The sequence below is a fragment of the Ruditapes philippinarum genome, unplaced genomic scaffold, assembly GCF_026571515.1.
Source record: "Ruditapes philippinarum isolate M1 unplaced genomic scaffold, ASM2657151v2 ctg2757_1_1_1_1, whole genome shotgun sequence".
Taxonomy (NCBI): Eukaryota; Metazoa; Mollusca; class Bivalvia; order Venerida; family Veneridae; genus Ruditapes; species Ruditapes philippinarum.
The window spans coordinates 92-144,270 of NW_026865709.1; the positions used below are offsets into that span (position 1 = coordinate 92).

At 31.6% G+C, this 144,179-nt stretch overlaps 9 protein-coding genes across 11 annotated transcripts; 2 read left to right on the forward strand and 7 right to left on the reverse strand.

Moving 5' to 3' along the window:
* Window positions 1–15,008: 15,008 nt before the first annotated feature.
* Window positions 15,009–30,860, reverse strand: LOC132730047 (uncharacterized). Of its 2 annotated transcripts, none has more exons than XM_060715894.1 (5): window positions 30,736–30,860; window positions 22,054–22,203; window positions 18,743–18,812; window positions 17,427–17,472; window positions 15,009–16,981 (listed from the first exon to the last, which is right to left on the reverse strand). In XM_060715894.1, the coding sequence occupies exons 2-5, from the start codon at window positions 22,193–22,195 to the stop codon at window positions 16,718–16,720; spliced, it is 522 nt and encodes a 173-aa protein (XP_060571877.1). In that variant the 5' UTR covers window positions 22,196–22,203; window positions 30,736–30,860; the 3' UTR covers window positions 15,009–16,717. The 2 variants fall into 2 exon arrangements, with proteins under 2 accessions (XP_060571877.1, XP_060571878.1); XM_060715895.1 differs by lacking the exon at window positions 30,736–30,860 and adding an exon at window positions 30,570–30,722.
* A 9,797-nt stretch (window positions 30,861–40,657) lies between these two features.
* LOC132730045 (kinesin-1 heavy chain-like) lies at window positions 40,658–54,059 on the reverse strand. Its single transcript, XM_060715893.1, has 8 exons — window positions 53,651–54,059; window positions 52,071–52,195; window positions 47,918–48,055; window positions 44,889–45,017; window positions 44,458–44,550; window positions 43,102–43,230; window positions 42,178–42,288; window positions 40,658–41,494 (listed from the first exon to the last, which is right to left on the reverse strand). The coding sequence occupies exons 1-8, from the start codon at window positions 53,804–53,806 to the stop codon at window positions 40,981–40,983; spliced, it is 1,395 nt and encodes a 464-aa protein (XP_060571876.1). The 5' UTR covers window positions 53,807–54,059; the 3' UTR covers window positions 40,658–40,980.
* Window positions 54,060–55,414: 1,355 nt separating this feature from the next.
* On the reverse strand, window positions 55,415–74,285 carry LOC132730044 (titin homolog). Its single transcript, XM_060715892.1, has 13 exons — window positions 74,244–74,285; window positions 73,071–73,160; window positions 71,401–71,550; window positions 66,339–66,473; window positions 62,270–62,374; window positions 61,940–62,029; window positions 61,689–61,796; window positions 61,302–61,370; window positions 60,794–61,003; window positions 60,032–60,239; window positions 59,351–59,428; window positions 59,058–59,153; window positions 55,415–57,001 (listed from the first exon to the last, which is right to left on the reverse strand). Exons 2-13 carry the CDS (start codon window positions 73,151–73,153, stop codon window positions 56,516–56,518), a joined length of 1,818 nt encoding a protein of 605 aa, XP_060571875.1. The 5' UTR covers window positions 73,154–73,160; window positions 74,244–74,285; the 3' UTR covers window positions 55,415–56,515.
* Window positions 74,286–76,947: 2,662 nt separating this feature from the next.
* LOC132730041 (heat shock 70 kDa protein 12A-like) lies at window positions 76,948–82,944 on the forward strand. 2 transcript variants are annotated; one of them, XM_060715889.1, is made up of 5 exons: window positions 76,948–76,966; window positions 78,788–79,113; window positions 80,322–80,540; window positions 80,853–81,009; window positions 81,564–82,944. In XM_060715889.1, the coding sequence occupies exons 2-5, from the start codon at window positions 78,793–78,795 to the stop codon at window positions 82,607–82,609; spliced, it is 1,743 nt and encodes a 580-aa protein (XP_060571872.1). In that variant the 5' UTR covers window positions 76,948–76,966; window positions 78,788–78,792; the 3' UTR covers window positions 82,610–82,944. The 2 variants fall into 2 exon arrangements, with proteins under 2 accessions (XP_060571872.1, XP_060571871.1); XM_060715888.1 differs by lacking the exon at window positions 76,948–76,966 and adding an exon at window positions 77,205–77,373.
* A 1,104-nt stretch (window positions 82,945–84,048) lies between these two features.
* LOC132730042 (uncharacterized) lies at window positions 84,049–92,335 on the reverse strand. The gene is made up of 7 exons (XM_060715890.1): window positions 92,247–92,335; window positions 91,143–91,642; window positions 90,809–91,007; window positions 90,316–90,396; window positions 87,348–87,437; window positions 87,004–87,108; window positions 84,049–86,823 (listed from the first exon to the last, which is right to left on the reverse strand). Exons 2-7 carry the CDS (start codon window positions 91,448–91,450, stop codon window positions 86,371–86,373), a joined length of 1,236 nt encoding a protein of 411 aa, XP_060571873.1. The 5' UTR covers window positions 91,451–91,642; window positions 92,247–92,335; the 3' UTR covers window positions 84,049–86,370.
* Window positions 87,636–89,723, forward strand: LOC132730043 (adhesive plaque matrix protein-like). The gene is made up of 4 exons (XM_060715891.1): window positions 87,636–87,647; window positions 88,565–88,709; window positions 88,949–88,991; window positions 89,510–89,723. Exons 1-4 carry the CDS (start codon window positions 87,636–87,638, stop codon window positions 89,721–89,723), a joined length of 414 nt encoding a protein of 137 aa, XP_060571874.1.
* Window positions 92,336–97,771: 5,436 nt separating the features above from the next.
* LOC132730049 (uncharacterized) lies at window positions 97,772–104,742 on the reverse strand. Its single transcript, XM_060715897.1, has 8 exons — window positions 104,615–104,742; window positions 104,151–104,326; window positions 102,146–102,972; window positions 101,763–101,955; window positions 101,412–101,492; window positions 100,394–100,483; window positions 100,139–100,243; window positions 97,772–99,783 (listed from the first exon to the last, which is right to left on the reverse strand). The coding sequence occupies exons 2-8, from the start codon at window positions 104,310–104,312 to the stop codon at window positions 98,716–98,718; spliced, it is 2,526 nt and encodes an 841-aa protein (XP_060571880.1). The 5' UTR covers window positions 104,313–104,326; window positions 104,615–104,742; the 3' UTR covers window positions 97,772–98,715.
* Window positions 104,743–116,198: 11,456 nt separating this feature from the next.
* On the reverse strand, window positions 116,199–119,696 carry LOC132730048 (uncharacterized). The gene is made up of 4 exons (XM_060715896.1): window positions 119,076–119,696; window positions 118,210–118,287; window positions 117,920–118,015; window positions 116,199–117,328 (listed from the first exon to the last, which is right to left on the reverse strand). Exons 1-4 carry the CDS (start codon window positions 119,274–119,276, stop codon window positions 116,921–116,923), a joined length of 783 nt encoding a protein of 260 aa, XP_060571879.1. The 5' UTR covers window positions 119,277–119,696; the 3' UTR covers window positions 116,199–116,920.
* A 39-nt stretch (window positions 119,697–119,735) lies between these two features.
* Window positions 119,736–124,467, reverse strand: LOC132730050 (uncharacterized). The gene is made up of 5 exons (XM_060715899.1): window positions 124,215–124,467; window positions 122,302–122,592; window positions 120,601–120,708; window positions 120,264–120,353; window positions 119,736–120,131 (listed from the first exon to the last, which is right to left on the reverse strand). The coding sequence occupies exons 1-5, from the start codon at window positions 124,454–124,456 to the stop codon at window positions 120,008–120,010; spliced, it is 855 nt and encodes a 284-aa protein (XP_060571882.1). The 5' UTR covers window positions 124,457–124,467; the 3' UTR covers window positions 119,736–120,007.
* Window positions 124,468–144,179: the final 19,712 nt, after the last annotated feature.

The following is a 144,179-nucleotide window of genomic DNA, read 5'->3' on the forward strand; positions in this document are numbered from 1 at the left end:
TTCATCCTAAAAATTGAAAAAAATTTTAATTTAATGGGTCTTCTTTTATTGAGTGTACTTTAGATAATCTATAAATAAAAAAAGTGCTTCCCCCAAAAAAATTAAAATAGTAAAATTGTATAAATTACTTTCAACTTTAATGATTCTTTTACCCCGTCAGATTTAAATTTAGTTTTGAATTTGTTTGATAACATATTAGAGGAAAAAAATCAATTTACACATTGTATTTTTTTAAATGTACTTACGAAACTACTGTCCAACCTTTTTATAAATTTACTTAAATAGTTATAGTATTCTATCTTATTGAATATTTTTGAAATTTAAAAAAAAGCCAAAAAATTAGAGAAAAAAATTTGATGATTCGTTGCATTTATGTGACCTGATGGAAATAAAAGTATTTGCTGTTGTTGTTTAATTGGCGAAATAACTAACGCGCGCGAGATTTATTTCTTAATATGAAATTACAATGAATTGTATCAGACGAAGAATGATAATTACATCTAGCTACAGATAAAAAAAACAGCAATTATGTTTATTTGTCATTTATATATTAATCTCATACTGTTCAAAAAATTGCTCAGAATATTTCTTTCAAGGCATTTGTTTACATGATCATGAATAATTTAAAAGTATGTTTCACAAGTAATTAATCAAAATAAGAGTCATAACGTATGTTTTTAGTGAATGAACAAAAACCTTAAACATTAAAGTAGAATAGTTTTTTAGAATTAACGGCAATTGGTATTATACAAATTTACAACCATAAAAATTTATCACAGCATATCAGACAGTAGTTAAATTTCTGTTACCCTGATTAACCTTAACTAAATTAAGCATTACAAAATTGATTAAAATTGATTTCCGTAATTGAGGCAAATAAAATCAATGTATTTTGTACTCATGAGACCTAGAGACATTGTTGATTTTTTGTTTATAGCACTAACTTAAGTGGAGTGTTCAGAGTACGTTTAAAAGCCATTAATCGTATCTAATATGTAACATTTTGCTTTTAATTTAAAGTGAATTCTATGGTTCTATTATTTTCTAGCCAAGTTTGCGTCAAAAAAAATTACCCTGATCAACTATTAAAAAAGTAGTTGAATGTATTTACATGTAATATATTTGCATTTAATCCATGTTTTATTCGTTTTCCGTTACTGGTAAGTAGTGTTAATTACAAACATGGAAAATATCGTTTGAACGTTTAAAGACAATTAAAAAAATTTATTCTGGACTGAAATCACATACATTCGATTATATCATCCAAATAATGCTTGGTATCATTTTCAATTTCATTTTTTAAGTATTTTACTAACTTTTTTTCAGGGGAACATTTGAAAATTCACCATTGACATTAAAATATATTTGAACTAAACAAATAAAAATGTCAATAAAAAATCAAAGTTTCAAAATTATTTTAAGTTAATAACGAGTTTCTTATGTTATTTTTAAGCTATGCTGTTGTTTGTAGATGATAAAACTGACTATTTTTTTTTTTTTCTTTTAATTCATATTTTTTGATGACCAAACAACAATTGTACAATTTCTCTCCTTCATTTAATTTGATATTTTAGTCATTATCTAAATGGCAATGTCTGGTGTATCAAATGTCGTCCTTTAAATTTGATATAATTGTTTTCTTAAAGGCATAATCAATTGTAAAATAATCCAAATTGTATTATTTTGTCTTACACGGAACATATATTACCTTACAATACCAATATTACGCATGATAAAGGCAACTACACATTGAAAACTGATTCACTATTAAAAGCAATATTCAGTCGTATAAATGTTATATTGACCATGCAATACAAAAGCAATTTGAAATCAATATGTAAATGCAATATAATTTCAGGCGATCATCTTTAAAACAGTCTCTCATTTATTAGGTGTGAATTTCATACTTGCTGTCATTATCAGATACTATACCGCTATAACAAATTAGTGATTTTAGTGCATGGGAGCTCATTAGTTTATTCAGTTAATTCAAAATGTTTTAAGATCATTTCTTATAAACAAATAAAGGAACTGGTACAAAATCTATCGTCATTGTAAGAAGATACGTTAATTATCAAACGCTTAATAGATTAATTATCTTGCCATTTGAACTTGAAGAATATAAACATGCATAAAGATTGACCTTCATATTATGTTTATCATTCATACTTTATATTAAATGAATAATGTTATTACCATTTTGCAATTTAATTTTAAATTTTGTTTGATCTAAACGTAAGTATTGCAACATTTATAATTTCAAAGATGACTTTACCACGGCTTTGGGTTCGAGGGTTTAATATTGAATTGTTATATATGTTAATGTTAGATTATGTTCACAATCATGTCTAACTATACTTTACACTTTAAGTCACTAACGTATCTCCTCAACTACTTATTGTAGAATCTTTCATTTAGATACATAGTGGTTGTATACCAACAATCATAAAACACTGATAACTACAACAGTTAACTATAACATTCTATCAAAATAGTATCACATTTACCTGATGTTATGATGTTATCTTATTATTAATAGTATATAGAGAATATAGAGAGTGTAGGTTCAATACTGAAAGTTTGGAACGAGCTGCATAAAATGATATTATGCGAGCCTTATAAAATTGTTCAAATTAAAATGCCTGTTAAACTGATAGGCAACAAAGATACTTTAGCTTGACCATCTTCTAGTATAATTTGTAAATTAATGTATATGTTTATATTTATCCGATGTATGATGCACTTATATCATGCTAGATATGACTGATAAATGTAAAATTGTTTTACAATTATGGGGAATGCGATATGGAATAGATAAAATAATCTCTCTGTTAATGTACCTGGCAATCAATGTGATGATTTCTAAATTTGGGAGACGTGAAATGTGGATACAGACTTTTGTAGAAAGTAAGAAGTTATGCTTAAATAAGATAAGGACGGTAATTAATTTGTGTAAGTTTGATAAAAATAAGTTGAAGACAGATCTAAAGAATCCTCGGAAAATAACTGATAAGTTTTTATCAATTATATTGGATTTGAATATTACACAATGTGAATTGCCAATGTCCAATAGCAAATTTTGAAATTAGATGGTTTTCACTTTGTAAACTGCATTCCCATATTTCTGATGATATTCAATTTAGTTTATACACCGTTAATAATGTAAATCATATACAAAAGTAACAATAGGAAAGGAGGCAATTTATTGACCATGTACGATAAGATCAGCTGGGTCATAATACAATATGTGTGCAAAGTTATGATTTATAGAAATAAGTACTTCATTCATTTGAAAATCAGTGTATGTCAAGTGGTGACCTTGTGTTTGTTTGCTTAAATAATGGCAGCTTCCCCATATTGATCGATGTTTTTGTAAAATATCCCTATAAACTGGAGTTTCACTAGTAACTCGGATGACGATAAGAAGTGGTTTTGTACATCAATCATTTTCGGCCAGACGCCATGAATATTTATTTCAATGTAACGACATCTTGGATCAACTTCAATACAAACATATCATCGAGCTAAATAGAGTAATCTGTTTGATGGATCAAAAGTAGCCAATCAGATACATTGTCATTTTCCCCTTGTATAATGATGATCACTTGACGTACATTGGCACTGTATCAAATTTAACAATTCACTGAAAGTATGATTTATTTAGAAGCTTTAACCTTTCTTAATTCATTGTGACCTTGTCTATCAATCAATAGTCTTATATTTAAAAACTTGCACTTGATTAAACACATATAATGGTAAAAAACATTTAAACAAAGTATCCTTCGAATTATGAAGTCTTTCTTTATTTTAATATTATAACAAATCGTAAACAATAATTTACTACAACACGGAGTTTGAGAGATGTTCACTTTTACGTTATATCGCTTGAATACACTCGATCAAACCGAGTCAGCATTTTTATATAAACTTGGTGTTTTCATGCTTTCGAAAGATAATCCCTTTTTCTGAGTTCTTCTTCTTGCAAATTAAATCATGCATTTTCTAAATACAAAAGTCGAGTTGTACGTTTGCATGAAACCGATGTTTTATCAAAAGCTCTATTTATATAAAAAGAACTTTAAACTCTTCAGTTTACGACTATAGGCTTAAAGGGATACTCAGGCAAATTAATGACAAAAATATAAAAATGATAATATGTACTCAAACCACGCTAAAATGACATTTTGTAAAGTCCCAGCATGAATTTCTGTATAAATTCTATATATTTTGGGTTTGAAGCTTAAATATATCTATATATGTTGAACGAAATTTAGACGCCGACAGAATCACCGAGTAGTTTTAAAACAAGTCATGTGACTTGAACAAACCCTGGAAGTTACAATAACAGATATTGTGGATATTGTATGATTGAAACAAGTCTAAGTTATTCATTTGACATGTTCTTTAACGTTTCCATAGTTCACTGTGACAACTATTGTGAAATCTTAACGCTCTAACCTGACCCACGTTGGTCAAGTTAGGAAACAACTATTGTATTCTTTATAAGGAGAAAGTTTTGTTTCTGTTACTGCCTAGTGCATTCATTTTGAGGAAATTTACATAATAAAAAATGGAAAATTCAAAACGAAGAAATGAAAATTTTGCCTGTGTCTCCCTTTAAGATCTGAAAATATATTAAAGGCATTGTGGTTATCTAAAGGTGTATGAGATTCGAGCAGGCAAATAATGAGCTGCATTTAATAAAGAAATATCTGTAAAAATATGTATTAAGTGCTAATATGTTATTGATAAAACTACTTTGTGCTATCTCTCTCGTGTGACAAAAATGCAAATGACGTCAAAGTGTATCAGTTTGCATGCTTCTATAGTTTATTATGTAAATACTTAATCTACTTAATGTGAAATAAAGAAGTGAGTTTTAAAATAACATGTACATTTTTGATGAGCTTGTTAGAATAATTGTCCTATCACAAAAGAATTATTTTTCAAGGTTTATTTTTTTCTTTCAGGTTTCAAATTTACATTTTTATCTGAGACATCTGGTTCAGTGAATATGGGACTATTTTCACGAGGGCTTAGATATTTTTCATATTCATGACCGAAGAAAGCGACATTTATCTGCCTTTCAAATCAATTAAAATTTGTGTATTGTTCTACCCCATTAAACCTAGTAAAACACTGTTTTTGTTTATAACAAATCTCATCAATAGAATTGTTTGTTTACTACACATAATTTAATTTGTTCTTTCATTTAGTCGATCTATATATATGTAGACGACATTATTGTTATTTAATTACAACAGTTTGTTGTCTGATTCAATAGGAGAACTCTGAAATGTTATGTTAAAGTTGTATGTCGTATTCTGTGAATATAATTTCATTTCTCTGAATGGATATTGTTGGCTACAATTGAAACATATCAAAGAGGACATGGGTTAGTACAATAAAACAAAGAAAACCAGAGAAATAACTGCATTATCTTTTAAAACGATTTTTAAAGCCATCATGTAGATTGTTCTCCCTTTCAGTATTCGTACATACTTCGTTTATTAAGTACTTTGTACATTGTATGTTAATATATACCGGAATTCAATAACACTGTACACAGCATTTAATATAATCATTTTGATTTAAGACAATCAAATATCATATTAATCAAATAGATGTACATGATAATACTCATTTATGTCAAAGTTAAAAAAAACAAATAATTAACAAAGAAATTAGATTTAATTTCTTTTATTCATTGGAACCCTAACACATTAACTTGCATAGATTCCCACACTGGTTATCAAACAAGAACATGCTCCAATACGCTGTAGTTCCAGCTGTCATAACTCAAATGCCCCAAGTGAAATATGACGGATATGAACAAATTAAACACAATTTTTGTTAATCTCATGCTTTGACGTTAAAAATATGCTATACAAGTTCCCAAATGTTGTAAGGTTTAGAGTCAAATCATACTTTATATCCTCAAAACTACCGAATATCGTCACATCATTACGTTTTCATTTTTCGTCCATATGGCAACATTATTTATGTGCCATTTGTAGATCGGATATATAAGAAAATTATTCATGTTTTATGTTATATTACAATGAACAATGCTCCAATTGGATATTAAAAATGTTCCAGTCTTATTCAATGCTTGTGTGGTTAAATAAATAAATAATTAGATAAAATCATGATGTGTAGAAAGAAAATATAGCATGATTCATACAGGTATATCGGTTTCGTCAGTTACGAATTGCATTACTTTTATTGTTAAATATTTTTAAATCTGAATTCTTTTCTATTCGCAAGCATGATGTAAGCCATGATCACAGAGGGAACAAGCAGTAAATATTGAACTATTTTCACGAGCGCTTAGATATATTTCATATTCATCACACAAGAGCGCGATATTTATCTGCATTTCAACTGAATTAAAATTTATGCATTTCACTACCCTATTTAACCTAGTAAAACACTTTCGTATTGATTATAACAAATCTCATCAATAGAATTGTTTGTTTGATTGGGTTTTACGTCACATCGAGACAGTATAGGTCATATCGCGACGTTCCAGCTTTACTGGTGGAGGGAGACCTCAGGTGCCCCTCCGTGCATTATTTCAGGCACGCACGTGCACCCGAGTAGAATCACCGACGTTCCGTAAGCTAGCTGGATAGCTTCCTCACATGCAAGAATCCGAAGTCCCTGTCGGGATAGAATTGTTTGTTAATTACACATAATTTAATTTGTTCTTTCGTAAAGTCGATCTTAATATCTGTAGACGACATTATTGTTATTTAATTACAACAGTTTGTTGTCTGGTTCAATAGGAGAACACTGAAATGTTATGTTAAAGTTGTATGTCGTATTCTGTGAATATAATTTCATTTCTCTGAATAGATATTGGTGGCTACAGTTGTAAGGACACGGGTTAATACAATAAAACAACGTAAACCAGAGAAAAAACTAACTGCGTAATCTTTTAAACCGATTTTTAAAGCCATTATGTAGATTGTTCCCCCTTTCAGTATTCGTACATTCTAGCATATACATTCAACTCGTAAAACAACACGCTTTATGATTTAATGGAAACTCATCTATTTGCGTAATAAGTGTTAGTGTTATTGCTCTGCCTTTGAAATAATAGTTTTAACAAACAACAGTAGTCACTTAATGAAAGCTCGTTTAATGTGCAATTTTTTGTAAGATATCATGATGTTCTTCTTTAACTTGTTTTTTCATTAAAAGAAGACTGTTGTGTCATTACTTATTTTATGAGATGATGCTTATCCATTTCTTGTTATTTGCACGCCTTAGAAAAATGTTTTTTAGCATGACTCTTTTCTTTTTGAATAAAAGTGAAGGTATCGTTTTTGTCTTGTTGGCGTTGCTCTCCGAAACTTGCAAGTTCATCATAACTTTTTATTTAAGTTCTTGGTGTATTGTCTTAATACTTGGCTACAACAACCTGTGGGACAATACCTTTTAATAGACCACACTAACCTTGACCTTCACTCATAAATGTCTTTGATCTTCAAGGTCAAATGACCAAATTTTGCTTATTGTGAAAAAGAAAAAATAATTAACAAAGAAACTATCTTTAATTTCTTTTATTCATTGGAACCCTAACACATTAACTTGCATAGATTCCCACGCTGGTTATCAATCAAGAACATGCTCCAATACGCTGTAGTTCCAGCTGTCTTAACTCAAATGCCCCCAGTGAAATATGACAGATATGAACAAATTAAACACAATATTAATTTATCTCATACTTTGACGTTAAAAATATGCTATACAAGTTCCTAAATGTTGTAAGTTTTAGTGTCAAATCATACTTTATGTCCTCAAAACTACCGAATATCGTCATATCATTAAGTTGTCCTTTTTCGTCCATATGACAACATTATTTATGTATCATTGGTAGATAGGACAATGTTTCAATCGGATATGAACTGTTCTAGTCTTATTCAATGCTTGTGTGGTTAAATAAATAATAAATAAATAAAATCATGATGTGTAGAAAGAAAATATAGCATGATTCATTCAGGTATATCGGTTTCGTCAGTTACGAATTGCATTACTTTTTATTGTTTTACATTTTTAAATCTTAATTATATTCCATTCGCAAGCATGATGTTGGCCATGATCAAAGAGAAAACAAGCATTTTTTAACAGAAAATAAAAATGAATCAGCGGAAACACAACCCATGAGAAAATAAAAATTAATACATCTTTGACGTAAACATCACATCAACTTTTTGCAAAATGAGCTGACTATTGTACTTATGCGTATACTAAAACTACTGCTTCTCAGAAAAACTTAAATACTACATATATTTAAGTCTTAAAGTCCGAAAAAAGAACTCAAAATTCTTATTATGTAATGGATTCCTAAATTGCATAAAACCCTTACAAGGTCAGATTCATGCTTATTCTACTTCTTGCACTACAAATAAACTATCTATTTATTTGACGTCTTCTCTGACTGCCATTAGGACCCATACTATTCAAAATTGTGATACAGTCTACGAAAATACAGGAAAACATCTATTTTGGTCGATTAAAAATTCTAGTGAAAGTTTAGAAAAATACAAAATTTAGAAATATTAAGCTTCGACCGTCAGTACATACGAATTTTCTACCCTGTATACAGCACTCCTAGGTTAACCAATTGATGAAACACTATTTTCCCTTATTTAGATGGCTTTTGCACGGGAAACAGGTACGTTTCTTGCATGTAATTCTTAATTGCACACCTGGTCGCCGATTCGTTTTTGTATTGTTATGAAAGAGACTTTACGAAGAACGTCTCTCTCAAGATACACAACAAGACGTAATCAAAGATAGCACTTCCCGTTACTTTGGTGACATATTTTTAATTTGGATTGTATTGACTGATAAAATAGTATCTAATATCTATTCTATATATCTTAAACTGACTAAAATAAATTATAGAAATTTTGGTACATCAGTTTTGGATCTTCATATGACAGTCAATAATATTAATTTTGGTACATCATTTTTGGATCTTCATATTACACTCAAATACAAATTAACAATACTGTTCGGAGAGATGACAGTAAATTATCTACATTTAGAGCGTGACATTGTCCGTGCAACAACTTACTTGATATATATACATATATATCCATTATCAGCTAATTATATTCGCTAGAGCTTGTAGCCACGGAAACGATTTTAACAAACGGACCAATTTCATTACTAGCAGTTTTTCAAATAGCGCTACCGCTATCATAAATTACGGAAATATTTTATTAGGTTTTATAATCGTAATGTCTATTGAATTATCAAAATTCAAAAGCGATTTGAAAACTCTTCTGCAACTAGGAATTAGCGAATCTGACTTTTTTGAGATGTGATTTACAATCTTCCAATATAATTTTATGCTGTCTTCACTTGACTAATTAAACGTTTTATTAAAAGAGGTATGACCCTACTTTTTTTTAAAAAACATACCGCATGCTTAGTGTTGAATCGCTTTACAGTTGGATACCACGCTTTCCTCTTTTGATTATATCTGACTGACCAAATGGGAAGCTATGATGGACAATGGTTTTCTTCTGTGTTTATGTCTTGTTCTGCTTGGTGTCCTGTTGGGCTCCTTGCCGGTGCAACCTGTGTTAAGGGACGCTTTCACTGAATGATTATATATATTATTTGATTTTCAGATAAATGTCACTGCCCTTCAAAATATAACATTCGGATTTCACTCACTGAATATATCATCTTCTATCTGGTGTGTTTTTAAGAGTTATTACTTCAGTTAAGTCATGGATTTTTTACAGACACTAATTTCTTTTTGTTATTACAAACATTTATTGCCGGGAGAAACAATAACGCTAAATTTGAGAAGTTATAGATTGAATTTGACAGACGAAGTAAAGGAAGACGACTTTATCAAATAAAATGAAATTATCAAATACAGCTAGAGACATGTATTGAATTCCTGCTAAGAACAGAAGCATTGAAGTAGAAGATAGATGAATTTCAATCTTCCATAATTGTTCTACATTGATTTAATGCCAGCTTTTATTATTCATTTATATGTCCTTTGTTACAATACAAAAAACCCTAAACGCATGTTGTGCTTTCTTACGTTGCTTATCACAAAAACTTATGAATACAATATTTTAATCATGCTTAAACGGATACTATGCTAATTTTAATTAATAAGACTTTTTAAACTGACAAAATGCGGCCTGCATCTGTATTTTTTTAATTGTTTTGTGAAAAAATGTATTATTTTTTCTTAAAAGCACTGAAGTTATAATATGTTTAATTTTTTATTCGTTAAATGGAAGAGAATTTCTATATTCTAGCATTAAGTATTTTCCAAGTGGTCTACATAAGAAGGTACTAAATGGGACGTTTAGCCAAGTATACATTTTTGTTTTATATTTTATTTTTAGCAAGAATAACACTGTCAATGCGGTTACTTTTATGTTTATAAGTGTTTAGAATTCAGATTTACATAAAGAATCACCGCCTGTTGATGAGTTGACTAGTGAAGTCAGTGCAAGCAAGGATGGTGAAGAGGGGAAAATGGGGTCATTTATCACAGCCAGCTTCAGCCACAGTGTCACAATATTATTGCTTGCTTCAGAATGTACAATCACAAGACTTTAATATACATGTAGTATAATTAATTTAGTAAAGAACAAGATGTACAACAATATTTATTGTTATGCCATTTAAAATGAACATAAATAAAACAAAACTAATAATATATGCCATTTTCAAAATTGTTACTGCATTTTCAGTAAATCACTATCACACAATCACTATATGCAACCATCGAACGAGATGTGGTGCTCTTTGTACAGGAAAAGGTTCATAACCAAATGTTTTCAATATTATTTTTTTAAAACACAGAGATGTGTTGAAGAGTTTCATATTCTGTCGAAAGAAAACTGATTCACTGTGTAATGATCTGGATTGAAAGTTCTGTTAACGTATTGGTGACGCGAACCGTAATAGGAACAAAACAATGAATTCTGTATTATAATACTTTTCAAGACAACGTTTGTACTGTTGTATATGAATTACATGTGTGTCATACATTATCTACCCCGCAGAGGCAAAATTGTCAATATTTATTCGAAATCTTACCAATATATATTTGTAGACATTGACTATATAATCAAATATTTCAACAGTAAAATTACAAAAATCTTCCACTCTCTTCTGTTTTATAACTGTACCTATTGGATGATATTTCTTGCACAAATGTTTTGAAACTTAATGAAATCAAACAAAAGTTAAATTGCTCGTAAATTCATATGTTAAAAATACAGTCTTGACTTAAACACATAATGATTCAGTTTAAATTGTTATAGTTGGTAAGCATACCCGTTTACGTTAAACAATTGTTTCAGTCTATTATACTCTCTGCAACAGCCAGAGTTCGTTGTCCGTTGTTATTTTTTTTCTTTTTGTATTTGTTGTTTGAGAAATATCTAATATCATTTTTCTTTTCTCGATCACAAATCATCATCTTTCTAATTCTATTGAATTTTATCAGTATTTTGATACATTATCTTGTCAGATATAATCCTAACCAGTCTCAATTAGACGCTTGTGTTTCTCTAAAACTGTAATCAATATCTGTTAATCAAATTGTGATATCTCATTGTCGTCATCATTTACATTATCGGACAGTATAGGAAAGTCTGGAAATAATCCATCTTAACATAACAATGAAAAACTTCAATTTTATATCTAAGTTTAAAGGTAAAAGAATTCTTTCTTTTTAAGTTAAGATAATGTGCGTTATGTCTAGAGTATAATTTATTGCGAAATTGCCATTTTCATGTTGCAAGACGATATTGGCATTTATTAATGCAGTTATCAAAATGACGTTGTTTAAATTGGCGAACTAATGACATTTATGTAAACAAGGAAAGTTAAAATTTTCTGCAATGTTAGATCAAATTTCGTTTGAATTGCAACAAATTTTAATACATCAACATCACGCGTGGGTTTTCTCTTGGATTTTCATTACAGCATATTGCAAATGCTTCTCTTAAATCCATTTGTTAGAAGAAATTAATTCCTGTGTCTGGCACGTTTGATGAATTTGACCCACGATGACGGGTCATTGTGCTGAATACGATCTTACATTTTGTCAATATTCTGGTTTTAAAAAATTAGTCATTTCTTGTTTTTGTGAGCTATAAAAACATGTTGTTTACACTACTGAAAATTATAGTCATTACTTAAAAATATTTTTTATACAATATTCGACAAAAAAGATGTGTTAATTAAATTCAATTTAACATTTGCAAATGAACTATGTTTTGACAGCAACTCGAAAAGAAAAGAGATAATATAATTAGCATTTATAACTTTGATTTAATAACGTCGAGGGGTTTAGAGTCGATGACTTCTAATCCAGTTACCTCTCTGGCGTGGGATCGATCCCCGGGAGATGCTTTGGTAGTTTAGCACGGAGGAAGGTAGTCTAGTACTGGTGTAACTCTCCAGGAACGATGGTATACTGTTGGGAAAAGGCATTAAATGAAACAAACAAACAAACAAAATAACGTTGTTTTTTACTTGAAATGCTATCAGTTAACCGTTAAACAAGAACTTTATTTCTTTAAATGGTCACATAATCAATGACAGTATTAACTAGGAGATATTTATAGTTTATACAAGATGAACCTTGTGATAACAATTGTTTCAGTGGGAAATATGTCATGATGGCAATTCATTGATATAGATGCTTATTGATAAACATTAATATGAAAAGAAATATACGAAAATACCTTGCTATGATAGTTTCAACATCAAATTTATTGCTTTTAATTTACGTAAACATAAGGAAGAGATTTCGTATTCAGCTTGTCGACGGACAGATAAAAACAATTAAAACGGTCACAGTTAAACATTTTTTTTATACACTTGAAAATGAACTATCAAATACTTTTTATGTCAGCAATGTATTAGTCTGTGGTCCTGACGTAAGATTGAACCATAATTCTTTTACATTAAAGCACTTGTAACTCCTTAAAATAGGTCATTAAAAGCAAATTCAGAGTGGTTTATTTGCTACTAAACGATTTGAATTTTTCATCTAAAAACGACAATGGCAAATTATCAGTCATGTTCACAAAACGATTCATTAAGTCTATTATTATGATAGAGATGTTACGTTAAAAGGTTTACAGATAGTTACCGTTCCTTATAGTTATTTATAGACAGTAAATTATATGATATTTGACAAAAACACGATGATAACGCTGTTTGTTGATGGTAACAGAAAATAATAAATGATGATATATTTTGTTAATTACTTTAATGTAAAAAAAGGAATAAACGATAGAACTTTGTAAAATAGTCTGGTTTTGTAGTTGACATGCTTATACTTTAGTCAGTTTATTCTTGACCTACTAATATTGTAATGATAATAACACATAAAATGTAGCACTGGCAGCAACTTTAATTTAGGGAAAACAAAACAGAAATGTTTTCCTGTACCCGGATAAAAAAGACAAGTAACACTATTACAAATGCATGGTCACTTTACCCATCGGCTGAATACCTGTATGTAAAACGATTAAAGGTTTGTGTGTCAGTATAACTGTCATGTATTATATATAATTATTATAGTGTTCGTGTCTCGTTGTGTTATTGTAATGATGTCTTAGTTAGCAAAAGTAACAATACTAAATTATTGCAACCCAAAATGTTTCATGTAAAAGACAACCATTATACTCTTATTTATACTGAACAATGCAGAACATTTTACAATCAGATAGGGGTGCCATAAAAATAATCCACTTGTCGTTAACCTAGATTTATGATCAAACGATGTTAAGGAAAGGTGGATATGATGTGATATGTAGTTATGTTACACTGTAGAATGAAAATGATATATATATATATGCTTCAAAGAATTGTTTGCTTGATACAAGTAAAGGAATTGTTAGCAATTAACAGATATACACGTAAAAGTAAAATTAGCCGAGTGGTAACACTGTTGTCTTCATTGTTTTCGGAAGTTTTGTTTCTTTGAATTTACAAACATAGACGAAAACATACTCCCTGAAGAACATCTAACACGGCAAAACTGTAAATGATGCACTTGAAAATGGTAAAATTTTGAATTTAGAAAAAGTATAAGAAAGTATGTGCCCTAAACGAGGAAAAATGGGCGAAACTAAATAAAATATATATCTAAGGATGGCTCAGCTTTATCTAAGTAGGAATATTGGAACTAACTAACTAGAAAATGGATCAAATAGAAGGAACTAAAGGCATCACAAAAATGCAGACGCAGCAATGTCGTGCTGAACGAACTTCAAGGCTAAAAAATGTACTTTTTTTAATACATGTATACAAATTTCTTTTACTATCTGGCCTAAATTCAGTTCCATTTGTACCATTCATTCCGGCAGGAAAGTCACATGAAATCGTTTCATTTGGGGCAATTTTAAAATGATCTTGTATACTGATTTTTGATACTGTATAATAATATATTATTTATTTGAATAACATCTTCACCAAATTAGTAAGTTCAGCGGCAATCTGGACATTTCTTTGATATTTTTTTCTCATGGTGTACTTACACTTATTCTGATAAAAACTAAAAATCATATTCAGTTAACTACTCCAAGAATCATTATAGTAGTAAATATATTATACTTAAATATCGAGTGTATCAAAATACTTAAAATTTTCATACGGAAATAAATCAAGACACTGTCACTGTATCACATACAGCTATTATAGGTATGTTACTTTACACAATTGCATGCATACACTGTGTCACTAAATGTACTTATTATAATTATGATCTAAATATAGCTGCAATATTATTGGTCCAAAGAGAAGTCAACAGAACTTTTTATAAAATCATATTTACTGGGTGAAGTATCATATTCACTGGCTGAATTGGATTTTCCCAGTCTAAAAATATATTTAGACTCATATTCAATGACCACCGTAGACTGTTAATTACGCGTGTTAATTAAATAATAAGTGTTGCGTTTTGTTCTTTATGACATAAAGAACAAAACGCAACACTTTATGGCATTATACTTCAAGGCTACAGCGCAATGATGAGAATAAATTGTATGCGCCGCGTTCGAGTAGTCGTTGCACGTTTCACGCCAACACGTGCGTCTTTTTCCCGCGCTTCAACGAGGCAAAATTTGTAAATGTATATAAGGTTGCTATCGCCTCGGTCAATATGTCATCTGCCGGTGAATATCACATCATATTCAATGGCTCACTAGTCAACAATAGTATTGTGACAGATATCAATATGTGTGCACTCATTAGAAAGCTTAAGATATCAGTAACAAGATACAATTATCTAATTATGATCACCATAATACATGTCATAACGTCAGCAATATAAGATATAACAAATAATAATTATAATCTTAATCTTATGATTGATACAATCTGCATTATTACCGTACAAGTGATTCCCGTTAGTTCATAACAAATCAATGTATTTTAGAATAATGTTTTAAAACAAACAGCATATGTAAGCTGATGCAAGTTTTCAGTTGCACCATGTACGATTCAAGTCATAATTAAAGTAAATGATATAAACGTAGTTATATATATTAAATAAACCTGGCGGCAGTCTTTCACACCAGGATCGATACTCTCTGTTTTCAAATAAAGGCGGAAAAGAAAATAAAACAACAAATTGCATCCATTAGAAATAATATGTGCCGATTATTAGCACCACTTACATGTTGTAATTTCCTGTCTATTTTTACCTTGATAACGGTCGGTTTCTATAGCTAAATTATGACTGCTTAACCTAAAGGATGAAAACAGTTTCACTAATACGATCAAGACGGCAACGGTTACGCTAACGCCGGCATGACAGTAACAATACCTCTATTTATTTTTCAAAAACGAAGTCGATCTAAAAATGTTTTCCAAAAATAATGCTTCAATATCAAGCAATGAAAACTCGCATTAGTCGCACACAAGGGTATATGTGACTTCAGGTCCAAAGTGACGTAAATCATGCAGTTATAAGGAAAATTAAATTTATTCCCATCAAACATGTAATTGTTTAATCTCGCCGACTGGTAGTGACGTAATAAAGTGAATATTAATGACGCCAAATAAAGCTTGTCACTAAGTATGTTAGTATGCATCCATAGCCGATCTACAGAAATAAGAAGCATTCTCATGTCGCTATTGCTCCCGTCGAAGTTTATAATTTCTGTAGAAAAGCGCGTATTAACACTAAAAAATACGAAGAAAACAATAAAGTTTAGGGTTATGGTTATGGGATTAACAATTACCACAAACTAAGGTTTATTTACCATATTTAATAGAAATAAATAGACTAACATTTGAATAAGGGAAATAACTGCTTGAAGAATTGTTACCCAAAATATAACAGATTTGTTTCCCTTCAATTTTACACTGGTAAATATAACAGAAATAAAAATAGACCATTTTATCATATTTCCATGCCGCTTTGTTGACTCTGTAAGAACTGTATGGGAGGGAGGGGTACTTTCTTTAAATATTTTACCGAAACTGTTCTTATTTTATGTATGGGAAATATTATATTATTTATTGTCATACTAAAATTTATTCAATTAGTTCAATAAATCCAATATTGAGTCTATACTCATTAATTTTAATATCATCTTGTATATTTTAAAACTGTTACAAGCAAGAAAAATGTTAAGTGTTTTATCTTTATTTTTACTGATGATGATTTTGTTTTACTGTTTCTACATGTAGCTTTTATCTATCTTTGTTTACTTTTCCCGGAATTCCCGGATTTAGGTAGAAAGGTTTTCCATAAATCCACCATGCATATAAATGGTAGAACTATCCATACTCCATTTGGAATAAGAACAATAAATATTTCTTCAATCAGCGAATTCCCAACTCTGTAGTCTTTACCACCGGCCAGTTCATAAAACATTAAAATGTAGAGAACTGTTTTCCAGAATGTCATCACGGATACTGTAAACGCTAGCAGCTTTGTTGCATTCATCTTTCTGTAATGCTGTGTAAACAAAACATTTCGGAGTATATGATTATGTCACTTTTTAAGCCCCTATGAACGTATGTGTGACTTAATTGTTAATATGACGTTATTTGATATTTTGATGCTTATCGACGCCAATTCTAAAAGAAATTTATCTTTGTATGTGTAAACGATATCAGATATAGATAAGCCTTATATGTTACTTTGTCACGTATAGTTATGTGTATTTAAAATAAAACTGACATTAAGTAATGCTTGAAATTCTTAAATAAAAACATTGAAATCGCACAAAATATTCTTATATTCAATATACATGTACTCCTATTCTATGGGACATTTTAAGGAATATAATTTATATTAACTATAATATTGACATCGTTATACCACCAATAACATTCCTAGAATTATTGAATTAGGAGTATTATCATTATGTAGTGTGTTTACATTTAAAAAGAGTACTTACAAATATCAATGTGACGATGTTCAGGACAACCTCGACATAATTCATTCTGTAAAATAAATATTAGAATAAAAACTGTAAATTCAAATGCATTCAAAAATAAACCTTAGTATCAAGGACGAGAAAACAGTGTCACATAGTAATATCACAACGTAAAGAATATACCTTTTACATAAAGGAAAAACACACTGTGTCACAAACATACCATGGAAAATATTTATCTTTATGTTTAGGACAAACACGCTGTGTCATCTAATAATATCACAAGCCTATACATTTGCATTATAGACAAACACACTATGTCACATATATGATGTCGCAATTATTTACCTAAATGTAACGGACAAACACACGGCTCACCATGCATTATGTTACAAGGCTTTACCTTAACATTGAAGAGAATAACTCTGTTTTCACATACACAATGTCACATATGCATTTTTAACAAACACACTGTGTCACAAACACAAAGTCAAAGTGTGTCACATACACAATTTCAAAGAATATGGTCTGTTGTTCAGAACAAACACACTGTTTCACATACATAATGTCCATAATCATTACCCTGACGTTCAATATCAACACATGGCGTCAAGATCATAATGTTAAAATGCTGTACCTAGATGTTAAGGGCAAACACAGTGTCACATACATTACACTACAATTCCTTACCAAAACGTTTATGTCAAGCACACATTTTTATATACATTAGTCACAAGCCATTATTTTAGAATGTTGGTCTAACAAACAATGGACATCAATAATATTATAATTTTACACTTATATCAATTTTTTGTGTTTGTGGAGCGAAAAGACTAAAATACAAAGATACATTATTCATCTGGCGACGCAAAACTACGAAAGGACGCGACGCTATAACACACAAACACGTCACGATTCATGTTTCTTCGATTCCTACTGTTTTTTTTTTTTTTTTGCATGGCGGACAAAATGTCGTATTTAGGTGTTTTATGTAAATTATTTTTAAGTTTCAATGGCGAGGCGAATTAAACGAAAGTACATTTTCACAACACATTAAAGTTTTCAGGTTTTCTTGTCTTTGACTGGCACAGCGAAAACAAAGGTACAACGAACAAGCGGCGAAACCGCGCCACTTTTTAATATGTCGTGAATCGGTATCGCAGGGCAAATGCATAAAAGTGAAACATGAAATGTGGCACATTTTTGTGTTTTTCGCGTCACGTATTTTCGTAGTTTCGCTCCTGCAGGTGGTGGAAATGGCATCGTAGTCTCGTCAAGCAGCCAACAGAGTGTTTTTGGTTCGTTTTTAAAATTTCTGGTACAACAATCATACTTACAAACTTTGTGTAAAAACATAGGAATCTCCAATATCATTGTACCTCTGGTCTGTGTAAATATAATACTGATCTGTGAAAATAAAAAATAACACGTTTCTCATAATGATATCGTTAGATATATTGAGACATGTGACGTAATCATTATAAACATGCGACGTAACCACTTAAAATGCTACGCTAGTATATAAATATTAGTTATAATTTGATGAATATTGTCATGCTACAAATATGATCAAATTTGACCAAGCTGATACATGAACTAGTTACTCACACATTGTACAATTATATCATAAAAAGATTTTTTCCGATGGTTTACTCAATACTTGATTGCGTTTATCTTTAGATAGGTTGTTAAAACTAATTTCGTATTAACAAAATGATAGGTAAAAAATCATCAACCAATCCGCTCATTTAACAAAGTTAACGCTTAATGTATTAAATGATTAGAAGGGAAAAAACTAATTAATTTAAACAATTGTACCTAGGATATAAACTTGTAATTTCTTAATTCAAGATCTATATTGTAATAACTAGACCATGTAACCTAGATAAAGTACACGTATACAGCATTAAAACTTATATACATTATGACATGCACTGATTATGCTTGTTAATGAACTTGCTACACCAATATAGAACGAGGTCATTTATTGTACTGTATTTGACGGCGATAAAGTTGAAATATTCTGTTTAAATGGATAATTTTCAACCCATTAATCATATTATATATACACCGATATCGTGGTTGTCTACCGACATTTTTAGTTTAATACGTGTAATGTTATAATATATATACACATATACTTCACAATTGTACACACATAATACAAAAACAAAGGGTTTGATCAACATTTTCAACACGGCCTTTTCCTGTTAAGCTTAAATCATTTGAATGCGTTTGTGTGGTAGATGATCAAGATTCAAATAATGTTTCGGGAACTTATTGAAGGTTTTAGATTTAACACATGTTTAAAGTAATGAAATTGAATAAAAAATTAAGAAAATATATGTATAGTGAATTATTCAAAGTCATTATTGTTTCTTAATGTAGTCATTATTATTTTTAACGCAGTCAGTATGGTTTCTTAATGTAGTCATTATTGTTTCTTTATGTAGTCATTATTGTTTCTTAACGTAGACATTATTGTTTCTTAACGTAGTCAAAATTGTTTCTTAACGTAGTCAGTACGGTTTCTTAACGTAGCCATTATTGTTTCTTAACGTAGTCATTATTGTTTCTTAACGTAGACATTATTGTTTCTTAACGTAGTCATTATTGTTTCTTAACGTAGTCATTATTGTTTCTTAACGTAGTCATTACTGTTTCTTAATGAAGTCATTTTTGTGTCTTAGTGCAGTCGTAATTGTTCCTTAATGTAGTAATTTTAATACATGTATTTTCAATATATAATGAAACTATTGAAATGTGCTTAAAAACGAAACCCCGGATAGAAAAAATACACAAAATATTAACTCCATCCAATCACTAAGCAAACGCTTAAACAGGTTAATTGATACAAAAACTAAAAAAAAGTCCACAAGCACTTTAACCTGCAATTTGTAAATTGATAAACAATATATTAACATTTAAAACCCAGAACATAATTAAAGTATAAAACATTAAAACAATACTTTATTATTAAAAAATGAAAGAAAAAAATAAAACAAAATTTTTATCATAATAACATAATACACTGCCCGATCAACAAGTGAGCCGTCTGTTATAATACATTAGATGACATTTATGCACCGATTACTCTACATTATGAACTTGTAACACTGACACAGGTGTCCAACGGACCGTTAAAAGTACGCTAATCATATACGTACGTATGTGTCTACCATACGAAAAAAGAAATATTTGATGACGATGAAATTTATACATTTTTGATTGAAATGAAATTTTTGTACCCAGTAATCAAATGATATATGAAGGAAACCTGGTTCTCTAACAAGTATGCAAATGGTATTTATAAAGAACATGATTGTCTGCCGAGTACGCCAGAACATAATTATTCAAATGATTTATGCAGAGAACATGGTTGTCTACTGAATATTCGGATGTTATATGTAGAAACCATGGTTTATACATGTATGTAGAAAACATTATTATCTTCCGATATGCAAATGTTAGTTTAAATAACCTGGTTGTCTACCAAGTATCCAAATGATTTATGTAGAGAATATGGTTGCTTTACGAGTATTCCATTGATATATGATGAAGAGATTGCATTATTTGCATGGTTGTCGTCCGAGTATATTAATTATATATGTACATGACATGGTTGTTTACTGAGTATGTAGAGATTATAAAAGTCTACCGAGTACGCAAATGATACTTGTATCGAAATTGCTTTTCTTCCGAGAATGCAAATGAAATATTGTGTAGAGAACATGGTTTTATTCTGAGTAATCAAATTATGTTATGTAGAGAACATGGTTCTATTCTAAGTCTAAGTAATCAAATTATGTTATGTAGAGAACATGGTTCTAATTTGAGAATGCAAATGATATGTTTACAGAATACGGGGGTATACTGAGTATTCAAATTATATTATTCAGAGAACATGGTTATCTACTGAGTATTGAATGATATATGTAGAGAACATGATTACTAACTAGCAAAATGTGCTTAGTTGGCACGGATTCGATTGCAACATGACAACACTTAGAAAACATGATAACACAAAATAAAAATAAGAAAATGTGGTTTTATTGTTATTCATATTGATAAATACTATTTATATTTCTTTGTGAGAATAACGTTTAGTGCCAGTTTTTTTTTATAAACTTGTGTGATTTGAAAATAACGGTTCTAATGTCAAGTCTAAATGCCCCTGCTCTTTTCTCTACCGTCAATCTGAAATCATTTTCTGAATTTCTGAAGGCCATTTTTGTCTTTTTCGTGTTATAAAGTTTGCAGTATCCCTCGTAATGGCTGGAGCCCTCGTAACGGGCTCGGGCACCAACCGTTCCAGGAGACTCTGCAGACGTTATAAAACGGAAAAACGTGCGTTAACCCTATAAAATAACTTGCAGTTATACTTTGTTGACATTATTATTATATATATAAAATACTTGCTTTTAACGTATTTAAGTTAATCATATACAATACATTTCTGACAGTTATTATTTGTAACATTGAGAAAAGAAACAGATATGTACATAGTCACTTCCTTACATGATATTTCTATTATCATATAATACTATTATCATATAATACATTACATAGAGATATGAATTCTTTTATAATTATTTACACATGCTAATTTATGTGATCTAATATAATCGTAGGACAGAAATAAACTTACATAATTTGAAGAATGTACTAAGATTTCCGCCTGGTAATGTACGCGGTCTGAATACAATAAAACTAGCATCAATTGTGCAAATGATCGCAGTTAGGTAAAACCAAACCACCATATATCCGGGCATTTGATTCTTGTCTCTCATTATTTCTCCTGAAAATTAAAAAAATAACATATAAAATTATTATTCTTTCCTATTTAATGCTAATTGACAACAATGTAAACCCTGTGTAAATCATTTATCGTGTATTTTCGATCATTGTTATTTCTTTGTTAGTGTCTCCGCCGGGTGATCATAGAAAAAAAATCAATAAGAAACAGACAGCCGGGTGATCAGAGAAATGAATTCAAAAAAAAATACCGCCGTGTGACCAGAGAAATAATGTTCAATAAAAAATAGACCGCCGTTTGATCAGAGAAATAAATTTAAAAAAGATATACCGCCAAATGACCAGAGAATGCAATTCAATAAGAAATAGGCCGCCGTGTGATCAGAGAAATAAATTCAATAACAATATACCGCCAAATGACCAGATAATGCAATTCAATAAGAAATAGGCCGCCGTGTGATCAGAGAAATAAATTCAATAAGAAATAGACCGCCGTGTCATCAGAGAAATAAATTCAATAAAGAACGACCGCCGGATGACTAGAGAAATAGATTCAATAAGTAAAAGAACGCAGGGTGATCAGAGAAATAAATTCAATAAGAAATAGACCGCCAAGTGACCAGAGAATACAATTAAATAAGAAATAGGCCGCAGTGTAATCAGAGAAATAAATTCAATAAGAAATAGGCCGCCGTGTTTTCAGAGAAATAAATTCAATAAGAAATAGACCGCCAAGTGATCAAAGAAATAAATTCAATAAAAATATACCGCCAAGTGACCAGAGAATACAATTAAATAAGAAATAGGCCGCCGTGTAATCAGAGAAATAAATTCAATAAGAAATAGACCGCCGTGTTTTCAGAGAAATAAATTCAATAAGAAATAGACCGCCAAGTGATCAAAGAAATAAATTCAATAAAAATATACCGCCAAGTGACCAGAGAATACAATTAAATAAGAAATAGGCCGCCGTGTAATCAGAGAAATAAATTCAATAAGAAATAGGCCGCCGTGTTTTCAGAGAAATAAATTCAATAAAAAAACGACCGCCGGGTGACCAGAGAAATAGATTCAATAAGTAAAAGAACGCAGGGTGATCAGAGAAATAAGTTCAATAAGAAATAGACCGCCAAGTGATCAAAGAAATAAATTCAATAAAAATAAGTCTTTCATTCTCATCCTTTTCCATTGTGTAAATATTTTTTGTTTGTTATATATTTGTATGTACATTATATATACTTTCGGGAATAAATATGTTTAAACTAATAAGAAATAGACCGCCGTGTGATCAGAGAAATAAATACAATAAAAATATACCGCCAAGTGACCAGAGAATAAAATTCAATAAGAAATAGGCCGCCGTGTGATCAGAGAAATAATAGACCGCCGGGTGACCAGAGAACTAAATTCAATAAAAAAGACCCCCGGAAGACCAGAGAAATAAGTTCAATAAGAAATAAACCTTCAAGTGACCATATAATAAAATTCAATAAGAAATAGGCCGCCGTGTGATCAGAGAAAACAATCAAGATACCGCCAGGTGATTAGAAGAAAAAAAACAGTCTTATAAGAAATACTAAATAGACCGCTAAGTGTTCACAGACACAATACAACAAAATAGACAACGTTTTCATTATTTTTCCTGACTTACTGTGTAATCGCAAATTAATTTCTGTAATATAAGGTATTATAAAATGGATGATTCTTTAAAATAAGGGAAGATCAAACAGATGGATGGAGTAATTTATATATCTCAATTTTACATGTAGAGCATGTAGATTATGTAGAACATGTAAAACGATAAACCCGCGAGTACACCTGTACTGGTATATATTTTAACCTTATTCTCAACTTATCATGAACTTGAATCTGAAAAGTGCAAATATATACCAACGTAAATAATCTATATACTCAAGTTATACACGTTTATCTCACTTGTTATCTTAACAATCATGTACGTTTACACTTTCTGATATTCGTATCCCCTATACTTGCTAAAGTTATTACCTTTCTTTAATATTTTATAGCCCTAACTCTTGAAAGAGTGGACCCGACAAGTTAGTTTAATGAAATGTAGATAAGTTTATAAATTAGCATACTATATTTATAATATGGCGATCAACCTAAACTTTTCTACTGAAACTTATTTGAACTAAAACATTAATCAAAGTAGCTCTGACCTGACATAGTTTGGAAAAATCATTAGTCTATGTATATACGGTTTTATAAAAAACGGGAAAGAAAAGACCGGATTCTATAGAACAGTAAGAGTTAAGCGCTTTTATTACATGCTTTTCGCTGGTTTATAGAAATATATCAGTGAAATAAAACTAGTAATTTCACTGTTTGAAACAGTGAAATTACCACTTTGATAATTTCACTGTTTTGAATTTAAGCCCCTTACGTTGTTTCAGTGAAATACAAGCGTACACAGTACTGGGTACCAACTTAATGACGTGACGTCGTAAATGACGTCACGTTGTATTATTATTTGGCGCGCTTTCTATTCAGTATTAGGTTTAATGTCTTTTTAAAACGTTTCTTTGCATGTAATAAAAAGAAAATTTGTTTAGTTTAGTGTAAAATCGAAATATATTTCACCTTGTGAACACCAAAAGTTCATATTTCACTCGTGGCTGCGCCACTCGTGAAATATACCTTTTGGTGCTCACTCGGTGAAATATATTCCGATCTTACACTGAATTAAACAAATATCCTCTATATATACCTAGTGGACGTTAACCGATAATACATGCAGTGTTAAGGCTTTTCATTAAATGAGAGCCTCCCTGGTTCACGCGCCAATAATGTCAGACTGTTGCAGAGATGTCAAAGATCTAAACCTTACTGATTACTACATAGTACACGTAGGTTAGAAATTTGATTTGTATATTTATATTACGCAAATAAGGATAGTTCTTTTACAGCTTCGAAAAAATCAATGAAATTCTCTTTTATTTTTTATAGTCTTTTTACCTACCCAGTGTCCAAACTAGCCCGCTCGAGGCTGTAGATGTTGGTAGGTGCATCGAAAAGGATTTCTATTGACCCGCAGTTACAGGACAAAATTAGGTTTGCTGCGGCCAAATTGCTCTACATATGTAGCAATTAATATGAAGACATATTATTTATTTTTGTTGGAAATTGCTGAAAACAATATGTATTAGCAAGTTCCACAATTGTAGCTAGCACAACTTCTTTATTAATCAAAAGTTATAGAGAACTGGCCAGTATATTTATGAAGTTCTGTTGGTACTTCCATTTTCATATTGCTTTCGCCATCGTTTAATTCCTTCAAATCAAGTATATACTCGTGTTTTTCCAGAGTTTGCTATAAAATTATAAATATAATTTTGCATCATTTACTAAAATTTCATTTAAAAGAGATGTTTATTTTCCAAGAAAATATTTGTACAAACTGATACGAGGCAGTTGAAAATAAAATATGATACGAGGCAGCTGTATTGTTTTGGCAATCATTTTCACAGGGATTGATTTGGACATACAAGTCTATTTTACCACAGGGATTGATTTGGACACACAAGTCTATTTTACCACAGGGATTGATTTGGACACACAAGTCTATTTTACCACAGGGATTGATTTGGACATACAAGTCTATTTTACCACAGGGATTGATTTGGTCACACAAGTCTATTTTACCACAGGGATTGATTTGGACATACAAGTCTATTTTACCACAGGGATTGATTTGGACATACAAGTCTATTTTACCACAGGGGTTGATTTGGACATACAAGTCTATTTTACCACAGGGATTGTTTTGGACATACAAGTCTATTTTACCACAGGGATTGATTTGGACATACAAGTCTATTTTACCACAGGGATTGATTTGGACATACAAGTCTATTTTACCACAGGGATTGATTTGGACATACAAGTCTATTTTACCAATTTTTAACCGGATGACTACTCGCGCTTGATAAAAACCAGGGCATTCACAGTTTATAGCAATGTTCTGTTGCATTAAAAATACGTTGTTTCATTTTAAATATAGGATTTGCTTTGAAAGTTAACATTGCGAAAGCTACCTTTCAGATATACATAATTTATCACAATATCTTCAGAAATTTGAAAGGAGGATTTATTTAGAATTTCAGAGTGTAGAGAATGATACAAAAAACTAAACCAGCATCTTGTCATATATTGTATATGTGGCTGTTTGTACTGATAGTTTTATATACCTTTTGACAGGAGCTGGACTGGAGGAGCTTAACATGTATCTAAAGACTTATATAGATCACAGTTTGATATAAAGCGTGCGCGATTTTAAGAAGATAATTAATTACAATTTTGTCAGCCTGTTACTTTATTCCTTTTTTTTCTTTTATTTGAAATAATTATATTTTCCTGTATGTTCAATATTATTTCCTAAATTATTTGACAAAAAAATAGGTCTATAAACAAAAAACTGAGAATTCACAATATTCATTTTGGCTCGCTTCGGTTTTAGTACAATTTCAAAACATAAAATAACTGTAGTTCTACATTTTCTATGAAATGACTGTTTTTTATGGTTTAATGTCATACTTATATTAGGTAGTTGGTTATTCGAATATCCAACTACCTTACTACCTACCAAATTGACGCTCATTATAGAGATCGTGTGATAATAAACATAGGAAATATGCATTGTATTCTCAAAAAATATGAAAAGTGTAACAATTTTCAAGACACATTTTGAATTAGTTTATATATATACCAGCCGATTCTAACATTAAGTTTGTGGCTAAAAAGAACAGGGAAATTCTGTGAAATGATATGATAATGTTTAACATTTAATTAACTTTAAAAGTTGACAAAACAATGCGTTATCAATTGAGTTTTACTCTAATAGGCTTAAACAGTACAGTCTTGTTAACAATAAAATACAATTATAATTTCATATATGAATGTTCTCTCTATAAAGTAGAGCAGGACATATAAGGTATCGACCGACTTTCTTTTATAAAATTAACCACTTTTATGCCTACATCATTACCATACGTATAGAGCACTACCCCCACTTTTACAAAAGTGTTATCAACCAAACGGGGTTTTGTCCTATAAACATACATTAATTTGTCTTTAAACTAAGTCATAATCTGTTTATAAAAATAACAAAATTAAATGTTTTAAAAACATGGACTTTCATGGTAACATCAAATATAGAAACATGGGCATACATAGATAACAATCTCAACTGTTGAAAAACACGGCCAATTAAAGAAAACGACATCAAATGTACAAACAACATAAACAATTAAAGAAAACGACATCAATTGTAGAAACAACGTGGCCAATTAAAAAAACGAAATAAAATGTAGAAACAACATAGACAATTAGAGAAAACGACATTAAATGTAGAAACAACGTGGACAATTAGAGAAAACGACATTAAATGTAGAAACAACGTGGACAATTAAAGAAAACGACATCAAATGTAGAAACAACAAGGACATTTAAAGAAAACGAATCAATGTATTGTAATTATGGATATCTGCATCGATACATAGATGATATGCGTTTGTTATTATGGATATCTGTATTGATACATAGATGATATGTGTTTGTTATTATGGATATCTACATTGATACATAGATGATATGTGTTTGTTATTATGGATATCTGTATTGATACATAGATGATATGTGTTTGTTATTATGGATATCTACATTGATACATAGATGATATGTGTTTGTTATTATGGATATCTACATTGATACATAGATGATATGTGTTTGTTATTATGGATATCTACATTGATACATATATGATATGTATTTGTTATTATGGATATCTACATTGATACATATATGATATGTGTTTGTTATTATGGATATCTACATTGATACATATATGATATGTGTTTGTTATTATGGATATCTGTATTGATACATAGATGACATGTGTTTGTTATTATGGATATCTACATTGATACATAGATGATATGTGTTTGTTATTATGGATATCTACATTGATACATAGATGATATGTGTTTGTTATTATGGATATCTACATTGATACATAGATGACATGTGTTTTGTTATTATGGATATCTACATTGATACATAGATGATATGTATTTGTTATTATGGATATCTACATTGATACATATATGATATGTGTTTGTTATTATGGATATCTACATTGATACATAGATGATATGTGTTTGTTATTATGGATATCTACATTGATACATATAAGATATGTATTTGTTATTATGGATATCTACATTGATACATATATGATATGTGTTTGTTATTATGGATATCTACATTGATACATATATGATATGTATTTGTTATTATGGATATCTACATTGATACATAGATGATATGTGTTTGTTATTATGGATATCTACATTGATACATAGATGATATGTGTTTGTTATTATGGATATCTACATTGATACATAGATGATATGTGTTTGTTATTATGGATATCTAAATTGATACATATATGATATGTATTTGTTATTATGGATATCTACATTGATACATAGATGACATGTGTTTGTTATTATGGATATCTACATTGATACATAGATGATATGTGTTTGTTATTATGGATATCTACATTGATACATATATGATATGTATTTGTTATTATGGATATCTAAATTGATACATATATGATATGTATTTGTTATTATGGATATCTACATTGATACATAGATGACATGTGTTTGTTATTATGGATATCTACATTGATACATATAAGATATGTATTTGTTATTATGGATATCTACATTGATACATATATGATATGTGTTTGTTATTATGGATATCTACATTGATACATATATGATATGTATTTGTTATTATGGATATCTACATTGATACATATATGATATGTGTTTGTTATTATGGATATCTGTATTGATACATATATGATATGTGTTTGTTATTATGGATATCTACATTGATACATAGATGATATGTATTTGTTATTATGGATATCTGTATTGATACATATATGATATGCGTTTGTTATTATGGATACCTACATTGATACATAGATGATATGTGTTTGTTATTATGGATATCTGTATTGATACATAGATGATATGTGTTTCTTATTATGGATATCTACATTGATACATAGATGATATGTATTTGTTATTATGGATATCTAAATTGATACATATATGATATGTGTTTGTTATTATGGATATCTACATTGATACATAGATGATATGTGTTTGTTATTATGGATATCTACATTGATACATATATGATATGTATTTGTTATTATGGATATCTACATTGATACATATATGATATGTATTTGTTATTATGGATATCTACATTGATACATATATGATATGCGTTTGTTATTATGGATACCTACATTGATACATAGATGATATGTGTTTGTTATTATGGATATCTGTATTGATACATAGATGATATGTGTTTCTTATTATGGATATCTACATTGATACATAGATGATATGTATTTGTTATTATGGATATCTAAATTGATACATATATGATATGCGTTTGTTATTATGGATACCTACATTGATACATATATGATATGTGTTTGTTATTATGGATATCTACATTGATACATATATGATGTGTTTATTTTATGGATATTTAAACTGATATATATAGATGGTAATTGTTTTTTTATCGTGAATATGATATATATCACACGAAAAAGTGAAAACAATATTCTCATTTTTTAGAGATTTTCTCACTTCTCAATGTGATATATAGGAAATCACGATAAACATAAATTTTTTTGTACTCTATCAGAATAGGTATATTGAAAATTAAACCAATTTTATGCCTGACTTATGTATAAAAGTTGTCAATATTTACAAAAAATAAACTACCCATAACAAAAGTAAATATACAATATTTTTTCTTTTATCTAAGACATCATCATTTTTACTAGATTTAGAATTGTTAGCTCTCATTTTTGTTTCACATTAAGCAATTATACTTGCTTATATAGATCGGTTAACATGTAATGCACTATTTTTATCTTACCAATATGTACTGATATTTGATCGTTAAAGATAGTACTTACTAGTTAGAGTACAAGATTAGGTCATACAACATTTCTAAGTTATAATACTATATTTAATCAGTATATTGTCCTATGTTTTATTCTCTCACATTATCAAAGTTTTAATAAAGTTTTACAATTTTGTAAAGTAGAAGAAATATTTGAAGTTTAAATGCTAATTTATAACTTGACGGTATACACGTATAAATGAATTTTCGTTTTAACAAGTATGTTTACCGTTTCGTTACCCTTTGTCTATTTAGCATGAACTACATATCTACATAAATAGTCTAATTGACCTTGACTAAATATAAAATGCCGTATTTATTGACATATAATTAAATTCAACATAAAAACGAAACAAATGTAATGAAATATAGTACCTTATTTGTAATAAATCTCATAGATATTTCACTTGGTTGTATTTAAAATATTGTCACTTGGTTGTATTTAAAATATTGTCACTTGGTTTAAAAGTACAAAACATAAATGATGAGCTACTTCTAACATAATGTAGAACAGATCTACGTAATAATGTTACTACTTTACCTTTACAATATAACCGTGAACTCGGGTGTTCAAGTGAATACAAACAAGGTTTATTTTATATAGTTCGGTTATCTGCGGCAAGTAGAGAACAAATGAACGGGTGTTCACCCTTTCTAACAGTTTATATACAAGGTGATAAAGTGATAATAAGTAGGACAGGTCATAGTAATCTACCTTACGTACATAATTACCTTGGTAAATTATAACGATAGATATTGGTCCGGACATTATCTTGGACTAGACACCGGGCATGGTCTGGACAGTAAACAAAAACAATGATATCTCTGAAAACTGACTTTTACATAATTATGTAACTCGTGTATTGACATCGTTCAGTCATTTAACTATGTTGGCGTTGTTTAAAAACGGGATTTGGAATCGCACGCAACAGAGAATCGCTCAACATGCTCAGTTTTTTCTTCATAATTTATTCATTGTTTACAACCAATTACAAATACCTGTATCCCAAAAGAATATACCTTTTTGATTCTCTTGCAATGCCTACTCTTAATTAGTGTGCGGAAGTATGGTGTCATCACATTTTAGCAGATATTGAGAATGTACATACAAAATTTTGTAGGATATTTATATGGGTAAAACGATCTACAAACGTAGATGCTCAATACGGCGTATAAGGAAGGACACCAATAACTTTTTATAAAAAATTATACTGATCAAATACTGGCTTAGATTAATTACTTTAGATTATCAACCAATACTATTCAAAACTAATATGTTGTGGAGGGATGCTGAATTAGGAAATACATTATACGTACATGTAATGGTAATAACTGGGCTAGTCAGATAAAAGAAATACTTTATAATCATGGTCTATTGACAAACCAATTTAACACTCAAATTAACGTAAATATGATTAAGCAACGGATGTTGGATGATTATCATCAATAAATAACACCCCTGGTCTCGAAACGTATTGTTTATTTAAACATGAATTTATCTCGACTTTATACCGGAAGCAAAATTCAGAATATCTTTGACGAAATTTCGTACATCTTCACATGATTTGGCAAAAGAACGCGGACGCTACACAAATGTTCCTAGGACGGAGAGAATTTGTTTAAATTGTAATTCTTATATGATCGAAAATGAATTACCTTTTTTACTAATTTGTCAACTACGTAGAAAATATTTAAAACATTATTATTATACCTCGCCTACCTTACAAACATTTAAAAAAAACTTGTTAAAGCAGCATGATTCGTGCTAATCTTCATGAATTTTTGAAAATGTATTTATATGTATAATATTGTGAATAACCAAAAGGAAGCAAACATCATCAATGGCACTTGCAACCCACGTAAATTGCCGAAAAGAGGTCAAAATATGCAAAAATAGCCCTTACTGCGTTAGTAACGCAGTAGAAATATAGTTATAAATTCTGAAATATCAGTCATTAATCGCACATAACAGGTAAATTATTGAATCTTGAATCTTTTTAGTTTTCTATAATCCATACCTTTCCGTTGTATTTCATGTACAGCTTGCTATAAATATTTTACATGTTTTATGTTTTTATTAAGTTTAAAATGATGTCATTCAGGCGCCTTTATGAACGAGTTGCATACTAGGGATGACATCATATCGCTGCTTACGAATTAGCGCCGATTTCCCTTTTATTACAAATTAGCGCCGATTTGCCTTTTATAACGAACTAGCGCCGATTTGCCTTATATTTTCTGCTTTAGTGTATGGAAACTGTTACTTTTCCCCTTCAGAACTTATACCATATCTGGATCACTCACCTGAGGTAATTAATACCATATTTGGATCGCTCACCTGAGGTAATTAATACTATATTTGGATCGCTCGCCTGAGGTAATATATACCATATTTGGATCGCTCACCTGAGGTATTTTAACCATATTTGGATCGCTCGCCTGAGGTTCGCTTACCTGAGATAACATTTATCACAGTAGGGTCGCTTATCTGAGATAAATTATACACAGTAGGGTCGCTTACCTGAGATAACTTATACTACAGTAGGGTCGCTTACCTGAGATAACTTATACCACAGTAGTGTCGCTTACCTGATATAACATATACCAAAATAGGATCGCTTACCTGAGATAACATATTCCACAGTAGGGACGCTTACCTGAGATAACTGATACCACATTAGAATCGCTTACCTGAGATAACATATACCACAGTAGAGTCGCTTACTTGAGATAACTTATACCAAAATAGCATCGCTTACCTGAGATAACTTATACCACAGTAGGGTCGCTTACCTGAGATAACTCATACCACAGTAGAATCGCTTACCTGAGATAACATATACCACATAAAAATCGCTTACCTGAGATAACATATACCACAGTAGGATCGCTTACTTGAGATAACTTATACCACAGTAGATCACTTACCTGAGACAACTTATACCACAGTAGAATCGCTAACCTGAGATAACATATACCACAGTAGAATCGCGTCCCTGAGATAACTTATACCACAGAAGAATCGCTTACCTAAGATAACTTATACCACAGTAGAACCGCTTACCTGAGATAACTTATACCACAGCAGAATCGCTTTCCTGAGACAACTTATACCACAGTAGAATCGCTTACCTGAGATAACTTATACCACAGTAGAATCGCTAACCTGAGATAACTTATACCACAGTAGAATCGCTTACCTGAGTTAACATATACCACAGTAGAATCGCTTACCTGAGATAACTTATACCACAGTAGGGTCACTTACCTGAGATAACATATACCACAGCAGAATCGCTTACCTAAGATAACTTATACCACAATAGGGTCGCTTACCTGGGATAACTTATACCACAGTAGGATCGCTTACCTGAGATAACTTATACCACAATAGGGTCGCTTTCCTGAGATAACTTATACCACAGTAGAATCGCTTACCTGAGATAACATATACCACAGTAGAATCGCTTACCTGAGATAACATATACCACAGTATAATCACTTACCTGAGATACCTTATACCACAGTAGGATCGCTTGCCTAAGATAACTTATACCACAGTAGAATCGCTTACCTGAGATACCTTATACCACAGTAGGATCGCTTACCTGTGAAAACATGTACCACAGTTGGATCGCTTACCTGAAATAACTTATACAGTAAAAACTCTGAAAACCGGACCCTCTGAATACCGGAATCCTCTGAAAACCGGACAGGGTCCGGTTTTCAGAGTTTTTACTGTACCACATTAGAATCGCTTACTTGAGATAAGATATACCACAGTAGAATCGCTTACCTGAGATAACTTATACCACAGTAGAATCGCTAACCTGAGATAACATATACCACAGTAGGGTCGCTTACCTGAGATAACTTATACCACAGTAGAATCGCTTACCTGAGATAATATATACAACCGTAGGATCGCTTACCTGAGATAACATATACTACAGTAGGGTCGCTTACCTGAGATAACATATACCACAGTAGGGTCGCTTACCTGAGATAACATATACCACAGTAGAATTGCTTACCTGAGATAACATATACCACAGTAGATTCGCTTACCTGAGGTAACTTATAGCACAGTATAATCGCTTACCTGAGATAACTTATACCACAGTAGAATCGCTTACCTGAGATTTTTTATACCACAGCAGGGTCGTAAACCTGAGATAACTTATACCACATTAGTATCGCTTATCTTAGATAACTTATACCACAGTAGAATCTTTTACCTGAGATAACTTATACCACAGTAGAATCGCTTACCTGAGATAACATATACCACAGTAGAATTGCTTGGCTAAGTTAACGTTTTCCAGTTTGTTTGAATAAAAGTTTACTTTGCTGAATTTTCATGTTATAATATTCAACATTTTAATAAAATATCTGCAAATTAAAACAGATTTTTGTTTCTATGTGACAACATTGTTGTATCATTTGTTTGGAGGGTAGTATGAATCTTTTCCGTTCATAACGTAGATATTTCTGACAAAAATACCACCATACACCATGTGATATATTTGCATGCATGTTTGCGCAAATATAAAGTAAATAATTGATATTCAGAAGAATACTGGTCATTCTTCCTATATCTTTATAATCTTTTTGAAAACTGTTATGCAAATATAAACGTTTATTTGATATGTTTTATTTCTTTGCAAAATCGTCTTTTTCAAGTTCATTTTCCTTTCTATCTTAATGTTTAACAACTTTCATATCGTGGAAACATTTCAATATACATATATTAGTTACATAGAACAAAGATTACCCAATCTATGATGTTTAGGAACACTTTGTAACAAATGATATTTAACTAAGGGCTATGTTAAAATGTTAAGATAGATGAAAATATGATAGTATCAAACGTAATAATGGACGACTACTGTATAGACGAACTATATAAAGGGAGATAACTTTAGTACACAACAGTGTTGTTTTTAATATAAGAGTTGCATATCTTTGCTTTGTGCTACTATAGAGGTCATTAGACATCTTCACGGTGTTAAGGATAATTGCTGGCGTCATAAATTAATGTTTGCCTATCGAATTAAAGTTTATGAATCTCAATTTAAGCCCTAAATTATAAGAAACAGTCTACAAAAATTGTGATGCACATGCTCCGCTTCAAAAAACGTCTTCACGTAAACAAAAAATTAACATCGAGGTAAGCAAAGTTGTAAAATGAAAAATCGAAAAATATTATTTGTAAACGTTAAATTTAACACAGCGAGGATTTCATTTTAATCCTTTAAACCGTAGAAATTGATAATTATTTTCTGAATAGTGTTTCACTATTTCATTTTCCGAAAAATAGTTACATTAAAATGTAGCTAGAATATCACCAAGCACTTTTTTTATGAGCGAGTGATACGTGTGGAACATCTCGCCAATTATTCCTAATTAGAGCTTATCTGGAGACTGACGGAAATATCCGATATGTTGCTATTGTTCGCAGATGCTATATGTTTACTTTCCCGTCATTTAACAAGTAAACGAATCTTACACATCTAGCAGAAGCAAACTTGTATTGTGTTAACATTCTTTACCATCGAATATCTTTAAGACAGACTACAGATTTGTCTTATATTTTCTGCTTTAGTGTATGGAAACTGTTACTTTTCCCCTTCAGAACTTATACCATATGACTGGCAATTGGCTGAAAAAAGCAGAAACAACAATCGGATGAAAATGGGATGTTTTAAGTATAAAAAATTATTCAGAAACTAACACTTCATAGTTTTCTCAAGAACAGAAAAGATTTAATAAGTCTCTAGAATTATTAGTCAATTAGATATTTGAACTTAAAAGAGTATGTCAGTCCTGTGATCAGCAGAAAATTTCAATGAAAGGGGGACAATCCTATTTGAAGTCATTTTGCCAAAGCACATTTGACATCCCCTATATCATAACTGGTATATTAAGTTGCTGAATCATGAATGTATCAATACTGGTATAATAAGTTGCCACATCATAAATTTATCATTACTGGTAAATTAAGTTGCTGAATCATGAATGTAACATTACTGGTATATTAAGTTGCTGAATCATGAATGTATCATTACTGATATATTAAGTTGCTAAATCATGGATGTATCATTACTGGTATATTAAGTTGCTAAATCATGGATGTATCATTACTGGTATATTAAGTTGCTGAATCATGAATGTATCATTACAGGTAAATTAAGTTGCTGAATCATGGATGTATCATTACAGGTATATTAAGTTGCCACATCATAACTTTATCATTACTGGTATATTAAGTTGCTGAATCATGGATGTACCATTCCTGGTATATTAAGTTGCTGAATCATGAATGTATCATTACTGATATATTAAGTTGCTAAATCATGGATGTATCATTACTGGTATATTAAGTTGCTGAATCATGAATGTATCATTACAGGTAAATTAAGTTGCTAAATCATGGATGTATCATTACTGGTATATTAAGTTGCTAAATCATGGATGTATCATTACTGGTAAATTAAGTTGCTAAATCATGGATGTATCATTACTGGTATATTAAGTTGCTGAATCATAGATGTATCATTACTGGTATATTAAGTTGCTGAATCATGAATGTATCATTACTGATATATTAAGTTGCTGAATCATGTATGTACCATTCCTGGTATATTAAGTTGCTAAATCATTGATGTATCATAACTGGTATATTAAGTTGCCACATCATAACTTTATCATTATTGGTAAATTAAGTTGCTGAATCATGAATGTATCATTACTGGTATATTAAGTTGCTAAATCATGGATGTATCATTACTGGTATATTAAGTTGCTGAATCATGGATGTATCATTACAGGTAAATTAAGTTGCTAAATCATGGATGTATCATTACTGGTATATTAAGTTGCCACATCATAACTTTATCATTACTGGTAAATTAAGTTGCTGAATCATGGATGTACCATTCCTGGTATATTAAGTTGCTAAATCATTCATGTATCATTACTGGTATATTAAGTTGCTAAATCATGGATGTATCATTACAGGTAAATTAAGTTGCTTAATCATGAATGTATCATTACAGGTAAATTAAGTTGCTTAATCATGAATGTATCATTACAGGTATATTAAGTTGCTAAATCATGGATGTATCATTACAGGTAAATTAAGTTGCTTAATCATGAATGTATCATTACAGGTAAATTAAGTTGCTTAATCATGAAAGTATCATTACAGGTATATTAATTTGCTAAATCATGGATGTATCATTACAGGTAAATTAAGTTGCTTAATCATGAATGTATCATTACAGGTAAATTAAGTTGCTTAATCATGAAAGTATCATTACTGGTATATTAAGTTGCTAAATCATGGATGTATCTTTAGAGGTAAATTAAGTTGCTTAATCATGAATGTATCATTACAGGTAAATTAAGTTGCTTAATCATGAATGTATCATTACAGGTATATTAAGTTGCTAAATCATGGATGTATCATTACAGGTAAATTAAGTTGCTTAATCATGAATGTATCATTACTGGTATATTAAGTTGCTAAATCATGAATGTATCATTACAGGTATATTAAGTTGCTAAATCATGGATGTATCATTACAGGTAAATTAAGTTGCTTAATCATGAATGTATCATTACTGGTATATTAAGTTGCTAAATCATGAATGTATCATTACAGGTTAATTAAGTTGCTGAATCATGGATGTATCATTACTGGTATATTAAGTTGCTAAATCATGGATGTATCATTACAGGTTAATTAAGTTGCTGAATCATGGATGTATCATTACTGGTATATTAAGTTGCTAAATCATGGATGTATCATTACAGGTAAATTAAGTTGCTGAATCATGGATGTATCATTTCTGGTATATTAAGTTGCTGAATCATGAATGTATCATTACTGGTTAATTAAGTTGCTGAATCATGGATGTATCATTCCTGGTATATTAAGTTGCTAAATCATGGATGTATTATTACTGGTATATTAAGTCTCTAGATCAGGTGGTTTTCATAAAAGGTAAGTTAGTTTGCTGAATCAATGAGGTACCGTTATTGGTAAGAAAGGTCGCTAAATCATAAAGTTATTGAAACTGGTAAATAAGGTTGCTGAATTATGAAGTTAGTAAGGTTGCTTAATCATAATGTTATGTTACTGGGAAATTAGATTGGTTAATACAGTAGGTATCGTTTCTGGTAAATAGGGTAATTGTATTATCAAGTTATCGTCACTGGTAAATTAGATGACTGAATCAGTTAGATATCACTAATGGTAAAATTAGGTTGTTTAATTATAAAGTTATCGTTACTGGTAAATTAGATTACTGGATCCTGTACCAATCGTTACTGGTAAATTAAATTACTGGATCCTGTACCAGTCGTTACTGGTAAATTAGATTGCTGGATCCTGTACCAATCGCTACTGGTAACTAAAATTACTGGATCCTGTACCAGTCGTTACTGGTAAATTAGATTGCTGGATCCTGTACCAATCGTTACTGGTAAATAAAATTACTGGATCCTGTACCAGTCGTTACTGGTAAATTAGATTGCTGGATCCTGTACCAATCGTTACTGGTAAATTAGATTACTGGATCCTGTACCAATCGTTACTGGTAAATTAGATTACTGGATCCTGTACCAATCGTTACTGGTAAATATGATTACTGGATCCTGTACCAATCGTTACTGGTAAATAAGATTGCTGGATCCTGTACCAATCGTTACTGGTAAATAAAATTACTGGATCCTGTACCAATCGTTACTGGTAAATTAGATTGCTGGATCCTGTACCAATCGTTACTGGTAAAAATTACTGGATCCTGTACCAGTCGTTACTGGTTAATTAGATTACTGGATCCTGTACCAATCGTTACTGGTAAATTAAATTACTGGATCCTGTACCAATCGTTACTGGTAAATAAGATTGCTGGATCCTGTACCAATCGTTACTGGTAAATAAAATTACTGGATCCTGTACCAATCGTTACTGGTAAATTAGATTGCTGGATCCTGTACCAATCGTTACTGGTAAATAAAATTACTGGATCCTGTACCAGTCGTTAGTGGTAAATTAGATTACTGGATCCTGTACCAATCGTTACTGGTAAATAAAATTACTGGATCCTGTACCAGTCGTTACTGGTAAATTAGATTACTGGATCCTGTACCAATCGTTACTGGTAAATAAAATTACTGGATCCTGTACCAGTCGTTACTGGTAAATTAGATTACTGGATCCTGTACCAATCGTTACTGGTAAATTAAATTACTGGATCCTGTACCAATCGTTACTGGTAAATTAGATTGCTGGATCCTGTACCAATCGTTACTGGTAAATTAGATTGCTGGATCCTGTACCAATCGTTATTGGTAAATTAGATTGCTGGATCCTGTACCAATCGTTACTGGTAAATAAAATTACTGGATCCTGTACCAATCGTTACTGGTAAATTAAATTACTGGATCCTGTACCAATCGTTACTGGTAAATAAAATTACTGGATCCTGTACCAATCGTTAATGGTAAATTAAATTACTGGATCCTGTACCAATCGTTACTGGTAAATTAGATTGCTGGATCCTGTACCAATCGTTACTGGTAAATTAAATTACTGGATCATGTACCAATCGTTACTGGTAAATTAGATTGCTGGATCCTGTACCAATCGTTACTGGTAAATTAGATTACTGGATCCCGTACCAATCGTTACTGGTAAATTAGATTACTGGATCCCGTACCAATCGTTACTGGTAAATTAGATTGCTGGATCCTGTACCAATCGTTACTGGTAAATTAGATTGCTGGATCCTGTACCAATCGTTACTGGTAAATTAAATTACTGGATCCTGTACCAATCGTTACTGGTAAATTAGATTACTGGATCCTATACCAATCGTTACTGGTAAATTAGATTGCTGGATCCTGTACCAATCGTTACTGGTAAATTAGATTGCTGGATCCTGTACCAATCGTTACTGGTAAATTAAATTACTGGATCCTGTACCAATCGTTACTGGTAAATTAAATTACTGGATCCTGTACCAATCGTTACTGGTAAATTAGATCACTGCATCATGTAGGAAGCGTTACTGATAAATAATATTACTGAATCTTTTGAGTATCTTTACTTTTAAATTAGGTTACTGAATCATGTAGATATATTTACTGGTTAATTAAGTAGCTGGATCATGTACTTTGATATTATCAAAATTTAATTAGGTGGCTTAATCATTAAGGTTTCGTTGCTAGTAAATATAATTGGTAAATTATGTTGTATAAGTTTCTTTCTTTGTATATACAAATATTATTTTGCTGAATTATGGAGATGCAATTACTCTTATGTCAAATTCTTAAATTATATAAGTACTCATTAATGAAGGTTAATTATGACAGGCATTACCCAGATACAAAATAGAGTTTTAATAGGGTTTTACATAATTTAGTTTATATCTTCTGAACAGCAGTATAAGCAGCTGAAGCTATGCTCATCATAAACAAAAGACAACAACGCAATTGTTTCCTGCACCGCTCATATATGTATATACATGTAAAATGATAAATAAAACTAGTTGTACAAACAAAAGCGCATTAAAACAAATCAACACACCATATAAATACATAAATACTGTCTTTGTCAACAATATATATCATTATTCATAACCATGAAGAAAAAAAACATAAAAAAAGGTTTTATGCTGATCATTTGTTTTTTCGGTAGTTCATTATTTGACATATTTAGTCGGGCACTTGTGCCGAGTATTCTAGCATTTAATGTCTCTAGTTTTTTCAAAACACTCTAAAATCGAGTTGTGACATTTTCAATATCGACTTCAGCAGAGGCTGGAATATGATCCCATATTGGTTCTGTTGTATCGTCTGACGGAACATCATCAGAAGGAACATCTTCAACAATTCGTGGTGTTGATGTCATACTGCCTGATTCTGTTGATGGAGTACTTTTATTATAAGCATATGAAGTAATGTATGGCTCCTCATCATCATTCCCATCATACTCTTTATTTGTTTTGTCCTCAAATTCAACCTCTTCATAAACTTGACTTTGAACTTGTGTGCGAGAATTTTCGTTATTTGAAGCGTCATGGTCTATTTCGAATCCGGTAGATTTCGTATCCATATTTTCATGTTGTACAGAATCGTTTTTATGGTTCATGGACACCGATCGTTTACGTTCAGTATCATGATGTTCAATTTCAGTTGTATCTTTATTACTTTTGTTGACTTGTGCATACAAATTTGATGAGTCATCCTCTATTGCTGATATATCACGATTAGATGATAATATCTCAACCCTTAATAAACAAACAAGGAAATAGTTAAATGATAAATATATATAATATGCACTAAGATGTCATAATTAGTCTTGGTTAAAATGATGACAATTTTGGATTAAATGTCTGATTGATTTGCTTCCCTTAGACTGTATGCTGTTATATTCCAACGGTAGGTTGAACCCTATATTTCAACGGAAACCAGTAATTTCCTAGCTTAAAGTCATATTAAAACTATATCATGGGCTGTCCAGTCAATAGATCTGAATATCATTGAACATATCTGGTTCTTTATAAATAGGATTTTTACAAAAATACTGATATTGATTAATTCTGAGGGGGGTCATTTCTGCCATATTCAAGATATTTGGACCAACATTTCATCTCAGCATACTCAGAGTCAAAGCATCCCAACAAGAATTTTACAAGTTATTAGATTAAAAGAACATTTTATGAAGTATAAAAGGAAGGATTGTTCATAAGGTATTGCAAAAATTTATATGACCGCCATTTTAACCAATACTTAGTGCATGTTACTGTAATAAGAAAATAGTAAGGTACTAAAATTTACACCAGCAAACTATATTTAAAGACAATTTATTCTTAATTGTGAATAAGTGGCAAAAGTGGCATTTTTTTATTTATAAGCGGTTATATTACATTTAACAAAACTGTTAGATTTCGTATTCCAATGAAAGATTTACCGAGATTTTAATTTTTCTTTTTCTTCTTTTTCCAGTCGCAGTTGCGATTTCAGACTGGCGAACAACGCTTCTTGTTCCCGTTTCTCAGCTTCAAGTTTTGACAGATATTCTCTAAAATACATTACAAATAATACTGTAAGACCTTTATTTTTTCACTAATTTTCTTGGTTTTTAATTATAGATCAATCCATTGTTTTAGGATTAAAAGATATTTCATTTCGTCTGCTGGTGACAATTTTTTATTACATAATTTGCATTTTAAAATATTGAACGAATTTAAGAGCCTACGAAAATAAAATTGCTCAATCCTTATTTAGTTGTGCAGAGTCTTAAGCAATTCATGTCATATAAACAATATTCTCCATCTACCCTGTTTCATTTGCAGAGTCAAAAACAATTTATGTAATATCAGCATTATATCCCATCTAGCCTCGTTTTCTTTTCCAGAGTACAAACAATTCCATATCGAAGCACTATTGTACTCCGTCTCAGCAAGCGTCTCGTCTGATACAGATATGGCAGTAATAGAATTCTTTATTGAACTTAATGATGTACATGTAAAATAACCTCATAATCTTAGACATATGAGTATAACCTCGCTTTGACTATATTGGATACAATACTGAATTCTATTCGACGAGTACACACTAATCGAACCTAACGCCTCATTCCATTCAAGTTTTACTGCTGTGAACGATTACATGACATAGGACAATATGGACTTTCTTGGACTCCAAAAATGAGGCTAAATAGATAAGATTGGATCCATTATTGATGGAACATCGCGTTGTGCAAACTCTAGAAGGTCATTGATTACATTTTATAAGTTGTAGAATTACATGAATACGAATCTTGAATTATTAGATATAACCTCTTGACTAATAGGTTAATATAAAATGCGTATCAAAACATGATGTAAATTACCTTCCTCTTTGATTTCGTACAGCTAGATCGTTTAATCTCTCCTGTAACAGCCTCTTGTCAACTTCGAGCTGAGTGATCTGTAGTTTTCCTTTCTTATCTTTTACACCAATACTCTGTAAGCTGTTTAAACTAAATAAAAACAAGAAAAAACATATCAAAATAACTTTACATAGTTTTATAGAATTGATATAGAGCGTTTACTTTTTCATTTTCTAAACAAAAAATAATGTACGATCATTTGAAAAAAGGGAGACAAAAATCCAGTATCAGATAAAATTATTTGTAAAGGTTATCAATGCGATGAATAATTTAACAGAAAAAAATATATCAAGTTAAAGTACTAGTATATTCTTGCTTACTACGACAGGTATTCATTCAAGAAGAACAAAACATGCATTAACGTATAGATTATCGTGACCATGCGCCATTGCTGTTCGTTTTTAATAGGCGTGACTGCGGGCGCAATTTAAAACAGCTTAATGCAATGACAGCCCTGGTAGTTTTATTACTAAACCATAACGTAAAATAACATTATCAATGACGCCGCACTAGCACGTGTAAAGCATCTAACAAACAAGTGTTTCCTTATACGAAATAGAAACATCGAAACGCGGAATAATCAATTTTACGTATACCTTTATGGAAGAATGGAGTTAATTAAATGCACCTATTTGATAAATTAACATCTGAAGAAGCCTTCGGACTTTACATTATATCATTCGCCCTGCAGGCTCGAGCTTTAAGAGCTTCCTCGTGATTCTGTAGATATTAATGCATAAAAAGGGGCATTGGGCGTCTATTAACTTGATTTAGGTGTAGTTTTCCCTGCAGGCTGGCGATTAAGTTTCGAGGCATGGAGGAGCACGTGATCTGTAAACCGTACTTGACTTGTAATTTTTTAAAACGAATTAATAAAATCTATTCTTCTTCTTGCACATATGGAGGTTTCAAGTGGGTATATGAAAGAATATTCAATGACAATTAAATAATAAAAAGAATTAAATGTAAACATGAAAATAGTTCTGTAGTATGTATCATTAAGACGTTTGCAATGAAACTCAAACGTCTTGATGATACAGACGGGTGTCCTACGAATCGACCCTCTCCTATCTCCGGTCAAAGACTTTCCTGTATTGATACTTTCTTCTTCTCGATACAAACGTTTTGTTGTTGCTTTTTTTCATACAATTTGAAAGCAGTTAAACGAAATATCTTTAAATTATTAAAACTTATCCCCACAGGAAACCTTTTTAACTTGTCCTCTTTCTAACTGCACTTAAGCAGATTGATATCATACTATAAATAAAATCTTTGGTTTGTTTTATGTTAACTATTTATTAAAGGTAAAAGTAAAACCTATTTGAGAGAAGACGTTGTTTCTCTATTCTCTCCCTTTGTAATTCTGCATTAAGTTGTTGTATAACTTCTGTCTGCTGGTTCAACTGATCCCTATAACAAGTTATAGTAAACCAATACGTTAACAATATGTACTTTATAAACATTTGATTAACTTGTAAAATAATAATTTTAATTATTTTTTTTCTGCGTAAAATTTGAAAAACAGTATATTTGTCTTCCGTGTTATGCAGTCATGTTCCACACTTACCATTTCACAATTAAAATTCATTTATCTACTGATTAAAAGCACAGTGCATGTACGAGTATGTGTGAGGACATCCTATTGATTTAATTATTACTTATTATCATAAATTTGGAATATGACTGTAAATAAATGCTGAATCACTATTCCTTAAAAAAAGAGATTAAAAAATCATATCTATTAATACCTTCCGTTTTTATTCCTGGCTGTTATAATGTCCAGTTCTTCTTTCAAATCTCGATTTTTTTTATCAAGCTGATTATACATCTTCTTCCATTCCACATCCGTCATGTCTACGTCACTAAAGGCTTTTAAGCTAAAACACACACATTATTTAAAGAATATTCAATTAATATACACATTTTTAGCAGTAAGAAGTGACAGTAAAATAGCTGGTGTTAATGATAAAGGTAGCCATGAGTTAAAGTAAAATAGCTGATGTTCATTATTATTAATTAAGTCACAAGAGAAGCAAATAGTGGTGTTCATGCGTGGCGTACGTGAAGCAAACAATGGTGTTCATGCTAAGCGTAAGTGAAGCAAACAATGATGTTCATGCGTGGCGTAATTGAAGCAAATAATGGTGTTCATGCGTGGCGTACGTAAAGCAAACAATGGTGTTCATGCGTGGCTTAAGTGAAGCAAATAATGGTGTTCATGCGTGGTGTAAGTGAAGCAAATAATGGTGCTCATGCGTGATGTAAGCGAAGCAAAAAAAGGTGTTCATGCGTTGTGTAAGTGAAGCAAATAATGGTGCTCATGCGTGGCGTACGTGAAGCAATTAATGGTGTTCATGCGTGGCGTATGTGAAGCAAATAATGGTGTTCATGCGTGGCGTAAGTGAAGCAAATAATGGTGTTCATGCGTGGCGTAAGTGAAGCAAATAATGGTGTTCATGCGTGGCGTAAGTGAAGCAAATAATGGTGTTCATGCGTGGCGTAAGTGAAGCAAATAATAGTGTTCATGCGTGGCGTAAGTGAAGCAAATAATGGTGTTCATGCGTGGCTTAAGTGAAGCAAATAATGGTGTTCATGCGTGGCGTAAGTGAAGCAAATAATAGTGTTTATGCGTGGCTTAAGTGAAGCAAATAATGGTGTTCATGCGTGGCTTAAGTGAAGCACTTAATGGTGTTCATGCGTGGCGTTAGTGAAGCAAATAATGGTGTTCATGCGTGGCTTAAGTGAAGCACTTAATGGTGTTCATGCGTGGCGTAAGTGAAGCAAATAATAGTGTTCATGCGTGGCGTAAGTGAAACAAATAATGGTGTCATGCGTGGCTTAAGTGAAGCACTTAATGGTGTTCATGCGTGGCGTAAGTGAAGCAAATAATAGCATTTTTGCGTGGCTTAAGTGAAGCAAATAATGGTGTTCATGCGTGGCTTAAGTGAAGCACTTAATGGTGTTCATGCGTGGCGTAAGTGAAGCAAATAATAGTGTTAATGCGTGGCTTAAGTGAAGCAAATAATGGTGTTCATGCGTGGTTTAAGTGAAGCACTTAATGGTGTTCATGCGTGGCGTAAGTGACGCAAAAAAGGTGTTTATGCGTGGCTTAAGTGAAGCAAATAATGGTGTTCATTCGAGGCTTTAATGAAGCAAATAATGGTCTTCATGCGTGGCGTACCTATAACAAATAATGGTCTTCATGCGTGGCGTAAGTGAAGCAAATAATGGTGTTCATGCGTGGCGTAAGTGAAACAAAAATAATTGTGTTTATGCCAGGCCTAAGTAAAGCAATAATGGTGTTCATGCGTGGCTTAAGTGAAGCAAATAATGGTGTTCATGCGTGGTGTAGCTACAGGTGAAAGAAACACATCCCGTGTACTAGAATGTCACAAATGAAAAATGCTGATGTACATTAGTGGCATAGCTACAATTGAAATTAAGATAGCCGGTGTTCATGATTATCGTATTCAAAATTATCGTTTAGCGGTTTCCTTTAATGAGATTCACGTTATATTATTTTAAAGGTTTTGTGTAGTTTTATAGTTGCTTTTTTAAAAAATAAGTGCGAAAAATTATGTACGTGCGGTAATTATGCACAGTTTTACTAAAGATGTAAAATTTGTGTACTTGTATTTATTTCATTTTAGTGAAATTAGTGAATTTGCGTTCCTTAATGAGTTTTGTTTTATCTGATGTAGAAAACATTCATATTATAATGATATTGATATAACTTTTTGTAAAAACAGACAGAAAAATAAAAACAATTTAACTGTCAAGTTCCTCTTAAAAAATAACTATATACCTGTCAAGTGCCTCTTTATGTCTGTTACACTAACAATAACAAGTTACTTGTCAAATGCCTCTTTATGTTTGTTACACTAACAATTACAATTTACCTGTCAAGTGCCTCTTTTTGTCTGTTACACTAACAATAACGATTTACCTGTCAAATTCCTCTTTATGTCTGTTACACTAACAATAACGATTTACCTGTCATGGTCCTCTTTATGTCTGTTTCACTAACAATAACAAATTACCTGTCAAGTTCCTCTTTATAACAGTGACACTAATAATTACTATTAACCTGTTATGTTTTTATGTCTGTTACACTAACATTTGCAAATAAGCTGTCAAGTTCCTCTTTATATCTGTTACACTAACAATAACAATTTACCTGTCAATTTCCTCTTTAAGTCTTTTACACTAACAATAACGATTTACCTGTCAAGTTCCTCTTTATGTCTGTTACACTAACAATAACAAATTACCTGTCAAGTTCCTCTTTATAACTGTTACACTAATAATTACTATTTACCTGTTATGTTCCTCTGTATGTCTGTTACACTAACAATAGCAAATTACCTGTCAAGTTCATATTTATGTCTGTTACTCTAACAATAACGATTTACCTATCATGTTCCTCTTTATGTCTGTTACACTAACAATAACGATTTACCTGTCATGTTCCTCTTTATGTATGTTGCACTAACAATAACGATTTACCTGTCATGTTCCTCTTTATGTCTGTTACACTAACAATAACAATTTACCTGTCATGTTCCTCTTTATGTCTGTTACACTAACAATAACGATTTACCTGTCATGTTCCTCTTAATGTCTGTTATACTAACAATAACAAAATACCTGTCAAGTTCCTCTTTACATCTGTTACACTAACAATAAAGATATACCTGTCAAAGTCCTCATTATATCTGTTACACTTACAGTAAAGATTTCCCTGTCAAGTTTTGTTACACTTACAATAAAGATTTACCTGTCAAGTTCCTCTTTATATCTGTTACACTTGGCTCTTAGTTCCTGGCCTTGTTTTACAGCTGATTTAATGACCGCTTCTCGTTCATGAAGCATATCTAATAACTTCTCCTCTTCATTTCTATATCTCTTTATATACCTACAACAACAAAAAACAGATGATATATTGTTTAAAAAGATTACAAAAAAAGAATGTAGTTAAGTGACAATAGCACACGTAGAATGTAGACAATAAATGAGAAAAAATGTCAATATTATATATAAATTTTATTCTGGAAAAATACTGCAACACATACACTCTTCTACCAGATATTTTTAGTAAGAAATGAATTGTTTAAATCTTGTTCATGTCTTTGTGAGATTCCAACTGCAAAAACTAGTTGATATACACATATAATGCTTTAGAACAAACTTTAAAATACTTGTAAACTTGTAAAAACTTGAGGCACAGGGCGTATTATTGTAAATATACTTGTTAAACTTCTAAAAACTGGAGGCCCTGAATGTGTTGTTGTAGATAAACCTGTTAAAATTGTAAAAACTTGAGGCTCTGGGAGTGTTATTGTAAATATACCTGTAAGACCTGTTAACATTTGAGGCCCTGGGAGTGTTATTGTAAATATTCCTGTTACACTTGTAAACACTTGAGGCCCTGGGAGTGTTATTGTAAGTATACATGTTACACTTGAAAAAAAACTTGAGGTCCTGGATGTGTTTGTAAATATATCTGTTAGACCTAATTAAACTTGAGGCCCTGGATGCGTTATTGTAAATATACCTGTTACTATTTTAAAAGCTTGAGGCCCTGAGAGTGTTATTGTAAATATACCTGTTAGATTTGTTGAAACTGGAAGCCCTGGATGTGATATTGTAAATAAACCTGTTAGAAATGTAAACACTTGAGGCCCTGGGAATGTTATTGCTGCTCAATTTCACAGTCTCAACTTGGGAGTGTTATTGTGAATATACATGTTAGACCTGTAAAAACGTGAGGCCATGGATGTGTTTGTAAATATATCTGTTAGTCCTTATAAAAGTCGAGGCCCTGGATGTGTTATTGTAATTATACCTGTTACTATTTTAAAAGCTTGAGGCCCTGAGAGTGTTATTGTAAATATACCTGTTAGACCTGTCGAAACTCGAGGCCCTGGATGTGATACTGTAAATAGACCTGTTAGAAATGTAAAAACTTGAGGCCCTGGGAGTGTTATTGTAAATATACCTGTTAGACCTGTTAAACTTGATGCCCTGGGTGTGTTATTGTAAATATACCTGTTAGACCTGTTAAAACTTGAGGCCCTGGGAGTGTTATTGTAAATATACCTGTTAGACATGTTAAAACTTGAGGCCTTGGACGTGATATTGTAAATAAACCTGTTAGACCTGTTAAAACTTGAGACCCTTGATGTGTTATTGTAAATAAACCTGTTAGACCTTTTAAAACTCGCAGCCCTGGATGTGATATTGTAAATAAACCTGTTGGAAATGTAAAAACTTAAGCCCTGGGGGTGTTATTGTAAATATACCTGTTAGACCTGTTAAAACTTGAGGCCCTGGGGGTGTTATTGTAAATATACCTGTTAGACCTGTTAAAACCTGAGGCCCTGGGTGTGTTATTGTAAATAAACCTGTTAGACCTTTTATAACTCGAGGCCCTGGGTGTGATAATAATAATAAACCTGTTAGAAATGTAAACACTTGAGGCCCTTGGAATGTTATTGCTGCTCAATTTCACAGTCTCAACTTTGGAGTGTTATTGTGAATATACATGTTAGACCTGTAAAACTTGAGGCCATGCATGTGTTTGTAAATATATCTGTTAGTCCTTATAAAAGTCAAGGCCCTGGATGTGTTATTGGAAATATACCTGTTACTATTTTAAAAGCTTGAGGCCCTGAGACTGTTATTGTTAATATACCTGTTAGACCTGTTAAAACTCGAGGCCCTGGATGTGATACTGTAAATATACCTGTTAGAAATGTAAAAACTTGAGGCCCTGGGAGTGTTATTGTAAATATACCTGTTAGACCTGTTAAAACTTGAGGCCCTGGATGTGTTATTGTAAATATACCTGTTAGACCTGTTAAAACTTGAGGCCCTGGGAGTGTTATTGTAAATATACCTGTTAGACATGTTAAAACTTGAGGCCTTGGACGTGATATTGTAAATAAACCTGTTAGACCTGTTAAAACTTGAGACCCTTGATGTGTTATTGTAAATAAACCTGTTAGACCTTTTAAAACTCGCAGCCCTGGATGTGATATTGTAAATAAACCTGTTGGAAATGTAAAAACTTAAGCCCTGGGGGTGTTATTGTAAATATACCTGTTAGACCTGTTAAAACTTGAGGCCCTGTGAGTGTTATTGTAAATATACCTGTTACACCTGTTACAACCTGAGGCCCTGGGTGTGTTATTGTAAATAAACCTGTTAGACCTTTTATAACTCGAGGCATTGGATGTGATAATAATAATAAACCTGTTAGAAATGTAAAAACTTGAGGTCCTGGGAGTGTTATTGTAAATATACCTGTTAGACCTGTTAAAACTTGAGGCCCTGGATGTGTTATTGTAAATATACCTGTTAGACCTGTTAAAACTTGAGGCCCTGGGAGTGTTATTGTAAATATACCTGTTAGACATGTTAAACTTGAGGCCTTGGACGTGATATTGTAAATAAACGTGTTAGACCTGTTAAAACTTGAGACCCTTGATGTGTTATTGTAAATAAACCTGTTAGACCTTTTAAAACTCGCAGCCCTGGATGTGATATTGTAAATAAACCTGTTGGAAATGTAAAAACTCAAGCCCTGGGGGTGTTATTGTAAATATACCTGTTAGACCTGTTAAAACTTAAGGATCTGTATGTGTTATTGTAAATATACCTGCTAGACCTGTTAAAACTTGAGGCCCTGGGAGTGTTATTGTAAATATACCTGTTAGACCTGTTAAAACTTGAGGCCCTGGGGGTGTTATTGTAAATATATCTGTTAGACCTGTTAAAACTTGAGGCCCTGGGGGTGTTATTGTAAATATAACCTGTTGGAAATGTAAAAACTTAAGCCCTGGGGGTGTTATTGTAAATATACCTGTTAGACCTGTTAAAACTTGAGGCCCTGGGAGTGTTATTGTAAATATATCTGTTAGACCTGTTAAAACTTGAGGCCCTGGGGTGTTATTGTAAATATATCTGTTAGACCTGTTAAAACTTGAGGCCCTGGGGGTGTTATTGTAAATATATCTGTTAGACCTGTTAAAACTTGAGGCCCTGGAAGTGTTATTGTAAATATATCTGTTAGACATGTTAAAACTTGAGGCCTTGACGTGATATTGTAAATAAACGTGTTAGACCTGTTAAAACTTGAGACCCTTGATGTGTTATTGTAAATAAACCTGTTAGACCTTTAAAACTCGCAGCCCTGGATGTGATATTGTAAATAAACCTGTTGGAAATGTAAAAACTTAAGCCCTGGGGGTGTTATTGTAAATATACCTGTTAGACCTGTTAAAACTTGAGGCCCTGGGGGTGTTATTGTAAATATACCTGTTAGACCTGTTAAAACTTGAGGCCCTGGGGGTGTTATTGTAAATATACCTGTTAGACCTGTTAAAACTTGAGGATCTGTATGTGTTATTGTAAATATACCTGCTAGACCTGTTAAAACTTGAGGCCCTGGATGTGTTATTGTAAATATATCTGTTAGACCTGTTAAAACTTGAGGCCCTGGGGTGTTATTGTAAATATATCTGTTAGACCTGTTAAAACTTGAGGCCCTGGGGGTGTTATTGTAAATAAACCTGTTGGAAATGTAAAAACTTAAGCCCTGGGGGGTGTTATTGTAAATATACCTGTTAGACCTGTTAAAACTTGAGGCCCTGGGAGTGTTATTGTAAATATATCTGTTAGACCTGTTAAAACTTGAGGCCCTGGGGGTGTTATTGTAAATATATCTGTTAGACCTGTTAAAACTTGAGGCCCTGGGTGTGTTATTGTAAATATATCTGTTAGACCTGTTAAAACTTGAGGCCCTGGGGGTGTTATTGTAAATATACCTGTTAGACCTGTTAAAACTTGAGGCCCTGGGAGTGTTATTGTAAATATATCTGTTAGACCTGTTAAAACTTGAGGATCTGTATGTGTTATTGTAAATATACCTGCTAGACCTGTTAAAACTTGAGGCCCTGGATGTGTTATTGCTGCTCAATTTCACAGTCTCAACTTCAAATTGTGAAGTGTCCATCGAATTAGATGAATCATGAACACGTTTTATCTCTGTCATCTTTAATAACGAGAATAGACACATGGATTATAGTGAAACATTTTATATGTCTGTGTATATCATATTCCTACATGTGTGGTATTTTCCTTATAGTGTTTATGATTAATTCAAACATTGCAAAATGATTCATGTTTTATAATACTTTGTCGAACCGAACTAGACTAAATAATAAAAAAATAATATAAAAAATTGATATCGGAAAAATGAACTTCATTATACTGTTAAGGTCAATAAAAATTGATTGCAACTTGTATGATATAAAACAAGGATTTCACATTTCAGTTTCGTTTTTTTACGTGACATATAAGACAATGTTTCCTTTTGATTAAATGAACTATTAAAATTTTGTTTTATCAACATTGATAACAAGAAGTCAGTTTAATTGCGTGCATGTTTATTTTATCTTAAACTTGAGTTGTCCTACGTCTTGTACATGAAGAAAACCTCTTGCAAGTTAATAACACATTAGACATACATACATACGTACGTACGTACGTACATACATACATACAAACGTACGTACGTACGTACGTACGTTCATACATACATACGTACGTACGTACGTACGTACGTACATACGTACATACATACATACATACATACATAATAATTGCATTTTATCAACGTTTTTCCATGATTACCAAATATTACATATTATCAAAAAATGTCAGTTAATTACGTATTGTCAACGTTTGTTCGTGATTGCCAAATATGACATATTAACAACGTGTATGTATGATTGCCAGTTAATAACATATTATCAACGTTTGTGTATGATTTCAATTTTATTACATGTTGTCAACGTTTGTGTATGATTGCCAATTAATTACATATCATCGACGTTTGTGTATGATTGCAAGTTAATTACATATAAAGAACGTTTGTGTATGATTGCAATTTTATCACATATTATTAATGTTTCCTCAAACTCGTTTACAACTGAAATATTTAAATAACCATCGAGTAACAAGAATTACCTTTATCTCTTGTAAATAATGTGAAAAATATAATGCGCTATTGATTTTTACATTTTAATTGCAGTCATGTGGATTTCAATACTAGTAACTTAACCTTACAAAAAGTATACATAAGCAAATAATGTCTGATGTACTTTAGTTAACATTGTATCTATTTTTAATGAATAGCTTATACATTTATGTTTTTAAATCACACGTTACATTGTTATTTACGACATGCATATAGAAATATTTTACTGAAAAAAATATGCAAAGAGAAATGCTACAGAAAGAAAAAAGGAACCGTAATTTCAAATTCTAATACAAATCAATACAATTAAAATATATTTGCAACATAAACGATACAAAATATGTCGTATTTACTTTGGCTGTGTTTATATTTAACTTAATGCTAAAGCAATTTTGTTTAAATAATGCTATATACAAGTTTAATTCAAATAAACAGAAACAAATAATAACGGTCTAAAATAAAACCTACCTCTGACGGTGTCCTTGTGTTCATACTAAAACTGTTATAAGGTAAAACAATTTTGCTGGCACCTTGCAGATTGTTACCTGACCGCGTTTGTCTAGCGGAAAGTTTTTCACGTCGACGAGCGTCTATATATGGCGGATAAGCCAACAAATTTCCCATTATTTCCAACTACATACAGTTGTCTTTTTTATCCCTCTCGATAAATTATTATAACTAGATATTTCCTTATTAGATAGTTTAATATTTCAATGTATTTAACTAAAATCTAAATCTTTATTTTCTTAAAATTTTACTTTTAATATTATTTTAAGTTCTATGCATCGCGATTTCAAAACAAAAATCAATAGGATTGTTTAAAGTTTTGACACTAGAAAATATTAAATTACAAATTCAACGTTGAAATATTTGTTAGATTGTTTTACAGTTTTGTGTCTACCTTATTGTGTATAATTACACGGTACTTGTTTTTCCAATAACGCCTCTATATACATTTGTTATGACCCAATATCTCATTCTTAATTTGTTTACCTATTCGAAATATAGAACACGTAATTTAACAGTCTTATGTTTAATATATAAACATACATTGTCTTATACAGCTTAACTTATCTTATTTACTTGATCATATACAGAAGTTAGCTATATTAGTTTAAAAGTAATGATTGTATTAATTGCATATGAACGTTTTGGTTGTGATTCAAAATTAGAAAACCGCTACCTTACAATTAGTTTTAAAAACAGAGGTTTGATGCTTTTAAAAGGGAAAAAATGCTAGTAATGGTAAAGAAATTATCACCAAATAGTTGCCAAATATAGGAGAAAATCATGTATATAATCAAAACGTCAAAGTACTAATTTTACTGATGCTGTATCATTATATTTTTACAGCATGATAAAATATCAAAAAATAATTAAATGCTTACTTTAAATGTGCAATGTAAAGGGAGTCAATCTGAAATGTTTGTGATAAAGATAAGTGACGTTTGTCGAACGTGTTTGTAATCTAATTTGGTTTCAATGAAATTTGGTTTCAATGAAATCGATAAGAATGTATGGAAACGTGGCTTGATGTGTTTTTAAATAGTATTGGCACATACAAAATGTATTCAAAGTTACACCTGTTAACATGTCAGTTTATAAACTACGTCAAAAATGTTGATAGCAAATGTATAAGTAGATGTTCATTTCACTAAAATATTAATACATATAACCTCATTTTAATCTATTTGTATAAAATTATTATATAAAAATTAAAATAATTCTCGGTTTCATTAGATTAACACAGCAAGCATTACTATTGCTAAATATATATTAATATATATAACATACTTTTAAAATCACATGTTATATTGCGGGTGTATAAATTTCAAGTACGAAACGTTAGCTTCGATAAAAGTAACATTGAAAGGTATCCGGTGGATTTAATACCTTCAAAACAATGAGTGCAATTTCAAAGACTAAATCCTGGTTGAAATCATATGTGCACATGTTATAATGATTATTTGCTATGCTTTCTAGGTTTTGATGCTTTAAAGTGTTCTTCATAAAAACATGGGTGTTGTCTTTTTTTGCCTCATATCAAACTTTGTCTGGGACTGTGTCATGAAAAAATAAACATATTTGTTGACAGTTTTAGAACAAGTAACATTGAAGATTGATAGCGATCCAACTGTAGCTAAATATCATATATCCCGTTCATTGTTACCATTACATCACGTTTGTGTTAACAATAAAATAATATATGTTTCATAAACAAAGTACAACATAAAATTTTTATCTGTTTATTAATATATTTAACCTTACTACAAACGAAATATAATCCAATGTGATGATAATTAAGCTAAAGTTCATAATTCAAGCTAACCTGACTACACTGTCCTTTTCACAAAATAATATATATATTGTTTAAATCCTTTCTATAGCTACTAACTGGAAATGTGTTAACAATGGTTATAAGAACTAAATCTTAGTTATAAAAGTGCTAAGTAGATGTTGTATAGAATGTGTCACTTTCAAATAATTCAGAAATATACAACTTAGAACAATGATAGACACAAAATGTTGTTTTTGTTCTGATTTTTTTGGCATGACAAATACTCATGAAGGTATTCAGTATAACATATTGGTTTCACAAAGCGATATATTTAGAAATGCATGCAATAGATATATTAAAACAAAAATGATTGTATCAAGACAATGTATTCAACAAATCGTTTCATATCTGCAGAAATGCGATCTGTGTAAATTAGAATTAGAAATAAATGCAAACTAATTCGAGTTGCGTTTTAACTAGCTATAAATCCGTTTATTGTTTCAATATATACAGTATATATCAGGTATTTGAAACTCAATTTGTATCTTTATATATAACGTACCGTTGCTTTATTCTGCTTATTCTCTATTTTTATTTTCAAAAATAACAGTTTTGTATCACCGTATTCATTTTGACATCCTGTACAAAGTACATGGCTAATTATTGTTAATTATGACGTCATCGACAAATACACCTCGTAACAGGATGACTTAACTATTTGAACACAATTATAAAGTTTACAGTGCCTTATATCTTTAATACAGGTTAAAGTAAAATTGATTATTCTGACCAAACAAACGTTTGTAACATACCACTTGGTGGCTGTTTGTACTCAAGAAATGCTCAAATCGCCTTATCCAGAAGTGCCTCTTTATATCTCATTCAAATGTGCATATAGAGCAGTATGATGTCACACAAAAAATATAAGATAATGCATGGGCTCAGATTCAACCCAAATCACGCAAACTAATAAAACAAAATAATTCCACGCAAACAAATGAAACAAAACAAAATTAATTGTACTGAATGTTTTATGCTTAAATCATTATTTATTTCTACAGTTTTGTGTTTCCAGATTGATCATTTACTTGACTGGCATTTGTCAGAGAAGAAGATTTATTGCATTTTTCAGAGTCAAGACTTAGTGTAGATGTTAATGTAACAGTCGTATCTTTAGAGTACAGAGATTTAGCTAGCCTCTGACCTGTTTGGCTACCATCCTTGCTTCTTAACTGAAACGAGTTAGATTTCTTACATTGCACAACACCTTTGCAAAGAAGTGGCCCACCCTTTTCTAAAAAGACAGCAGGCCACACAACGAACTCTATATATCCGCCGGACTTTGTGTATTCTTTGAAAGTGTTTCGATCAAATATTTGGCCTGTTTTGCAATTTTCTAGCGTTAAATATAATGGTGGGTCTTGTATTGCCATTAACCAGCATAATTCGAGACATTTCTGTACAAAAGGTTTGAATGCTTCTGATTCCAACGATGAGGGTGGAAGGTCTTTGATCTTTCTTGATACTGTAACCTTGTATTCCTGTATAATTATATACATATGACAAAACAGTTTGAAGTTTATATATACCTTTTGTAAAATTTGCCAAAATGTAATTTGCTTCATTCAATACAATTATATCGGGGAAGTCGAAAACATTTATATTACCTCGCAAAGAAACTGGGATCAAAACAGAATTAAAAATTGGAGAATAAATGAAATAAAGACAATATGCTACATGTATTATTTAAAGATCCTGTATGTTTTGTGATTGATATTGTTACTATGCGTATACCACACTTGCAAAAAATTATATGTGTATATAATTATGCAAATAAAACATTTTTCAAACATCAAAGAATATGTAAAATGTGTACTGCAAATATTTGTGCACATTATATTTAATCAATAAATTACATGCATTAATTTCTTATTGGAAAATTTGACTTAGAATTTATAGAAAATAAATTTCTAATTACCTCCCTTTATTTACATGAAATGTTAAATTGGGTATTATCTTTATAAATAATGCTTATTTAAGCTTAAAATATTGACAAATCTTAATTTGAGCATCATATTTATGAAATAAAACCATGAAAAAATTGTGTTACAGGATCTTTAAGTACCTGTACTAAATATAAACATGAATCATGCATGAACATTTCCTGAAAACAATATGCTACCAAAAAAGAACTTTTTCTCATGATACAAGAGGCTGTGCAAAAGACATTAATCTATTATAAAAGTGCCTTTACTAAAAAAAATTTAATCATTATAAATGTATTTTTACTAAAGACAATAACCTATCATAAAGTAATATTACTCAAGACAATAAGCTATTATAAAGTAATCTTACTTAACACAATAATCTATCATAAAGTAATCTTACTAAACACAATAAGCTATCATAAAGTAATCTTACTAAACACAATAAGCTATCATAAAGTAATCTTACTAAACACAATAAGCTATCATAAAGTAATCTTACTAAACACAATAAGCTATCATAAAGTAATCTTACTAAACACAATAAGCTATCATAAAGTAATATTACTAAACACAATAATCTATCATAAAGTAATCTTACTAAACACAATAAGCTATCGTAAAGTAATATTACTAAACACAATAACCTATCATAAAGAAATATTACTAAACACAATAACCTATCATAAAGAAATATTACTAAACACAATAAGCTATCATAAAGTAATATTACTAAACACAATAACCTATCATAAAGTAATATTACTAAACACAATAAGCTATCATAAAGAAATATTACTAAACACAATAACCTATCATAATGTAATATTACTAAACACAATTACCTATCATAAGGAAATATTACTAAACACAATAATCTATCATAAAGTTATCTTACTAAACACAATAACCTATCATAAAGTAATATTACTCAAGACAATAACCTATCATTAAGTAATATTACTAAACACAATAACCTATCATAAAGGAATCTAACTAAACACAATAATCTATCATAAAGTAATATTACTCAAGACAATAAGCTATCATAAAGTAATATTACTAAACACAATAACCTATCATAAAGTAATATTACTAAACACAATAACCTATCATAAAGTAATATTACTAAACACAATAACCTATCATAAAGTAATATTACTAAACACAATAAGCTATCATAAAGGAATCTTACTAAACACAATAAGCTATCATAAAATAATATTACTAAACACAATAACCTATCATAAAGTAATATTACTCAAGACAATAACCTATTATAAAGTTATCTTACTAAACACAATAAGCTATCATAAAGAAATATTACTAAACACAATAACCTATCATAAAGTAATATTACTAAACACAATAACCTATTATAAAGTTATCTTACTTAACACAATAACCTATCATAAAGTTATCTAACTTAACGCAATAACCTATCATAAAGTAACATTACTAAACACAATAACCTATTATAAATTTATCTAACTTAATGCATTAAGCTATCATAAAGTAATCTTACTAAACACAAAATGCTATCATAAAGTAATCTTACTAAAGATAATAAGAAAATACTTTAACTTAGATCAATATGTTATTATAAAAGTACCTTTTCTAAGTCGATGCTTGGTTGTGTGACTTTTTTCCTCTGATCTATTAATTTCTTTATAAGATCTTGTACTTGGTCTCTATTTTGTGATGTTTTCTGGAAAAGAAACATATTATTTCAAAAAAAAATTTATGTTAAAATTGATATTATAAAATAAAGTCATACTGATGTACGCATGATTAAATTGATGAATATAAAAACCATTTGTTTTACTTTTTCTACAGAGAAACAAATTCTTACGGAATCACAAAGTAATGAAGATGTACATGCAAAGAGAGATGAAACTGATTTACCCCGTAGAAATCTTCAAGTGTTTTACGAACTGTATCTAGTTGTTTCTCGGCTGTTTTTGTCGATAGAGTGAATGCTTCCTAGATTAAAAACAGAAAAAAAATGACACTTCACATATTCGTAACACTCCACACATTCTCCTTATTCAAATAAATAATAAAACAAAGGAATAATAAACGTTCCATCATGTTTGGTGTAATGTATAATGTCAACCATTTAGTGCATGTTGTTTTTTAACTTACATGACTATAAAGATTTTATGTGTGAATACTATTTATTTCCTAGGTTTATCTGATTGTACAATGTACTAGTTTAATTCATGTACAGTGCTTAGGTATATTTCTTTTTTATTTCACTCTTAATCATGTATATCAGACAGATTGGCAAAGAATATGATTGTTTAATTATGAACGTATAGTCTTTAATAATTCTTATTGAATGTTTGCATACATGTTTTATCCAGTATTTTAATGATTGTTATATACGTCATGTATGAAATGGAGACTTAACAAACAAATAAATAAATAAATAATATTTTCAAGTACGGGTATACTTTTTCAGAATTACCCATGTTTTAAAACACTCGCTAAAAAGCACGGAGAAACATATGTATTGAAATGTGTTTTAACTTTTGAAACAAGCTGTTACTAAAAAAAATATTTTTATAAATAGTATAAGCATACAACTAGAATAGTCAGTAATATATCTATGATGCGTTTTTCTGAATCTTTAGAGACATCAAGAGTTTGTAGATAAGAGAAGGCATCTGTCCATTCGTTATCGTATAACTCTGCATATTTCTCAGCCAGTTTTGTTGGTCTATTCTGGTCACTTAGATCTGCTATGTTTGCATTATTATCAGTTAGGCGTCTACCTGTCATTTCACTTAATCTGAAATTATCGTTACACATGTATAGCAATGCATGTTTCGTTAAAAACTAATTGTATTTCCATACAGTACAATATCATTATGCAGAATTGTTTAGAGTCGTCATCTTGTAACTAATGCTAATATATACAATAATTATACTTTCATCATTGAAGAACTAGAAATTGAATAAAAAAAACCGAAGATCATAAATAATTGCACCTATAGGAGACATATATTTTATCAGGGAGCGCATAGACTAACATTGATTAGGTAGAAAATTAAACTTTATATTGCAAATCAATAACGATTTCTGAAACTGAGAAAATCATAGAAAAGGAGAAACCTTGTGTGGACAATTAACATATCAAAACTGCATCGATCTCGCTAAACCCCGACATTTTCCTTAAAAGGCAATATACTCCGAATAAAATCGGCATATGACATATAAATGTGCTCGTCATGAAACTATTCTCAAGAAAATCATGCAAAAAATGAACTAAACGAATACATGTACGTTTATGGATTACAAGACAAAGGTTTGAGGTTTTACTGCAAATAAACATAGTATGCCAACCTAAGAAGAAGATCTTCTTTTTCGGCCTGAACGTCTCTTAATTCGTTCTTCTTTATAACAAGAGCCTTATCCTTTTCCTTTGCTAAGTCGTTCATTTCCTGGTTAAGTCTTTCTATCTTTTTGTTTGCCTTTCTTTCGAAGTCTGTAAATTTCTTTTGCAATTCAACTTTCTCTTTTTCCAGTTGGATGTGCATTTTTCTGTTAGACTCGCTTTCAACAAATCAAGAATAAGTATTATCGTAATTGCTTCTAAGAAATTTCAATGAAATATATATGTATTAAGTAAAAAATATTGTAATTTTAATGCAATTTTGAATATTTCTACTTGATAAATTATCTTATTGTGTATGTATTGTGAAACAATTCATTTCTTCTAAAACCTAAAGATATGTTTAAAGTATCATTATCCTGATAGAAATATAAGACAAAGCTTTCCACTTTCAAACATTTGATTAGCCAAAAACAATATAATTTATATGTCACTAATTTTGAAATACAAATTTATTACCTTCCTTCCAAAGTTTTAGTGCATCTATCCTGTGTTTGTTTGACTTCTTCCTCCAGCTCATTATTTTTCCTAACAAATACATAGCAGTTGAGATATAGTTAAGTTTCTTTATTTAATAAAGCCTTGCTGTTGATACCTGAGTTTGTTTACATCATATAAAAGGAAAATAAAATTACCCAATATGTGGTCGACTGGATGTATGATTGTTTGATACGGCAATGCTTAGATACATTAAACAGTAATTTCTCTGACAGAATGGTATGAATATTGACTTAAAAACAAACATTATGTTAAAATATAGTATATTATAAACTATTTTCAAATATGTTTTTATGTCAAGTTCTTTTTTAAAGAAACTAATTAACATGATTTTAATGTAACCCATACTCTACGAGCTGTTTTATCTTATCATTTCCTTTTTGAAGTTGATCTTTCAGCTGTTGCAATTCTTTTTTCTGTTCTTCATTTTCTGCTGTAAGTTTGTCAAACTGGGTCCTTAAACAATACAAATCGCTTATTACGAATCATGTCAAATCCAATTATAATGCAAAACTTAAATTGATTTCAGAATACACTTTTCAATTAAAGTCTTTAAAAATCAGTAAGATAATAGTTAATTATACTTTATTTAAACTTACTTAAGTTGATCATGTTCCCGTTTCAAACGATTTCTTTCCGGTCTCACAGGGTTTTTTTCATCCATGGCACGTTCGCTTGTTTTTGTTGTCCTGCAATTATGTATTTTGATTGTTACAAACGGTTCTTATTTTCTGTTATTATATGGTATTACTATTGTGACATTAGGAAATGCTTAAATACATTAAATATAAAATTCTCTGACCAAAAAGTATGAAAATTAATTAAAACAAGCATTATTGATAGATATAGTTTATTATAAACTTTTTGAAAATATGCCTTTTATGTCAAGTTCTTTTTAAAGAAACTTATTTGCATGATGTAACCCATACTTATCTAGCTGTTTTATCTTATCATTTCTTTCTTGAAGTTGATCTTTCAGCTGTTGCAATTCTTTGTTCCGCTCTTGTTCTGCTTTATGTTTGTCAAACTGGGTCCTTAAACAATAAAAATCGCTTATTAAGAGGTCTGTCAAATCCAATAATATTGCAAGGAATACATCGATTTCTTAAAGTCTTTTAAAAATATAAGATAAAACTTCTTTTTTCTCTCTATTTCATTTTCTATTACATTCAAAACGAATTCTTTCGGGTTTCGCAGGGAATTTTTCATCAATGTCAAGTTCCCTTGCATATTTTCTCATTTTCTGTTATCAGGCATTCCTATTGTGACATTAGTTGTTTTTGTTTCTTTTGAATCAAACATTATTCGAGCATACATAAAGTGATAATTTTGTTTCTGTTTTGTAATAGATATACCATTGCTGTGTTGACGATTTCTGGGTTTGCGTAAATTATACCATAATCACGTGACCTTTCTTATGCCTTAACCTCACGAGACGAAGTCGAGTGAGGTTGCATAAGAAAGGTCACGTGATTATGGTATAATTTACGCAAACCCAGAAATCGTCAACGCACCAATAGTGTATCTGTTTTAACCTATAGCTCCGCCCAGAAACACTTACTCTGTCGATCTTCAAAACTGAAAATTATACCATAGTCTGGGTATGGTATAATTTACGGTTATTGGAAATTATACTTGGAAGAATTTTACATAAGAAGCGCTGAAGAGCTATAGGTTAATCTGTTTTAATGCATTACTTTTATTGGAGTTAAGTTTGTTTCTCATAGCTATGGTGTAATTTTGTTTCTGTTTTCCGGACAAAATTAATGATATCAATACCTAAGTTTCTTAATGTTTCCGTAATATAAGGCATTAATTTTTGTTTTGTTTGTTTATCACAGGAGTGTAATATATGTTATTAAAAGACTAAATTACACTAGTGTAAAAAATATACAAATAACGCGACTGAAACTTATAAGACAACAATAACACTGTCTCCGGAACTACAAGACATATATCAGAAACATCACACTATCACTGTCTCTGGAACTGCAAGGCATATATCAGAAAAAACACAGTCACTGTCTCCGGGGCTACAAGAGCATATATCAGAAACATCACACTGTCAATTTCTCCGGAACTTCAAGGCATATACTTAAACACCACACTGTCAATGTCTCCGGAAATACAAGGCATATATCAAAAACACTACACTGTCAAATTCTCTGGAACTACAAGGCATAAATCAGAAACACCACACTGTCAATGTCTCCGGAACTACAAGGCATAACTCAGAAACGCCACACTGTCAAATTCTCCGGAACTACAAGGCATATATCAGAAACGCCACACTGTCAATGTCTCTGGAACTACAAGGCATAACTCAGATACACCACACTGTCAAATTGTCCGGAACTACAAGGCATAACTCAGAAACACCACACTGTCAATGTCTCTGGAACTACAAGGCATAACTCAGAAACATCACACTGTCAATGTCTCCCGAACTACAAGGCATAACTCAGAAACACCACACTGTCAATGTCTCTGGAACTACAAGGCATAACTCAGAAACGCCACACTGTCAAATTCTCCGGAACTACAAGGCATATATCAGAAACGCCACACTGTCAATGTCTCCGAAACTACAAGGCATAACTCAGAAACACCACACTGTCAAATTCTCCGGAACTACAAGGCATATATCAGAAACGCCACACTGTCAATGTCTCTGGAACTTCAAGGCATAACTCAGAAACACCACACTTTCAATGTCTCTGGAACTACAAGGCATAACTCAGAAACGCCACACTGTCAAATTCTCCGGAACTACAAGGCATATATCAGAAACGCCACACTGTCAATGTCTCTGGAACTTCAAGGCATAAATCAGAAACACCACACTGTCAATGTCTCCGAAACTACAAGGCATAACTCAGAAACACCACACTGTCAAATTCTCCGGAAATACAAGGCATAACTCAGAAACACAACACTGTCAAATTCTCCGGAAATACAAGGCATATATCAAAAACACCACACTGTCAATGTCTCTGGAACTACAAGGCATAAATCAGAAACACCACACTATCAAATTCTCCGGAACTACAAGGCATAACTCAGAAACACCACACTGTCAAATTCTACGGAAATACAAGACATATATCAAAAACACCACACTGTCAAATTCTCCGGAACTACAAGGCATAACTCAGAAACACCACACTGTCAAATTCTCCGGAAATACAAGGCATATATCAAAAACGCCACACTGTCAATGTCTCTGGAACTACAAGGCATAAATCAGAAACACGACACTGTCAATGTCTCCGGAACTACAAGGCATAACTAAGAAACATGACACTGTCAATGTCTCTGGAACTACAAGGCATAACTCAGAAACACCACACTGTCAATGTCTCTTGAACTACAAGGCATAACTCAGAAACACCAGACTGTCAATGTCTCCGGAACTACAAGGCATAACTCAGAAACACGACACTGTCAATGTCTCTGGAACTACAAGGCATAACTCAGAAACAACACACTGTCAATGTCTCTGGAACTACAAGGCATAACTCAGATCACCACACTGTCAATGTCTCCTTAACTACAAGGCATCAATCAGAAACGCCACACTGTCAATGTCTCCGGAACTACAAGGAATTAAATCTTAAACACCACACTGTCAATGTCTCCGGGACTACAAGGTATATGTCAGATACATCACACTGTTAATGTCTCTGGAACTACAAGAGCATAACTCAGAAACACCACACTGTAAATGTTTCCTGAACTACAAGGCATAACTCAGAAACACCACACTGTAAATGTCTCCTGAACTACAAGGCATAAATCAGAAACGCCACACTGTAAATGTCTCCGGAACTACAAGGCATAAATCAGAAACATCACACTGTCAATGTCTCTGGAACTATAAGGCATAAATCAGAAACGCCACACTGTCAAATTCTCCGGAACTACAAGGCATAAATCAAAACACGACACTGTCAATGTCTCTGGAACTACAAGGCATAACTCAGAAACACCACACTGTCAAATTCTCCGGAACTACAAGGCATAAATCAGAAACGCCACACTGTCAAATGTCTCCGGAACTACAAGGCATAAATCAGAAACACCACACTGTCAATGTCTCTGGAACTACAAGGCATAAATCAGAAACATCACACTGTCAATGTCTCTGGAACTACAAGGCATAAATCAGAAACACCACACTGTCAATGTCTCTGGAACTACAAGGCATAAATCAGAAACGCCACACTGTCAATGTCTCCGGAACTACAAGGCATAAATCAGAAACACCACACTGTCAATGTCTCCGGAACTACAAGGCATAAATCAGAAACACCACACTGTCAATGTCTCCGGAACTACAAGGCATAACTCAGAAACGCCACACTGTCAAATTCTCCGGAACTACAAGCTATATAACAAAAACACCACACTATAACTTACTAAGAGAAGTCGATTGAAACGTACTCTAGTCACATATTCATGTCAGATGTGAACTTCAAATCTATTTTTAAAATTGTTGTCCGTTCAATCAAATCCACAGTTTTTATTGTAATGTTAATACATTAAGAAAATGTAAAATATTAGCTGACATATATCATTGCATGTACATTTTGTTTTGCATATTTGTGACGTCAACAACTGTGACAGCACAAGTATATGTATTGATCTCAAATTTACAAGATGATTTATGTCTCTGAGAATTTAAAGAAACAAAAGATATATTGAAGATAGATTATAACGTCGAATAAAACATTTCAATAAAATAGACAAGTGATATAAATGTATTCAAATGCAACAATTGGCACTATTTTATCTACCCATCCTCTTTAACTGCTGACATTCAAACAGCGTTAAAGAGGCCAAGTATGACAACTTAATAAAATTGGAATATTTAAAGGCTTATTCACTTGGCGTGATAAAAGTCTTAATATATTGACTTTAAAAACTGATCAAATACACGGCACATCTTTGTATTTTTATAACCAAATAATCAAAACTAAACACATACCACGTACTTACCTTTCTAAAATCTTAGTATCATTGTCTTTTGTGTTTATGTTTTGATTGTCATTTACTGTTGTCTTCTTTTCTGTTGCTTGATTTTTAAAATCTTCAGCACTGTTTTTACCATTACCATTTACAGCCATCGCGTTTCTAAAAAAAAATTCATGAGAATTTGTTATTTGAAAAAGAGAATGATTTCATTTTCTAAAATAATCAACATACGTAAATACATATTAAAATATATTATGTATTCCCTATGGTTCTGCAATTAACATAATAACATATTAGAATATATTATTTATTCCCCATGTTTCCGTAATTAACATAATTACATATTAGAAAATATTATTTATTCCCTATATTCCGTAATTAACATAATTACATATTAGAACATATTATTTTTCCCCATGTTTCCGTAATTAACATAATTACATATTAGAATATATTATTTATTCCCCATGTTTCCGTAATTAACATCCTTACATATTAGAACATATTATTGATTCCCCATGTTTCCGTAATTAACATAATTACATATTAGAACATATTATTTATTCCATATGTTTCCGTAATTAACATAATTACATATTAGAACATATTATTTATTCCCCAAATTTCCGTAATTAACATAATTACATATTAGAACATATTATTTATTCCCTATGTTTCCGTCATTAACATAATTACACATAAGAACATATTATTTATTCTTCATGTTTTCGTTATAAACATACTTACATATTAGAAAATATTATTTTTCCCCATGTTTCCGTAATTAACATAATTACATATTAGAATATATTATTTATTCCCCATGTTTCCGTAATTAACATCCTTACATATTAGAACATATTATTGATTCCCCATGTTTCCGTAATTAACATAATTACATATAAGAACATATTATTATTCTCTATGTTTCCGTAATTAACATAATAACATATAAGAACATATTATTTATTTTTCATGTTTCCGTAATTAACAATTACATATTAGAACATATTATTTTTTCCCATGTTTCCGTAATTAAAAAGATTACATATTAGAACATATTATTGATTCCCCATGTTTCCGTAATTAACATCCTTGCATATTAGAACATATTATTTATTCCCCATGTTTCCGTTATTAACATAATTACATATTAGAACATACTATAGTTCCCTATATTTCCGTAAGATGCCACTGATGAATAAATAAAATGAATGCAGTGCAAACTACACACTAAATTGTATTATGAATATTTTGATACTGAATTTATTTATCCATTTATGGACAAACCCAATTGACAATCGCAACAGCTCGCCTCTAAGGCTAAACATTTTTACAATTTTCGAAGATGTTTACAAAATGCTGCATTTTGCATTAAACCATAATAAACGTGTCCCAAGTATGCACAATCAGTATTAATATAATCCTGATCTTGATCTGAATAGTCTTACTTACGATTATGACATTTTCTGTTTCATGAATTAACGAAAACTAGCGCTAACGTCTTAGTAAATGCCCCCCCCCCCCACTCCCACTGGTTGGTGCCATGACCTTTAACCTCAGACCTTCAAATAGTCTAGCGGGTTAATGCTAAAGAGCATTTACAGACTGAAAATATATTCTGAAAATATGAGCTTTGTGTCTATGTAGTGACCCCAGGACAGAACCATTCAATTGTTTATCATTTGTAATTTTTTGAAGAGGGTCCCACAAGGCGATTTACCGAACAACATTTAAGTTCTTGAAATGGCAGTTTTTCCAAAAAATACTTAAAATATACTTTCTATGTAAAGCCCGTCTTCCACAGAACACACGGTTTATACGGTTGGCCACCCGTGTAAACCGTTACATACAGCCAACCAACCCGTGGCGTTATCCGAATTACACTCGGGCTATTCGGTGTATCCGTGAAGCCGTGTATATTTTTAAAAACTTTAAAAAATGGTACGGATGAAATGTCCGTGATGATCGTATAAGCACCCTGCAATATCGTAAGAACCGTTGAGTCCGTATGAGACCCTATATAAACCGTATTTGAAATCCCCCTCCCGATTTAGCCCAACCGTCAAAATCTATATAAATCGTAGGAAACGTTCGGGCCCTCCCCCCATCCTACACCCAACCCCGTTTAAAACCCGAATGTAACACGAACACGGTACGATTCACACGGGTGCACACACGGTTTAATACGATCGCCATACGACCAAAACGTTTCAATTACGAATCATACATGGCATACACGGTATAGTACGGGTGAACACGGTCTCACACGGCCTCGAACGGTCAGACACGGCCTCTACGTCAGTACGAACATTACAACAAAAAACACAAATACCTGCTGCCACCCTCAACTGCTAGATCTACCCAGAGTACTTGCAGCATCACACTAGAATGCATCGAAAGAAAAAGATTTCCATGCACAGAAGGAATATAAGAAGGGTCATCCAGGTCCGCCGAGCACTTCAACCTGCTGACCCTACCGAGCCTGATGAGCTGGGGATCTAACAATGTCTATCAGTCTGATCATAGTTTCTTACTCTATTGCATCTGCCATTGTTTTATATAACAATTATTCACATATATAGGCTTTTCTTCGTTGAAAGTTAGAAAATTTATGAAGCCAAACCATCCAAATGGGTCAATTTATATCAAAACATACACGAATGTGTGATAATTCGAGCATAACTCGAACAATAGTCGGCGGGACCCTATGTAAACCTTGTGAAAGTCAAGTAAATCGTGTTAAAGTCGTGTTTAATCGTGCCAGACTGTACTAGACCATACTTGGAACCGTACAACAATCGTATGTATTCGTATGCAAATCATGTTCAAACCATGCTCGACCGAGTATGTCCGTGCTTTATTCGTACATACTCCCTTACCAACTAATCCCAAGGCATGGTTGGAGCTAAATACTCGTACCAGTCAATCCGTGTATAACAGAGTATATATGGAGGGTGATTTATGCCAAAATTACATCTTGCTTTCTTACGTTACATCGTGCTTTCTAACTTGTACATCGTGCTTTCTAACTTTCCATTTGCACTTATGGGAATATATAAAAAACGATTTAACCAATTTTTATATTTATTAATGAAACTCTGAAGGTCAAATTATATTTCCAGCTGACAATGACAGACTAGACAGTTTTGACATTTTTTTTTTCTCAGAATCAGCTGATTTTGGCAGCAGTTCCTTCAGTTTTAAGCTGACACTGTGAACAAGAACCTGGGGCCGTATTCATAAAGCATCTTAGTGAATAATTTCAACTTAGTAAAAAAGACATTTTTTGGACAAGTTGAATTTAAAAAATCTAACGTGTGTACAAAATTAGTTTGAAAATAGGCAAGAAAATGTCCTAATTAATAAAAACACATTAAAAATGTTGGGGATGGTCACAGGTATTGGAAATAAGCCATGTCAAAATTTAAGAACTTTTCAAGAGGATGAAATATTTTAATAAGAAGTTTTTTTATGACCCAAGCACTTTGAACAATGTTGAACAACTGTTCTATTTTATAATTATTTTGTTGATGAAAAAAAAATTCTAAAACCTTTGATTTGGAAATGTGCAACTTGTCATTGTCAGCTGGAAATTTAATTTGACCTACAGAGTTTCATTAATAAATATAAAAATCGGTTAAATTGTTTTGTATAATTTCCCATAAGTGCAAATGGAAATTTTAAAACAAAGGGACGTAACTTGGTAAACTCAATCCGAACCGCAATACGGACTTTACCGAGAATATAACTGTAGCGCCACCTGTTAGCATAATTTGGGTGTCACATATTATTACACCAGATGTCGCGTTGTATTATGCTTGCTGCATTCGGCTTTCGGCTATGCGCATTCTAACTTATGACATTCGTCATTCAAGCTGAGTAAATAGACCCAAATACAAACAGTTGCAGGTTAATTTATTGAATTCATATACCAGATCAACAAATGAATAATAATTGATCATTAAATAACGACATCAACATAAAATTAAGCAAGTTGCACACAGCAGAAAGCATAATGTGCATGTAAGAAAGCAACATGTAAAAGTCAGAATGCAAGATGTATATGTCAGAATGCATAATGTACAAGTTAGAAAGCACGATGTACAAGTTAGAAAGCACGATGTAACGTAAGAAAGCAAGATGTAATTTTGGCATAAATCACCCTCCATAAGTATAAATCATATGGGAACCGTGTGGCCAACCGTGTTCTGTTTGAGACGGGCTTTAGCCTATATAAACATAGTTACCCCTGTACACATTTTGGACCAAGGGCTGTAATTTAAACAAATATGGTAAACACCCACAAGAAGATGTACATTTAACACTTCTCACAGCTCAGTTTGTTTGTGATTTCCTTCCACATTTATACTGTAGTGACTTGAAAAGCAGTTTTCGCAGTTTTCGTAAAGCAGATTTAGAAATTTACTTTTAATTTGCATGTCAATATTTTCCTTTTATTTAGTTATCAAAAAGTCAATGATAATAATTCATAATCTCTATATAAAGTAAGGGACCCCTGAGGCGAGGCCAATTTTAACCCCATGGTTTATGCCAAATATCTAAGCTTTAGCCTGAGAAGTAGAATAGTTTTTACACTATACATATATGGAAAACGCATGACCCCTGGGGCTGGGTCAATTTTAACAAAAGGTCTATAATTTGAACATCTTTGTTGAGTTTTATTAGATAATGCTAAACACAAAATATCTAGGATCTAGGCCTTGCACTTTCAGAGCAGATATTTTTTAAAGATTTCATTTTTAACCAATTGAACAATTTTATTAGAGCTTTATGAACATTCCAGGGAAATTACAGCAAATTTGCGCGGTGGTTTCAAAGGAGAAGTGGTTTGAAAAACATTGACGACGTACGCATGGACGCACTGACGGAAGACGGACGCCGGACAAATTGTGATCACAAAAGCTCACCTTGAGTACGTTGTGCTCCGTTGAGCTAAAAACAAAGAAACAAATAGAATATAACGCCGAAATATGAAACAGACAAAAACATTCAATTTAGGTAAAGAAATAAGCGTTAAAACAAAATAAAACAAAATAAAACAAAATAGTAGAATAGGATTTACTTGTTTTGCTCTATAACTATATTTTCGGTGCTCGTAAATGTCGTCTGTTCTTTTATATCCGTCTGTGAAGCATGGCGTTTTGCTCCTCCTTCATTATTTGAGCCTTCAGTTGCGTACTTCATATGTGCATCCTGGCTGCTCTTTTCCTTCCTTTAATCAGGTAAAACTTGATTATTTTTCTATAAGATGCATGCCTTACCAAGTGTCAAATTATAGCAAATTCTCAAACATTCGTATTCAAATGGGGACTTTATATACAAAGTAACAGTATAAAAGGAATGATTAAACTAATCGCCTTATGTATTTAAATACCGAGATTATATCACTTTATTCACCCTATGTTCTGCATATATGGCAATGATTTATATTAGTTTTAAATTGGAAGGATGTGTATAAAATCACTGTATTTGTTTTCAGCATCTAAACATAAAATACTAGAACATTTGTTGACATTTGGTACTTATTTAATATTATTTTTACTATCACGGTCCTTTGTTCCTGTTTTGTCTTTGTCAGAGTTTTTCGTTGTTGACTTGTCAACATTTTGAGAGCTAGTTTCAGCAACAGATTCCACTGCAGTATATTGTCTAAAACGTTTTTAATACTTGAATTATAATATTTGTATTATAGAAGTATATTATATTTTACACAACATTCCTTTTAAATGAATATTATGCGGACACAAAAATCATCATGCGCTTTTTTGTTAGTTAAGCTTTCATGTGCATGTGAATTTTTATTCATCATACTATTGTCCGTAACTTTTTAATCAGTTGAAAGGGTATCAGGACTTTTTCAACAAATTTAGACATGTGCCGAAATATGAAGCATGTACGACATTAAGCTCTTTAAGTGAACGATCTATAACTTTATTACCCCTCGCATCGTATCTCATACTACTAAAATATGTTTGTATCATGTGTAAGGGAATATTATTGTTATAATATGATGTCGAAGCGTCCGAAAGTGTCCCTATGATTGCGTTAAACTTTGTTTTTGTAATAATGTCACGACTAAGCACCAGCCTATTCAATGATATATGCATAGTTCTAAGTGATCAAGTTACCGTCGATTAAAGATAATCAAAATGAATCAATATCTAAATCAAATTTTCATTCAGCAGAATTTTAAATATAAGCTAATACGTTAAGTTTGTTAAACTGAATAATGAGCTAACATATTATACTGGTACAAAATTGAAATATGTTTTAGAACGATATGGAGCACGCATATATCTTATATCAGTCTGTACGAACGACATATGTTTTGAATGTCACTCAAGCTTCAAATTCCAACATATACATTAAGTATTTTGCTATATGTCCGTTTTTGTTGACGTATTCTCTGTTAATGTCCAGGTAGTTAAATAACAAGGCAAATTGTTATAATTCCGAACTTAATTCGATAGAGAATTCGAATAACGAACGTGTGTGCTTATTTCCGGCCAGATCAAACCGAACCTTAAAGAAATATTTTCAATTTGCCATTTTTGGCGACCTTTGGTTCCTAATATTTCAGCTCGTTATTTGATATTTGTAAAACGCATTTATACCAAATGCTATGCTAACTTAAGTTTGTCATTAAAGAGCAAATGTTCTGCTTAATGCAAGTCTGTGAAACGATATAAAAAATTTTTTTTATAAAATGGTACATCATTTATACTTCCATACCTGTTCTCTGGTGCATCTTTGTTAGCAAATGTTGTATAGCCGCCTTCATCATCAGATTCGATTGTAGAATTTCGACATCCCATGGTTTGTCTACATTTGATATAGATAGGGATTATATAATGCCAACCGTTTTAAGTACAATAAACAGGATTTAAAATATTAACCCGAAACTTAGATTTCCCATGAAGCATTTAATGATTAAAGATTTTAAAAAAAACGCCACTACAACTGATATAATGATAAAAGTTTTTTTAAATTCTGGACGATATATTACTCATAAAATCTAAATTTGATCACACGAGCACTTTCAATGTTATCTACCTTTATAGTTTATCGTTTATCTTGTATATTTGTATATTAAACAATGTTTATGTACAGAAACAAAGACTTATATTTAAAATATGTAAATATTTAACAATCTGGTGCTGGCTAACTGACTTAGTTTTCATATATGTTAATTTTTACATAATGTAAAGTTGAAACTAATTACTATGGTGGCTGATTTGTGCCATTCGTGTATTCGCCTCGCGACCCCGCCAATCGAAAAATCGAGAAATAACAAGTTAAATGGCGGGGACGTGGAGCGAAAACACGCTAATTAGCGACGGCGTGGGGCGAGATTTAAGAAATAAAACTGCGGGGGCGCGGAGCGAAAACACGCTTCTTAGCGCCCCCGCTAATTAGCGTGTTTTCGCGCCGCGCCCCCGCCATTTTTTACTTGTTTATTATCGACTTTTCGCTTGGCAGGATAGCGGAACGAAAACGTGCTAATAAGCAAGGACGCGCGGCGAAGTTTTATTTATTAAACTTCGCCCGCGATCCCGCTAATTAGCGTGTCTTCGTCCCGCGACCCCGCCGTTTTATTTTTTAAATTTCGCTCCGCATCCCCGTGGGGAGAAGTTTAATTTATTAAACTTCGCCCCGCGCCCTCGCTTATTAGCGTGTTTTCGCTCCGCGCCTCGCCATTTTAACTTGTTAATTTTCGACTTTTCGATTGGCCGGGGGAATGGCACAAATCAGCCACCATAAATAACAGCTATATGAGTAGGTACAGAAAAACATACATGACTTAGTTACTAAAGGTTATTCTGTATGTATTATACCATAAGCAGAGAAATAATGTAAAGCAGAATGATTTTAAAAATGAAACTTGTAGAAAACAAAATAACTTACGCTCTCAAAATGTTAGGGCAAAATTTCACTGCTTCATCAAGGAAGTAAATTAGAAACAGTTTCTTAAAATTGTCGGTTTATCAAACACAAGGTATGTAGGACAAAAGTGTGTTCTGTTATCAGTGTATGTACAACTCATCTACCAATGTAAACAATTCTAATCGAAAGTAGGGGCACTTTAAGGGTCTTTTATAAATTCATCCCATCACATACTCGCATACAATATTGTATGATCCAAAGGCTTTGAATATCACTTCTCATGATTTCGTTTGATAGGTTATATGTTTGTGTTACATTATATCACATCTGTCATGAGTTCGTTTGACAGGTTATATGTTCGCGTTATATTATATCACATCTGTCATGAGTTCGTTTGACAGGTTATATTATATGTTCGGGTTATATTATAGCACATCTGTCATGATTTCGTTTGACAGGTGATATGTTCGAGTTACATTATATCACATTTGTCCTGATTTCGTTTGACAGGTTACATGTTCGGTTTATATTATATCACATCTGTCATGATTTCGTTTGACAGGTTATATGTTCGAGTTATATTATAGCACATCTGTCATGATTTCGTTTGACAGGTGATATGTTCGAGTTACATTATATCACATTTGTCCTGATTTCGTTTGACAGGTTACATGTTCGGTTTATATTATATCACATCTGTCATGAGTTCGTTTGACAGGTTATATTATATGTTCGAGTTGTATTATAGCACATCTGTCATGATTTCGTTTGACAGGTGATATGTTCGAGTTACATTATATCACATTTGTCCTGATTTCGTTTGACAGGTTATATGTTCGAGTTACATTATAGCACATCTGTCCTGATTTCGTTTGACAGGTTATATGTTCGAGTTATATTATATCACATTTGTCATGATTTCGTTTGACAGGTTATATGTTCGAGTTATATTATATCACATTTGTCATGATTTCGTTTGACAGGTTATATGTTCGAGTTATATTATATCACATTTGTCGTGATTTCGTTTGACAGGTTACATGTTCGAGTTATATTATATCACATCTGTCATGATTTCGTTTGACAGGTTACATGTTCGAGTTATATTATATCACATTTGTCATGATTTCGTTTGACAGGTTACATGTTCGGTTTATATTATATCACATCTGTCATGAGTTCGTTTGACAGGTTATATTATATGTTCGAGTTATATTATAGCACATTTGTCATGATTTCGTTTGACAGGTTATATGTTCGAGTTGTATTATAGCACATCTGTCCTGATTTCGTTTGACAGGTTATATGTTCGGGTTATATCATATCAAATCTGTCATGATTTCGTTTGACAGGTTATATGTTCGGGTTATATCATATCACATCTGTCATGATTTCGTTTGACATGTTATATGTTCGAGTTATATTATATCACATCTGTCATGATTTCGTTTGACAGGTTATATGTTCGGGTTATATCATATCACATCTGTCCTGATTTCGTTTGACAGGTTATATGTTCGAGTTATATCATATCACATCTGTCCTGATTTCGTTTGACAGGTTATATGTTCGGGTTATATCATATCACATCTGTCATGATTTCGTTTGACAGGTTATATGTTCGAGTTATATTATATCACATCTGTCCTGATTTCGTTTGACAGGTAATATGTTCGCGTTATATTATAGCACATCTTTCCTGATTTCGTTTGACAGGTTATATGTTCGAGTTACATTATATCACATCTGTCCTGATTTCGTTTGACAGGTTATATGTTCGCGTTATATTATAGCACATCTGTCCTGATTTCGTTTGACATGTTATATGTTCGGGTTATATTATGTAAGAACTGTTTATTATTGGTCATATCATTGATGATAACGCCTTACTTATGGTGAACAATAATTGCCCATTTCTCGAATCTGTTTAAATCAATATTAACAAATAGGGATGTCGATAATTGTTACATAAAAGCATACTACTTATCGCCTAAATGTTTCACCACCTAATCAATTATTAATATTTTGTTCATTCAGCGTAGTACTAGTGTGCAGAGACCCTGTTTCGATTTTTTTAAATAACTGACTTTATTTCTTTTGAAAATCATACAGACAATGCTACTCGAGAACATTCAGCTTTACATACATTCGCATGAGACTGAGTTAGGTCAACAGAGTCGGTATTTACGGTGAAAATGACTGACTGACAATAGAAATATTCAAATGAGCCAAATTATTAAAATGCGGCGAACGGAATTCAGACCTTTAAAATAGAATAAAATTAATGTTACTACTAGGTTTGTTAAATGAACGTAAAAATCATAAATTTTCATATATTTTTTGCTCAATCGTTATATGTTTAACTTTCAATTGTTCAAATCAGTAAATTAAATATCCAAAAATGTAGTGTTACGTGACAAACCATGTAAATAAAAAACATACTCAAAACATGTGCACAATTACAGGTTTGAGCTGGAAAACCGAATTTCATATCTATTCACTTTTCGCTGCTCGGATTTTCTATCTATAACCATTTTTATTCTTCTATGATGCAGTAAAAATGCAAAATGTAAAAATTGACTGACTTGCTCAACCTACTTTACCATAATGGTACGACCGAATGAGTGTTCGACTTAAACTTGTTTTATATCTTTAATAGCAATAAAAATGTGTACCCCGACGCATGTTTTCAATCACTGACTGCACGGCTCACTGAATACGTGAATTTATATAACATGTAGAAAGTAAGTTTTTAAAATGTTGATTATGTACACATATTTTTGTCTTACTACAGTCTGCAATGTGTTTGAAGTTTGAGTCAGTTTAAACTAAACATTTTCCTTGACTTAGGAAGCATTATTAGTTTTTAAACGATTTCTGTTTTATAAATCATTAAGGTTTAAATCATGCATCATATACCGTCATTTATTTTGATTTAAGACTGTAAAATACTGTACCATATATTTTCTATAAAGGGAGGCTAATCTTCAAGGCTTGAACTTTAAAAACGAAAGAGGAAGTTAATTGCTGAATATTTTAAGTTCATATTATATTTATATATGTAGGTGACACTGTTAAAGAATTATATCATTGAATGTTGTGACAGCAAATATGTAGGTGTTTCCATGTTATTACATATGTATGTATTAAGGTAAGTGTATTTGATATAAACGTATTATATTGATTTCATACATTTTACTATGATTAATGTGAAGTATATACATTTATTACCTTCAGTTATGATTATGTTATGCTACTATGCTCATATAACAGTATCGAAGCTTGATTTGACCCCCTAGATGTCATGTGTCTCGGCATGTACATGTTGACACATATTAACGCGACATGGTAAGATAATAAAGACACCTTGATAACGTCTGTCTCAAGGCATGTCAAAATATATTTAGTCTGTTATGGAACTCATGAGAATCAAGAAAAGCTATGTAAGCTTATTTCATCTTGACAAGCATAGATAAATATCTGCTTCTTGGAAGATATCACTACGCCTTAACATAAAGGACACCATCGGAAAAACCTTTTCAATATTCGGAAACTAAATCCCTCCCATCAAGCAGAAATCATCCTAAAATAACAATTCGGCTATACTATTTGGCACTTGGGGTTTGAAGCTATCCGATTATGTGGTTCCCAAACTTAAAAGCGCTGCGCATTTTGCACACGGCAAAGCTGGGGCCACATAATCGGATAGCTTCGTTCATAGCCGTCTGGTCCATTGAATTTATCGAAAGATTTTGTAGTTGGAAAAAAACGGCGATAATATTGATGTTTATTTCGGCTGTTGCGTGTTTATATTACCGTTGAAGTTTAAATTGACCATCATCGTGAAGAGTTATATTTCTGTGTCGATGGACTCAAAGGATTATGTGAAAAATATTGGAAATGGAATAAAAATACATGGGTATTATGACGGTAGGGGTTGCGGATTTTTTTCCGGCGAAACATTTTTATCTTGTGTATTATTATAGATGTTGAAATATGATTTTTTTTCAAAACGGCTTATATTAAGTTTTTTGATATATATGATCAGTACATGTGCTGGGATTGACAAATATGCATTTTATTTGGATTTTAAAGGCGTTTTGAGCTCCAAACCCCAAGTGTCTGTGCTATTTGGTAGATACATTAAACGGTCATTTGAATATACAAACTAATTTTGGATATTTGCCCGTTTCTCCAGTGTATTTTGTACAGTCATGCGTTTTCATATAACTAGCCGTTATACCAGTCAGTGCTTACTTAACAACCTTTTATATTATATCATGTTATTATTATATGTTATATTATATTATATCATATCATACCATACCATACCATACCATACCATAACATATCATATCATATCATATCATATCATATCATACCTTACCATACCATACCATACGATATCATATCATATATTATCATATCATGTTATATTATATTATATTATCGCAATAAACTTGTAAATACTAATTTAGTATGTTTCGGATAAACATATTACAACCTAATTTAAAACAAACTAAAATTTAGACGGAATCCGAGAAAATGCTGCTTTTATTTTCCAGGTGCAATGGCCGAGTCTATGTCACAGGATATCAGTACAAATACTCGGTTATTTTTAGCCGCCATAGATTTAGGTACGACATACAGTGGCTGGGCATATTCTACTCGTAATGAGCCTAACAAGGTACATGCAAATCAAGTATGGTTCGCTGGCAGTGCTTCTCTAGGATCGCTTAAAACACCATCATGTGTTCTCCTTACACCAAACAAAGAGTTTAAAAGTTTTGGTTATGAAGCAGAAACAATGTTTGCAACACTCGCAGAAAAGAAACAACATAGCGGATGGTTTTTCTTCCAAAGATTTAAAATGGCATTGTTTGATGACCGAGTAAGTTAAATATTATTGTATAAAGGTTCATTTAATTGTTTAATATGTAAGGGTCATATGATTCAAAATATATCTGTATAAATATATCATATAAGTCGAAATAATTGTGTACTTATAATATGGGTTTTACTGTTATAGTATAAAGACCATGTAAGTCAAAACGTAATTGTTTACAAAGCATTTGAATTATAAATGTATACATATTACATAAATAAAGAAATGTGGATCATACAAATTATACCTGTGTATACATCATGAAGTTACGGTGGCACAAAGGTGACATGTGTGTATTTTTATTTATCTCGTGGCCACAAGATACTATGTCGTGGCCACGAGTTACTAAGTCGTGGCCACGAGATAGCTAAGTCGTGGCCACGAGATACTAAATCGTGGGAACGAGATAGCTAAGTCGAGGCCACGAGATAATTAACTAATCAGAATACACTATATATATTATGAATTTTTTAAACTTAACAACTTACTTTTACATGCAACATTAACCTTTGAAAATACTAAAGATATTCACTTTGAATATGTCTTTAGGATCATATTAGAAAGTCACATTCCAAGGCCCATCAGACATTAATTTTGACTATAGCTCTTTGTTTTGTGATCGATTGGTGGTTTGTTTCGTATTACGGCCGACTAACTAACACGTGAAGATAACTGTTTTTTAGTAACCTCGTGGCCACGAAATTTAAGATACTCCTTGTCCACGACAAAAAGTAAACTTGTTTTTTAGCCAACTTAGCAGGAGATATAACTAAAATTCACACACGTCACCTTTGTGCCACCGTATGAAGTCAAAACGTCAAATACCGATTATGTAAATTAAATGACCTTTGATGATTGTATAAGTCACATTATCATTGTTAATGAAAGATCATACACATATTGGTATTGGCTATGGTTAATGGAATTCAAAAAATCATTGTAAGTGAATCAAGTGAGTCAAAATGTAATAACATAATTATGCGTAATAATTTATTATGTTTGAATATGTTCCTAATAAACGCATAAACATCTAATATTGTGATGACAGTGCATGTATACATGCTTATTGTAGACGGGAAGAATGTCAAATATTAATGATATATCTTTTTCTATTGTACTGATATGATACATACTATATATGAATATTTTATTGTGTAACAAATGAGATAAGTATCTTACACTATTTGCTGTAATACCATTTATTATAATTATAGAAACTGACCCGTTTTACAACAATTGAAGATGTATCAGGAAAGAAAATGCCAGCATTGGTAATATTTGCTCATGCTATAAGATATCTGAAGGAAAGTTTTATGGCAACTGTTCGAAATAGAGTCACCAACGTGAAGGACACAGATGTAAATTACGTCTTGACAGTTCCAGCCATTTGGAATGACATGGCTAAAACTTTTATGCGAGAAGCCGCTAAACAGGTATTGTTGTTGAATGATGGACAAGTAGCTATAGATGATAGTTCTATGGTCAAAAAAACTTTGAAATGATGTACGGTGTAATTCTATGCGTACACAATTGCAATATTACTTGTTTAATACATTATTAGCAAATTCTAACATTCAAATATTATCTAATATCATAATATTTAAATAATTGTTTATATTTAATGTCAGGATCATTTTATGAGTCAACAACGTTTACAATTTTAGGAGTTTTGTGTGTGTGTGTTTTGTGGGGTTGTTTGTTGTTGTTGTTTGTGTTATTTTTTTAACAAACGTTTATCATCACAGGCTGGTATACCTAATAATCAACTAACAATAGCACTCGAACCTGAGGCTGCATCCATCTGGTGCCAAGGAATTCACACAGAGGTTCGCCGTGAACTCGATAATGCCATACTTGGTATTTCTTCCGTTGGTACTAGATACATGATTGTTGATTTAGGAGGTAGATTTTTATACAATTAATGATTAATTAAACATTATAGACATACAATAAAGTAACTGCTAAATTCTCACAGAAATGAAGTACACAGATGGATTTGTGTAAATGATTGGTGATACAAGACTAGTGCTGAACATGCACAGTTCATTTGTCGTTAAAATATATAGTAATTTATATGAATAAATGAGTTGGTATTTCGGCGATAATAACTAATTTAAAACTGTGAATTTGTCGTGAAAATATATAGTAATTTATATTAATAAATGAGTTGGTATTTCGGCGATAATAACTAATTTAAAACTGTGAATTTAAAACTGTCTATTTCTGTGAATAAAAAGGAGACAATTTGGTGAAAAAAGAGCAATTTATTTTTTTCATCTTTAATGTATATAAGAAAAGCGCAATAAGGAAACATATTCAATCAAGTCTGCAATATTTTCGCTATACCATGTTTACCAAGCTTACTGATTCTTTTTTTTTCTTTGCTAGGGGCTTTAACGTAAGAAAGTGCAAAACTTTTGAAAAACCACTAGCAGTAAATGTGTAATTATTTTCAGGTGGAACGGCAGATATAACCGTACATGAAAAAAGACCAAACAACACTCTTTTAGAGATACATAGACCTACCGGTGGTGCTTGGGGAGGAACTGAGGTGGACAAGAATTTCATTCAACTCCTTGAAAATATATTGGGTCCGCACCTTTGGAAAAAATATGAACAAAAGGAAGTTGAAGATATACTAGAAATAAACAGAGATTTTGAAACGAAGAAAAGAAATATAAGGACAATCAATGAAAGACATATTACCATCAAAGCCCCTTCAAGCCTTAAAGAAGCTTATGAACAAAGTGGTAAAAGGTCTCTTTCAGATGTGGAAGTTCAATTTGATAAAAAGATTGAATGGAAAAGAGATAAATTAAAAATCGATTCGGCAATCTTGACGAGATGTTTCGAGGAACCCATAAATAAAGTCATTTTACACATTAAAAGCATTTTGTCAGAAAAAGACATGATAAATGTTACCAAAATCATGCTTGTCGGTGGCTTTGCCGAAAGTCCTTTCGTACAGGAGACGTTTAGAAATACCTTTGTTGATAAGCAGATTATTATCCCACCAGAATGCGGATTGGCCGTTCTGAAGGGAGCTGTTCTGTTTGGACAAAATCCATGTATAGTTACATCAAGAATTGCTCGCTATACATATGGTCTTGAAATTGCTGCTCCATTTAATCAAACCAAGCATTCTTGTAAAAAATTAGTAAATACAGATGCCGGGCCATTATGCCGGGATTTGTTTTGGAAGGCAGTAGGCATTGGTCAAGAAATTGTGAATGGGCATGAAGTGTCAAGAATCGGAAAAGCTGTTGATGATTACCAGCCAAAAATTGTCCTTAAAGTTGTAAAATCAAAGCAACAAGATCCGATATACACTACTGATAGGGACTGTGAAGTAATTGGACAAGTTGAAGTTCCAATGGATTGTACGTTAAAGGCTGATGAGAATGCCGTTGATGAAATATTTATATTTGGTGGGACAGAACTCATATTAAAAACCCGCCACAGGAAAACAGGCTCAATACAAACACTCAGTTTTGATCTTTAATTTCTCTCAAACAAGTGTTATGTTATTAACGTTGCATTTAACTTAAAATTAAGTTGTATTTGAATGGCTACACCATTTGAAAAATGGGTTTATTTACATAGAAGTATTACAATCAATGCAAATTTTGTTAAATAGCTATAACAAGACAACAACCTTCCGGTGTTGCTTTTTTAACATACTAACTATACACTTTACGTGGTTTAGTTTTGAAATAGTGAACAAGTTTCAGTATTTATCAAAATAATCATTGCGTTTATTGATTTTATGATTCTCTACATTTCAATCATAGACATTAATTGCTATCAAGTATTACATTTATGTTGGTTTGCCCACGATCTAATTTTGTTTCGTTTTATTGTCTTGATTTATTATACTTCGTCGAAAAGGCGGCGGTGATGTAGAAATAGTCTCCGTCCGTCTTTCCTTTCGTCCTTCCGTCCGTCCGTCCCACATTTTTTCCGGAGTATATCTCAAAATGTATTAACTTGAAACTTCATAGGTGGATAGATCATATTGAAGAGGTGTGCAGAGCGCAAGAATGATAACTCTACCCTCATAATTTTTGAGTTATTGCCCTTTGTTATTTTTCATACTTAATTTTTCACCTGAGTGGAGCATAACTCAAAAATGTCTTCCGTCCGTCCAACATTTTGTCCGGAGTATATCTCAAAATGTATTAACTTGAAACTTCATAGATGGATAGATCTTATTAAGGAGGAATGCTGTGCGCAAGAATGATAACTCTATCCTTTATAATTTTTGAGTCATTGCCCTTTGTTATTTTCATTCTTTTTGTCCGGAGCTTATCTTAAAATGTGTATGAGGTATCAACTTGAAACTTCATAGGTGGGTAGATCTCATTGAGGAGGAGTGCATCACTCAAGAATGATAACCTTCTGTATTATTTTTCAGTTATTGCCCTTTGATATTCTTCATACTTATTCTTTTGTCTAGAGCACAACTAAAAAAGCCTTTGAGATATCAACATGAAACTTCATATATGGATAAATCTCACTCAGGAGGTGTGCAGAGCATAAAAATGATAACTCTACCTTTCATAATTTTTGAGTTATTGACCTTTGTTATTTTTAATACTTATTTTTTCTTGAGTGGAGCATAACTCAAAAGTCTTTGAGATGTCAACGTGAAACGTCATAGGTGGATAGATCTTATAGAGGAGGAATGCTGTACACAAGAATGATAACTCTACCCTTCATAATGTTTTAGTTATTGCCCATTATTATTTTTCATGCTAATTTTTGTCCAGACAGTAACTCATTTAGTATTTACTATATAAGGTATTCACTTGAACCTCAAAATATAACTTAGTACCCGTCCGTCCGAACTTGAAACTTCATAGGTGGATGGATCTCATTGAAGAGGAGTGCAGCACTCAAGAATGATAACCTACTCTGCATTATTTTTCAGTTATTGCTCTTTGTTATTTTCAGTCATCAGTATTCATATACGTCTCAAATCAGTAATCACTTCAGCCATCAGTTTTTAATACCAAAAGACCTCTTAAAATTGAATTATTCTGCTCTACTTCATATACATTCTTCCAATGAGCAAACACATTCGGCGGGAGATGGCCATGTTAACATGGATCAAGTTATATTTATTCCAAACATGTTAATCATTATCACTGTTGATATTTGCCTTACAAATACACTAGACAATATGTTAGATACTCTTTAAATGCAAACAAGGTTTTGATTAATTTATTTCCTAATAATTCTAAGTAATTATAAATTTGTAAGCCTTAAGATTTCGAAACTACATGTACCGGTATTAATAACTCTCTCCAAATGTTAAGGTCAATATATTGTTAGATATTTGACTTCTTTGACTCAGAGAAATGCAGTGTAAGCATAGAGTAAAAGATTTGATACCATTGTAGCTTCCTAGCTCAGATCGACTTCATGAAAGAGAATATTTGTTTGCTTTGGTGAATATGCTCTGGATCACACTAAGTAAAGACAACATTACAATATTGTCACGAGCACGAAGTTTTCTCACTTTCTCGTATTATACATGTATATAACTTAGTACACAAAAATATTCTCTTTTTATGTCTCATACGATGCAAATAAAGTAGTTGCAACTGTTTTAATTTATATGCAGATGTACATCGGGATAAAGAAAGACGTTCAAAGGTTACCCTAACGTTTCTCAACTAAAGTAATTCAAAGTTATAGTGATTGTCTTAATTGCGATAAAATTTTATCTTCTTTTGTGAGGGTTTGATCTTTGAATCGAGAGTTATGCCATTAAGAAAAAAAAAACGCAAGAAAATTTACTTTATTTTCATATTTAAAGTATCATGCAAATTAATTCACCAGGCAAAACCTGTTATATATCCCGGTTATACAACTTGTTGTTTTATTATTTGGTCTAGTGTAACAGTCGGGTTATATATTAATATTCATACAAATATTTTTACGCTCATCTTTTTTAAAATTTCTGTAGTCAACATTTTATTTGACAAGAATTGATGATATGGACTTAGAAAGCTACTAGTAGTAAGCAAACCCGCAAACAAAAGCAAGTCCATTAATCATTTATCATAATGAATTTTATCCTGTCGCCAGTGTTATTGCCGAGTTTTGTTCTTGTTTATGATGTATTGCAACAAATAAAGGTATTTTAATCAAATACAATCTTGCCAAATTGCCGTAAAGTTTGTGGTGCTGCTTCAAACAAAAACCAACAATAACAGATGTGTTTATACGGTGGTTAACTAAGAACCTTCAATGCAACACGCGAGTGTCATTCCTTGAAAAGCGGTGCAAGGTCCCTTAGGTACTTTAAAAGAATGTGTGTGGCCTGAACGAAAAAACAATGGGCGGAACTAGAGAAAGATCAGATGTAATGAAGCCTGCATATCACAGATAGCTGTCAAAAGGCAAACTAAAAAAACCGGCAACATATCCTAGGGTGATTAAACATTACTCATGTAAGGAATACTGGAACCACCCAATTAGGATAAAGTCAAATATAAATAACTAATAGTATCACCAACACAGGAATAATGCCATGTTGAACAATCTTTAAGAATCAAAAATATAACATATATGGTTTATATGTGGATATCATTGATTAGTTTTACCATGAAGAACTTCGGTTGTCAACTACAACTGTTACAACTATACGGCTTTTTTTATAAAGTTTACATCATTTTATCACTGGATTAACAGTTATCTATTAAAGATACACTAGTGGCGTGGTCGTGTTCCTTTTATTTATACAGGAAAGAATAACATAATTTGACAGAAATGGCTAACCATCTATCAAGAATTTTAAAAATGCACTGATTTGTTAAAATAAATACATGATTGATTAGTAGGGTGGTCTATTTTTGACTGTTTTAAATATAAATATTACCCTTAAATCTGGGGAAAAATACAGGAAAACAAAACAAATATATCATACAAATGTAAACGATTATATGAATACATATACATAATTCAGATGATGCAAAATAGAGTATGCAAGGTTATTACATATGTTTAAATGTGTGAAACATTATTGATTAGTTTTTAAGAGGATTACAATGTAAAATGTATTGTAAATTGTCATCCAATTTACTAACGCTCGCCATATTTTTAGACAATTTTCACTTGCATGTCCCTCTAACTGTATTCTTATTTTGTCTATAACATACCGTTTCTCTTGTTCCCAACAATGTTTGTTTGTTGTTTTTTCTACATTTTTACTTATTTTTAGAGACAGAACTTCTAACGTTTCACGTGTCTTTTGTTCTATGTATCGTTATTTGTTTTGCTAAACTCAGTGTTTACCAAATCAAATCCAATTGGAATGTGACTTGCTTTTCTAAAGACACTAAATCTTTTGGCTGTATTAAAATGACTTTGACCTGGTATGTTTGCAAAATAGAACCCTCCAGATTCATCTTTTTGTGAGTTTCTGTCAATGTTCATTTTCCTTGAATCATTATTCCTTTCACTTTTGCTCAACCGTGAGACATTATCATCTTTAGATTTATCAAACTGCATTTGCTGATTGTCGGATTTTCTTCCGTAGCCCTGTGCTACACCTTTCACCAAAACTGGTCCATTTTTATACAAGAGTAGGGCCGGCCACACAATGTAATCAACAAATGTACCACTGGTGGTATAAGGCTTCAATAAGTTTGTATCAAAGTTACATCCTCTTCTTAACTCATCAGCAAATACAATTGGCGGGTCTTGTATCTATGTAAAAAATATTTTCGTATATTTTCAGCTAATTTGACCATTTTCATATCATATTTGTAGGGATGAATACGTTAAATAAATCAATAAAAGTAAATTTCTGTTGTCAAAATATAAATATTATCTGTTTTATCACTAACGTGTTACATAAAGTTTTATAGTAATGTAATAATAACAAACCGCCATTAGCCAGCATAACTCAATACATTCTTTAGTAAACAAACCAATTTCCAACGCTTTATTTAGGACTCGATCTTCAGAATCTTTAATATGCGAGATATACATCTACAAAAAAGAAATATGTCATAACATTTACAAAGTGATACAACGGTTCAATAAAAACACCATTATTTGATCATTAATAAGATTTTAATACATTTTAGCGCGAACTTAACAAAAACGTAGCACTCAGGAAGCAAAGTTTAAAATTTATAAAAAAATATGTATATTCATATCATATTATTTCTGTATAATTAACAATATTCAGTTTACAGTGATTTCTTAGTGATATTATCAATGATTACCTCATACAAATTCCTCATGGCGTACGATGATAATGCTTTTCTACAGTCTTTTAAAGATTTTGGTGAATCATTTGAACACTTTCTGTGTACCTGGTCAAAATTGAACAAAAATATTTTAAATTGAATGAGATAAAACAATCTGAAGAGTATTATCAGTGACAAATTACACTTGTATCATATAAATCAATTAACTTATTAAATATATTTATATTATATATAAAGACAACATAGAGATTGTAAACTGTGTTGGCTGTTTAATTTCTGTAACATACTCGTATATCAATTAAAATGATGGTTACAGTTTGAGCACAAATTATGAACCCAGTAACAGTTCAAGCAAATATTATAAATCCACAGTTTGAACACATATTATGAACCCAGTAACAGTTTGAGCACATATTATAAATCCACTGTTTAAGCACATATTATGAACCCAGTATCAGTTTGAGCACATATTATGAGCCGAGTAACAGTTCGAGCACATATTATAAATCCACAGTTTGAACAAATATTATGAACCCAGTAACAGTTTGAGCACATATTATAAATTCACAGTTTCAACACATATTATAAACCTAGTAACAGTTCGAGCACATATTATAAACCCAGTAACAGTTCGAGTATATATTATAAACCAAGTAACAGTTCAAGCAATTATTATAAATCCAGTAACAATTGAAACACATACTATAAACCCAGTAACAGTTCGAGCACATACTATAAACCCAGTAACAGTTCGAGCACATATAATAAACCCAGTTACAGTTCAAGCAAATATTATAAATCCACTAACAGTTTGAACACATAATTTAAACCCAGTAACAGTTTGAACACATACTATAAACCAAGTAACAGTTCCAACACATACTATAAACCCAGCACCAGTTTGAACACAAATATTAAACCCAGTAACAGTTCGAGCACATACTATAAACCCAGTAACAGTTCGAGCACATACTATAAACCAAGTAACAGTTCGAGCACATACATAAACCAAGTAACAGTTCGAGCACATACATAAACCAAGTTACAGTTCGAGCACATACTATAAAGCCAGTAACAGTTCGAGCACATATTATAAATCCAGTAACGGTTCGAGCACATAGTATCAACCCAGTAAAAGTTCAAACACATATTATAAACCCAGTTACAGTTCGAGCACATATTATAAACCCAGTAACAGTTCGAACACATATTATAAACCCAGTAACAATTAGAACACATACTATAAATCCCGTAACAGTTCGAGCACATATTATAAACCCAGTAACAGTTCAAGCACATATTATAAACCCAGTAACAGTTCGAGCACATATTATAAACCCAGTAACAATTGGAGCACTTATTATAAACCCAGTTACTGTTTGAACATATTATAAGCCGAGTAACGGTTTGAGCACATATTATAAACCCAGTAACAGTTCAAGCAAATATTAAAAACCAAATAACAGTCCGAGCATTATTATAAGTCCAGTAACAGTTTCAACACATATCATAACCCAGTTACAGTTCGAGAACAAATTATAAACCCAGTAACATTTTGAGCACATATTAGGAACAGAATTACAGTTCGAGTTGTAGTTTGAGCATATATTATAAAGCCGTTAACAGTTCAAGCACATATTACAAACCCAATAACTGTTCGTACACATATTATAAGTCCACTAACAGTTTGAGCTCAAATTATAAACTCAGGAACTGTTCCAACACATATTATAAAACCAGTAACACTTCGTGCATATATTATAAACCCAGTAACATTTCAAGGTCTTGTTATAAACCCAGTAATAGTTCAAGCACATATTATAAACCCCGTAACAGTTCCAACACATATTATAACACCAGTAACACTTCGTGCACATATTATAAACCAAGTAACAGTTCCAACACATGCCATAAACCCAGTAAAAGTTCAAGGTCATGTTATAAACCCAGTAACAGTTCAAACAAATATTATTAACCAAATAATCGAGCACACATTATAACAGTTTGCACACATATTATAACCCCAGAAACTGTTTGAGCATATATTATAAACCTAGTAACAGTTTGAGCACATATTATATATCCAGTAACAGTTTGGGCGCATATTATAACCCCAGTAACTGTTTGAGCATATATTACAAACCTAGTTAACAGTTTGAGCACATATTATGACCCAGTAACTGTTTGAGCATATATTATAAACCTAGTAACAGTTTGAGCACATATTATAAACCCAGTAACAGTTTGAGCACATATTATAAACCCAGTAACAGTTCGAACACAAAGTATAACCCAGTAACTGCTTTGAGCATATATTATAAACCTAGTAACAGTTTGAGCACATATTATAAACCCAGTAACAGTTCGAACACATATTATAACACCAGGTAACTGTGTGAGCATATATTATAAACCTATAACAGTTTGAGCACATAGTATAGCCCTAGTAACTGTTTGAGCATATATTATAAACCTAGTAACAGTTTGAGCACAATATATTATAATCCAGTAACAGTTTGAGCACATATTATACACCCAGTAACAGTTCGAACACATAGTATAACCCCAGTAAACTGTTTGAGCATATTTTTATAAACCTAGTAACAGTTTTGAGCACATATTATATATCCAGTAACAGTTTGGGCGCATATTTATAACCCCAGTAACTGTTTGAGCATATATTAACAAACCTAGTAACAGTTAACACGAGCAATATTGCACGCGTAATGCCTGTGTGAGGTTGTAAATACCTATTTTCCGTATTTACTTGAATAAAACCATTACAATCGTATTACAGCAATATTAGATATTTGTAAGACAATGTGGTCATTTCGATTAAACGGTAAAATTATCTTAAACGTTACGACTGAAAATTCGAAAACTAATCCGTTTAAACGTATGTACCTGTAGGCCCTATTCCACAACAATAAATTATACGTTGGTGTATAAATATTTTGAGCTATCTGTAATACTGCTAATTTACCTGTTTGTATGACAGTTCGAACGCACATTGTAATTGCTGCATCTGTTCCTGTTCTTTGAATTGGCAGAATGTCATGCTATCCTACGTTTAAATTGAAACGGTCTATTACAATCTTTACCACATTATTTTCTTTTTCGGCAATCGAATATAAAATAAAAATTATCGGCACTCTACAAATCACTCCAATCACTTTTCTATTTTCATTGATAACAAACACGTTATCCTTATTACATCTCGTGTACATTAGAAGTAATATACTTTTGTTCATTAATAACAATAAACTTGTGTTGGTAAAACCCCTAACAGAGCAATAAGTCAATATATTATAAAAGCATGTGTAGGTAATTAATTAACGTTCTTCATACTGAATTTAATATATCCATAGAACTTTTGTTTATAATTAAAAAAAACACACATCAATCATTGTTCTATGTTTCGGTAAATATTTTTAACGTTTATATCTTAAATATCATAAAATAACAATATAGCATACCTGAAGTATATATAAAAGGATGTCTATTGTTTTTGTCTCTGAATGACAATATTTATATATGCATTCAAACGCATCTGTCCATTGATTATCATAAAGCTCTGTAAATCTTTCGGCGAGTTTTGTTGGCCGATTTCTATCACTCAAATCGGCAATATTTGGATTGTTGTCTGTCAGCCGTACCCCCATTGCTTTACTTAGCCTTTACCCCATGAATAAATAAATGAAATGGTTATATACTTAATATTAACATAGAGTAAACCATATATTTTAATATAAATAAAGTCGACATAATATTAAAAGTAAATTACATATACAATATGGTTGTTGTGTTTACCTGGTTTTTGTTTCTTCTAGTTCAATCTCTGTATCATGAAGTTTTGAAAGTGTGTGCTGTAACACCTCATTTAATCTACACATTTCTTTGTTTACTTTATGCCTTTGGACGGTATATATATTTCTAGTCGATTTTGTCCCGTTTAACTTTTCGGTTAACTCTTGTATTGTCCGCCCACGTTGAAATAAATTTTTCTCAGTATGTTTCAATTTCTTTTCTAGTGAAAAAATTATTTCATTACTTTCTTTTTCAAAATCTTTCAATCGTTTAGCGTCGGCTCTTATTTGAAGTCTCAGTTCACTCAGCATTTCGTCGGACTTGCTTAATTCGTTGTTACTGATAGGATGTTTCCGATTATAGCAATACTCTTGTGATACATTTTTAAATTTGTCCCTTTCTTTTCGCAAACGATTGTTTTCTATATTGCTTTGTTCCAAACGCTTTTTAAGCAGGGTATTTTCGTGTTCTAGTTTACTTAATTGTTGTTTAATATGTTCAACCTGTTATAGAGACCAAAATAAATTTTATTGATACATTTTATGTGGCTTTTTTATGTTTTATATTTTACTAGAATAGCTTGATAACAACACACAAAGAAGTTAAAGTTATTAATGTTTCTTTAAAAGGAAATTATAATAAATTTATTAAAATATGTAAACATATCTTGCAATTTTACAAACCTGGGTACTTAAAGATTTTCGAACTTAATACAAAATGAATTTAATTGAGGAAAAAAAATGCATATTAAGGAAATAAGTTAAATTGTCATAAAGTCGAATCGTCATAAAGTCAAATTGTGATTAAGTCAGATCGTCATAAAGTCGAATCGTCATAAAAAGTCAAATAGTCATAATATCAGTTCGTGATAAAGTTAAATCGTCATAAAGTCGAATCGTGGTAAAGTCAAATCGTGATTAAGTCAGATCGGTTTAACCCTGTGCTTCTTGCTTTATCCATTTTTAACGTAATTTACATTTATATAGATCTTATGTAATCTAAGAAAATTATTTATTACTGAGAACGCACGTATACTATTTATGATTTTCAAAACTTCAATTTCACAAAATTGACCATGATGTAAAGAGACTGTTGAAAGATGCTTACACGATACTTTTCATTTTGACATTGTTCACGCACTTTGTTTGAAAGTACATCTATATGTTTGAAACATCTACTTAATTCACTTTCTTCTTTAATATCAATAAGACAACAATTAAAATGATAACTCAAAAACATGGTTAAATCCCGTTCAATTCCATTTTCAGCTTCAATCACTCATCATCGATTATATTTACCTGAAAAAGAGGAATTTTTAATTATTTTCTATAGCCTCTATGAAACAAAGTACTGTGAGTATGTGAAGATTGTATATTTATATTGATGAAAGTCAACAATTAAATGATTAAAATTGACCTTATATTGACACATTTAATTTCATTATAGGTTTCCCGGCATGTGTTTTTTTTTTCTAAAGCATTTGTGTAATAAACAGCATATCGTCTGTGTCAGGTAATGTCGTCTATTTATGTCTTTCTTCTATTATTTCGTGCACCTTTGTAATAAGTATTACTGATAAATTGAAGCGAAAAGCTTCAGTTACTGCTTCTTCCTTCTTTCTATTTTGAAATAAATAAATCATATGTATTATTGCAACTTTGTAACTTGTCAAATAAATATAATGATTAAAGCACGGTTGTTTTTGATTTGCAAACATATTGAAAAAAGTTTTACTTACAAAACTATGTTATGCCTCGCGTTGTTTTGTTTATTTAAACTACACAAAACTGTCCTGTATTTATGTTTGTTTATCAAGATATCATATTTACCGTTTTGCAACTCTATATACACACTGTGGTTCACGATTGAGTGAAAATGAAAACAATTAGAGGCATAGTTCGGACGCAAACTATGATCACAGTTGTTCGGCTAAACAATGCAAAAACTTAAAACCATTAGACGAATCACGAATTTACTCTAGTTCAACCCTGCGTGTATCACTTTAACCCATAAACTTAGGCGAGCTCTACGCGCCCGTATTCATGCCTATTAACTGATTATTAACTGTCTAATATTTGAACTATCAAGAAATTAACTTATGAAAACATTTTATTGACTTGAAAGCGTCAAATATACATATTCATATTGAATATATGGTTTAAAAAAATATAAAATAACATCTCACAAACAACTTAAATTCATAAGAGTATAGAAACATTAAGTTTTTGACAGATAAGATGTTAGATGTGCCATATTACGTTATATTCTACAGTAGACTATTCGGTTTCTCGAATTTCTTAGGAATTTTACTTCGAGATAAGCGGAATTCGAGTAACTCGGTCCTTCTGCCCTGATATGATCATTCCTTGAGGTTAATACTTAACTGAATGTCTGAACCTTTACGTCTATTAATGATATCGGGTGTGCTGCATGTGAATCATTTATTAATACTTTATAAAATTATGATCAGCACTAACATCTAGCAAATGTTCATATCAAGCAGGCACGATAAGTATCGATCGAAAACGCACTCAATCGCATAAATAAAGAAATAAAACAATATCTTACTATCTTACAAACCTAGAAAAAAATATAATTTAACCATTGGATGAAAACGGATATAGTCATTCTCGTGAACCGGAAGTAAACAGTAATGCACATTATTATATTGCATGATGACTTTGATACCATGTCGGCATTTTTGTTTTATTAATAGTTACTACAACATTTGAAAAGAAAAACGTGTTTGTTTAAAAGTTTGATTGTCGAAATAAAAAATTTCTTTCATCAGTAATCCCAGTAAGTCAACATTTGACGTAAAGTGAGTTACAATAATCATTTAGATTAAGGAGGAATTTTGACGTGTTTTGCGTTAAGCGAATTATTGTTATTGAGAGTCAGTGAAAAGAAAATAATGATGAATTTCGATTTTATACTAATTAAAAATTTATCATGTCTATAGTTGGTACATGAATTAGAATTCCACAGTTAGTCGGTGTTTTTTCCACGATACGTTGTTTGTGTTTTCACTGTGGTTAATGGATTGAAACAAGTATGAAAATATATTGATGTAAAATATTGCTCCGTGTTTTATAAATATTTTAAGGGAACCGATTTAAACCTGTTTATCAAGAATATCTAAATGTATTGAAATACTGAAATCTTGAAAATAAGATAATTGTTATTGCGACATTAACATTTTAATCATCGATACCACAAAATAGGGATATTTTGTAATTAAGATAATCGTCTCTATTTTACTTTGATCAGATCATTTACATTATAAAATTTTAGCTATTTACTGAATGTAAACTTCACGAAGCGACATATAAACTAAGCGATATAATTAGTATAGTCTAGGGGAGACAATCCTTTTTAAAACAATAAATAAGTTCGTTCCCGCAACGGACATCCTTCGTTCATTCTCGATAGTAGAGACAGATAACACAAAAGATGATAACAGATGTTATTTCGAATAAAAAGAAGTTAGTATTTGAATAAAAAGAAAAATGCTACAGACCTTCTCTTGCTTAGTTATCAAAATATTTTGAATTATACTGAGATTTTCTGCATCAGGAAACGATAAAGAGGAAAGCAATTGCTGTTGTTTCATCGGACACTTTCATTACACTTTTCTTAAAGCGTGTTATTTATCGTTTATTTCTTTTGTTGTTGTTTTTTTTGCGTGCCGAAGTCAATGTTTAACATTGCTAATAATAACATAATGTCCCTTAATCATGTTTTTATTGAATGTTGGATTTAAAATCAAACTGGGTCGTCAGTAACAACCGTCCTCTTTAATGAGAAACGGACAATGTTTCGACGCGTAAATATCCTTAAACTTTTACCAACGGACAACGTTTGTGTAGAAAAAATAACGAATGGGAATTGAAAGGCATTATTTGTCCAAACTTCTGTCTGTCAGTCTATCCGGTCATCTGTGTGTTATATGTAACTTAACGGTTGAATTATTCATGTAACATTTAATGATTTCTTTATACACTTAAATCTGTAAATAAGTTTGTAAGATTTCAACATTAATTGTGTTATTATTGCCCTTTTGATGAACAAGAAATATTTTTTCTAAAATATGGTTTATACCAATTTTTACATAGTTGTATTCGATAGGCCTTAAAATGGAAATATTAAAGTTTATAAATTAAAATAATGTAACTAAATACATAACAGTCGTACTGTATGAATAAAATGCTTTGTACAAACGATAAAGTAAGGCTTCAGTAAAAGAAATAATAATAAAAATGAAAAAAAATGAAAACTAGCTCATACATATAACTTGATAAGGTATGTTTACAGGTAAATGGTCATATAAACACAAAAAGGTCATTAAATAATTGTTTAAACCATGGCTTTAGTTAGGCCGTGGTCAAAAATAGTGGTGGCACGAACATTATTGGGTGTCTTTTTTTAGCTATACACCGTGAAATATTACTTTGATAACTTAGAAATGACCATTACGTCAGCATGACTTCAAGCTTAAATATTTCATGAAAACAAATCTTGAGAAAAGGTACTAAGAAATGTAAAAAGACTTAAGATTCAGGTTATAATTAATAATCAAGTTATGTGCGATTAATGACTGATTTTTGCAATATTTATCTCTATATTTCTACAGCAGTAACGGCTATTTTGTTTATTTTGACCCTTTTTGTACTTTACGTGAAATATAAGCATTGTTTGCAATATGGAAATAATATATTTGTTCGCTTCACTATATTTTTCGGTTAAATACATTTATAAAATTTTCATGCAAATAAGCATGAATCAAGAGGTGTGCTGCTTTAATTTAAAAGAATATTAATTTCATATTAATAACATTCACAGTTACCTTATTTAAAATTTTCGAGACAATGCATATCCTGTCTGTTGTTATATGTATAGATTTCTTTATCTTTTCTAAGTTTTATCAATCTTTAAAAGTATTTCATTTTTTTTTATTTTTCTAAAGCTCCACTGTCCCGGTAATGGCCACAGTATCGCTACGGTGTCTTTAACCGGTGAACCGTGGTGTTCCGTGGTGAAAAATCAAATTGCGTTTACATATCCCGACAGAGCCCAGATGTATGCCCGGTTGAGTACACGATATAGCACCGTACATATACCGTTAGGGCCGATGCTAACCCGGTGTATTCTCGGTTAATCCCGGTGGAGACCCGACTAGACACGGTTTCATCACAGTCCAACCCGGCCATCGCCGATTTCACCACAATTAAGCTACGGGTGATGCCGGTACGGTCCCGGTGACGCCCCGGTAATTCGCCGATGCTTCCCGATTCAAGTTTATGAGAATAAAACTGCTTGGCCACGTTGACATCAATCATTTGATAAAAATACAGCAGATATGCCACCCAAAGGATAGGGGGAAAAGTTGGGAAACTGAGCTTACAATACAACGCCTACAGAAGTTGAGATACCTTTGGAAACGACTCAGGGAAGGACAGTAAGGAAAGCTCGCCTCAGAATAAATTGAAGAGAATGACCCTTCTTCGTCTTCGTTTAACAGAATGATCCAAAGAAGCGCTTCAAGTGTATATATACCTGTTCTTTAAATTGCCTGTTATCGGCACGAGGCCGTGACACCACCGTCTATCACCGTTGTATAACCGTGAATTGCCGGCAATATCCGGGACATTACCAATAACCGCAATGTACCCTGGCTCTACCGTAGCTCTACCTGTTTTATCTTGGCAACATCGTGTCATCACCGGGGCTCTGCCGTGTTTTGACATTGATTAACACGCATCCCGGTTTACTACGGTTTGTCATGGTACGGATGCGGTATAGATACGGTGGTTCCTGGTACCAAACCGATACAACACTGTTCTGTGTTTCCTCCCCGGTGAGTGCCGGTGAGCCCCGGTTGTTTCCAACATTTTAATACAACCGTGGCGATCTCCCGGTTTGTCCCGGTTAACCAAGGTTTGTCCCGGTACTTCACGGAATCGCTACGGTCCTACGCCGGTTAAGCACGGTGATACCGGTGGACTAAACCGTGGCAAACCGGGACGCCAAACCAGGACAGTGTAAATGGGGCTTAAATAGGGGGCATCGGATTTCTTATCTAGGGGATCCTTGGGCGAGGGAACATTTCAACATGACCATTGATCTCGGAAATATAATCTAATGATAAATTACAAATAAATTTTGGAAACTATTTATCTTTTCTCAACGTTGATCGTCTCCCCTGAATACAATATGTTAAACCTATCGTGTTTCAATGAATATGATATCTTCGGGAGACAAATACTGTAAACAATATTTTTAATTTAGTAAAAACCACATTGATTTACCTAGGTAGTAAATGTAAATTATCGTGTGTGTTTCAAAATGGACTAAGAACGACATAAAATTACAATAATAACTAATGTCTGAACCAATAAATATAATTGGTATTGAATAGTCCCATGCGTTATTGATTGATGAGATGATGACAAAAACTTCATTTATCTTCGTTTTCCTTTACATTGTTTGCGTAGGGTAAAATATTTCAAGTGTTTCATTAAAGTCATGCTTATGCCAGACGTAACAATTAAAATTGTATTTCAGTTTTATAAGATTTTCAGTGTAACGAAACTCCACAAAAACGAATTATTAATTATAAACTTCTATTTTCAATTAAGTTTAATTCTGACTATAGTTTTGAAAACAAGACATGACAAAAAGATGCAAATAAATCAAATAAAATGATTTTATACGTTACTATCAACCTATAATATAAGTATATAACAATGTAAGTTGTTGTTGTTTCTTCTGTGCACATCCTTGTAGAAAAGCCCGTATTATAATGCAAATGGGTTTGTTGTTTGTTTAGTCTTTTCACAGAGAATGTGTTATAACACAATAATATTGCATCTGCGTTAACACTATATGATACCAGTATTATGTTGCTTATAGCATAGCAAATACTAGAGTGTAGCGAGATTTTTTATTTGATTTTTGAGATATTTATTTCAAAAAATTGTGAGTAAAACAAAAAAGACAAAACAGATAACGAAAATATTGAAAATCCTTCAAAACATGCAATTAATTAGCTTTTTTTTTCACATATAAATACATTAATTTAAGGTCAAAATATTGGCTTGTCAATTTTTTTCAATCAACAATTAATATTTGATTACAGTGTTGTGTTGTATGCTTCATATCGATAAATAAGCTCTTAAGGACCTGAAAAAGTAATTAATTGCTTTAATTCCATTTCTCAAATCTTTTTATTGTTGTTCTGTTACAGTTTCCAAAACGGTTTTTACTGGTTATATCCATCGTTTGCCTTTTTGACATTTAGTAAAGTTATAGATATTACATACTTTGTTTGAAGAGTGGGTGCATTTTGTTGATGGCTGCTACATTTATGACAAATAATTTGACTTTCAACACTTCTTTTTCAAATGAAATGCTCTAAATCAATCATATTATAATATTATAAAACAGAAATTTGCCATTTCTTCAAAAGTAAGATAGTAAAGGCTTAATTTGCCCCAAACCCTTTAATATCTTTGTTATTAATAAGACGTAAAGTTAATGGACACATTAGCCTCTATATCTTAATAGATACATTATATTACCATCCGTAAAAGTTTTGTGTATGATCCTTTCGTAAACATCTTAAATATGCTGCGTTACCGAGGACATCTCTAGCACCAGTATGATCATGGTGGTCAATATAGCGATAATAAAGTCTCATCTCTTCTGGAGTAGGATCTCTCTCATATCCACATGATGGCGTCCAAACATTTGTTGTTCCTCTTCTTGTTGTTGCTTTTGTTTTAATAACTGCCATTGGATATGCAGTCTTCGTCTCTTCAGTGATGTTAAACGCATGCAAAGGTTGTGTCTTCATTCTGTCCTTCGAGATATAATAGTGTCTGTCGCTGATGTCTAATTGTTCTTGAATATAAGGATTTTTACTCCTGATGATCTCTTTATGTGACAGAGTATCCCTGTTTTCATCATCTAAATCATATTTCCTGTCATATTCTATATCAGATTTACCAGCCTGGTATGTTATTGTATCTTTTACGCTAACTCTAACTCTATTTGAGCTGTCTGCTATTTTGGTTTCTGTACTTAAACTTCTCTTTTCGAGGTTAAGTTCCTTTTGTAAGACGTCGTCATCTCTTTCATATAATACAGATGTATCGGACAATCTCCAGTTATCTGTTCTTCTCGGATGCTCTTTTTTGTCTAAAAGGAAATCATTTCTTTCTCTCAGATATGAATCGTTCGGGTTGAGCAAAGACCTTTCGTTGGGTTGATCTCTCAACGGGATGTTGTTATTTGTGTATTGATCGAATCGTTCTACTTTATCTCTTCCATGTGAGCCAGATGTATTTTTTCCAGACATTTGATAAGAACTATCCCGATCGGTCGGTTCAATGTCGGTATTAACATGTTGCTCTATGTCAATCTCCGTGTTGAATCTCAGACTTTCCGGTTGTCTGCTCACACATTTATCATCCGCTTCAGCAACGCCCTTTGCAAAAATTGAGCCATTTGAGGTATATTGCAAAGCAGGCCATACCACATACTTTATATATGGTCCAGAATTGTTATAAGGGTTGTAAATGTCTAAATCGAATTCATCTCCATCCTGTGTTAAAGGCCTGAATTCTAACGGATCATCTTGGATCTAAAAATGTTTTAAATAATTTACTTTTTGAATATTTTAACCATGTTAAACACGTTAAAAGGCGAGCAACTTAATGGTTTTATTACTATTTTAATCAAATACAATATACTTAAAATTATATTGTGGATTATATAAGAAATATGATAGCGTGTGAATATTAAACATAGTATTAGACTTAAAGATAGATTATTTTTGATTAATTATAGTGATTGATTTGACATAGTTTACATCAATCATTTAATAATTTGTTAATTGTGGGTTTCTCATGACCTCATCATTAAAAACATTTCTCTGATAAATATTTGATCAGTGAAGATTATTTCTTTGTAATAGCATTGTATTTTTGAACACTTACAGCAAGAAGCCAGCAAAACTCAAAGCATTCTTTTATAAATGGTTCAATTTTGACATCATAATCAGCTGGGTGTCTTGGTTTCTTCCGGAAACTTGCCGGATACAGCTGAAATGAAATAATAACGTAAAGTTATCTGTGTGTATTACCTCCTTTTACACATCACTTTCTACAATCGAATATTTTAAAAAATGGAATGTAAATGTTTATTCCTTTCATCTGTTACAAATTTATGAAAATGTTTAAAATCATATTTACCTCAAATAGATGTGTATCTGCTTCTGGTGATACTTCTCTCATGCAGTATTTCAAATGTTTGGTAACATTTCCTGAGATATCTCCGTCTTTCTAGCAATAAGTGTATGCAATGAAAATTAGTTAATTAATTGTCTATCGACCAGGACACATGATATATATTCTTAACCAAAAATTATACCTTTCGCTAAATCTGATGTAAGATATTTTTCACGATTTAATACATTTGTCTGAAATTTCAGGGTTTTTTTCTGTAAACGAACGTCAACTGAATCTGTCCAGTTCGACATATTGGACAGAAAATATCAGTTTGATTGTTTGATTTGAATAAGAATAAGAATGATTCCAAACATGATAATCTGACAATAATCGGTAGCATGACCGCCTTGTGGAATGCTTACTGTCGCATTGAGAGAACATGCTTATCAATGTCAGTCTGTTTGATGATTTTCCATTCTTCATCTTCATCTTAACACAATGCAAACCTTGACTTATCAGTAAAAAGAATGTTTTGTCAATGCTATGTGTTCAAGAGCCCGCTACTTTTTTGTAAATCGTCAACAAGTCTCCAGCATGTCTGTGGCCCTTTAGCGTAAATTGTCCGAAATTCTTGGCATTGGAATTTCTGATTTCTTAATATATTTGATTATCTTACAATAGGTTTACGACTATATCAATAAAATGGTATATACACCTATCTACCACGTGGACCGGATGTGCCCTTTTCTTCGGTTTTCAAAATTACTACATGTGCATATGTGTTTACATCATAAAGGTAACATTTTGTACGAGCTATACGGAAGTTTCTTTTTTTTCTTTAGTATATAACCATAATCACAAGCATACTCATGTTTCTTGAGGCATACTTTTAAACATTTTTGCCATCTCTAACCCTTTAAAATTTTGTTTATAAAATATTTTCTTGAACATATTACTTTGCATATATGTATGCTTCATTGAATAAAAACACGGTTACCTATAATTTTATAAAGAAGATTTTTAAAAAACAATGTAAACTTACATGTTCAGAAGAAAATGTCAAGATCTTGAAAATATCTTTTATTTGGTCATTTGCGTTCCTCTTGCAGAAGTCCATTATATCCTGGCAATTGATAAAGCAGAAAAAAGCAGTATGTAAGTTTATATGTGAATCGATCAGATGACAATGGTAATATACCCGAAGATTCCAATACAATGGCGAAGCTTTGTCGTCACATACATTGTAATATCTATTATGTAAATGTTTAACATTTCTTTTTAATAACATACCCTTTTCGTTTTAATGAAAAAACTGTACCAATACATAACTATTACTAACGTTATTTAAATATCACAACTATTTACAAATTATATATTGTCAACACATGTTTACCAGAAGTATCTCCAACAACGCTGCTACTGTTTCAATATCGCTGTCAAAATCGTGTTTAATCCTCTCATAAATATTGTGCCATTGATTGTTGTACAGTTGCTGGTATCTATCTGCCAGATTGAACGGTAATTCTGTTTCGCAAACATTTCTTGCAGACTCAACGTCATCTTCAGTTTTTCCTGTAGGTCTGCTTCTAAAAGAGGGATACATACAGTTGTTATTTAAATACAGAGCTTTTTACATCTATTAACATACAAGCTGCTGTTGTTTATATGTCCCTTAATAATATTCATTCAAAATCATAAGGGAAATCTTTTAACATATTACATAACTCAAACATAAACCTTTCTTGTTTTTCGTGTAATTCGAAAAAAAGAACTCACATTACTTTCGCATCTTCAAGGTCTGCGTCAGATTCACCAGCACGATCATCGTTCGTGTGTTTTGCTTTATCGTCATGTTCATCAAATGGTTCTCCTGATTGTACAGTGTGGTATTCTTTAATAGTTTTATGGCGTTTTATTTTAAAATTCCTTGTATCCTCCCCATCATAATCATCATAATTTCCCTGATCATCTGTATAATGTGCACTATTTCCTTTATCATCGTTAAATGAATGATGACCCTCTAGTCCGTCTGCATCAATTTTGCCCGTTAGTTCATCAAATGTACTGTTACTTTCATTTATTGCCGTGTTATCTAATTTACTCATTTCGCTTTTAACATTGATGCTACCCGACGGTATAAGATCTCCTGTAAGCTCAGGTACGTTGCTTTGATCTTTATTTTCTGTGCATAATTCTCCTGACACAGTCTCTGTTTGATTATCTTTTCTTTGGTCACAACTGTTTAAATCTAGTTCTTTTGCTATTTTTTGTACTTCTTGTTCTGCGGTCTGAACTTTAAGCTTTTGTTCCTTAATAATCTCATCATATCTTTTTTCAGTATCTGACAACTTATTTTTCCATTCCCGGATGTCACAGTCGTATTTATTCTTTAGCATTTCAATGTCCCTTTGAAGTTTTTGAACATCTTGTTCGTATGATATCATTTGTTTTCTGTCATCAATTAGTCTTGCAACGTCCCGTCTTAAATTATTCCTTTCATTGCGATACCGCTTACAAGTAGATTCTGAGTCAGCTAAGCGTCTTTCCAGGTCTGTTACCTTCTTTCTTGATTCTTCTAATTCATATTTTGCTTTTTCTGCAATCTATTCAGATGTAGATCTATGTAATTACCGTATTATAACTATCTCTTAATCTGTCAAATTTAAACGTTACTATAAAATGTTGTTTTGCATTTTTGCTGACATACAGCTGATTAAATGAAGTTTCCGTGGTAAAAACATTTATAAACCTACTGTCTGTAAAACATATTTTGATATTTGAAAAGCATTTGTCATACCAGCGAACTAAATTCAAGACATAATACATAATGTATGTTTTTGTCAGATACAATGAAGCTCATCATTTTCAATTTTTATATAAACATGTCTTAACACGTAGATAACATAATTAAAACGTTTAAAACTCGCCTTACTATCATATAACTCTTTTATGGTCAGACTGATATTAAGGTATGACCCCCATGCATTTCCTTCTCTTTAAAAAGTATTCAAATAGGCTAGAATAACTGAAAAGCTGTATTTAATCTGAAGGCGTGGATTAAAACTCCAGAAGGGTCAAGCTTAATTTTTTCCTTTCTTCTTTTAGCATTATTTATGTATCTCTCAGACCCCTCTTGGAAAATGTTTAGTTCTAATTATATAGAATGCAATTATTATAGGTATTAATTGGCTTAACTGCTAAATTAAATAACAAAAAATATGGTACCTGACAATTTCAAAGTCTAATGAAATCAACAGTACACTGTGAATTTATACAATGAATAATATTTGACAAGTCCAGCCAACATACAAATGCAAATTTAGGCAAACTTTGAAAACAGTCCCCTTTTTGGTAAATATCAAGGATATTTTGAAAAAGGCTCTCTAAGTAGGAAAATGGTAAAACAAGTGTTTAACATTGGTGGGATAGGGTATATATTATAAAAAGAAACAATCATTTTCTTATGTGAGTTATAAGGTAAATGTTTTTTTTTTCAACAATTATCAGAGGGAAAACATTTTTTATGATGATGACTTTATAAATTATTTAGAGTTTCCTTATTTCTGAAATAGGAACCTTCTAATAGCCAAGCTAGTTCAGTAAACAATGTCTATATCTCGTAAATCGTACAGTAAATTTTGTTTAACCTTAACCCTAGATGTCCTTTGAGGCATATAACTGACCTTTGTTGTCAATTTTACAGTTACTTATAGTGACGATTAGGGGGTCATACCTTCATCGAAGGAAATGCAATGACTTTAGAAATTATCTTGATATGTACCTTCTTATCTTCTTTGTAGTTCTCACATATTTTCATTGTATCTTGAAGTTCGTTATTGATGTTTGCCAGCTTAACTCTTAAGTGTTCCGTTGCATCTGGCGAATCACTTTGAGTCTCAATTTTATCATCTCCGGTCACTGTGTCGTTTTTAGTCCCCGACATTTTATAAAATCTTGCTAAAATTATTCAATTATAAACTTTGTCATTTTCCATAGCCAAACATGATACAAAAACCAATAACTTAACAATCATGCAAAGTAAAGTTTATGAGTTTAAAAACAAAATTTCTTTTTCAATTTTATCCCACGAAACGAAGTCAAATAAAGAATAGAGACCAAACACATAAAAATATACAATGTATATTTTATTTTTCCGATAATCTTCATATTAAAGAATCTATTCTTTTATCAAATATTAATCTTTATATACGTTATATATATTTACGTAATATAATTTTTACATACCTAGTAATATTTTATTAACGATTTCCAACAAGCAAGTAAATGCAAACAATGTTAAACAGTTTTAACGAGTTAATTATTTGAAGAGTCCTTCGTGTCATGTCTTTTATTCGTTTTTATTTTTAATGTACATGTATAGATTTGAGAACATTTGTATTAATCAAACTTCGATCAATCGATCTTCATGTGCACACTTGAATATTTATTGAATAAAATGTATTTGAACGTACAGAATTTCAAAGAGACGGTTCATGCTATATAGGTTTTTTCTTATTTTTAGCTTTTAAAATAACCGATAATTTGAGGTAAATACACACGTGTGTATCTATAAAACTATCTAAGGATAGCGACAGACAATCAGAGTTTAAATTTTAACAACAAACGCATTGAACTTTAACGGAAATTACATTGATTGTGCAACCAAGACATTGAACTTTTTATACCGTATTAACTTAAGCCAGATCGTATTCAACAAGTCAACTTCACAGAGATTTAAGTGTTTTAAATGATACCTACACATGTTTAAATAATAACCAATTATCATTTATATACTTATAAATGAAATATTGAGAACTATTAATGAAATAAAATTCGTATTTTCATTTTCCCTGTGAAAATGAATTATTGACTGCAGTGAAACATATCTTCCGTATTTTCCCTGGTGTCTTACAGGGCTATTTTATTCAAAATCTGCCAGTACACAAAATGTAAGAGAGTATTTTCAAATTCTAATGTCAAAAAAGAGAAAAATGTGATTTATTTTTGTATTAGAAACTTGATTATTATATTTTACAATTAAATTTAAGGATGAGAAATTTGCGTACAGAAGGTATTTTGTAAAAAAATATTAAGTTGATCAACTAAACTTAAAGGAAAGATCAATTGTATATCTTAATATTAATTTTAAATCTTTTTACAATAAAAGGTTAGTAAGATGATGATGTAGGAAATTTGACCAAAATATACTACAAGTGTTTTAATTGGAATGCGGAAATAGTTTTAATATCAGCAGCATATTATCCTATATCTAATAAAACATTATTTAAATGTTTAATACTTCAAAGTACAACAGTGCTGATATACTGAATGCCGTTAGGGCCATCGCCTATGAATTGTTTGATCTGAAACTCGATACTCGACAGTACGATGATGAAAACGCAAAATCACGAAACTACGATGGTGAAAACGCGACAGTACGATGATGAAAACACGACAGAACGATAACGAAAACGCGATAATACGACAGTACGATGATGATAATACGATAAACTATCGTGTTTTTTAATCATCGTACTTTCGCGTTTTCACCATTGCAATATCATGATTTCGCGTTTTCATCATCGTACTATCGTATTTTCACCATCGTACTATCGCTTTTTCATCATCGTACTGTCGTGTTTTCATCATCGTACTATCGCGTTTTCAACATCGTACTGGCGTTTTTTCATCATCGTACTAACGCGTTTTCATCATCGTACTATCACGTTTTCATCATCGAACTATCGCGTTTTCATCATCGTACTATCGCGTTTTCATCATCGTACTGTCGTGTTTTCATCATCGTACTATCGCGTTTTCAACATCGTACTCTCGTGTTTTCATCATCGTACTATCGCGTTTTCATCATCGTACTATCGCGTTTTCATCATTGTACTTTCGCGTTTACACCATCGTACTTTCGCGTTTTCATCATCGTACTATCGCGTTTTCATCATCGTACTATCGCGTTTTCATCATCGTACTATCGCGTTTTCATCATCGTACTATCGCGTTTTCATCATCGTACTATCGCGTTTTCATCATCGTACTATCGCGTTTTCATCATCGTACTATCGCGTTTTCACCATCGTACTATCGCGTTTTCATCATCGTACTTTCGCGTTTTCATCGTAGTTTCGTGATTTCGCGTTTTCACAATCGTACTATCGACTATCGCGTTTAAATTCAACACATTCATAGGCGATGGCCCTAACGGCATTCCGTACTGATAAGGTAGAAATTTCCTTCTGTTTGTTATACTATATTATTTGTTTGTTTGTAGTGAATATAGCATAAATATAGTAAACAAGTTAGCAGCAAATTTTAAACTATTTTCCACAACGCAAATTTCGTAATGGCATTTTTCTTGCACATTGATAAAAAAACTAGTAAGTCAGACTATGGAACGCCATAGCTGCATCATTTTGTTTTATTTCGTTTTATTTTTCTCTAAAAGCGTCTTATTATGTATAATAGAAGTGTTGGCTTGCCAACATTTTATGGGAACCTGTTGTAACGAAGTCTTATTAGGTCAAATATTCATTTTATCTTGTCAAAACGTAGTGCTGAATTGTCTAAACACTGTCTTATTATTTCAAAACGTCATGTTATCATGTGTAAATCTGGTGTTAACATGCCGAATGGAAGTCTTAATATGTATAACATGCACGCCATTTTTTCGAATAAAGATTTCATTATGTTTGAACAAAGACTTGTTTAAATGTTGTGTTGAATTGCCTTGAAATTGTCTTATCATGTGAAACAGTAATGTTATCTTGTCGGAAGTTGGTGTCATCTTGTCCAAATGTGATCCTGGTATGTTATGACACTGTTGTATAATGTTATACTGTCGTTTTGTCTTGTCCAAATGTGATATTGACTTGTCTAAACACCGTCACATTTTGTCAGGCTGCGATGTCATTGTGTTCAAATTCGGTGTTATCTTGCTTAAAGAATGTCTTTTATGTCAAAATAGCATGCTGTCTTGTCCAACCGTTGTGGTAATTTGTCTAGAAAGTGTCTTATTATGTGAAACAGTAGTGTTATCTTGTCAGAACTTGGTGTCAACTTGTCAAACTCATGTCTTATTATGTTGGCTAGTAGTGATATCTTGTTCAACCGTTATATTGACCAGGCTGAGTGCTGTCCTGTTTTGTCAAAATGTTTTGTTGCTTTGTATGAGGTGGTGTTATTCTGTCTAACTGTGCCAAAACATCATGCTGTCTTGTCTGAAACTGTTGTTATCCTGTTAAAATATACTTATTATTTGAAATACTAATGTTGACTTGCCAATAAATTGTGTTTGTTTGTGTAAACGTTATTTTATTATGTCAAACAGTATTTTTGACTTGTCGAAAGATGGTATTGACATGTCTAAACACTGCCTTATTTTCTCAGATCGCCATGTTATTTTGTCCAAACTTTATGTTAACCGGCCTAAACACCGTCTTATTATGTGAAATAATGGTGGTATCTTTACCAATTATGGTTATGAACTGTTAAAACGCTATTTTAATTTGTCTAACTGTCATGCTATTATGTCCAAATGCAGATTCAACTTGTCTATCTCCATCTTATTATGTCAAATAGTCATATCATCTTGTCGAAACGTGGTGATGACTTGTTTAAAATTACTATCTTTTTGTCAAAGTGTGATTTTATTTTGTCAAGGTTCGGTGTTATTGTTACTAAACATTGTCCTTTTATGGCGAAGTATCTTTTTTTCCTTTTCAAAGGTGGTGTTTACTTGTGGAAACACAGTATCATTATGTTGACTTGCCAGTTTATGACGTTAACATGTCTAAATCCCGTCTCATTATGTCAGATTAATCGTGTTATCCTGTCCAGATGCGATGTTGTCAAAATTTAGTATCACGTGACCAGAGCCCGCGCGGAGCGATAAAAGATAGAGCAAAAACGATAACGGGACAGTTAAGGAAAATCAGACAGCGCTTTCTCAAGACAGAACTAAATTTGAAGAAATTTACACAATTATCAGACATAATAAGACTGTTTCTGTGTTTTACAAGAAAACGTCAAATTTCGACAATATAACACTTCTGTTTTACATTATAAGAAAGAGTTTAGACAAGTCATTACCACATTTCGACAAGATACAGCAATTTTTTGACTTTATAAGACTGAGTTTTAACCAGTCAAAACTGCTTTTTGACAACATAGCATACAGTTTATCATAATAATGCATGATTTAGCCCAGTCAACACCCCATTTCGGCAAGATAATTCGAATATTTGATATAAAAAGACAATTCAGTAGTGTACGTTGGCAAATTAACACAGTTGTTTGACACAATAAGACAATGTTTAGGCATTTAAACACCGTATTTTGACAAAATAACATGGCAGTTTGATAAAATAAAGCTGTGCTTTTACAAGTCAACACCAAATTTCGACAAGAGAACACTACTGTTTCAAATGATCAGACAGTCTTTTGAAAAAACAGCTCCACAATTTGACCAAATAGCGCGACTAGTTGACATAATATGACACATTTCAGACAAGCCAAAACGACATTTTTGACATGATAACACTACTGTTTGAAATAATTAAACAATGTTAACACAAGTCAACATCACATTTTAAAGAGATAAGACTACTGTTAGATGTAATAAGGCAATGTTTAGACCAAGTCGACAAATTACAATGCTTATATTTGACATAATAAGACGCTTTCTGAGAAAGATAAAAAAAAATGTAAAATAAAACACGAGGCAGCTATGGCGTTCCATATCAGACAATATCAATAATGGCGCCAAATGATTCTACATTTATGACGTTCCCGTGACGTTTCAATAAAACCAGTTATATGTTATATTTATGTTGAGTGAATATGATATATATCTGAGTGATAAGTCAGTGAAGCATTGGAACACAAAAGCAAGTTAACAAATATGACATATGACGTAGTTCATTTAGTGGATTTGCAAACAAAGAATAATTCATTTTTATAGTCATCTGTTAACTATTTCAGTGAAATTATATACAATGTCATAGAGAACAAAACGTAAAACCTACTTTTATGCAAATTTATGAAATCAGACAAAAATTATGCATAAGACGAGAAAGACTCGACTGCGTTATATTGCTTATAGTTAGTGACATACAGTGAGTGATATTGATTTTATATCATATTCAAAAGGTTAACATTAAATATAAACAATTGAAATATTTTGAAAAGCTCTGATATGTGTACTACAAGCTCTGATATATGTACTACACAGGTAACAATAAATGTATCATTTACCCAATATAATCTGTCCATATATCTTATGATGATATTTTTTATTATTACCCACTCACGTAATGTTAATTTCCCAAAAGCCTCTGGGAGTTATTATTACTGTTAAAGCAAGTGTACCACGTGACAAAGAATTTTGTACTGTTACATAGGTAACAGTATTTTAAACAGCATAAAATCTGGTCAGGTGGTCTATTTTCTAAATAAAATGAAATAAAATGGCCGCCACTTTTCTCTCGATTCATTCTTATTTTCGACGATACAGCCTAGGGCATCGCTAAAGTAACTATTACTCTCATAAAATTTAGTTCTTTGCACCCTAGCGTTCTTTTCGAGTATAAAATATCTTTTTGTTGAATAGTCAAAAAGTAAACATAAGTTTTCAACGGAAGTTATTGCAATGTGAATAATTTTTTGTCAAACTGGAACATGCAGGCGATTAAAGCATGCAACAAAGGATTATTTAACAATTTTAACCAGTGAAACGTTACAGATACAGTTGGTGGACAGACATCTGTATGATATCATCGTTATTTTGTAAACGCACTTTGTCAAAAACCATGCGAAGAATATTCTGGATGCAGAGCGTTCAGATTTCACAGATCATAACCTTACAAATGGGTTAGTGTTTTAATTTTTTTTTATTGTATGTTTATGACTGGTAGGTATCATCACTTGCTTAAAGAATAATAGAAAAACATCTTCTCAATTAGGCCTACAGTATACTTAAAACTTACAAGGTAAGGACAGATTAGTTATTGCTACTCTTGGTTTATTTTTGTTACAGTTAGATTTAGTTTAAAAATTCAGATCATCACAGTATTTGTTCGGGGTAATAAAATAAATAACACATAGGTTTGCGGGTAACAGTAAAATTATCATCCCTCGTAAAAATACTGTTTACAGTATTTTTCTCGAGATGATATATTTACTGTTACCCACAAACCCACGTGTTATTTATATAGTATGTATTTCGACAAATATTCAAAAGAACAAAAACAAAAAAACAATAAATCCATGAAATATCCGCAGATATGTTTGTTGATAAAAGAGTTAAATATTTTTTTTCAATTCATATATATGCACATAAAAAACAGAAAAATAAATGACAGCAAATGTTATCGTTTCTGGTGAATGAGAATCAAAGTTTATTAAGAACGGGAAGAGTCAATGTCAATCATTCTGACATGTATAATTAAATATCGTACTGCCATGTATTACCATAACTATATATATCGTATTGCCGTATATTATCATAACTATATATCGTACTGCTTAATTAATATAACTATTTATCGTACTGTCGTGTATAACCATCACTATATATTGAACTGTTGTGTATAGCCATTACTGTATATTGTACTGCCGTGTATTACAATAACAATATATCGAACTGCAGTGTGTTACCATATAACTTTATATCGAACTGTCGTGTATTATATTAACTATATATCATATGGCCATGTATTATCATAAATATATATTATACTGCCATGGATAACCATAACTTTATATAATACATCCGTATATTACCATAACTATATATCGTACTGCCGTGAATAACCATAAGTTTTTATCGAAATGTCGTGTATAACCATAACAATATATCGTCCTGTCGTGTTTTGCCATAACTCTATATCGCGATCCCGTGTATTACAATAACAATATATATCGTACTACCGTGTATTATCATAACTTTATATCGTACCGCCGTGTAAAACCATAACTATTAATCGTACTGCCGTATATTATCATAACTATATATTGTACTGTTGTGTATAGCCATAGATATATATCGTACTGCCGTGTATTACCATAACTGTATATCGTACTGCCATGTAATACCATTACTATATATCGTACTGTCATTTATTACCATAACTCTATAATTATTGTACTGTTGTGTATAGCCATAAATATATATCGTACTGCCGTGTATTACCATAACTGTATATCGTTCTGCGGTGTAATACCATTACTATATATCGTACTGCCATTTATTACCATAACTCTATATTGTACTGTTGTGTATAGCCATAAATATATATCGTACTGCCGTGTATTACCATAACTGTATATCGTACTGCCATTTATTACCATAACTCTATATTGTACTGTTGTGTATAGCCATAAATATATATCGTACTGCCGTGTATTACCATAACTGTATATCGTACTGCCGTGTAATACCATTACTTTATATCGTACTGCCATTTATTACCATAACTCTATATTGTACTGTTGTGTATAGCCGTAACTATATATCGTTCTGCCGTGTATTAGCATAACTATATATCGTACTGCCGTGTATTTTCAAAACTGTATAACGTACTGCCGTGTATAACCATAAGTATATATTGAATTTTTGAGTATAGCCATACCAATATATAGTACTACCGTGTATTACCATAACTATATATCCTACTGCCATGTGTAACCATAACTATATATCCTATTGTCGTGTATTACCATAACTATATATCCTACTGCCATGTATTACCATAACTATATATCCTACTGCCGTGTATTATCCTACTGCCATGTATTACCATAACTATATATCCTACTGCCATGTCTTACCATAACTATGTATCCTACTGCCATGTATTACCATAACTATATATCCTACTGCCATGTATTACCATAACTATATATCCTACTGCCGTGTATTATCCTACTGCCGTGTATTATCCTACTGCCATGTATTACCATAACTATATATCCTACTGCCATGTATTACCATAACTATATATCCTACTGCCATGTATTACCATAACTATATATCCTACTGCCATGTATTACCATAACTATATATCCTACTGCCGTGTGATACCATAACTATTTATCATACTGTTGTGTATTGTCATAACTATATATTGTACAGTTGTGAATTACTTTAACTATGTATATATGAAGGAATTACCGCAGTGATTACGAAAGAAACTTTTTAAAGGTAGGTGATCTTTGTTTTTTCTCTTTTCAATTTTATTTGATGCGTAGATTACAACGAAACGCTTAAACAAGTTTTTCAATGATATATATGTAAAAGCGTGACTAAAAGTGTTTTTTTTTGTTTCGTAATGCGATCAATAATTTCCGCTACTCTTTTCCGTGATAAAGAAGGAATATACTACCTCACTTTGTTGACCTTTATGTCAGTTAAACTCAAGTGTAAATATTTTCCGCTGATAAAATATTTATTGTACTGTGTTATTGCGGCGTGTTTTAGGCCGTGTCTACACCTATTCAAGTTTCTTACATGTCGCATTTAGATAAGCTAAATAAATGGCCCTTTCAACATTTTTTCAGGCACAATTTTTACTGAAATGTCTCATTAAGATAGCCCAGGATTTATACCTTTGTCTTTGCAAGACTATCATGTTTCTGTAAAATATGTGAAAAAAGCGGGAAAATGATGCATTTAGCTAAAACAGAATGCGTTCATTCTTTTTTAAAATTGAAAAAATGTGACAAAAATTTATTTTGATGCAAATTCTTTATTTGATGAAAATTATTCACTAAATGAACAAGATCATTTTAAATCCATTTTGACTCTACTTGAAAATGAGCTCTTTTTTATTTTTTACAATGTATTTATTTTTTAATTTTTTTTTATTTATTTATTTTTTTTGCTCTTCTGTGTATCAGCGTATTGATTTGTTCCTTTGACCAAGACATTGTCATCATTTACTGAAATTCAAAGGGCATGTACACTGAATCAACAACAAAAAGTCAGAAAATAATAAAAAAATAACAGCACTATCAAACCTTCGGGCACATGTTTTGTGTCAAACTGGTGTTATCAGTGTCTTGACAGCCAAAAACTTGTAGAAAAATAGAACGTGTTCTAAATTTCTTGCAAGGAATCATCTTCTTGGATGTCACATAATTTCTCTTTAAAACTCATTCAAGTAGGGTGTCTACACTATCCAATACAAGAGAATATGATACTTGCATTCAAGACTTGGATAGGTGTAGACGGGCCCTTAGAAAAATATCAAAAAAAGTGTTCAGATATAATATCTTCATAAAATCAGTTGATAAGATTAAACCGGGATTGAAAAATAACTACAAGAAAGCGATATTTGGTTTAAATTGAAATTAAATAAAATAAAATTGAAATTACATTAAATGGGGAATGTCATGTAAGTATGAGAATGAAGGTAGACAAATCATTTTAATAGTTGCTCATCATAATTTGTACGCTTATTTCCCTTGTACGAGGTATTTATTATGAAAGTATAATAACATTTCATAAATCATAATGGTGGCAATGGTTTTGTGTATAACACTAATAATCTCAATTATATGCAAAGTTAGCTACAATTGAACTGAAATATTGATGTACAGTTATATGTGTACATCTTCTAGACTTGAAACAGCAGTTTTGGTTTAAGCAAAGTATAAGTGATAATTTGTTGACTTGTCGTGACTTACTAGCTAGGGTTGTAGTGCTACAAAGGGTCGTCTCCTCCGGTTACAACCACGTGACACGTACCACCCACAGGACTTGGGGAAGATCGACATGAACAAATACCCCCCCCCCCCCCCGATGTGTCAACAGATGTTGACCTGCATAGTGTATTTGAATGCTGGATCGCCGGATATTGATTTCAAAATGACAAAATGGTTGATCCCATACAGAATGACACTGTTGAATGATATTTTAAAGAACCAAAATGTATGGGAACACATAAATAATAACGCAAAAAAAAACGTTTTCGTGCAGAAATATTGGGTCTACTTTTAAATTAACTAATCTAAACTACTGTTAAAAGTCTCAAAAATGTCCCATAATGCAATTTATTGTCCAGGTAAAAAATTCTTTTAGATAATACTTATTTCTTTTACGCAACAAATAATCTTTTTAGAACATTTTTATGCTTTTAGGGATAAATTTGTGTCCATTTAAATATTTTTAACCCATAAACATTTGTGTAGAACATAATTAATTCTATTTACATATTTATTTAAAGGGGATAAATGCATTTTCATCCTTTTAATATTTTTCTTAAATTTGAATATCGCCCACCTTTATATACTCCCGGCCATCTGATTTGTCAATTAAATCATTAATACTGCGTGGAAACGTGTCTTTATGTTAACCGTTTGAAATGGTATTTTCACATTCAATATGATGTACTCAAAGCTACACCTGTCATACTAGTTTATGAAGCTTAAGAACTTTTTCATAAAAAAATGATGGCTAATGTATTGTCAAATATTCCTTTCCCTTAAGATATGTATACATGTACACTTTATTTACAAAATGATCGCCTTATGAACTCTATTTGTACAGCATTATTATATCAAAATGAAATAACTCGGTTCTACAGATTATACATTGCTCAGAATCCCGGGTTCATTAAATTTATACAGTACGCATCAATATTGTAAAACTATGTAGGCAACATACTTAAAAATGGATTAAACTCAAAACAGGACTGGAGAAAAACTTCAAGACGCTTGCAGAAATCATGATCACAAAATATACATATATCTTTTTTATTCTCGCCGAATCTTACATTTTAATTAATTATAAAAAAAATAGTGTTAAAAGATGAATTAGACTTTCTAAAGTTCAACCATAACCCTATGTGAAAAGGCAAGATTTAACATTTAATCATTCAATCGCCTTACCCGGTATATATACCAGAATACGGTATTTAGTGTGTTGCAAATTTCAAGTACGAATGTTATTTTCAATAAAAGTAACATTGTAAAAGGTATCTGTTGAATTTAATACCTAAAGAAACAATGAGTGCAACCCTGGCTAAAATTATATGTGCACATGATTTAATGATTGTTTGCTTTGATTTATAGGCTTTGATGATTTAAAGTCCTGTTAAACAAACATGGGTGGCGTCTTTAATACCTGGTATCAAAAATTGTCTGGTTTTCTTTTCAATTTTTACTTGTTTAGTGATATGGTAATCTCATGTTTAACCTTTTCCCTTATATAAGCGTGTTTGGACGGCTTTTGCGGAGTCCCTCTGATCGCCAAGAAAATTTTGGACATGTGAGAGGCTGAATATGGCATTAGGTTGATCATAGGGTAATTAGTAACCGACGCTGAAAAGCATTTTACTCTATCTCAATTCATTAAGAAGTTGCAGCACTTTGAAATCAGTTTTGATGGAAAAAAACAATGCAAAATGGTGATTTTTGGCAATTTTGAGACGTCCCCCCGTTGCCATGGTAACAGGAAATTTACGATTGAGCACGCTTTTACAGAGGCTATGGTCTAGTCAATATTTGTGCCAAGTTTCATCAGTATTGAAGCATTTTTCATAGTCTCATGGCAGTTTGAACTTGTTACAGGAGGCTTTTCAAAGAAAACGGCCAGTTTTCGCAATATGCTCATGGGGTAAAAGGTTAAGTCATTCATGGAAAAATAAAATACATATTTGTTGGCAGTTTAGAGTTTGTAACATTAAACTATTAAGACCAAAATGCAAGCTAAATATTACATATCCCGTTCATTGTTACTATGACATCATATTTATGTTAACAATGAAATCATAAAATATGTTTCATAAACAAAGTGAACCATAACGCTTCATCTGTTTATTAATATATTTAATCTTACTTAACATGAAATATAAACCACTTTGACGATAATAATACTGGAGTTCATAATTTGAAATGTGTTAAATAAACACAGATGATTATTGTTTATCTATTTTTTTTTCTTGACATTGCAAATATTCATTAAGTAAAATTCAATATAACATATATTTGTTTCACAAAGCGATATATCTAGCAATGCAAGTAATAAGAGGGATATAATTGTACCAAGATAATGTATTCAACAAATCGTTTCAAATCGACTGATATACGTTTTGTGTTAATTAGAATTCAAACTGAACGCAATTTATTTGAGGTGCGTTTAAACTAGCCATAACTATGTGTATTGTTCAAATATACGAGTATATATATCATGTACATGTATTTGAAACTAAATATTCATCTAAACTATACATAATGATCCGTTGCCTGACTCGATTGTGCTTTTTCTTATATCTAAATAACATTTTTGTATCACCGTTCTCAACCACGAATCCTGTACAATTGTACATTACGATGTAATTAACGAAGATCCAAGGTAAAATAAAAATAATACATGTGCTGTATGTATCCCAAAAAACAATCACGTCAACAAATAAAACAGAACAAAATCAATTGTACTGAATGATTTTATGCTTAAAGCATTATCTATTTCTGTAGCTTTGTGTTTCCAGATTAATCATCTACTGTACTGACAATTGTCGGACAAGAAGATTTATTGCAATTCTAAGTGTCAAGACTTAGTGTAGATGTTAATGTCGTCTCTTTATGGTACATAGATTTTGCTTGCCTCTTACCTGTCTGGCTACCATCCTTTTTTCTTAACTGAAACAATTTATATTTCTTACATTGCACAACACCTTTGCAAAGAAGTGGCCCATCCTTTTCTAAAAAGACAGCAGGCCACACAACGAACTCTACATATGGACCAGACTCTATATATTCTTTGAAAGTATTTCCATCAAATATTTGGTCTGTTTTGCAGTTTTCAAGCGTTAGATATAATGGTGGGTCTTGTATTGCCATCAACCAGCATAATTCGAGACATTGCTGTACAAAAGGTTTGAATGCTTCGGATTCCAACAATGAGGATGGAAGGTGTTTGATCTTTCTTGATAGAGTAACTTTGTATTCCTGTATAATTATATACATATATATGACAAAAAAGTTTCAAGGTCCGATAAACATTTTGTAAAATTTGCCAATATGTAATTTGCATTGCTTTATTTCATTCAAATACATCGGGGAAGTCGAAAACATTTGTATTTTCTCGCAAAACAACTAGGAAACAGAATTAAAAATTGAAGAATTGGTGAAATTGAGACAATATGCCATCATTTAAGTACCCGACTTAAGATAAAATGAACCATGAATGAATCTTTACTGAAGACAATTAAATATCATTGAAGTACTTTTACCTAATTTAACATAAAAGAACCTGTACTAAAGTCAATAGGCTATCATAAAAGTACCTTTACTAAACGCAATAAGCTATCATAAAAAGCCTGTACTACGTACAAAATGCTATCGTTAAAGTACCTTTACTAAAGAAAATATACTATCATAAAAATACTTTTCCTAAAGACATAAACCATCATGAAAGTACCTGTTAAAATACAATAAACTGTTATAAAAGTACTTACCAGAACACAATAAGCGATCATAAATATACATATTCTAAAGATAGTATTATCAAACTAAAGTCAATATGCTATTTTAAAGTACCTTTTCTAAGTCCATGCTTGGTTGTGGAACTTTTTTCCTCTGATCTTTTAATTGCTTTATGAGATCTCGTACTTTCTCTCTATTATGCGAACTTTTCTGAAAATAACTCTTAAAATTTTGAAATGTTATTTTATGTTTACATCTTTTATGTAATAAAGTCATGTTTATATGCTTTTGATTAAATTGATGACTATACAAAATCGTTTTAATTTTTTATACAGAAAAGTAAATTCTGACTGAATTATATAGTGATGAAGGAGTATTTGCAAAGAGGGAAGAAATCGATTTACCCCGTAGAAATCTTCAAGTACTTTACGAATTGTATCTAGTTGTTTCGTGGCAGTTTCTGTCGATAGTGTGAATGCTTCCTAGATGAAAACAGAAACAAACAGACATTTTCCTAGTTCAAATAAAAATTTATAAAAGTGTGATCAGGTTTAGTATAAAGAATACCATCGTCAATTTAGTGCGTGTTGTAATTTGACGTACACGACTATAATGATTTTAAGTGAGAATACTATAAAGTTCCTAAGTTTAACAATATGTAAATGACCTTTGCCAAACCATAAAAATATATATAAAGATAAATAGTTAAGATAATAGTTTTGAAGCACCTGATGCTAGTTTATTTTATGAAAAATGCTTAGATAAATTTCGTTTTTTATTTCATTCTTAATCATGTATATCAAACAGACAATGAATATGATTTTTGATTATGAAAATATTTTTTAATGATTGTTATAAACGTCATGTATGTAAAGGAGACGTAACAAGTAAATGAATAGATAATAATATTTTCATTTTCAAGTACGGGCATACTTTTTCAGAACTTCAAATAAAAAAGCATGACTAAACTTATATAGAAGAAAACGTCGAAATAAGATTTTCTTTAGGGTATCCTTACACCGGGCGCATTTTGTTTAATATATTGGGTACCCAAAGAGGATATTTAATGTGTATATTACCTTTCTGGCGAGGTTATATCAATTAATTTCGTCGATCAATATCCAATCAAAAAGGGGGAAATCTGTATAAATTATTACTTTTTTCCATTATACTTATTAGGTCAGACACTTTTACATGTATTATAGAAAAAGATTTTACAATCATATATTTGTTTATGTTTTTTTTATATATATATAAAGTGTAAGCATACAACAAGAATAGCCAGTAATGTATCTATGATGCGTTTTTCTACCGCATCTTTAAAGACATCAACAGTTTGTAGGTATGCGAAGGCATCCGTCCATTGGTTATCGTATAAGTCTGCATACTTTTCAGCAAGTTTGGTTGGTCTATTCTGGTCACTAAGATCTGCTATGTTAGCATTATTATCAGTTAGTCGTACACCTGTCATTTCACGTAATCTGAAATTATCGTTATATAGCAATGTATGCTTCGTTAAAAACTAATTGTTTTTCCATGCAGTACAATATCATTATGCAGAATATTTGAAGAATCTTGAAACGCATGCTAATTCATAAAATCATTTCAACTTCATGCAAGATTCACCCTATCAAGAAAACACACACACAAACACACACACGCACGCACGCACACACAAGCACAAAAACAACTAGGATTAATAAAGTTAATATTATTAATATTGTAGAAGACAATCATTATCCCGAGAGAAATATAAGGCAAAGCTTTCCATTTGCAAACATTTGATTAGCTAAAAACAATATAATTATGTCATAATTTTTTAAATATTGCCTTCCTTCCAAAGTTTTATTGCATCTGTCCTGTGTTTGTTTGACTTCCTCCTCCAGTTCGTTATTTGTCCTAACAAATACAAAGCAATTGACATATAGTTAAGTTTCTTTATTTAATAAAGCATTGCTGTCGATACCCGAGTTTGTTTACATGATATAAAAGGAATATAAAGATACCAAAGATGTGGTCGACTGGATGTATGATTGTTTGATACGGCAATGCTTAGATACATTAAACATAAAATTCTCTGATAAAATGGTATGAATATTGATTTGAAAACAAACATTATGTTTAAATAATATATATAATTAACTATTTTCAAATATGCCTTTTATGTCAAGTTCTTTTTTAAAGAAACTTGTTTGCATGATTTTAATGTAACCCATACTCTGCGAGCTGTTGTATCTTATCATTTCCTTTTCGAAGTTGATCTTTCAGCTGTTGCAATTCTTTGTTCTTTTCTTCAGTTTCTGCTTTAAGCTTGTCAAACTGGGTCCTTAAACAATACAAAGAGCTTATTACGAATCATGTCAAATTCAATTATAACGCAAAAATTATATCGATATTAGAATACACCTTTCAAAAACGACAGTTAGATAATAGTTAATTATGTTACATTTAAACTTACTTAAGTTGACAACGTTCCAGTTTCAAACGATTTCTTTCGGGTCTCGCAGGGTAGTTTCCAGCCATGTCAAATTCGATTGTTTTTATTTTCCTGCAATAATGTATTTTGATTGTTACAAACGGTTCTAATGTTCTTTTATTATAAGGAATTACTATTGTGACATTAGGAAATGCTTAGATACATTATACATAAAATTATCTGCCCAAATAGTATGAATATTGATTAAAACAAACATTATGCTTAAATATAGTATATTATTAACTATTTTCAAATATGCCTTTTATGTCAAGTTCTTTTTTAAAGAAACTTTTTTGCATGATTTTAATGTATCCCATACTTTTCGAGCTGTTTCATCTTATCATTTCTTTCTTTAAGTTGATATTTCAGCTGTTGCAATTCTTTGTTCTGTTCTTCATTTTCTGCTTTAAGTTTGTCAAACTGGGTCCTTAAACAATAGAAATCGCTTATTCAGAGTCAAGTCAAATCCAAATATAATGCAAAGAATAAATCGATTTTCGAATACACTTATCAATTCAAGTCCTTAACAATACAGTAAGATTATAGCAATTATATTACATTTAAACTTACTTACTTAAATTGATAAAGTTTCTGTTTCAAATTATTTCTTTTGGATTTTACAGGGAATTTTTTATCGATGTCAAGTCCCCTTGTCTTAATGTTCCTATAATAATGTATTTTATTGTTACAAACGGTTGCATAGTTTTGTCACTTTTTTTCCTCATTTTCTGTTATAAGGCATTACTATTGTGACCTTAAGAAATGTTTAGATACATTGAACATAAAATTCTCTTACGAAATAGTCTGCATATTGATTTAAAGGAACGTTATGTTTAAATATAGTACATGCATATAATAAGCCATTAATTTTACATGATTTACATCCAATTTTTCTATGCGTGTTTTTACGTTCTGAACTTATTTTCTGTGCGTGAAGTTTGATATTTATGCGTAAATCATACACATAATTGCTTGTGCGTGAAAGGGAACACTTATTTTTATCAAAACATCGGACAATGTTTTATATCATATAACTAAGCTCTAGCTATCTCCATTTCGGAAAAAGAATAAAAAATCACCAGATTGGAGTTTATTTAGACCCCAGGGGCATAATTTGAATAATATTTGTAGTTGTCTAAAATGTTTCATGCAAAATATCTTGGTACTAGCCTTAGAAGCTTCCAAGAGGTCTTCTTGTTTGAAGTCAAAACCTAGGCTTTAGCCTGTTAAGAAAATCTATGTTTCCAAAGGGCAGATCCAATTTGACCCAAGGTTTATAAATTTAGAATGCTTGGTTTAAATGTCGACGGCATTTTTGTACATATTTATAAAATACAGCTATAAGCACTTTTTTCATGTTAAACTGATAAATCCTGTGCTTAACAAGATCTGGAAAAGACCCATTTTTTGTGTGTGGATGCTAGTAATTTACCATTTAAGACATTAAAATTGGCAATATGTTTCGTTCCTGTTTTGTTTCATGGTAAAGCTTTATAAATACGAGTAGAATATCCAATGTCTTTATAATATAATATGTAATTCTTCCAGAAGGATGATACAGTCTAAATACAGTAAGCCTGGATTGTTATTTTACTTGGCATACCTTAATTGTTTGTAGCATGTCCTTGTTTTTCGTAACTAAGGTTAGTTGCCAAAATGATTTTATTTTGTTTTAAAAAACTTATGCTGATAAAATCGTATTCGAACGTTTATAAGTATTTGCATATATACTCAACACGCATTACACATTCTGCACATCTCTGAATTTGGAAGGTATTACCCTTATTTCAAACTAGGCCATATAGTCAAAATAAAAATTAAAAAACTTTCATGCACAGAAACACAAAAAGTCACAATTTCACAATAATGAAAATTAAAACCTAGGGTAACAGTATGGTTAAGTACTTTGTATTAAATTACATTTATTTAATATAAATGATAAAAAAATTGAATAAGACAATAAAACGAAAACCAATTACCCAATGCTTCAAAGTAAAAATTGAATTAAAATATATCGTACCTGTCCTGTAAAGCATCTGTTTTTGCTAAGATCGTTTTGTATTTGTCAGCAGCCTTTTCTTCTTTAAGAATGTTTTGCAAGTGCTCTAAATTTCTTCTCGCCATTTCTTCACCTTGGATCTTTTCTTTTTCAATAGTTTTACATGTAATTTCCAATTCTTTTATTCTTGCTTGGTGGCATTGATTTTCTTTTGAATATTGATTGACTTGGATCTTTAACTGCATTATTTCTGCCTGTTTTGACACAAGATCTTTTTCAACTTTCATTTTTTTCATGTTCTCATAATCTAACCTGAAAATAGTCCACCTCATACTTCAGGTTCACATTCTTCAATAAAAAAAATTGAACAGATAAATAGTATCACCTTCGGGAGCAATGAAATCAACAACACTATCTCACACATACACAGTCTTGTCAAATGCGATCGAAATAACATTCACTGTAAGATATAAATCATTTCAAAGAACCCTTGTATGCAACTAAGAATATCAAATATAAGATTAAAGTTAAGCACAGCATGCAATTTATGATAAAATTCTTTGAATCCATTTTCACCTGAAATAACCAATTTTACTAACTCCGTTTTGTTTTGCCAGGGTAGCTCTAATAAAAACGTGTGCAAATAAATATTCTATCTAACAGTTGCTTTAACAGAATCACTATTAAAGTAGTAATCTAAAACATCAGTTACTTAAAATATAAAGACCTACATCTATTGCACCTTGTAGAACAAGCATGCGCAGTGTTTAGGTTTAGGGGTTTTGTTTTCATAAAATTTATATTAATTAATATCTGAATATTATTTTGTATTATCCATAATGATGTAATACTAAAAATAATTTTCTATATAATGATAAGGTCTAGATGAAAATGCCTTTATAAAGCGTTGAGGTTTTTTTTTTCATGTATACGCACTAACTACATTATATATGCATATTATCCAGTCTGTATAAAATGCATTGAAAGTCTGTATTTTTACAGTAATTTCCCTTTTTAATGATTCATACGGAAAAATAATACTATTGCGCTTGGAACGTCTGATAGCATACATTACTTTCCCCTTCTAAAGTAAATATGACCGCTGGAATAAATAAGCTGGGAAGAAATAGAAAAGCAGAGAGATTTGTTCTGAATTTCAAAATATTTTTTTCAAAATTTCAACTTTAACCAATTTCGTTCGATTTTTTCTAACATTATTGACAGAACAGCGACACTGTTAATGCCATATGTCATTTTTCATTGTTAATGGCAAAGAAATATCTCATTAGGCGCCTCAGTGGAACCACCGATATTTCGTAAGCGAGAACGTTAACTGCCTGACATAAAAAAAGAATAAAGTTTCATAACCTCTGATCCCCTTTCAAAATTCCATTTTATTTAGTTCCGCCCATTGTTTTCTCGTTTAGCGCACACGCACTTTTTACTTGGGGACCTTATGCTGCTTTTCATGGAATTGCACTAACGTGTCACATTGAAGGTTCCATGATAAGAAAGCCTTATAAGAAAGTATTGGGAAAAACAAATAAAATGGAATTTTGTAAAAAATAGGTAACAAGAACATTAAAAACAAACAAAAAATCAAGAATAGGTTTTTAACGTGGAAGTCGACAGTCCGGACGAAAAAGGAGGAATTGCAACTGGTCGGTGAAAAACACTTTGCCTCGGTGGGGGCATTTGTACATAACGTAATCGGTGCGTTACAGGTTTCTGATTAATATGACGCTTATGATGGCAGCTATAAAACAAGATCCGTACTTAAAAAAAGTGTATATTTTTCTGGTCATTCTAGCTAAATCTTACTTATTTGTAAAAAGAAAAACCGCATAAACCTTCAATTCTTACAATGAAAAATATAACCCCTTACGTTAATTGCATCAATATTTTATAGGATCATTAAAATGGTAAATAAAAACCTATTAGAAGCTGATTTATTGCCAATTCCTACTATCTCATGGTTCTTCACAAACCGGTAATGAAGCTTGAAGCAAGTGCCACACATGTATCTACCATAGACGCCACAATTAAAACAGAAGTACAATGCCGGTCTGGGTTCTCCATCGGCAACACAATGAAAGCATTTGTCTGTATCATCATCATTATCATTACCCCTAACTTCGTCACTTCCACATTCGTTTAAACTACTTGACATAGCCATTCTATGAAATGAAACCTAAAGAAAAACGGCATAAAAAATAATTTGCAATATTTTCAATACTACTTTATGTTTTGTAGCAAAAGAAAAATGAATTAAAACTGCATTAAACCGGTATCTCACTGTAAAGGTAGAAAAAAAATCTGCAAAATCGATCGATTTTCAGTTCATCTGTAAAGCTGTTTCTTAAAAAAAAAAAACAAAAAAAAAACGAAACACTATATCTATATGGTGATAAATACTCCTCATTGTTCTTGAAATAATTGATTTAAAAGTCAAGGCCTGCTGAAATTGTTCAACTTGGTAGTTCTCCCTAGCAGACACCATTAAACTTATGGACGTTTAAGTTTAATTCAACGACTTGCACTTGACGACCAAAATAATTTTAAAGTCATTATCATATTTTAAATTATTAAACACGGCTGTTTTGTCATAAATCTTGTTTATCTCATTTCACCTGAAGGGTCAAGACCATATCGAGGGGTGAAAGCGAAAAGGTTCTAAGTGAATTTTCCAAAATTTTACAAGAGAAGCAAAAAACTGTCTATGTTTGTTAAATAGCAAAAGTCCACAACACTTTGATTTTACACATAAAAATGTTTAAGAAACCTGTCTGTCAATGATAATAAAAATTCTTGGAAAGCCTTCACAAACAAGATATTCAATCAAATGTAACTTAGAACTGTTTCGCACTTAAAATTTCTTATATTTTGATTTTTTTGTTCAAAGCGAAAAGGTTCCAAGTGACATTTTGCTAGAACAAAAGCATGTTTTTTTTCTTATTTAATTTCGGATTGAGCAACATTTTGTCATTTCTAATTATTCAGTAAGAGATGGAGTATAAATTGCAAGATAATTTTGATTTCATATTTTAGGTGTGAGACATTTTCTTACTCCATTTTCAAGATCATGAAATTTTAAGTTTGACTGTGTTTAAATTAGAAATTTATAATAAAGGTCTTAATTGGTAGTGTACAAATCTACCCCTGTTTAAAAAAACAAAAAAACAAAAACAAACACCAATTAATTTGATAATCATTTTTAGCTGAACTTTACCAAGTATATTGAGAGCTGTCCTACTCGCCCCGGCATCCGCATCCAGATTTCATGCAGTAAAATACTTAAGGTACAAAAAATGTATCAACTTCAAACTTCAAGCAGTAAAATACTTAAGGTACAACAAATGTATCAACTTCAAACTTTAAATATATGTTCCTACGGCCTTCGTGGTCAATTCTTATGCATCAAAACTCCAAACCGGTGTTAAATAGCCAATAAACACCGCTAAGGCCGAAATTATTTCTTAATCATTACACACGTCGTGTTACATGGTACATAACTCAAGCATTACTACTTCCAGAATTATCCCCCCTTATAATTTGAATTTATGTTAATGAATGTTATTTTCTTTTTACTATAACTTCTTGTCATATGGATAAGACTTATAAAACACAGCTCCTGTATTCCCAGAGTTATCCCCATTCAATTTTTGAAGTTTACTTGTAAATTGAATTTTTTTAGTATCATCTTTGTTGTTATAAATGGTATCTACTCTAGACTTAAGATAAATAATTGTTCTTTCTCATTACTTACATCATATGCATGACAAGGTTCATAACTCTAGCTTCTTTTTTCAAGAGTTATTTCCACTTTGAACGTATAATTTTTCTGTATAAACTTTAAATTCTTTTTGCTCTTATCATTTTTGTTTTTGGAGGGATTGACTTCAGATCTTTCCATAAAAGTAACATTTATTGGCAAGATTATTATGTTGTGCAAAAGTATAGAACATTTGACTGCTTTCTTGATACTGATAAAAAGAAATATATTTATAGCATAATTGATTTTTCTTTCATATTTTCGTCTTCCTTACTGTGTCCAGTATTTGATTAGTCGAGCTTCGCTGTCTCCTGTGACAGCTCTTGGTTTCTTTCATTTTCTGTCATATTCTTTAATATTCATAATAAAACAGTAACATTCATATTCTTTCATATTTATAATGTTTACCTTCAATAAGATATTTATTCATGGGAATTCATATCATTTCATCCACAACTATTTTCTTACAATAGTGTATGCATTATTTTTAAACAACTTAAACTTAAACTGCTTAAGCCGGTGCTAGGGGGCGTGGACGGTAGTTTGCACTTGACAGTACTGTCCATGAACAGAATCAATCAAACCGAGCCAGCAACATTTTCAAATTTGCTGTGTTGGGCTTTCTTTAGGGATTCTAATTTCACTCTATTTAATAAGAACGGCTAAATGACGTCATTCTTAGCACATAGTTCCATTTTAATAAATGCGCCAAAATGACATTTTAACGCTGTTCATTAATAAAATGCGCTCAAATGACGCAACTCATCTTGCATTCCCCATGCTGTAAGGTTATTTAGAATATGAGTCCCATGCTGTACGGTTATTTAGAATATGAGTCTAATTTAGATAGGTTAAATCCAATTCAGCCAGTGAATTTGATTTTATAATTTGTTCTGATTATCACTGTTTGAACCAATGAGATAACATTAACAGCTATTTCTAGATCAAATAATAGTGAACAATATTCTCTGAAAAACTTTTTGAACTTGTCAGAAACTTCATTCAAAGGCCAAGAATATCTTTATAAACAGTTTCACAAACAGTCCCAGAATATTTTTGAACTGAAAATATATTTAAAAAATTGTGCATTACATATGACTTTCACAATTGTTTTAATTATGTGCATAACACACGAGACACCCTCACGTAGCAACAATACATAAAAGAGATGATATGTCTCAAGTCCAAGTCCCAAAGGCCACCTTCATTAGCTTAAGTGTCACCCATACCTAGTATACTTTTATTTACATTGTTTATACATCAAAGTCACCCATAGCTCCACCTACATTTACATTTTTTCAATATCTCAGAGGCACACATAGCTCCACTTTCATTCACGTTACTTAATATTTCAGTATCACACATAGCACTAGCTATATTTACACAACTCAGTTTCTTGGACTAACACATAGCTCCAAGTTCATTTGCAATGCCCAATATATCAAAGTCATAATATCTTGTAATTTTGTGTATAATTTTCCTACCTTATCATACCCAGTTTTCTTATAATCATCAAAAATCCTTTTTAACAATTCTAAATATATCACTATCACCTGAAGACTAACTTTCAAGAACATCACTTATAGTATTGTCATCTCAAGTTGCAGTCTCACCAACTCCTGGCAGAGCCCAGGACAACCTCAGTAAGTTACTGGGATGATACATGGTGAAATTATTGTTGCTGTCACACTTACCCCGGCAGCACTATGGTAATTCCCAACTAACACCCAGGATTCGCCCGGACCATCCAGGCAGAGCCCAGGTGAAGCTATGATTCATGTCTGTGCTTACCCGGTCATTCCTGGATGACGGAGGCAGAGCCCCGGTTGACCAAGGCAGAGCCCCAGACGATTTCGGCAGAGCGCCGGTAGAATCCCAATGGATTGAAAATTTCAAAAATGATGACGTTGATACAAATATTTCAATAATATAGTTCTAAATGATATTTTCTCCTATTTAATAAGTAATTCATGATAATTTTCTGAATAATCCTTTATATGCAAGACTGGACGGAAGGGAAATGGGTAGGGTTTTATAACAAATCATTGCAAATTGCCGTAGTTCTTTTGAAATGAACCTGGCTTTGCCGGGACACTACAGGGATCAACTGTAGCTCACTCGTCATCCTCCAGGGCTCTGCTGGCTTTCACAGGGGCTCTGCCGGCATTCACCAGGGCTCTGCTGGCATTCACCGGGGCTCTACCATAGCTCTACTGGCTATATAATACTCCGGATCATCCCCAGTTTGAGTCAACAGAGCTACAGTGCTTCCCTTGTGTAACCGGTCGTTCCCGGAAGGGCTAAGGATGAAGCCGGCAAAGTTACACCTTCCCGGATCAGCCCGGTGATATTATAATTAATTATTTTATTCCATCCGGGGTCGAATGCCTGATGTTCCGGGATCATCCCGGACGTTGCAGGCAGAGTAACGGATGTACCCTGGTTGTTCCCAAATCATCCCTGGACGTCAACCAGGGCTCTGCCGGGTTTTGAGACCATATCTTTAAGATTCTTCGTGCCTTGATTTATTACAACCAGCTAAAGCATCACTTTCAGTAACATTATCAGATTTCTTACCGTCATCTATAGCCCTAGCTTCAATATCACCATACAATTTCTCACAGGCACTTAAAACCATTTAAGAAAGTGTGTGATCATTACTGGCCTTGTACACTTAGAACTGTTTCCCTTTTAAAAATTTGATAATTTCATGAGTGGAGTTAACTGCGAAACAGTTCTAAGTAATTAAGTTTTCTTCCAAAATCAAAGCATCTACTCTGAAACTAATGAATTTCTTATGTGATATTATTCAATGATATACAATAAAAGGTTAAGCTTCCAAAATTATTTTGATATCATTTATTTTAATGCAGTTTGAGTTGTTTTTATTTAATCTTGTACATTTTATACTCAATGAAAGCGAAAAGGTTCTAACTGCAATTGGCAGTTAGAACCTTTTCGCTTTTTTTAAAAAAAAGTGAATTTCACTTAGAACCTTTGGACAATTTTTCATTTCACCCTGTTATAAGTAAACTAGGTCTAATATATTTTGACATAAGATGTATCTGAGTGTTAATGTTACAAATATATAAAAAAGTGAATTTTGTAAAAAAAAAGTGAGTTAGAACCTTTTCGCTTTCACCCCTCGATATTAAAGATAAGGTCATTTTTAGTATAACCTACATAAATTATTTTCAAACATATAATGTCAAAGTATGCATACAATATGTTAATTAATAGCAATGTTATTTCAGCAAATTCAAAGTATTAACAAAGTCATGTATATGTAAGAGGAAGCGAAGAGTAATAGCCAGACATACACTCAAATGAAATGACATCATGGAGTGTTTCTTTAATTTTCTTGAAACTTTACTTCATATTTGCACCCAATTAGTAGTTAGAATACAAGTAAAGAACCGGATTAAACTTGTAAACAGACAAACACTCCTTAATGCCAAATCAGTGTGGCCAAAGGTCAGCCTAAAAACCATTATATAATTCGTTTAAATTCCGTTGTTCGGAGATATAAAATTAGGACACGAATTTCCATATGACATTTACAAACTACAATAAATTTTAAATTGTATATATTCAAAATGTTAAAATATTTAACAAATATGAATTGATTATCAGACAGTTATTGATATATAACATCGCTATGAATCATAAAAACAATCCAGATAAGCTGACTTGCGTTGTTATCCCTTTTAATATCAACTGAAACAAATATTCAAATAGATATAAAGTCTAATTAATTTTAAAATTTTAATAAGATTAAACATAGTGCAAATTCATGTACAATTGTTTCTATTTAAAATCCATGATTTAATGAATGTTGAAAAACAGAATTTTGTTGATTAAGATTTTGTATGTAATTTTTAAGGTCGTTATAAAACCCTCAAATATCTCAGTACCTGTTTGACTTTGTTGTTTTATAAAGCCATGAAAGAACAATGAGATCGTAAAATAATTGTTGAAAAATAATATGTTGAAAAATTGTTTACACCGAATATTTAGGAAAAATAATGAAACTTTAATAGTAATGCTCTATCGTTTTATCACATACCAATTAGTGGTTTTACTACTCTATTAAAATCAAACACCGTGCTTTTGTTTTGATGTCACACCATTTGCTGATACATTCATATGTAAAATGCTCAATATGTAAGAGTGATACTGTAGGCGAGACAATAGAAATTTAAAAAAAATGATTGTCTTAATTGAAATCCAGTTGTGTTTAAATTTAGTGAAATGTCTGTGATAATAGATCATTTTATTCGTCAATGTTCATTACTTTATTATACCCGTTGAATAAAATATTATTCAACTCGTTCATAAATTGTATACTGAACATAGACTCATTCAATATCTTCTATATATAACACAGGTGTGACTTACGATAAAACATGAATAAGAACAATAATAAAAGTGATCCACGGTGCTATACATCTTTCTTTCTTGTGTTAAATTTATATATTTATGGTCAGTTTGAATAATTATTACGTTGTATTATAACAGAAAAATATTACCTTTATTCCGCTTTAGCTTTGGCGTAGGTCAATATGGAGATAAAGGTCAATAAAGATTTATGCGCATGCGTATTGGGCCCTCTTGGTTTTTTAAATCACTAAACATTTAAGAGTACCCTAAAGTAAAATGTTTTGTTTTTACAAAATTTATATTCATTTCATCTTAGTGTGGATCTTGATATTAAATTAATTGAAGAGATTATACTGGTTTGTAGCCGAATATTCGTAATCTGGCTATATATAGTTTAAAGCAAACTTACAAATAGATAGTAAGGCTTTCGACTTTTTGTCGCAGCTGTACACAAATTTTAAGTAACATTTTGTTGTAGACGCAGACTGTCCTATCTAATTGTGTGTAAAGAACTCAGAAAGTCCACTACCCATTGCAATACAATTTTGCCTGGGTTTAATTTTCTGAAATTTTCAAAGCCAATATTATAAAGCCCAACTGAATATTTTAAACATGAAAATTAGCTAATTTTGTTGGCTATAGCTTACTTTAACTATAATAATATTTTGTGTTTCCTTCAGCCAGGTGCCGTACGTCTAGAAACGAAATGTCACTGCTCTATGCCTATCCTTCTTTGTCAGTGAAAAGGGGGACACATCTGTCTGCGACAGGAAACGCTAAATATATATATTCTATAATTATAATTTACTCTGTCCCTATAATGATAAAGGATAATACTAAAATACTAAGTAAATATTTTTTCCAGAACATGAAAATTATAATCATTGTTTATGCTTATTAAGAAAACCAATCTCACAAGGCATGAAAAAGGTTGTTTATTGGACTACTGTGTAACTCTCCAGGAACGATGTCTAGGAAACTAACCCTGTATAACTGATAAACTGTTGAAAAGGGCTTAAAAACAAGCAAATGAAACTAACACGGAATTACTTGACAGTTTTTTCCACAAATGCCGTTATATGGATAGTAGGTATCGTAGTGCTGTCATCGATAGAAATGGTATCTATGTATCAATGATATTTTTGTATATCAATTATTGATTCAAATGCTTTAAAATCTATACTTTCACTAATTATAAAAAAGCCTATAAGACCAAAAATAACTCGAAAAATAAAAGAAACAGGTGCCCTGTCAAAAGGACCTGTCTAAAACTATAAGGTCTCTACTAAATGGACAATTTTACATTTTGGCTGTATTCGGACTTCCAAAATAAAAACTATTTCTTTGTGAAAAAAAAAGTATTTACGAGATAATCGTTTTTTGAAAATTAGTTTGTAAAAAAAGTCTGACGGATTTAAATCATTTATATAACTATCTTGTGATCTGAGGGTCATCTTTCACAAATGTTTACATTTTAGTCCGTGCCTATATCTTAGCAAAATGGTCAAAAGCAATTAAAATTGTGAAAAAAGAAAGGAAAGTAATCAAAGCAAAATCAAGTTTGGGGACATTTTGGGTTTTATGGAAGAAAATGGAGTTGTTTACTCAAAATAAGTGGCATTTTAGATTTGCCATATGACCATGCCTTTATAGTGGCAACACAACCAAATTGAAATCACATCTTAATGGTAAACATTAGGACAAGGTTAAACATCTGTAACTGTTTCACAAGTTTAAGTTCTTTTGTTGAGATCGGTACCTCTACATTAACGTAACTTATATAGCGGTAATGAAGCAATTTCTGACAAAAGATAAAGGTTATTTAGAAATATTTAAAATAATAACATCTTGAACTGTTAAAATGAAATTAAATGTTGTTAATTGGGGTCATCCTTTGTTTCTGTAAATTAAAACTGGAATCGTTGATTGCGCATGCAAATCATAAATGGGGCTCAAAATGGAATTATAAATCACTTGCCAGAAGTAGTTTCAATCATTTTTTTTAATATCATTAATCATGGGAAATTTTGAATCGGTAGAATCTAATACTCAAGAATTTATTTGATATTTAGGGTGTTTTAAGATACATTATGGGTGTAACGATAGGCTCACCTAACGATAAGACAAAGATACATTAGGGGGTAACAATATGCTCACCTCACGATAAGACACGTATCACTTTACAGGGTCCATGATACGTATTGTCTAAGGAAAATTGTCTGTAATCCATTAAAAAAACTTTATAACTTCACACAGTAATATTATGTACTGCTAAATATAATTGTAACTTGAAACAACAATAGTACAGTAATTTCCACAATATTTTATAACTACCAAGTATTTGTCGAATGAGACCATTGCATTGAACAATGCAGTATGGTCTTATATCAAGTGAATGACCTGGCCAATGTCTTTAGTCTCCGATGCACATTTTGAAAGCTAAAATTAAAGCTTTAACATTGAAATAATATCTAAAACGAAATGTTATTATTCAAGATGCATGCACAGATTATAGAAACAGCACGTGTTTAAGAAAAAAGATCAAAGTATAAATTTAAGGTGATAATTATTTTGGATACATTACTTGGGTATACTAAATGTTCATCAGTTATCCAGTTATAAATGACACTATTTGTCGAACACAAGTTTTAATCAACATTCGCTGTACACAAATATTATCTAACTTTACTCAATTATACACATTCATTACGAAAAACGATCCTATTTATTTTCAAACAGTTAAATTTCTGTTGACAGAACGGAGCCGTATGAAAAATATCCAGCAAAAATAGCGACAGCCACAACTCTATAACTAGCCATCTGCTGCAATGTTTTCACTATATTTGGGATTAAACATGCTGGGTTTTATTTGCAAAAGTGTCCGAATATCATACAAGATTCTTTTTACGAATTTCAGTGTTTTCAAAAAGGTCAGTTAGGGTTAGGGTTAGGGTTTAGGGTTTAGGGTTTAGGGTTAGGGTTAGGGTTTAGGGTTAGGGTAAGGAATAAATACGAAATGCAACAACGGTTTATGCAACACATTTTTCTGATTGGTCGGAATAGTCACGTGTTTTTCTTTCAATATGTATGCGCGCGCTTCTAAATGCAAATTGAATGAGACAATGTCTTTTTTGATATTGCTTTGTTTGAGGGAGGCTAAAAAGATTTTGTGTGTGTTATTTAAATGGTGGATTAAATTATTTATAAAACGTGCAGAATGTGAATTGAAATTGTTATTTTGATTTAGATATTAATAAATGATAAACATGGATTATGGCAATTTCTATATGGTATTCCATAATAAGGTATTTGATTTCGATAGGAAATATTTGCTTGTGTTAGATTTGTGTTTAATTTTGCTTTGGTTCATGACTACGTGCGGTCTTTAGGGACAGTGAATTTTGAGTAAAACCTGGCGACAATGAGTTGGGTGGCGCCCAATGATACCCCTTCCTTTGAGAAGCTAATACCGGCTATAAGTCCGGGGGGACCAGGTGCCATTGCTTTCCGATTAATGAAAATAAGATTATATTAGATTAGAGTAAGGGTTAGTGGTAAGAATAAAATAGTTCAGCCCTATTTGAACTTTGTTCACCCTTTTTTATCGTGGTTCAGCTTCGGTCAGCTAGGGTTAGGCTTAGGGTTAGGATTAGAGTAAGGGATTAATACGAAATGCAACAACGGTTTATGCAACGCTTTTTTCTGATTGGTCGGAATAGTCACGTGTTTTTCTTTCAATATGTATGCGCGCGCTTCTAAATGCAAATTGAATGAGACAATGTCTTTTTTTGATATTGCTTTGTTTGAGGGAGGCTAAAAAGATTTTGTGTGTGTTATTTAAATGGTGGATTAAATTATTTATAAAACGTGCAGAATGTGAATTGAAATTGTTATTTTGATTTAGATATTAATAAATGATAAACATGGATTATGGCAATTTCTATATGGTATTCCATAATAAGGTATTTGATTTCGATAGGAAATATTTGCTTGTGTTAGATTTGTGTTTAATTTTGCTTTGGTTCATGACTACGTGCGGTCTTTAGGGACAGTGAATTTTGAGTAAAACATGGAGCAATGAGCTGGGTGGCGCCCAATGATACCCCTTCCTTTGAGAAGCTAATACCGGCTCTAAGTCCGGGGGACCAGGTGCCTTTGCTTTCCGATTAATGAAAATCAGATTAAATTACATTAGAGTAAGAATTAGTGGTAAGAATAAAATAGTTCAGCCCTATTTAAACTTTGTTCACGCTTTTTTATCGTGGTTCAGCTTCGGTCAGCTAGGGTTAGGGTTAGGGTAAGGGATAAATGCGAAATGCAACAACGGTTTATGCAACACTTTTTTCTGAGGTTAGGGTTAGGGTTAGGGTAAGGGATAAATACGAAATGCAACAACGGTTTATGCAACACTTTTTTCTGATTGGGTTAGGGTTAGGGTATAGGCAAAAGTACGAAATGCGGTCTGAGAAGTGCGGTCGTTTCTAAAAATAGAAGTCATGTGATACATTTTCTATTAATACGCAGATGCAGGTGACTTTAAAAATTGTCACATGAATAGAACCACGTGTTTTTTTAAATGCGTGCGCATACTGATTTTTAAAGTATGGGCATAAACTCGGCTCAGAAGCCATGTATTCCCTGTTGTCGCCATCTTGTTGTACTTTTTTTAACTTGATCAACATTTTGTGTTATTTTTTTGGATTATTTTATACAAGGTTAGTGTTTTCAAATATGTATTTTAGCCATTTTTTGTCGACGTATTTATTTGATGAGAGAATAAATATCAAGATACAAGACAACAGCAGGGACTCTTGCACTCTTCATATTAATAACTACGATGATGATAAGGATGATGATGATGATGATGATAATGATGTTGATGATGATGATGATGATGATGATGATGATGAAAGTGATGATGAAAGTGATGATGATGATGATGATGATGATGATGATGATGATGATGATGATGATGATGATGATGATGATGATGTTGATGTTGATGATGAAAGTGATTATGATGATGATGATGATGATGATGATGATGATAGTGATGATGATGATGATAATGATGATGATGATGATGATGATGATGATGATGATGATGATGATGATGATGATGATGATGATGTTGATGATGAAAGTGATGATGAAAGTGATGATGATGATGATGATGATGATGATATGATGATGATGATGATGATGATGATGTTGTTGATGAAAGTGATGATGATGATGATTATGATGATGATGATGATGATGATGATAGTGATAGTGATGATGATGATGATTATGATGATGATGATGATGATGATATTCATTTTTTGATTGATGATTATATGAGCATGAAAAACTGTTAGAGTTAAATGTAGGAGCCATGAAATATTACATTGCTGTAACGTCATTTATGTCTATATTCTTATGTAAAAAAAGGCGCGAAACAGAACAAAGGATCTATTTTTAGTAACAAAGCTTACTTTTCGTAATCATGACCAAGCCCTGCTATTATGTATAAAGAGCTAACCCCCCTATCTTTTACCCTACCCCTACTCCTAACCCCTTAACCACACCCTTACCCTAACCCTTACCTACCACTTTTGCCTAACCCTTTTTCTTACCCTAACCCATACCTTACTTTGAAGGTTAGCCTTACTTTTTACCCCTTACTTAGGCTACCCAGAAGCTTACCGACCTTCACTTGAACATATCCTTACTCTTAACCCCTTACCCAAGCTACCCAGAAGCTAACCAACATGAACCACTACCTTACCCACCTTACCCTACCTAACTCAGTACCCTACCAACCTTACCCACTGCCTTACCTACCTTCCGTACGTTACCCAGTACCATACCCACCTTACACACTACCTTACCTACCTTACCCAGTACCCACCTTACTGTTTACCCCTCACTTAGGCTACCCAGAAGATTACCGACCTTAACTTAAAGCATATCCTTACTCTTAACCCCTGACCGCAGCTACCCAGAACATTAACCACTACCTTACCCACCTAACCTACCACCTTACCTACCTTATTTAGTACCCTACCCACCTTACCCACTGTCTTACCTACCTTCCGTTCGTTACCCAGTACCATACCCACCTTACACATCACCTTACCTACCTTACCCAGTTCCCACCTTACTGTTTACCCCTCACTTATGCTACCCAGAAGCTTACCGACCTTAACTTGAAGCATATCCTTACTCTTAACCCCTTATCCAAGCTACCAAGAAGCTGACCAACATTAACCACTACCTAACCCACCTTACCTTATACCTTACCTACCTTACTAAGTACCCTACCAACCTTACCCACTGCCTTACCTACCTTACCCAGTACCCACCTTACTTTGAAGGTTAGCCTTACTATTTATCCCTCACTAAGGCTACCTTACCCACTACCTTACCTACCTTACTTAATACCCTAACCACCTTACCCACTGCCTTACCTACCTTCCGTACGTTACCCAGTACCATACCAACCTAACACACTTCCTTACCTACCTTACCCAGTACCCACCTTACTTTGAAGATTAGCCTTACTATTAACCCCTTACGCAGGCTATCCAAAAGGTTACCGACCTTATTTTGAAGCTTATCCTTATTCTTAACCCCTTACCTTCCGTACGTTACCCAGTATCACACCCACCTTACACACTACCTTACCTACCTTACCCAGTACCCATCTTACTTTAAAGGTTAGCCTTACTGTAAACCCCTTACGCAGGCTACCCAGAAGGTAAGAGACCTTTACTTGAAGCATATCGTTACAGTTAACTCCCTACCTAAGCTACCTAGAAGCTTACTCAATACCATACCTGCCTTACCCAGTACCTTACCTACCTTATCCAGGACCTTACCCATATTACGCAGTACCTTACCCACAAACTTCCTTTTAAGGTTAATTTATATTACCCTCCACTACCCTTACTCTTCACTCCTTACTCACCAAAACCTTGTATTTATGAATTATCTTTACTCTTTACTCCTAACCCGTGAAGCGAGCCAGTATGACGAACCTTCCCCTGTAACATGTCAACGTTTTTGCGGTGGTCCCAGTATGTGCGAAGTATGTCAAATACCTAATATAGACGTAAGAATGATGTCGTTCAAGAAAGGCAAATAATCATAAATGAAAAGTGCAGTACTTTAACCACCTAGCCACGTGAAATCTGAAGGATTTTGTGGATCCCCTATTACTTGCCAAGTTTGTGATTTACCTTTATCGGAAGAAAGAATGGACGTTCCATTCGAAGAAAAGAACATTTCTTCTTCAAGGATAAGTCAACCTTGCTGCTGCCAAATATCATGTCGCTTTAAAAGACTTTTGTTCAACGGCATTGGCGAAGCTCTAATTTATCAAGACAAAGATGTTAGAAAAACTGTCAAAGACCTAATGCACGTTAGGGTAGATCTACTTTTGGCACTTAGAGAGGTCGACTGTCACACTGCAGAGAATGATAATATAATGATAATACTGAAGACAATGATGAAATGATCAGACATAGGGGAGAAAATGAAGAAATGATAATACAAACTGGAGAAAATAATGATATTATTATAGAAACTTGAAAGAATGATAATGAAATAGTGTAAACTTGAGTGAATGATGATATAACAATACATACTGGAGAAAAAAGATACGATAACACACATTGGCGAGAAAGAGGATATAATACTACATACTGGAAAGAATGATGATATATTAATACATACGGGAGAGAATGGTGATATTATAATACACACTGGAGAGATTGATGTTATAATAATACATACTGGTGAAAAAAGTGTTTGTCTAATAAATCATACTAGAGAATCGAAATATAAGGATGCACCCTTGAGAGAAAGAGGATATGATTATACATACTGTAGTTAATGATGATATATTAATACATACTGGAGATAATATTGATGTGATAATTCCCAAAGGAGAGAAAGAGGATATAATAATACACACTAGAAAGAAAAATGATATAATATTACATACTGGAGAGAATGATGATATGATAATACACAATGGAGGGAAAATGTATATAATTATACATACTTGAGAGAATAATGATATAATAGTAAATACAAGAAAGAAAGAGGATGTAATAATACACACTGGAAAAAAAAAAGAGGATAGAATAAAACATACTGGAGAGAATGATGATATAATAATACACGATAGTAATAGGATATTATTATACATACTAAACAGAATAATGATATAACGATACACAATGGAAAAAAAGAGGATATAAATATACATACTGGAGAGAAAGAAGATGAAAAAAACACGCCGGACGGAAAAATGATATAATAATACATTATGGAGAGAAAAAAGGATATAATGATACATACTGGAGGGAATAATAATGCAATAACCATATTGTAGAGAATGACAATATAATAATACACACAAAGTAGAATAATGATATAATACATACATACTTGAGAGAGAGAGAGGGTATAACAATACGCAATGGTGAAAATGATGTATAATTATACATACTGGAAAGAATGTTGTTATTATATAATGATACATATATAAAAAGAATGATGATGTTATAATACATAATAGAAAGAATGATGTTATTATAATAAATACAAGAGAGAAAGAGATACAATATTACACACCGAAGTGACGAGGACATAATTATAGACACTGGGGAGACAAAGGAAATAATGATACATATTGGGGAAAATGATGATATAATAATACACACTGGATAGAATAATAATATGATAATACATACTGAAGAAAATGATGGTATTATAATATATAATGAAGAGAATGATGATATATTGATACACAATGGAGAGAAAGAGGATACAATAATACATAATAAAATCAGTATATTTTATTTTTATCATTAAAATCGATTATCATCTTTTTCTTTCTTATGCCAAATTTGGTCAACGTCTGTATGTTAACAGATATGGCCAATTATGGTATATAGTGTGTCGATATATAATAATAATAATCTTTATTCACAAAAGGTTACAAACCCATGAGTGTCATGGTATACAATCAATCATTTAATAATAAATATAGGTCAATGGTGACATATAACAATGACATATAATAGTCTCTAAAAGACATGTAATTACACATTTTATGTAACAATTCTTAATAGAATTAATTGTGTTGCATACATAAAGCTTTTAAACACTAAGAAATAAAAAAGTAAATAAAATAAATTGCATTATGTTCTAACCGGAAGAAACTTAATAATTCACAATAGAACCTGAACTTGTGATTTAATACATTACAATCACATATAAATATGTATGTTTTACTAGAAGAAACTTAATATTGCATAATATAACATGAACTAATAATCAAATACACATGTGCATTACACTTACATATAAAATGTATATTTTTAAGTATTGAATGATTAAACAAAACAGATTATTAATATATACTTGTAAAAATGACGTTGTAGGAGAAAAGTGTGAATGAAAATATTTTTAAGAAAAGTAAATCGGTGTACGGATTTCAAAAGCTTTATAAATAAAAGTGGACAGTTTTCTTATTATAGTAGTCGATTCATTTGACATTAATTCGATAAATTTAGGTATGTTTGGTCTTTTCCAGTAGTACTTTGGTAAATACTTCGTTCTTATTTCACAATATAAAGTACATTCTAATAAAAAATGGTATTCATCCTCGAGTTTGTTACATATTATACATTTTCTTTCATTTCTTGGAATTTTGTTTGGTTTATGCCATCTCCCAGTTTCAATTAATAACCTATGTGCTGAAACTCTAAATCTTGTTAATGCTATTCTAAATTTCTGAATGTTAATTTGTTCAAGATACAATTTAAAATCAAAGTTTGAAAAAAGAATGTAAAGGGAAGCTCTTGATGAATTACGTAGAGATTCAGTCATTAATAAATCAAAGATACAAGAGTTACTTAAAACTTCCCTAGAACTCCCTTTCGGTACATTGTAACATAAACAACATAATACATCTGTATCATAATTAAACAAACACTTATCTAATCTTATCCACATAATATAGTCTTCCGTAGATTTTATAAATTCAACAAAATGTTTAATACTGTTTTTCACATATATAATAATACCGCCGCTGTCTCTGCGTGCGTTTTTATGTGTAAGTGTACGGTCAAGTTTATAATGCATAAAACCTTCTACATCACATGTTAATTTATCGTTTAACCATGTCTCTGTAAGTAAAATTATGTCTTTATTTGAAAATAATTCTAAAAGTTCTGTTGACTCCAGTTTATTATACCGCTTTCCTCTCAATCCTTGTATATTACAAAGAGAAATACGCAGTTCACTTTTCTCCGCGTTTTCCTATTCACACGAGTTCCCTACTTCGGGCCCCTCTGATGTTTCGACTTTATTTGCAGTTGGGTTTTTTACGGGGTCTATTTTTAGATACCGACCTACTTCTGCCTTTCTGTTTTATAGTTTGTTGATTCGGAGTGCTTTGTGTTTTATTCGGATTAATGTTCGCTGTTTTGGAATTATTTGTGTTGGAATTGACTGCTGTTGTTCTATTTATGCTTCTGCTGCGCCGTGGTACTTTGAACAACTGTTTGAGAGATGTTTCCTCGCTTACAGGTAAGTTATTTTCCGTTCCAGCCTCATATGTATTTTTAGCACGTGGCGTAATTGAACTTGACCTTGTATATGAAATGTCAGCTGTGTTTACTATTTGTAAAGTGGGGGCGTGGTCCATTTTATGTGTATTGTTTGTTTCTGTACTGTCGAATACTTCATTGTGTGTATGATCTATCAACTCTATTTGACTGGGCCTGTGGATATCGTTGGTATTTGTACGCGTGGTTGTATGTGAGGTACTAGGTTCGAAAGAATAAACCCTTGACTCTTGTAGTACTTCAAACCATTCCGGGAACATATCATGTACAAGTTTGTTATTGATGTATAACTTGGCCGGGTACTTTATGACAATTTTTTCACGCCTTGATCTAGCCTCCCTTGCTTCTGTTGTACTATACAGTTCTTTTCTAGCTTCTACAATTTCATGAGGATAGTCTCTATCTATACTGAATGGGGTCCCCTTTAATTTGTAAGCGTTATTCAGGACAATTTCTGTGTCAATATAATCTTTGAATTTTACAATCAAAGGTCTTTTAGGATCTGACATGTTTCTATATTTTTGATTTCTTGGAGAGCCTAGTCTATGTGCTCTCTCTATAACATTTGGATTTTCTGTTGGCGGATTTAGATCTAGTTCGTCCCTTAGGAAATTTGAGATTAATTCTGCAGATGAAATGCTGTTGTTTTCAGACAACCCCCAAAATATTAGATTATTTCGGCGGCTTCTTGCCTCAATATCCAGTGACTTGTATGACAGCATTTTAAGTTTTCTTTTTGGCACAGCTAGACATCGTTCTACCATGTAACTCTTTCGTTTGCTACATATGCTTTTTCATTTACTCTAGTAAAGTTCAATATGTACTGGGATTGTTTCGATTCTAAGGACTCTAGTTTTTCAAAATTTCTGTTCATGCCTTCAAATAATGCTGTTAATTTATCATCAGTCGAAAGTTTTGCGAAATCGTCACACTCTACACTACTGTTCTTTTTCTTTCTTTTCCTCTCTTGAATTTTCCATGATTCCGTACCCCACCCATCAAGGTCATTTAGGCTCTCAAATCTGTTCTCTGTATTTATCATGTTTTCTTCGTATATACTGCTCTCTAAACTCATATTTTCAAAATATCAATGTTAATACCTTTCAATGGCCTTATTATTACCAGTAAATATCTTTTTATCTTTCTTAGATACAATTTTCAGCTTTTTTCTTTGTTTACAAAACTGACCACCATTGACCGGAAGTATATATACATACATGAGAGAAAGAGGATATAATAATACACACTGGTTAGGATGAGAATATAATAATGCACACTAAAGAGAATGGTGATATAATACATTTATACTGGAGAGAAACAGGGTAGCATAATATGCAATGATGAGAGTATTTATATAATAATTTATTGGAGAGAAAGAGGGTACAATATTACACACTGGATAGAAGGGGATATAATTAATCACACTGGAGAGAAAAAGAATATAATAAAACATAATGGGGAGAATAATGCTATAATAATACACACTGTGGAGAAAGAGGATAATAATACACACTGGTTAGAAAGAGGATATAATAATACATACTAGAGAAAAAGAGAAAAATAATTATAACAAGTGGATAGAAATAGGATATAATAAAACATACTAGAGAAAAACAGATATAATGATACCTACTGGACAGACTGATAAAACAATATCATAGACTGGATAGAAAGAGGTTAGAATAATACACACTTGGGGGAGAAAGAGGGTATAATAATACATACTAGAGAAAAAGAGATATAATAATACCTACTGGACAGACTGATAATACAACAACAACAACAACAACAACAACAACATTTATTTAGCAATTAAGCATTACAATGCTTTTAGCCATAATATACATTTGACATAAGGTGACAAATGACACGAGAAATCATTAGCAATCAAATATTTTCTGCATAGAGAAGCTTACACAATAAATTAACTAGTTTGACATAGGTAAATTTAAATCGATACCAATATAATAATTATCAAATTTCTAAACTATTCCTTAATTTATTTGAAAAAAATATATATTTTGATAAGTTTAACAATTGTCTTTCATTATCTGTGGACATCAGTCTATCAAATTTATTAAGAGTTGGCCACCTACAAAAATATGGTTTGAAGTATTTTTTCCTTATTTCTCGATATATTGGGCAGACAAGAAGAAAATGATACTCATCTTCAATTATATTATCTTGGTTGCAAAATTTACATATTCTATTAGTTCGTTCTATATTAAGATATCTACCTCTTTCTATTTCTAAATTATGCGAAGATAATCTAAATCTATTAAGGCAATCCGAAATTTCCTTTCACTTATTGAATTTAAATATGTTTCAAAGTTAAAAGATTGTTTTAAACCTACAGTAAGTAAGTAAGCGTTGTGAATTGTTTATGTTTGCATACCAAGCTTGATAATAATTATCTAATATCCTTTGTTTAATTTCTAAAAATGTAAAATTTCCATTATCTTGATTTATCCATATATTTGAAAGTCCTAGATTGTTTAACATTGTTTTTATATGAAAGGCCCAATTTGAATTATTGTATGTTATATTATTATTGGCATCATTCTTAAGCCTGATATAAATTTGTTTTTGCAAAGAGTTGTCTGATTTCAGTAAATGGATCCAATATCTTATCATATTTATTTTTTCTAAAAATAATCATAGGAACTCTCCCTAATTCTCCATAGAGACCAGTAGTATTAGTTGATTTATTAACATATAAAAGTTTTCGACAGAATTTTGTATGAATAAGTTCTATATCTGTTCCTGCATTCATTCCCCAGACTTCTGAACAGTAGTTTAATACAGTAGCAACTAGCGAATCAAACAATTTACTTTTTTCACTAGTAGAAAAATCGTACTTATCAAAAATTGAAAATAAATTATGTAAAGATTTAGATGCATGTTCTGCAATACATTTTTGGGTTCTATTCCAGTTTGCATTTTTGAAAAAATATACGCCTAAATATTTAAAAGAAGTAACATTTTCTAGTAGAGTATTATAAAGGTAAAATCATAATTTGTATGTCTACTGCCTTTTTCAAAAATCATAACCTTAGTCTTTGAAGTATTTATTTTTAGACCCCATGTATTACAATATATTTCAATATCATTTATCATTGATT

What these genes read in the sequence shown, in the direction of transcription:
- LOC132730043 (XM_060715891.1), top strand. An exon ending in TTATTATAAACCCAGTTACT is followed by an intron (nt 88,710 to 88,948) that starts GTTTGAACATAT and finishes TATATTATAAAG; the next exon opens with CCGTTAACAGTTCAAGCACA. An exon ending in TACAAACCCAATAACTGTTC is followed by an intron (nt 88,992 to 89,509) that starts GTACACATATTA and finishes ATTATGACCCAG; the next exon opens with TAACTGTTTGAGCATATATT.
- LOC132730050 (XM_060715899.1), bottom strand. Translation starts at nt 124,456, where the DNA reads ATGGCTATGTCAAGTAGTTTAAACGAATGTGGAAGTGACGAAGTTAGG. An exon ending in ACAGATGCTTTACAGGACAG is followed by an intron (nt 120,709 to 122,301) that starts GTACGATATATT and finishes CTATTGTTTAAG; the next exon opens with GACCCAGTTTGACAAACTTA. An exon ending in CTGGAACGTTGTCAACTTAA is followed by an intron (nt 120,132 to 120,263) that starts GTAAGTTTAAAT and finishes GTATTGTTTAAG; the next exon opens with GACCCAGTTTGACAAGCTTA.
- LOC132730041 (XM_060715889.1), top strand. Translation starts at nt 78,793, where the DNA reads ATGGCCGAGTCTATGTCACAGGATATCAGTACAAATACTCGGTTATTT. An exon ending in TGGCATTGTTTGATGACCGA is followed by an intron (nt 79,114 to 80,321) that starts GTAAGTTAAATA and finishes TTATAATTATAG; the next exon opens with AAACTGACCCGTTTTACAAC. An exon ending in TGCGAGAAGCCGCTAAACAG is followed by an intron (nt 80,541 to 80,852) that starts GTATTGTTGTTG and finishes TTATCATCACAG; the next exon opens with GCTGGTATACCTAATAATCA.
- LOC132730045 (XM_060715893.1), bottom strand. Translation starts at nt 53,806, where the DNA reads ATGGGAAATTTGTTGGCTTATCCGCCATATATAGACGCTCGTCGACGT. An exon ending in AGTTTTAACAGGTCTAGCAG is followed by an intron (nt 48,056 to 52,070) that starts GTATATTTACAA and finishes TTGTTGTTGTAG; the next exon opens with GTATATAAAGAGATATAGAA. An exon ending in TATAAAGAGGAACTTGACAG is followed by an intron (nt 45,018 to 47,917) that starts GTAAATCTTTAT and finishes TGTGTGTTTTAG; the next exon opens with CTTAAAAGCCTTTAGTGACG.
- LOC132730048 (XM_060715896.1), bottom strand. Translation starts at nt 119,276, where the DNA reads ATGACAGGTGTACGACTAACTGATAATAATGCTAACATAGCAGATCTT. An exon ending in CATTACTGGCTATTCTTGTT is followed by an intron (nt 118,288 to 119,075) that starts GTATGCTTACAC and finishes GTTTTCATCTAG; the next exon opens with GAAGCATTCACACTATCGAC. An exon ending in CAAGCATGGACTTAGAAAAG is followed by an intron (nt 117,329 to 117,919) that starts GTACTTTAAAAT and finishes ATAATTATACAG; the next exon opens with GAATACAAAGTTACTCTATC.
- LOC132730047 (XM_060715894.1), bottom strand. Translation starts at nt 22,195, where the DNA reads ATGAGAGACAAGAATCAAATGCCCGGATATATGGTGGTTTGGTTTTAC. An exon ending in TAGTACATTCTTCAAATTAT is followed by an intron (nt 18,813 to 22,053) that starts GTAAGTTTATTT and finishes TTATTTTCACAG; the next exon opens with ATCAGTATTATATTTACACA. An exon ending in ACATCGTCACATTGATATTT is followed by an intron (nt 16,982 to 17,426) that starts GTAAGTACTCTT and finishes TTGTTTACACAG; the next exon opens with CATTACAGAAAGATGAATGC.
- LOC132730049 (XM_060715897.1), bottom strand. Translation starts at nt 104,312, where the DNA reads ATGTCGGGGACTAAAAACGACACAGTGACCGGAGATGATAAAATTGAG. An exon ending in ACTACAAAGAAGATAAGAAG is followed by an intron (nt 102,973 to 104,150) that starts GTACATATCAAG and finishes ACATCTGAATAG; the next exon opens with ATTGCAGAAAAAGCAAAATA. An exon ending in CGTTGTTGGAGATACTTCTG is followed by an intron (nt 101,493 to 101,762) that starts GTAAACATGTGT and finishes ATCAATTGCCAG; the next exon opens with GATATAATGGACTTCTGCAA.
- LOC132730044 (XM_060715892.1), bottom strand. Translation starts at nt 73,153, where the DNA reads ATGGGATGTCGAAATTCTACAATCGAATCTGATGATGAAGGCGGCTAT. An exon ending in AAGATAAAACAGCTCGTAGA is followed by an intron (nt 61,371 to 61,688) that starts GTATGGGTTACA and finishes TGTATTTGTTAG; the next exon opens with GAAAAATAATGAGCTGGAGG. An exon ending in CACTTGAAGATTTCTACGGG is followed by an intron (nt 59,154 to 59,350) that starts GTAAATCAGTTT and finishes TTTCTTTTCCAG; the next exon opens with AAAACATCACAAAATAGAGA.
- LOC132730042 (XM_060715890.1), bottom strand. Translation starts at nt 91,450, where the DNA reads ATGCTGAGTGAACTGAGACTTCAAATAAGAGCCGACGCTAAACGATTG. An exon ending in CTAGAAGAAACAAAAACCAG is followed by an intron (nt 91,008 to 91,142) that starts GTAAACACAACA and finishes CATGGGGTAAAG; the next exon opens with GCTAAGTAAAGCAATGGGGG. An exon ending in TCGAACTGTCATACAAACAG is followed by an intron (nt 87,438 to 90,315) that starts GTAAATTAGCAG and finishes AATTTTGACCAG; the next exon opens with GTACACAGAAAGTGTTCAAA.